This window comes from Pezoporus occidentalis, unplaced genomic scaffold (assembly GCF_034315485.1).
Source record: "Pezoporus occidentalis ecotype Australia unplaced genomic scaffold, CSIRO_AGI_Poc_V1 ctg212, whole genome shotgun sequence".
In the NCBI taxonomy this organism is placed as follows: Eukaryota; Metazoa; Chordata; class Aves; order Psittaciformes; family Psittacidae; genus Pezoporus; species Pezoporus occidentalis.
The window spans coordinates 402,419-545,005 of NW_026913987.1; the positions used below are offsets into that span (position 1 = coordinate 402,419).

The following is a 142,587-nucleotide window of genomic DNA, read 5'->3' on the forward strand; positions in this document are numbered from 1 at the left end:
CTTTAAGGGTCGTTTACTTTTCCCAACAAGCTTAATTAACATTACAGACATAGCAATCATCCTGGCCTTCTACTTATCAGTTAGTTTAACTGCTCTCATCCTGGGCATCTGCTAGTCCGGGATACTCCCTAGTAGGTGCTTACACCACCTTAATGGGTTTATTAACACCTCAAGCATAGCAATCATCCTGTCCTTTTACTTATCAGTTAGTTTATCTGTGCCCACCCTGCACATCTGCTAGTCCCAGATACTCCCCATCCCCAGGTCCTGTCCTATTCTGCTTTTGTCACACCTTTTGTACTGAGATCCTGAGGGCCTGAACCTATGTCAGCTACCTTCAAGCACCGCAGTTATTTTCCATTACAAAGCCATCAAACTTAACATTACTTAGAACTGATTGCATTTTGTACTTTTGTGCCTCCTTGTTTCAGCAGACATCGAGTTATGTCACCTTCTGGGAGGCTACAGCCAGAGCCAGGGCTGCCCTTTGACTGTGATGCTCCAGGGCACACTAAGCAAACCTACCTCGGTCAGGTAATGCTTCCCATTACAAAGCAAAACTAAATGCTGACATGAGGTAAGTGGGATTCAGATGCTGCTTCTGAACTTGCTTCTGAAGTGCCTGCAAGGAAAGATTTGAATTGCAACACAGTTTGTTCAACTCTAATTGCGTAACAGTTGTAGTAACAACGGCTTATGGAAAAAAATCAGTTCTCTGTCTTTGGTATTCTGCTGGCTTCACCGACATGAAGGATTTGATTGCAGAAGCTATAGTTTCTTGTTGACTTTAATTAAATTTATGACCATTTGGCATTACTGGAAATACAGAGCTAATTCACGAGCTGCATCATTGTAAAAAATGTTGTTAGTTTGCTGTAATATGACCAAGTATTACTTTTAAAATATGTTTTAGTTGTAGAGATAGAAATAGCAGCCATTTATGTCTGCAATATTTCTATGGACTCCCTGCCAAATAAGCTCACAGGCAAGAGTGCTATGTCAAGTAGCAGAGTAGCTGCGCCACCACTACCCATGCATACTATCCCTTTCCATTTGATGTTGCCAGAGGACCCTTAGGAGGTTTTTCTTAGTCTGTTTGGGTTTGGTGCATCTTGGAATTTCATCTCTCCAGTCTGCTCCTGCAGACTTTTTTCTCTTCTAGTTCCATGTGAAGAAAATAATGAGAGGGTAAATCAAGCAGAGTGAGTGCTAATAACCACAGTGCTCAGTGTGGGCCCCAGCCCACATGCTCAGCACCAAAGAGCAGTGTTTCTTCAGAAGAGCCTGCTGTTCCTCCTTTTGCTTTTCTTGGACACACAGTGCAAACGACTGAAGCACTTTTCTGAACCTACTGCCAGTGTCAGCAAGTTAACAGCCTTCCTGAGATCGTTCACTGCTGACCCAAACTCCCTCGTTGGAGATAATGCTGCCTGGATAAGGCCAGGATGCGATAGGTACAATATAAACCCTAGGTGAATACAAGGCAGTGGGGTTCCACTGGATAGTCTATGCATGTTGGTGTGTGCCGCCCAGGTCCTTGGTAGGAAGATGCTGGATCTTGGCACTGTCCAGTGAGTTTAGTTTCAGATCCCGGTGATAACAAGTGCAGCTTTGAACACTGTGAGCTGCAGCTATGTGAGGGATGTGGCTCCTGGCATGTAATCGCACAGAGAGCAGTAGGCCCCGGCTGCACTGGGGCCACGGGCAGGCAGCAGGGAGTGGGGTCAGGCAGGGTAGGCAGCAGGGGGGTTGCAGGCAGCGGGGCGGTGCAGGCAGGGAAATCAGAGTGGGGGCTGAAGGCTGGCCAGGCAGTGAGTGCAGGCAGGGTAAACAGCAGGGCGGGGTGCAGGCAGGAGAGGCAACTGAGCGGGGGCAGGCAGGGCTGGCAGCAGAGTGGAAGTGCAGAGGGGGCAGGCAGCGGGAAGGGTGCAGGCAGCGGGAAGGGTGCAGGGGGGGCAGGCAGCGGGAAGGGTGTAGGCAGCGGGAAGGGTGCAGGCAGCAGGGGGGGCAGGCAGCGGGAAGGGTGCAGGCAGCCGCATCCCACCCAGGCAGCTCCGGGGAAGCCGTGTGTGACCGGGCCGACTCCCAGGTGCCGGTGGCAGCAGCCCCCGTGGGTACGTGTGTCACCGCACGGCGCTGCCCGGTGCCCCGGGGCCGCAGCGGGCGGGGAGCGGCTCCCGCAGCGCCTCGGCTCCCGCCTTCCTCCTCCCACTCCGGCTCCGCGGGGCGGGGGCGCGGGCCCGGCGCGGGCTGGCGGGGCCGCGGCAGCACCTCCCGTGGGACACCGCCCCCTTCGGCCCGGCCCGGCCCGGCCCCGGCGGCGGAGGGCGGGTGGCGGCGTCGCGGCTGCACCTGCCGGGGCTCGGCAGGACTGGTGGAGCCATGCCGGCGGGCACGGCGCTGGGGCTGGACGTGCCGCTGACTGCCGCGCCCGGGCGGGACAGCGGCGGCGCGCACCGATACACAGGTACGAGCGCAGAACGGCCCCGCGCGGTCCCCAGTCCTTCCTCTTGCAAGTTCCTCCTGCGCCGCACCGAGGGCAGCGCCGGGCCCAGGGCAGGGTGCGGGACCTTCCCCTCCCGCCCACCGCGTAGGGATGCGGCATCTCTGGAGCGAGGTGCGTGTCCGGGGGGGGGGAGGCGCGGGACCCGGCCCGGGCTTGCGTTACATCTCCGCCCGCCCCTGCAGCCGCAGAACCCCTCCCCAGGCAGGGCACCCCCTGCCCCTTCCCGTGCGGGGTCCGCGGCCGGTCCCTGCGGCCCCGGAGGGCGGCGGGAGGGGATCCTCGGCCCCACTCTGAAGTTCCTGGGGACACAACGCCCCGGGCGAGTGTCCCGGAGCCGCCCTGGGGTTCGGCGGGGTCCCGGCGGCACGGGCACGGCTCTGCCGGGGCTGGGCTCCCGGTGTCGGGCGGGAACGGCGGCTCCTGCGGCCAAAGGCTGTGGTGGCCGCCCCGGAGGTGCGGGGTCAGGCGGGGCGGAGGCCGGGCCGGGCATCCCCGGTGATGGGTGTCCCAGCAGGGGAGCTCCTGCCCAGAGCCACCCCGGCCGGTCCCCCCGGTGCCTCAGCAGGGGGCTGCTGGAGCCCGGCAGGAGCTCGGGGCAGCGGCTCTGCCCGGGGGGTCCCCAGGCAGCCCCTCGCTGCGTGGGCCTCTCCGGGGTTTAATTAGTTCGGGTGAATAGGAGGCACTGCCGCTGATGGTTTTTTTCGGGTTACTGGGGCGCCCTTGGGGTGCTGCGGGCTGAGCAAGCATCCCTGCGAGGAGGGAAGTGTACAGCACGGCAGTCCTGTTCGAAAATGCTGGTCCTCAAAGAGAAACCGACGCCGGGCAGATGTCAATTGACTGGGTAGAAAATTAAGAGAGTGGTGTTTTAATGGAATAGGACAACACACTGAGGAGTGGAATGAAAAACCAACCAAAGCTTTTTGCTTCCTTTTCTTTCCCCACTTAGCTTTGGTTTTAATTTTGATCCTGTAGATGACAACATCATTTCAAAACCTCTTTGACTCGAATTAACTTCATCCCATTAATTTGATGATGACGGGAGCTGATAGAGGGTCTGGCCCTGACATGGGTGGCTGTGCTCACTGCAAAGGGGCTGCAGCCCCTCCGGGCAGCTGGCTCTGGGCGGAGGCAGAGCTGTGGCTACCAGCAAGCCTGAAGCAGGAGTACAGGTGGATGAGGAGCCAATGGGAGCTCCAGGCAGCTATGGGTGAGCAGTTTTCATAGAATACTGAAATCCCAAACTGGTTTGGGTTGGAAGGTCCTTAAAACTCCAGCTTCAACCCCTGCCATGGGCAGGGACACCTTCCACTAGAGCAGCTTGCTCCAAGCCCCTGTGTCCAACCTGGCCTTGAACACTACCAGGGATGGGGCAGCCACAGCTTCTCTGGGCACCCTGTGCCAGCGCCTCAGCACCCTCACAGGGAAGAGCTTCTGCCTAAGAGCTCATCTCAGTCTCCCCTCTGGCAGGTTAAAGCCATTCCCCTTCGCCTGTCCCTACATCCCTTGTCCCAAGCCCCTCTCCAGCTTTCCTGCAGCCCCTTTAGGCACTGGAGCTGCTCTAAGGTCTCCCCTTCAGGAGCCTTCTCCAGGCTGACGCAGCCCAGCTCTCTCAGCCTGGCTCCCTGCCCAAGTGCACATAGCAGTGTAGACAGGGTTTTCCCCTGGCTTCAGCACAAGCAGGTCTGGGTGCTCCTGAAATACAGGGAGCCCTTCTTCCGACAGGCTCCCTGACTTCATGTGCTTATGCAATTCTAACAGACTTTATCAATGACCTGATTTTGTTGTGCTGATACAAATGAGCAAACGTGTTTGAGCTAAAAGTGTAGCGGTGCTTTAAATTGCACCCACTGAATGTGCTTAACTGTGCATTTAGTTTGAATTTAATATGGCAGTTAATTTTAAAAATGCAAAACAAGTTCTGGGGAACCTGCTTAGAGAATTAACAACTCAAGTACAAGTGTGGACCCTGGTGCTGTTTGATGCTAATGTTACTAGTTATTGACCTTTTTTCTTTTGTAAAATCATATATATTTGGCTGCTTTTATTTGCTCTGTTAAATTGTCTTGTCAGGCAGGGTTTGCCCACAATTAAAGTGAAGTTAGAAGTGGCATTCCCATGTTATGCTCAGCCTTTCTGTTCCTGCCTTGGCTAATCTTGACCATGTAGATCCTGGCACACCCAGAAATTCATGAACTTCAAAAAAAAAAAAAATAAAATTGTCATTCAAACTAGAAATCCACCCCCAATTAATGCTGCTGATCGCTACAAACCTGACCTCTCTCAGCCAGGTCTCCAAACAGAACAACAAACAAGACTTTTTCCATGCCAAGTACACCAAAGCTGTGGAGCTGTTCTCAGGGAGGTGCTCAGTTGGAGTAAGAAGTGAGCGTGGAGGATGAGGGCATGGCTTATGCCTGCCTGTGACTGCTGCATCCCCTGTAGGACCAGCAGAGATGCTTCTGGCACACGGGGCTTTGCTAGCTCTTTGCTGGGTGTCATGCTCCTTCATCACCTCTCATTGTCCTGCTGCTTTCTGGAGGTTTGTCACAGCCTTCACCATCTGTGCAGATTTCCCATTTGTTGAATATCCACTTGTTACTATGAATGTATTGAGTTAGGTGGACGTTGTTGGTGATCAGTTTTCATGCTGCTTTGATTGAGTGCACCCCCCTTTGTAAAATTTCAGGCCTCACACATTCCTTTTGCAGAGAATGAAAAAAACGTGGCAAGATTCTCATTTGAATCAACACATGAATGAGAGAGAAGTTAAAGGAAGTTCCCCAGCACAGCCTGTAAGCTCTTAAAGGGTCTTGCAGCTTTCTGAAGCACAGCTGTGAAACTCAAACACCCTCTGCTTTTCTTGCGGTTTGAGGTTTAAAAACTGCATAGATGAGGGCCTCAGTGACGTGGGTTACTGGTGACCTTGGCAGTGCTGGGGAACAGTTGGACTTCGTGATCTTAAAGGTCTTTTCCAACCTGTTTGATTCTATGGTTCTATGATTCTATGACTGGTTTCCCTCTCTGACAGTCTCACCCTGAGCAGGGAGAACTATTCCACCCCATGCTCAAGGAGGTTCAGCAGCACATTTGGAAAAGGAGCTGTAGGAGCCTGGCTTACACCTTGGGAAGGGCAGCGTGTTGCTCAAATACTCTGTGTATTAGAAGGGCAAATGTGCATGGGGTGGGGGAAAAGTGCAGCGATATATCAATGCTAAGAAGAGGCCTTCTTCAATTCAGCCTCTTACATTTTTAAATGATACAAATGTTTTTATGTGTTCCATATCGTACTGTGGTTATTTTGCTGTCAATGGCAGGATTACAATATTATTGCCTTTCTGCAGTAGTTTATTATGGACAGATACTCATTGACCATCTTTTGCCAGACCATTCTGTTATCTGGAAAAGCCTCTGCAGTTCTGGAGTGCTCATGTCAGTGGTGGCCAGAATGCTTCCCTGCCCTGTGGGAATCGCCATCAAGTGGGTTTGCGGCCGCCAACCCAGCTTTGCCACTGAGTTGCTATTGCTTCTGAGATGCGCAAATTATATTGGGAGGTCTTTGGGTGCAATAGGAAAAAGAGGAACGAATAACAGAGCTGTATCGTTATTTTTAGCCTCTGTGGTGCTGAAGCTGGGGGCTCTGGCACTCTTTTTCTGGGTGATACCTCGGGTTTCGCTGTGATTCCTCCCTCATTCCTTAAAGCAATCTTGTAGCTCTTTTACACCAGGGCTGAACATACTTCTTTAAACATCTAGATGCATCTACAGACATCAGTGCGGACACAGACAAAGGGAGTATAAGGAATAAATGTAGAACATGACAGAAAAAATCATTTTGCCAGGTTGTGAATTCTTAGGTCTGGTGCTGTGGTTCTGCTTTGTCCCTCTGCCTCCCTGTACCAGGGACAAAGAGAGGCTGCCTAAGGTGGGGTGGAACGTGCTGCAGGACCCTGTGAATGCTACCCCAAGACTAAGTCATGGAAGAAATGATCTAGCAGACACCATTTAAGGGAAGAGACATGATCTCTGGTTTGGGACAGACACAAGCTGCATTTTGCTGAAGGATGGAAGAGGTATCACTGCATGTTTGCTTGGTTATACTCTGTGACTGGTAGTGGCTGTGGTGGGAGGTAGGTATCAGGCTGGGTGTACCCTTGGCATGACTTGAGGTGTCTCTTCTTTTGTTATGAGCAACCTTTATTTTCTGGAGTGAGTTTCCTTGCCAGTGCAGGAACAGTAAAATTGTGACTCTGAGAGCTTACAGTTTCTCTTCCAGGAAAGCGAAAGCGAAGTTGTTTTTCAAACCCAAGAGCACTGCTGCTCTGCAGAAATGCTGCAAGGAGGTTTCTCACATTGTTCCTGCAATCCTGAGACATGGCTCAGTTTTTAGGTTGGGGAAGAAAACATTGATCCTAAATTTTCAATTTCACAGGGTAGAAGATGGCATGTCTTGGAATACATGGACTTGTGACTTTTTTCAGGGTTATTTCTCCTTCCTTCTTCTCCCATGAGATCAAAGTAAAACCTTTTATTAAATAGGGTAAAAGAAGTGACAGTTGCAGAATTTCAGCTAATTGGTTTTCTCTCCTATAGTGCAAGGTGCTAATATTAGTGGTTAGGCATTTGCACCAGGCATTGATCCTGCTTTGAGGCAATGATTTTCGTGCTTGTAATGAGCACTCTAAACCAGTACAAAATAGAAAAAGAAAAGAGTTATTAGGTCTTCTGGCACATTCTTTCACAGTGCAAGATTGTTCCCTGTGGTTTTCTTCAACACTGTGTTCTAGCTACTCTTAAATTACCTAGGTTATAGAGGTGAATTATGTCTAGACTTCAGAATTTCAGCTAGGGAATGAAAGGAGCTGAATGTTTTGGACCCAGAACATTTGACATTTCAATAATCAGAAATCAGCCTTAAAACACAAAACCAAAACCACACAAATGACAACAGGTAATCCAGCACTTTCTGGGTTAGTTGTGACCAGAAATGTGGTTCATTTTAAAGAGCCAAAGCACTGCTGATTTTGCTGTTTCCACAGTGACAGAGTGAGGAGATCTTTGGATGTTTCTTGTGAGAAAGTGAAGCCTCCCATCACATGTCTGCAGCTCTACAACAGAGAACTTCAGCTGTGCTGAAATTAGCACTGTTCATCTTATTTAGTCATGATCGGCACTGACTTACATGCCTGCACTAAGAGTCTTGCCTTCAATAATCTGATGGAGACAAGCCAACATGTAGGACAGTTGTTAAGTTTTCATTTAGGCGTATTATTGACATGCTGTCTTTCAAATGCAGTCACAGATAAGCAAGTAGGTTATTCTGAGGAGCAGTTTTGACTGGCTCAGTGCTTCAAAAGATTGACAGAGATGATTTTGCAGTACTGGTGGAAGTCTGCTTCGTGCATTTTGTTTTGGTTTGTTTTAAGATGACAGTGAGAAATGCAGAACTTGCAGAATGAGCAATTGCTCACCAAAATAAATCATAGAATCCCAGAATCCCAGAATAGTTTGTGTTGGAAGGGACCTTAAAGCTCCTCCAGCTCCAACCCCTACCACGGGCAGGGACCCCTTCCACTGGAGCAGCTTGCTCCAAGCCCCTGTGTCCAACCTGGCCTTGAACACTGCCAGGGATGGGGCAGCCACAGCTTCTCTGGGCACCCTGTGCCAGCGCCTCAGCACCCTCACAGGGAAGAGCTTCTGCCTAAGAGCTCATCTCAGTCTCCCCTCTGGCAGGTTAAAGCCATTCCCCTTGGCCTGTCCCTACATCCCTTGTCCCAAGCCCCTCTCCAGGTTTCCTGCAGCCCCTTCAGGCACTGGAGCTGCTCTTAGGTCTCCCCTTCAGGAGCCTTCTCTTGTCCAGGCTGCCCCAGCCCAGCTCTCTCAGCCTGGCTCCAGAGCAGAGCTGCTCCAGCCCTCGCAGCATCTCCGTGGCCTCCTCTGGCCTCTCTCCAACAGCTCCACGTCCCTCTGGTGCTGCTGCCCCAGAGCTGGATCAGGGCTGCAGGGGGGGTCTCCCCAGAGCACAGCAGAGGGGCAGGATCCCCTCCCTGAGCTGCTGCTCACGCTCTGGGGGTGCAGCCCAGCACATGGGGGGGTTCTGGGCTCAAGCACATGCTGCCAGGTCACAGGGAGCTTCTCCAGTCAATTCGTGTCTGTTGAGTGTCTCAGAGGTGGGTTTGAGCTGGTGCTTGGTTTATATACCAGTTTTTGCCACCAGAGTGGAGCCTCTCTGATAGGTACAGGGATGCTGGCTCCACAGCACCAGGCTGCATCGAGGGGCTGCACTTGCTACTGCATCATTGTAAATTGGAGCAGTAGTGGCTGGTAGAAACCCTTGTGGGGGAAGAGGATGCAGTAACAGCTTGCTTTTCCTCTAATCGACTGGGAAGTGATTATGGAGTTATTTCTGGGATGAAGTAAAACCAAACACAGTGCTGCTCTCATGTACAAGTCTCCTAAGCAGAGGGTCTTTGAGAATGATTTCGATGGGGACAGAAGCTGACTCAGAAGAAGGGAAAGGATGGTGTGCAAAAACCTGAGAGCATGCATGGGCTGGGAAGCAGCGTTTGGGAAGACATTTTGGGCTGGGGTGGCTGGAGGAGGTGCAAGGGGCGAGTTTGATTGTTTGATTCTTCCTGTTCAAGAAAGCCAAAATCTGTGCCATCAGAATTATACCCAGGAGAGTTTCTGCTCAGAACTGCAGTAATCTCCAAGACCTTTGCTAGTTGGTTGGGTCAGAAGAAGCACCTGGACTGTACACATAGGTTTTGCTTTGCTCTAAAAAGAGGTGCCCCATGAAGTCGCTGGCAGTTTTGCATAAGAAAGAGAGCACTCTGGTGTTTGTTCAGTTACCAGTAATAAACACAGAACTACAGATTGGCACGAAGTTTCTCACTTTTTGATACAGTTCCTACAGTCTCCTCCTGGAGAAATGAATTTGTTACGGTCTGAGCAAGTGGTCTGTGCAGTAGTGGGAGCCAGCCGGCACCCAGAACGTGGTGATGAATAGCTCCTCATCAAACTGGTGACCTGACACAAGTAGGGTCCCTCTCAGATCCATTTTGGGTCCAACACTGTCTAGTGTCTTCATATGCACAAGTTTGATGGAGAACGGCTGAGGGACCTGGGGATTCGGTCTGGAGAAGAGAAGGCTCAGGGGGGACCTGATGGCTCCCTACAAGTGCCTGACAGGAGGATGGAGCCAGGAGGGGCTGGGCTCTGCTCCCAAGGAACAAGGAATGGGACAAGAGGAAATGGCCTCAAGCTGCACCAGGGCAGGTTTAGATGGAGCTGAGGAACAATTCCTTCCCCAGAGGGTGCTCAGGCATTGGAACAGGCTGCCCAGGGCAGGGCTGCAGTCACCGTCCCTGCAAGTGTTCACACAGCGTGGAGGCCTCAGTGCCATGGGTTAGTGGTGGCCTTGGCAGTGCTGGGGAATGGTTGGACTGGATGAGCTTAAAGGGCTTTTCCAACCTGGCTGATTCTATGATTCTGTGTGATCTGGAGCTTGGGATCAGGTGTTACCTGGACAGGGTGCTGGGAGGGACATCAAGTCTAGGTCATGCTTTGCCAAAAAAAGTTGGACCAAATGATCCTCGAGGTCCCTTCCGGCCTGGTATTCCCTGATTTTATGATTTATTCTCATTTTAAATATTAATTAGAGATTATCCTTGCACCATATTCTGGCCATCGGAAAGATGCCATTGATTTAGCTGAATTATCTGATGCAGATCTTAGTTTCTTAAACATGTGCAGTACAAGAAAGTAAAGGACATGCAGTCCTTTAATCTACTTGCTTAAGCTACTTCTGCGTATAACTGACCTGCAATCATTGACTTTTTTAAATGGGAAAAACTAAACACAGTGGCTTGGTTCCCTCTCCTTACACTGACATCCCTGTCTATCTTCATGCCATCTTTCACTAATCCCTGTGGCCAAGTAGGCTGAAAGCAGATGTGCTGATGGACCAGCACTGTTAATCATTGCTGCTCAGGTGGCTTCTGGCAAGATGCTGCGTGACTTTCACACACTGCAGTTTTGCAGGTTGCTGTTGTGTCCATGGCCAGGCTCCTGACTGCAGGCCCGTCTGCTGTTATGGGTGAAGCACAGGAACAGGAAAGCCAAACCCAGCAGCTGAAAACCAGGAGAAAATCAAAAGAAAAGTGAGATAGCTGCAGAGAAGGTTTTTAAATCTGGCTGTTGTTTCTCAGTCTGTGGCTGATTTCTGGCACCATAATAAACACGGGTACTGCTAACTCGTTCAGACTGGTGTCTAAAAAAATCAGTTATTCACAGAAATCCTTGCTGACAGTTGTGAATGCCGGGTCACAGCTCTGTGGTGTGCATTTAGCAGCTTAACACAGCAAACCAAGTACAGGAGCAGGTTCGGGTTGCTGTTGGGAAGGAAAAAGGACTTGCAGAAGCCAAAACAGGCCAGCCAGGGGGTCAAACATAAGCAAGGTCTCTAGCATTCAGGTTGATTTTGCTTAACGGGATGGTTGGGAATTCCCCTAGAAATCTGTATTCAATAGCCCATTTTAAAACAAGAAAGTAATTTCAGGCAGAAAAGGCGGAAAAGTTTCTATTTTTTTTTTTACAAATAAGTGCTTTGTGCAAATGCTACTTCTATGTTTTGGGGCTTTTTGGCCAAAAATGAGCATGTAACCATGAAGTAGCATGTATTACTGCTCCAGTGAAAATTTCACATTGAAGTGAATTTTCCAATGCCTGAAGCAAAGCAGTTTCTGGCCAGCTCTGGACACTCAGGCATTTTTTGGTCCAGGTACCATGGGTACAATGCTCACCCCATGTCTCCTTCACTGGCAGGGATTTCTGCCAACCATAGAGGTTGTACCCAGACTGGCAAGTGTCACGCAGAAGCAAGAGGCCACCAGCTGCATCATCAGGGGACATCTGCTCCTATCAGTGACGTCCATTACCCAGTGTGTTTGCACACTACTGCACACAAGCCAGCCCAAACAGTTGCTGCAGGCAGATAATCTGGAGCTGTCACTGGCTGTGCAGGGGCTGATCACACAGCAGGGCTGAGCTCCGTAGTGCCCAGGTTAGTGGTGAGGAGTGGGAGCATGTTGGTGTATGGGACATTACTGAAGGGCCCTCCAAAGGCAATGCAGGGCATCCTGTGGGGCACCCTGTCAGGTTGCATCCTTCATCCTGCCTTCATCTGTGGCTTCTAACAGACACGTGCTTTTCCTGTGAAAATAGGGGTGAGGCTTTCTTTTGGCTTCTCCAGTGGCTAGCTTTTCAATGAAGCCCTGAATTTCTACCCCGTCTATTGCAAATTAAATAGACTATTGAAGAAGGACATGGAGCTGTTGGAGCAAGCCCAGAGGAGGCCACAAGGATGGTCAGGTGGCTGGATCACCTTCCATACAAAGACAGGCTGAGAAAGTTGGGGGTGTTCAGCCTGGAGAAGGGAAGATGCATGGAGACCTCAGAGCAGCTTCCAGTGTCTGAAGGGGGCCTAAGAGGATGCTGGAGGGGGACAATAGGGTCAGGTTCCTATAGGAAAATGCCTGCAACCTCCTCCAGCCCCCAGAAATGCTGATCATCACCTCTGTGTGAAGGGAGAGTGCTCAGATAGTTCTGCTCTCGCAAGCATTTGTTGGGTCTCTCTCACATCAGGTTCCCATATGAGTGTGGAGAAGAGCTCGCCAAAGACAGACTGCTAGTAAAACTTGTCTGTTTTATTCTTGGTACCTGCTCTGTGTTAGCCAGGTGCTAAATATGGAATCGGATGCTGAAATCCATATTTCCCAGAATCAGTGCCCTTCTGTAACATATTTGTTAATTTTTACTTTTTTTTTGCACTGATTGTTTTCTTGCGGTTATTGTGATAATGGCAAATGCTTTGAGCATTGGTCCAAGGTAACCTCTTATCTTGACTACAGAGAAGGGAAAATGTTAGCATTTCTGGTCAGCACAGTTTCCAGTGGATGATACCCAGGGGCTGCTGAATGGAGTCCATGTATAGCTTTGTACCATGTGCAGATATGTTACGATCGGCTGCACAGGTTTAACAAATGAGAGATTATTCATGAATACTGGGGAAAAAAGTATAAACTTGCAGACTTCACTGACCTGATGTTTCATGAAGTGGAAGTGTACTTCCACCAGCAAAGATATGCCAAAACCTGGCTGAGGACAGAGAGTGACCTGGCAGCAGAGGGACGGTGCAGGGATGCTCCTAGTCTTCTGATTTGAAAATTTCAAATTCAGAGTTGAGCTGATGGATTCATTTGTCTTGCTTTATGTTTCTTATGTCCCTGATTCTGCTTGGCTTTACCTGAAGACAGGGTGGCACATCCTGGGATAACACTTGCATCTTGCTTTGGCTTTGAACCTCTTTGGAAACTGAGGATGTAGAGATGCATGGGGGAGGCTGAGGACCATCTGTACAAGACTCTGGTATTGTGTAACCAGTTACTTCTGTCCTCCTTCCTGTAAATACCAATGCTTATTATGCAAGAAGCACTGCTAACAGACTTTGGAGGCAAGCAGAGCAAGGGCTGGATCTCTCACTGCTTGGGGGGGTCAGCGTGCTGGGACTCAGCCCTCTACGGCTGTGGATTTTGGCTGCATGGTGAGATCACCTACCTGGTGACCTGTCAGGTCTGTCTGCTGCAGGATATTTGATACAGCCGTGGTCTCTGTTAAAGTGCAGGTGAAAAGCTTATTTCAAGTCACTCCTTTCAGTTTTATTCTCTCTGTTTATCTTTGTTTTACAAACTGAGCCACAAACTCTGCATTGTGTAAATATGTATTTTATTATCTGCTTTAGAATGACAGCAAGTGGAGACCACCAGCAACATTAGCTCCATTCACTAAAAAATCAGTGACAAAAGCAACTGTTGGCATCACGTCCATGGGTAATTTTTAATTGGGAACTGTTTGAATTAAGGCATTATTCGGGTGTGCTTCATAATGGAGATACATGTATAGGTAGATATAGATATAAATATAATTTTTTTTTTAATAAGGAAGTGATGGTGAAGAGATAAATAGATGGACACTTGTAATTTGCTTTAGGTTTAACAGGTCCTTCCTGTTCTTGGCAGCTGTACTATTAGTAACTTTTCAGAAGCCTCATAACCTGCTTTTTTTTTTCTGTTGCTAAACAGACTAATGAAGCAGAACCCATCTGTTCTTGCTTTACTGGGGACTGCATCAAACATCTCAGTTTTCATTTTGTTCTTATTTCTTACTTAATTGTTCCCATAAGAAGAGAAATGCTCAGTATTGCCCCCATTGCTAGAGCCAAGAGTAAAATCTACAGATGAGAATAACCTGACTGTGATGTAAATTGACAAAAGAAAAGATCACCCATGGAGATGGCAGCAGGATCACTGGAACATAAAACAGTAACATAAAATACAATAAAAATCTTTTTACACCAATCTGCCATGTTATTTATGTTTGAAATAGGAGTGCATTGCACATTGTAATCAAACCCTAATCTAGCACTTTTGTGATATGTACCTTGGATTTGACATGCATTAAGACTGCTTGCAACATTCTGCTGTTTCTGAGTAGAGTTGTGAAGTGTTTAGTGCTGACTCCTCAGAGTTGCTACATCCCATTCACTACACTGAGCAGTTTGAAAGCCAGGTGAAAATACTGGGAGACAGAAAACAGAAAGGCTCGGTGTTGTAAAGAGAGATGTACTGAACTTGTTTCTTTAGTTTTGGATGTGTGATCTGGCAGCAGCATAGCACAAGGGTTTCTTTTGGAGATGGAAGCCAAGGATTTGCTGACCTTGAGTTGTCAAGGACTGTGCAGTGGTCAGTACATCACTGTGTTTTCCCATCTGGATGTAGGGATCGTAGCTTTTTAGAGCGAGTGACCTGCGGCCCTGCACGTTGTGGGTGCAGCCATCCAGCAGCTCTAGACTGCACCACCCCCTGCTCTACCTCCGCTGTGTTGATGGGGTGATTTAATGCTTTGCATGCACGCAGCTTCTCACCAGCTTCCCATCAGCTTTGCCTGGTCAGAGCGAGGCTCAGGAGATTCAGTTCCACTGAAGTGTCCCCAGCATCCAGCAGTGCTTGGGTCTGGGGTTTTGCTCACTTAATCTGAAAAAGTCGTGTTGGTGAGTGATCCTGCCCCTCTGGTGTTCCAGAGCTGCTTGGCGTTTCACACTGCTGTTTCTTTCTTTTCTCTGGATGCATTTGCTTCTCTGTTTTCTGTATGTGCACGCTTCCTGCAGATCCATTGCATGTTGTTAATTATGTTGCAAGCAGTGCATTGAAAAATCAGGTTTATCTACGAAACGAGCTGCATAAAAAAATGGGGATGTCAGTAGGAGTGAGCAGAAGGTGTCTGCTATGATAGAGGTGTGAGCAAAGAGCTCATTTGTGTAAACACAGAAAGAAACTCACTGCAAATACCAGTTTTTTCCCTCCTTCTCACTTAATTGCATGGAAATTCCTTCTCAATGGGAGGATAACCTTTTCTGAAAAGGTATTTCCATGAGTGGTGGCCTCTGAGAATGATCAGAACTTGGATTCTCTCTTTCATAATTTTCAATAGAAACCCAGACTGGTTTCTAGGAAATGTTTTCATTTGGAAATGCTGAAATGGGGCAGATACAGGACCCATGTATGGTCAACAAGCTGTGGGGTATTTTTTCAGACCATGTGCTCTGACAGACATGTTCTGTAGGTACCTTCAGGTTTCACTGTTGGCAGCTGTCCAGATGGCTCCTCCATGGAACAGGCACCTGCATGGCTGCTTTTGCAGTTCTTGCAGGTCTCCATCAGACCCTGGAGTGTGAAGCTCCCTCAGGCAGTGGTGTCTGAGCTGGGAGATGGTCTTACAGCGATGTGTGTGCAGAGGGATGTGTTTTGGGGCATGTGGTTTGTGCCACACATGGACCTCCAAAACCTCCCCCGGTGGAATAACTTTCTAGGGCCATACCCATGTGTTGGAGGCAGGCAGGTTTAGAAGAGCTTTCCAGCATCTCAGCCTTATAGTGATTCTCAGAAACCAGTCAAATAGGTAGGAAAAGTCAAATTGTGCCATTGCTGATGTGTGCTTTTGTTATAAAAGACTGAAGCAGGCAATTACCTGGTGCCACCAAGCTGTGGGAAGTCTCCATAGTGCTTCCCAGTGGCTGCATCACAGCTGGGGATCTTATTCAAGCTCTGCAGCTTCAAGAGCCTGGACCTCCCCTACCTCTTTTACTCCTGAGCTGTTGTCATATTTAACACCAGTTTCTTCAGAAGCCATGCCAGTGCCTGGATTTTCTAGTGGGAGGATATGCTCCTCCTGGTATCCAGTTGATGTTGCAGCAACAATTGATGTTGATGCATTTGAGAGCCCAGCCCTGGCAGAACTCACAGCCAGCACTGCAAGGGAGTGGAGGCTCGGTCGCGAGGGGACCAATGCCAGGGCTGGTGGTTTCACCCACACAAGATGCTTTACTACTTCTGCTTTCTTTCATAGTTCACATTTCACTTCTAGCTGCTTTACTTTTGGTTGTTTGACATGGCAAGCTCTTCCAACAGCCCTTCTGTGGGGCTGCTGTGGATGGTCAACATTATGCCTGTGACTTCAGGGAAACTAATTTTGAAGGCATGCTTCTGCAGGCAGAGAGACTTGCAGAAATAATATCAGCAAGTTTATTTCCTGCAGGGTTTATAGAACCTGATGTTCTGTCTCTTCCTGGCATCCGGTTGTTCCAGCATGTTTTAGTTGCATTAAATAGTCAACAAGAAGCAACACAAAGACTTGAGTTATGTGTGTATGGGAATAATGAGGCAAAGTCATGGATTGCTCCCTTTCTGCAAAACCTGTGAGTGGCAATCTTGATAACATGCTTTCAGGTAATTATTGCTGTGGTTTAGAGCATTTTAGTATATACTTATGTGGTGTATTTGATTCTTTTAGTTTTATGTTTCACTGTGGGAGGTACACAGGAAATGTTTAATGGGCAAGCATGTCTCAGTTGCTCTTTCATTTCTGTTTTCTTATCAGCAAAATACAAATCCGCAGCTTTCTGACAATGAAACCATATGGTAACTCTTTCTGACAAATTGATTTTGCAATACAGATAATCCTGGCTGTACATAAGAAAAGATATTTTAGATTATTTTGCCTTAATTCTTGCATTACTATTTTATTTTTCAATGCCTGGAAATTATGTATGTGGCTATTTCTTAACCCGGAGTATTGGCTGAATTAAGAATTTACGGCGTATGCTGCATTTTAGTGTTTTTACCTTGAGCACAGTTATTTTTCATATGAAATAATCTGTTCATTTGCTATAGCAAATCGCCTTCTTCTCAGTTGGCAGACAGTAACAGCAGATTCAGATACTTTTTGAATGCTGGATAGCATCTCAGTGTGAAGCCAAGCTAAGAAATGCATTTGCATAAATCACCTCTTGCTTTACCAGAAGCTGCAGAGGTAGCTGCAGAGGTAGCTGCAGGAACCTGAATTGACTTGGGCAGCTGATGGCTGAGGGCCATCTCCATTCACCAGAGTGGATGCTTTACATTTTCTTCTTGTATTTGGGAGTAATAGCCACTATCTGGAAGCGTAAGCAGAACATGAGCCTGGGAGTGGAGAACAGTGAGGAGTAATGGGAACTGGGTGCTGGAGGCACCTATCAAGTCTAGAAACAATGCTATGAAGCTAATCAAAACTGAACAACACATCATGAGTGTTTGTGGTTATTATAAACTACATAGAAATGGCTGGTAGGCTGTTAAGTCCTCAAGTGTCCCTTCTAGCTTTAGGTGCTGGCTGTCAGGCATGAATTAGTGGGGTTTGAGATGTAGCTATGGCAAAAGCTCTGTGAGCAATAATTAGGGGGTTTATTCAGTTTTACATTTCTGGGTGCTAACAGTTCCTGCAGACCAAGACCTGAACATGATGTTTTCTAGATGCTCAGAAAAGAAATGTAAATCAAGGTGTAAATCTGGTCAGCACAAATGCAGTATTTGTGTTTTACTTCAGGAGGCAATGCAACCTCCACCACCAGCCTCAGCTGACACCAAAAATGGAAACGTACTGCATTTAAACAAACAACAATGAAGTTCTTGGCTGTAGCAGATATAGTTAGATAAACATGCCTGAAGAGTTGTCATGGTTTAAGCAAGGACTGTCATGGTTTAAGCCCAGCTGGTAACTCAGAACCACGCAACCGCTCACTCACTTCCCCTTTTTGCCCCTTTTTGTCTCCAACACCCCCCCCCCCCCTTATCTCTGAGATAAGAGCAGTCCAGTAACTAAGGTATAACACAAACCACTGCTGCTGCCACCAATAATAATAATGATAAGGGAAATAACAAGGGAAGAGCTCACCATCCACTGACCACTACCCAGCCCAATCCAAGCAGCAATCTGGGCCTTCTGGGTAACTGCCCCCAGTTTCTATACTGGGCATGACGTGCTGTGGTATGGAATATCCCTTTGGCTAGTTTGGGTCAGGTGTCCTGTCTCTTCTTCCTCCTGGCTTCCCATCCTCCCTGGCAGAGCATGAGACTAAGAAAGCCTTTGGTCGGGGTAAGCGCTACTGAGCAACATCTGTCTGGAACATCTGCTTCAATATGAAGGCGGAAGCTTACCTAAGCAATGATTTTCTGGAGATGGAAGGGTAAAATTAACCTAGCAGAAAAGTGAATGCAGCAAGTAACCACAAAAACATTATAGACAGTTAATGGCAAAGGATGCTAGAGGTTACAGGAGACATTTTACAAATGAGTTATTAGAAGACTATCACTAATGAAAATAAGGGCAAATTTTATCCAGGGATATTAAATCTGAACTTGGCTGAAATTCACTAAGTCAAACTAGCAAACATCCATTTATGCACTGCAATAAAAGTATTTGTAAAGTGCAAAAAATAGTGACAAGGTTAATGTTTTGACTTTAGTGTGAAGAGGAAGAAAAAATGATATTTCTACTCTGGCCAAATGCAGGTACGTAATATGCAGTTGATGAACTTTCAGCTCATCATCTGTGTAGAGCCAGGTATAGAAGCTTTCAAAAGTTGAGCTCTCATTAGTTGTCATTAATGAGAACCTCTGGGGGTCCTGCCCCAATTACATTCCTACGGGAATGATCCTCTGGGGATGACATAGTGCTGTTACAGCCTTGGTCAAAGCAAGGAAATATCCATGGTTTCATGAGACATTGACTGTCGGAAATCTTTGTAGTGCTGAAGTGAAGAAAAATATGTTAAAATCCACAGCTGAGGAATAATGCTGACAAGGGCACTGACATTCAGAGATTTTAATCATTCAGTATACACTGTCATGGGCAAGGACCATGCAGGAAAGGGTCAAGAGGGCCTGAACCAACTACAGCTGCACCTATTACTCAGGACGGTCAATGCTAGATTAGATGAAATATTTCTTGAAATAAAGGATCCAGTTCCAAATGAACATTTCTTTGGAGAGCAGAGGCTGAATACTAAGTCCAGGTAAACTGGCAAGTCTACTGCAACTGTCTAATGAGGGCTACTATGGTGGCTAAGCAGATGGGCTCTGAATCACATTTAGCCCTGACTTACCTTCTGCCTCTGGTGCAGCTACAAGTGTCACCAAGGTGAACTCTAAGTATGTGATCCGGTATCTAAAAATGGCCTTGAAAGCATAAAATGCAAAAAGGTAGATACTTTGCGTCTTAGAACCATGGTTTTTCATGGGAAATCTCTGAGTCATTAAAGTAAAAAGAAAAGTTCAAACTTGTAATACTCATCTGGAGTGAGGAGGAGATTGTCCCATGCACACGTCCCATGTGTGCCAGTATCAGGATGTTGGAGGGAAGGGCAAGAGATGAAGGGAAATGACCCTCTAGAAAATATTTGCTGTCATTGAGGCAAATTGCTGCCATAAGAAGAGACTGAAAGAAGTGGCAAAACAAACAGAAATAATCTACCTGGAATTAAACCAGGCATGGTTTTAAAAGCTAGACCTCAATACATATTTACTTAGTAGATTAGAGCAGATATTGTCACTGTGGGTTTTGCGTTTGCCTTTGCTGAGATTTCTTTGTGTTTGTTTCCCAGCGGGTTGGGGGTTTTAAGAGAGTAGATTGGAGATGAGCAGTCAGCATGTCTGCTGTGGCTTGTTCACAGCAGCTTAATATTAACGAATGACCAGGGGGAGATTTAGTATTAAAAATAAAATAAATTTTCTATCAACATGTGATTCTGTCAAGATACTCTCAAGAGGGCTCTTAAAAACTTACATTTCTTCTTGCTTATAAGTGTGGGAATCATCTTTTCCCCCTGTAATCTTTTGTGTGTCATCGTAGTGTTTGCAGTTCTGGTCATGCAACTGCAGTGCAGCTGCCTCTCAGTCTGCTGAAGTCATCTGGAAATCCAGTGCAAGGTAGGGAACCCGGGCTCTGATGCAGAAGCAGTGCTGGTATTCAGTAAATGTAGAAAAAAAGAGCAGTTTCCACATCATGTCACTGCACGTGTGCAAACCCAGACCCTGTATTATTGTTGGGTTTGAAGTCTATCTGGATATTGGATATTGTCTTCAAATCTGTGTTTAAAATGAGTGTGAAACAAGGAATGTTGTGACAGTCAAACTCAATGTATAAAGTTAGTGGCTGGGCAGCAGTATGAACAACAAAGAAACAAAAAAAGAGAAAAGCTGAATGAACAAAAATGTACTAAAAATGCCTGGTACACTATAAAGCAGAGTTTGTCATTGAACATGGAGGTAAGTTGAATGTAGTTCTGCTATATGTCTATGTTTCTGTCCCCTCTGTGTAGCTTTTGAATCTACTGGCTCATTTCAGCCAAGACTAACAGAGGTATATTCTCCTGAAAGACAGGAAGTTCCCATAGGATCAGGAAAAGGTGCTACCAAGTAGACTGACGTCCTGAAATATGTGATCAGTCCATCAGAGCTTGCAAAGTTGGCATGGGGGAAGATGTGTTATGAGTACTTCCAGTATGGAAGATGCCAGCCTGAGTACTTAGTTGAACACATACTGTCCAACAAGACAGGAATCCGTAGGAGACCATGCCACTCCCAGAATGACTTTTTAATAGTTTAACGTGTACCAGCCTAAGCAATACTTGTTGCAGTACAAGTAAAACCCCGCTTTGTGCCAGGGGTCAGAGTAGGGGAACTACGGAATGGCACCGAAGGGGGCTTGGCCTTGGGCTGTGCTTGGCAGAGCCCTCAGCATCACCCCCCCCGAGGTCTGTTATTTGTTTTGACCATTAACTCAGATTTACAGTCTGATAGCAATAAAACTGAAGTGGCTCTGGCACTGCATTGTCTCACTTTGGTTTTGTTCTGCAGGGCAGTGCAGCCACGTCTTCCCCCCCCAGCTCGGCACGCTAAACATCCTTCATGGCAACGGCACGGCTGTGGGGACTGTAATAACGTTCCAGTGCTCTGCTGAGTACCAGCTGGAGGGACCTGGCTTCATCACCTGTGTTTGGAAAGGGAATGGTACCCAGTGGACAGCCGGAGTGCCCTCCTGCCAGCGTAAGGTTCTTTCCAAACCATTCACAACCCCTTTAGGCTGCATTGTGTTTATTTTGCCCTGCCTATCTCCTGCATTAGGATTAATTCGAGACATCTGGGCAAAGAAAAAGACAAATTCAGTTTCCTTCAAAGTTGCCCTCACTGACTGTAATTATGCTCCATATGTATGCTGACATAATTCATTATCAGGATGCAGAAAAGACTCGGTCCAGTTTGTGCCGGATCTCATGTCACCAGCTCCCACAGTGCAGCGCCCAGAGTAACTGTGGCTCTGTAGCTACAAGCTGTACCATTCTTCAGAAAATGTGTAGCTATGAGCAGCTAATGTGCAAACTTGTTTGCAAACCCTCTAATCTCCCGGCTTTCTTTCCTGAAGATACTTTTGCTGCAAAACAAATGCAGTGATACTTTTTGAACAATTCCAGGTTGTTGCCTGTGGGCAGCTGCCTGGGAAAGTTACCACATTGACAAACCATGTTTGAATGGCATCAGGATTAACTACTTTTCATGCTGCGTTCCTTCTTATTTAATACAATAATTTAGTTATTACTAATTAGTTAGTAATTTGACTAGGCCCAAGCAAAACATGGTACCTCTGAGCGTTGAGAATCTCATTCTGTGTCTCAGACCTCGGATATTTTAAATCAGAAGTAGATGGATGGCTCCTATAGACACTTTGTGCTTCCTCTCAAGCTCAGCTATTCTTATATCTTATTTGAGAGATTCCATTAAAGAAAAATGAGAGAAATCATAGAATCATAGAATAGTGAAGGTTGGAAAGGACCTTAAGATCATCAAGTTCCAACCCCCCTGCCATGGGCAGGGACACCTCACACTAAACCATGGCACCCAAGGCCTCGTCCAACCTGGCCTTGAACACTGCCAGGGATGGAGCATTCACAGCCTCCCTGGGCAACCCATTCCAGTGCCTCACCACCCTCACAGGAAAGAATTTCCTCCTTAGATCCAATCTAAACTTCCCCTGTTTAAGTTTTAACCCGTTACCCCTTGTCCTGTCACTACAGTCCCTAATGAAGAGTCCCTCCCCAGCATCCCTATAGGCCCCCCTCAGATACTGGAAGGCTGCTATGAGGTCTCCACGCAGCTTCTCTTCCTCAGGCTGAACAGCCCCAACTTTCTCAGCCTACCTTCATATGGGAGGTGCTTCAGTCCCCTGATCATCCTCGTGGCCCTTCTCTGGACTTGTTCCAACAGTTCCATGTCCAATTGCATTTGAGATGCTGACAAAGTTGTGCTTTTTAGCTACTGCAGCACTCAAGGCATTGTGTTTAATTAATTACAGTGATTAAATACTTGTGAACGATTCATTAGTAGCTTATAAAATAGAGATTTTTAAATACCCTAACTGGAGGCTTGCATAGCTCTAAGCCAAAGCTTAGTCTGGTATCTTGGCACAGTCTAACGTGAAAGTCCTTGCGGAGCTACTATTAGCAGAAGTGGGAAGCAGGTAGGTTACAGGAGTGTTTAATGAAAATGTGAATGATGAATTCATGGCTTGACCTTAGAAACATGCTTCTGTGTTTGCTTTGCTGCAGCCATATCAAAATATGAGAGTTTTGGATTTAAGGTTGCAGTGATTGCCTCCATCGTGAGCTGTGCCGTCATTCTGCTGATGTCCATGGCTTTTTTAACTTGTTGTCTTATCAAGTGTGTGAAGAAAAGTGAAAGGAGGAGGACTCAAAGGTATGTCAAGAAAAGATTTTTAAAGCCAGGGTAAGACTGTGCATCAGATGGATCCCACTGCTGTGATAGCAGAGAGCTTCAAAGGACTTGATGCTTGCAACACTGCAATGATGTTAACTACTTAAAATCCTTAATTTGTAGGTCAAGCATTAGGCATAGAAAGACTTGGAATTCAAGCGTATTTAGGCACCTAATGTCCGTTAATATCAGATAACCTCAGTGGGTCTGGGCAGATCTGGATTTATCCAGGATTATGCAAAAGCTGAACATACAAGTCTTATTTACTGGCCCAGTCTTTCTCTCCTTGAATTATTTAACCTTGGCTGCATTTTCCCTTCTTCTCTCTCTCTTTCTCTTTTGCTTTTCTTGAGCACTGCTGGGAAAATTAATCTACCCATGTCAAAACCATCAAAAGTCCTCACTGCCTGCAAAGCTGTCACAACATTGTGCTGGAAGGAGACAGGATTTTGTCTTCTGCCTTGATGTTCAGTATTAGAAACAGGCACAGGAAGAAGTAAATTTTACCGGTATAAAAACTCAGTGTGAAGTGTGCTGCATGACCACATCTGGCTATATGCTAAAGCCGAGCCACTGTTGCTCATGTGAGCATCCATCCAAAGTGACCTGCTGCAGGATGCTTTCCATGAGTGCCTCTTTTTGATTTTCCTCTCACTTTTCCTGCTTCTTGTTCCCATGTCTGTATGTAGCTTGTGGAGGTGGCTGCACCTGTCCTGTGGTGCACACAGTAAGCTGAACTCTGATTTTCATAGATTCATAGAATGGTTAGGGTTGGAAAGGACCTTAAGATCATCTAGTTCCAGCCCCCTACCTCTTCTTGCTTCCAAGAAGTGTTTGGAGTAAGGCAGAGTAGCAGTGGAGTAGAGGGAGATCAGGGAGGACACAGTGAAGGTCTCTGGTCTGAGCTGTGTTTTATCTAGAGCTGTGAGGGAACCAGCTTAGGGGGGAAATTCTGTCATATTGAAATTTGACTGTAGATACAGATTTTCCCTCAAAAGGATTTTGTGAGACAAAAAAAAAAAAAGAAAGTCTTTGGTGTCATTCATGATATTAGGTAGCATGAAATAACTTTTGAAATGGAAGAGTTGATCGTCATTTTTGGAATTGCCACTTTTTGATAAGACTGTTCATATCATAGTCCTTGCTTTTCATTTATTTTAAATGTTTTCTCACTTAGCCATTCACATGACTATGATAACTTGGTATTTTTCTCTTATGAAAGAAAAGCCCTTCACATAAGGCATTTTGACATGGTTCTGTCATCAGGCTTAATGCTATTCCCTTTGCTGGGAGCTTCTCCATTCTCTTCTGCTGTCTGTCCTCCCTTCACTGTCCCATGAAGGAACTGCTCCAACACGGCCTGTCCACAAGCCCTATTCCTGGAGGGGTGCTCTGGGCACTGTAGACAGTGTGTGGCTTGGTAGAAGCTTGGTAGAAAGCACCTGAGATGATGTAGAAACTGTCCATGTCATGTGAGAAAGAGTAACGCATCCCTGTGTGTAATATGCTTGATCTGCAACGTACCAGATGTGGTGGTAGCATCTCTTTTGTTGATGTAGGTGGAAAATGTGGATTGACTTCTGGATGCCCAAAACATCAATCTGAAGAGAAGCTGCAGGCTTGGTAACTTAATGCAAAATGAGAATATTTGGTAGGGATTTAGTTAAATAAGTGTCTCTTAGACCATCTCTGAAAGAAAAGGTAGTCTGTACCCCTGGAGTAGGGAGGATGTCCTCACCTTGCTTTTACCTTTGAAGTCTGCCTGTCTGCTCTTCTTTGGCTCTTTGTCTTTGTCTTCCTTTTTGTTGGTCTAACTAGAAGAGATCACCTCTGCCTACAAATCTGTCTTTCAAGGTACCTGTTTGATGATCTTTAAAGTGCTATCTTATGTTTTATCCTTGCATTTGGAGAGAAGAAGGACAAAGGATACTGAAAATCCTCACATAATTTAGCCTCCTCACAGACCTTGAGTGCATGAGCATAGTCACTATTTTCTTTGGTAGGAGCAGGATTGCATCCTGAGAGGACAGAAATGACACCAAAGTCAGCATCGCCAGCTCTCACAATTTTTTAATCTTGTCCCATCACCTCATGTGAGTGTCTGTGACTGTGGGAATCTTAGACTTCTTTTACAAACAAGAAAAGAAATAGTGATTCCCCCCCTCACCCCAACTTACAGAGAGCAGCATGAAAAGCACCTTGAGTGCTTCCAAAGGGAAATTGAATAAGCCCTGGTCTTCACAAAGGCAACATTACCATTTTTAAGTCAATTCATTTTTTCAGCCTGCCTGGTGATCTGAACCTCAGCAACAGCAGAACTGCAAAACATCCCAGAAAAGACTTCGTGTTTTTTAATTCTGAAATAATTTGTTCCATACAGTGGGGATGGGCTGAGGTCTTTTCACATACACAGGATCTGCCCTGACAGGTGTTGCCGATGAAGGTCCCTGAGAAAACGGACACAACATCACACTTCAGGTGACTTTTGCTATTAGCTGTAATCTCAAAACCCACTGAATCATATTGATATCATTATTGGGATTTTGTCCTTGAACTGTCTACAGGTGCTTTTTTTGGTTTATTTGTATGGGTTTTTTTTTGAGGAGTGGTTGATAATACTTAAAATACCACTATTGTACAGAATAAAATTGATGCTATTTAAGAACACACCACCACCTTAAGGTATTTAAGCAGCTATGTAAGTCGCTGGAAGTTTGCCTTGCAGTTGAAGTTCAGCTATGTGTTTTAGTGCAGTCTTCAGTAAACATGGATTTAGATTTAAACTCGGGAGTCAGGGCTTTGGTCAGACAAAAGCTCAGAGATACAGCTGTTTATCACAAACACAGTGTTTTGTATCCCTTGCTTTATTCACAGAGATATGCAGCTGTGGTACCAGCTCAGAGCCGAAGAACTAGAGCACATGCAAGCTGCTTACTTTGGGTTTAAGGGAAGAAACAATAACAACAATAAGAAACTCAGGAATAAATCCGCATTCGATGATGCGGCTAAAATGGCATATGATAACCAAGGCTTCTACAGGTAAGGCTATTAAAATACAGTGGGTTTGAATTAGTTTGTTGAACATATTTTAGAAAGAAGATACCTTGAAAATGTAGTTTAAAGGGATGTCCTGAGAGAGCAGCTGATGCCAGGGAATTGTAAGGTCTTGTTTTAAAATTACCTGTCTTGTGGGGCATTAATGTTGCTGAAAGGAGAGACAACAGAGAAGCTGAGCCTGACCTCCCTTCTTAAAGCTTCTTCCATCTATCCCCAGTAGTGGTTGGTGAAGCCTGCTCTGCAGGGAATGTTGCACCAGATTAAATGGAGAGAGGTTTTTAATTGGCTTTGTTAAACTGATGCTAAACTCCATGAGGAAAGTCACCGCTCTGTGTGGGTTAGTGGTATCAAAGTGCCAGCTCTCCTAAGAGCCTTAGGGGAGGATGCAGCCCGGGACACTTTGGCTCAAGGTGAGCGCTGGGTATTACCCTTTATCCCTCGGTGACCGCAGGAGCTCCCTTTGAGCAACCCCGTTGTGTCACCAGGGCGTGCAGGGCAAGCACAGCAGGATCCTCACCCCTGAGGCAGAGTGAGTGTCCCCAGTGAGGGAGACCAGACCAGCCCCTGGGGGATTCTGGGGAAATGTCCACGCTGAGATGAAGTGTGCGTTGATGGTGGCTGATGCAGGCATTTTTGGGTCAGTCCAAAATCACCTCTCAAGGTATCCCAATGTGTTATTCTGGCTATGTTGTTGCCAACAAAAAAATCAAGAAAAATAAATAAATCATAGAATGGTTTGGGTTGGAAAAGACTTTAAGATCATCCACTTCCACCCCCCCTGCCATGGGCAGGGATGCCTCACCCTAGACCATGTTGCCCGAGGCTCTGTCCTACCTGGCCTTGAACACTGCCAGGGATGGAGCATTTACCACTTCTTTGGGCAACCCATTCCAGTGCCTCACCACCCTCACAGTAAAGAACTTCTTCCTTATATCTAACTGAACTCCCCTGCTTACATTTAAACCCGTTACCCCTTGTCCTATCACTACAGTCCCTAATGAAGAGTCCCTCCCCAGCATCTTTGTAGCCCCCTTCAGACACTGGAAGCTGCTCTGAGGTCTCTGTGCAGCTTCTCTTCTCCAGCCCCAACTTTCTCAGCCTGTCTTCATACAGGAGGTGCTCAGTCCCCTGATCAGCCTCATGGCCCCCTCTGGACTTGTTCCAACAGTTCCATGTCCTTTTTATGTTGAGGACACCAGAACTGCACACAATCCTCCAGGTGAGGTCTCACAAGAGCAGAGTAGAGGGGCAGAATCACCTCCTTCGACCTGCTGGTCACGCTCCTTTGGATGCAGCCCAGGACACGGGTGTTTTCTGGGCTTAAGTGCACACTGAAGCCAGCTCATGTTAAGTTTCTCATTGACCACCACCCCTAAGTCCTTCTCTGCATAAATGTGAAATTCTAATTGCTGTTTTGCTGTCATCATTCCTATAAACACAATCACTGTGTCTTCTATATACCTTGGGTTCTACTTTGCCATCATGTATGACCATATCCTTGTTTGCAATCCTTGTTTGCTTTTAATTCACTGCTCACTTATACAGCTTTTATGTAAATACAGCAGTATTTGTGATTTCTAGCAGTTGCCTGCAGAAAACAATTTTGTGCAGATTTTAAATCTACTTCCATGTCACAGTGCAGCAGAAAATTATATTCTAATGGAGCACTTGCACGCAAGTCTGGTGGCTGCTTAATCAGTTCCTAGCTTTGGATGATTGCAGAAAGATGTGTCCAGCTCATTAAACACAGTTTATAACCTCAACAGCTTTTAGAAGACTCAGGATGCAGTTTTTAATTTAGGGTAATTTCAATCTGCTACAATGTTAAAATGTTTTGTGTAAGTGTAATCTGCTTTTAAAACAACATAGATAAAAGGGCTGTAAAAGGCTATAAACAGAGCTTATTGCTCTGCTGAAGCCTCAAGCTCTGATCTGCAGTAAGATACCAGACAAGTGGTTCTTATCTGTACCGCTCCACGGAGCTGAAGCTGCTGTATTATACAAACTTCTGTACACCTTTTCTTAACTGCAGGTAGCGGGGAATACACAATTCCTTTGGATAAGTAGCTTCAGTCAGGCCCAAAATCAACAAGTTTATTATATTACATTATATTACAATGTATAAACTTCAGTGGGGAACAGTACACCTGATGTGTTAAATACTGGTGCCCCTACCCACCTCCTGATGGCTGAGGGCTGCTGTTAATCAAGGTCTGCTTTATTTCCACCATGCAGAGGGGATGTGGTCCTGGCTAATCACTACCCAGAGCAAAATTCCACTGGGAGAGCAGGTGTATTATTAGTCTCTGCACCCCAGAGCTATTTTGCACGTGGAGAACAAGTGCTGCTTCTAATCAGAAGTGGGAATGGCACTGAAACTGTGGCAGACTGGATATAACTGTCTTGAAATTGCTCTAGGAATGGGGGTGACCCTTCATCAGTTTGTACCTTCTTCCTTTTCTTCACTCAAATAAGACTTAGTTAATCAAGGGTAGTAAAAGATGTTGAATTTCTACTGCTTAATTCTGTTAAGTGGATATATGCTCAGGATGATGTGGGAATGCTGCTAACCTATTTCATGCCAACTCTTGAAGACAACAAATGATCTGTCAGCTTTGTGTTTCACTTGCAAGGCTTATTGTTTGTGTGTAGCAAATTAGGCTAAGTTTCTTCATCCTGTGCTCATCCAGCTTACTAGGAGCAGCCGGACAGTGTAAGCAAATCCCTGGCTTATGCTGGGAAGATGAGTGTGGAAAGGACACGTCCACTGCTTGGGTTACTTCTGCGGTTCCTTTCCCTGTTTAAGGTGAAGTGGATGTGTTGGCAGCCTGTACTTGGAAGAAATCTCTAACTGTGGGAGTGTTGCTATAGTGGTGGAGCTGTTATAGTATTGATTGTCCAAGGAAATAAAGGCATGTGATGCGGTTGGGAAAAAGCAGCAAACCTGAGGGAATCCAAAGGAAAGATTCTGTATATCGTTGTGTGTATGTGAACCAAAGTGTGTGTCCATGGTCGCAAACAATCCAGCAGATAATTTAACCAAGGCTCTTCAAGGAATGTCCAGACTTGACATTAAGAAGCATTTTGTCACAGAGAGGGTGTTCAGACACTGGCACAGGCTTTCTGGAGAGCTGGTTGATGCCCCAAGCCTGTCAGTGGGGAAGAGTCATTGGCTCAATGCCCTTAGTAACATGCTGTAACTTTCGGGCATCCCTGAATTGGTCAGGCAGTTGGGCTAGATGGTTGTCATAGGTCACTTCCAACTGAAATCTATCCTATCCTATTCTGTTCTGATCTGTTCTGTTCTTGTATTAATGTTTCAGACATTTGGAGGACTTTGTGCAGTGCATTGCTAGACCTCTGACCAAATCAGAAAGCCTACTTTGTCTTTCTAATGAGGAACTGTCCTAAGAAGCATGGGAGCTGATTGTTTGCTCCCTGCTTTATCAGAGCTGCAGTACATGTTGTTCGCTGTGATAGAGCCATGGGAAGTGGCTGTGCAACTCACTTAGGAGGGGAAGGCTGTGAGATGAGTGGTGCTTTTGTCTGAGAAGGGAGTGGGTGGAAGCTTGGCAATTTCAGTCATTTTTACAGTAGTATTTCCCTTAAAGAAAACTGTTTTGCTACTTCTTCATGTTACATATAAAGTATCTGGAAGAGTTAGAATTCCTCCACCCTTGAAGAAGACCATTTTAAGTATATCTTAGCCAGTTTTTTACTAGAAGAGGATGTAGGTCATGCTGCTTTTCAGACTTAACTGGAATATATTTAGAGATTAACTAGAGATTAACATTTAGATTCACCACTTCAAGGATCAAAGATACAAAGATCAGGTATGCCAATAGAAAATAAAGGGAAAAGCCAACCTTTTCAGAAGGTAAGATATTTGTTATGGTTTACAGAGTCATTTAGGATTAAAAACCTGACATCTGTTAAAGCAGTGCCTTAGTATGCCAATGAGATCATTGTGGCTGAAACAGGGTGACATAACATGGATGCAGAATGCTGATGTATACAAGTTATAAATAATACAGAAGCCGAACTGTTGGACAGTAAGAAGCTCTGGACCCGTTTGTCACAAAAAGATCTCTTTCCCCTCATGTTTGAAACATGGAACAAGTGTAATGAATATACAGTTTTGCAGGGAAATGTTGAATTTTAGTGGCAGCTACTGTAATTATAATGAGCCCCATTCTGTCTTCTTGGCTGCTCAAACAAATTGCTTAAAAATGCTGAGAAATATGTCTACACATACCTGGGATCGTTAACTACAGAGTGCAGTCACTGTTCATGGCACCTCTTTCATTTGCATGCAAGGAATCACACTGAGGATAAAAATATCAATTTTTGGCAGAAAGTCTTACATGCGCTGCAGGCATTTACAGCATGTCTGCTCTTTTAGAATATTTGAAGACCTGACTGATGTTGAGCAGGGAAAGACAAGTTTCAAGGCATGGGGCCACTGGGAGGGATGTGTTTTCCCCAGTGTTGCTTCTCAGAAGTTGAGAGCATAGAGCAGAGATAGGAGGTTGCTGTATGGTGCAGAGGTTTGACACAGATTAGCTGAAGAAAAGGGTCTGCCAGCTATGGGAGGAAGATTAGCTGCAGCTCTGGGCCACAGAGTTAGAGAAAAACAATGTGCATGAACCTCCAAAACAGCCCCCGGTAGGACTGCTGGGCAGAGGCAGGGCTTGTCAGCATGGGGATATATCCAGAACAGCTCACACAGCCTGGCTGCAGTATGTGTCAGGAGAAAAGCCTAAACTCAGGAAACTGTATTCTTCTCCCGTTAACATTTTAAGATTTAGACCACTTCCCAATTCTGCATGGGAATAAAACCAGGACTGTTGGCATCGTTCTTCCAAAGTGAGAGACCTCAAAACAGCAGAGTGGACCACACCTGCCTGGGGTCAGATGGGCACCAGGGCTGCCCAGTGTTGCACAGGAGCTGACATTTGAAATGCTGTGCTGTGTTTAAGAGGGTTTTTAGAGATGGGCGTGTTCCTGAGCAGGATATGTTATTTTTGGATCAGTTATCTTCTGATGAAGAATCTTACCTGGCCCTGCAGTAATCCACCTCTGGAATAATTGCTTGGGCAACGACCATCCAAGGCAAACAGTCCTCTTCTTCAGCCATGGGTGAGAGCTTTGACTTGGTCAGATGCCTGAGCAGGCAGTGACAGGCACAGGGCAAAATATCCATGAAGAGAAGGTAAATGACAGCTGTCCTTCCTCTGTGCCAGTTTGAGTAGTGTTTGAGTAATTTGGTAGTGTCTGAGAGGGGAATGACAGTAAGAGATGACATTAAAGAAACAGGTGTTGAAAAGAAAAGTGGGGTGACCTTAATGCAGGCATTGGGGTACATCATCCTGTGGATCAGCCATAGCTGTTCCCCAGGTAGATGGTTGGTGCAGGTGGGTTGAGGCAAGTCTGACCTCAGACCCCCCTGCCTGGAGTAAGCCTTGCCTGGATCCCAAACTGAATTAGCAGTCTCCTGTTTTCCACTGAGCAGTCCTAGCCACGCCTCCAGGAGAAATAAAAATACATGCAATCTAGTGTAACCATTGTGAGGGCAAACAGCAAAGTGTTTTTGGGGATGCAAAGGCATGAAAGAACTGGGCATTCCACTGTTTGATCCATAGCATATTTATACATCTGCAGCATGTGCAGAAAGATAACTGTCCCAGGAGAAACCAGATCACTAGTGATAAGAAAAAACTGAGAGCTCATTTCACTTTGCATCAGCTTCCTCATTATAGTAAAAAAAATAGCCACACGTAGGGAAGCCTCTGCTTTCTTAGCTTTTTCAGCATAACAACGCTGTAACCTGGCCTGAAGTAGATACTCCCTTGACACAGTAAAGTGCTCCAATTTTGCAAGGGAGAATTGATGGTCCAGTGTTTTCCACCCACAGGGAGAACTGACTTTAGCCGGTGACTAACTCCTTTTCATCCTCTGTCAGGTAAGAGACCACCAGAAAGAAAGCAGTCCAGCTTGAAAATACACCTGAAGGCAGCGAAGAAATTTGGTAATTCCCCCCCCCCGCACCCCACCCCGGTGTTAAAGCGTGTGGAATAAGTTGTGCATTCAAAATTTGGACTGTTTCGAGGTGAATTATTTTGCACAGCTCTAGGCCAAGTTATAAAACATTCTCTATCATGTAGCTGATCTGACTGCAGGAGTGAGCCCAATGGAAAAGCCCATGTCTCGGTAGGTTTGAAGTCCTCCTTTCAGCTGGAGCATATTATCAAGAAGAAAAAAAATCTCTCCTGCAGAAAAACAGGAGTGTGTGTTCTCCCACAGAGATATTTTCAGTACCTGAAATGTTTGTACCAGAGCCCTTTCTGACTACAAGATGCTTTACAAGTGTACCTGGCAAAAAGCAAGTAACGACAATCCAACAACAAAAATGTCCATGTGAAAGGGTTTTGGAAAAGAACTCCAAATCCAGATGCTCTTAGGAGAGGCACCTCAGCATTTGCAGTCAGTCCAAAAACCATACGCAAGGTTTGTGAAATTAGCTCATAGCTTTGGCCTCCACAGTAAAATGAAATGTGTTTTCCTTTTCTCTTTGATTTAGTGGCTATAATGGTTGAAGTTTTCCACTACCTTGTGTAAGGGGTTGCAAGGAAGGTGCAAGTCAGAAACTGATATTGTTCTGAAAAATGTTCATGTCTGTCCAGGCTTGCTTGAGGAGCACGGCTGTAAGCCCAGGACTGTCTAGCAGTATGGATAAGATGGGATGGAACACTTGGCTGCATTCCTACCTTGCCCTGTGCCCCCTTGAGGCCACTTTCCCAGCTGATTTTCTCCTCTGAACACCTAAGTAGAAAAGATTTAAAAGCTGAAGGATCTGATGCCTTTCCTAGACATAAGGCAGAAGCTCTTCCCTGTGAGGGTGCTGAGGCGCTGGCACAGGGTGCCCAGAGAAGCTGTGGCTGCCCCATCCCTGGCAGTGTTCAAGGCCAGGTTGGACACAGGGGCTTGGAGCAAGCTGCTCCAGTGGAAGGGGTCCCTGCCCGTGGTAGGGGTTGGAGCTGGAGGAGCTTTAAGGCCACTTCCAACCCAAACCAGCCTGTGATTCTATGGCTCTATATAGATTTGATTTACCACAGTGAAAGTGGACAACACTTGAAGAAATACCTTTGTTGAGAGACAAGCTGCTGCAAAGCTTGATGGAAAATGTAAATAGAGCAAGAAAAACCCACTAGGACACTTAGAATATCATCAGAGGGAGAATTAGGGTGGCAAAACATCTTCTACAACAGTGACTTAGTGCAAGGCTGTTAGAGGGGCTGTGGAAAACACTCTGGGTGGTTTTGAAGGCCAGTGGTCTCACAGAGAACTCAACACTCCTCTAGAAGATCCACCCATTTGCTTTTACGATTGGCCTTCCTGTCAGAAGTTGCTTCTGTTGGCCTGGAAGCCCAGGTGTGCAGAGCTCAGCACCACAGGCTCCTGGTGCCCAAGGCTGTGGTGCGTGTGCGGGACTGTTTGTCTGTGCAGGTTGGATATGGCCACCCCTGATCAGCTTTGAGGCTTCAATTGCAGAGAGCCACTGGTGTCTGCTCCCTGGGCTGCAGGAGGAGATGCAGGACCTATTGTCACTGCGATGTTTAATACTTCTCTATATAAAGCATCTGATGACATGACTGCAAAGAGCAAATGACCCGTTTGATACAACTGTAGTTAATCAATACAGTTCCTCACATGTGTGGTGGTTGATTGTGTGGCACTTGGGACTGGAGAGAGGCAGTTTTCCTTTTTTAAGCTTTCACATAGATCGTCCCATCCTGTGAGTTGTCCCACCTTGAGCTTCTCTATTCATGGAGGGTTTTCTTCCTCTAGTTTGTTATTGTGGTGCTCTGTGCTCCCCACTGCCGTCTTTCAGAGACTAAAATCTTCCAGCACCTTTTGACATGCATGTTTCAAAGAGAAGTCAGGCAGGAGAAGTGAGCCGCGGTTTAATCTCGGGGCCCTGTCACAAAGAGTGGAAGAGCAAGCTGCTAAGTAAGACTGATTCCTGAATTCTCATCTGAATTGCCATCACAGTGAGCACAAAGGGGGTGTGCACAGCAACATGTGCTTTTCATAAAGCTTCTATTATTATTTTCATAATGCTTCCATGATTCCCCCAGGGTCCTGTACAAAGTCACCAGACACACAGTAACAAAAAAATCCCCTCCCATCCTCCAGTGTAAGAATCTGTGCTTGGACCCAGCACCGGGCAGCGTTGTGGTAGCCCCAGTGCTGTGATTTCTCAGATGTCCCATTAACTGTGTTTTCCCCTCCAGCTAGGAACAGCTCTCAAGTAACCAAGCAATCAATAAAGCCCATTGGTGGCTGTTCTTCTCCCTAGATAGGAGCTCCATCTTTATCTGTCAAATAAAGTCTGTCCTGGTCAAATGTACTGCGCACCTAGCATCCTTGGGTGAGTTTGCATTTCCAGATAAGAGCACGGGGAGGTCTTCTAATCCTCTTACCATGACATTTGAAATAGCCCTGGAAACTCCTGCAAACTGGAGTTCAGGGAAGTTGAAGCACTTGTTAAAAAAACACACTTACACTTACTCAGGACAAAGAACAGAGCTCTTGAGGATGCAAGTGCAGACTGAAGGCCAGTCCTGACTGACAGCCTTGTAGGCAGAGGAGAGCTCACTGTGTGCTCATCTGTCCCTGTTGACATTTCAGCCCTCTTAATAGCATTTCTCAACCTCCACTTAGGTGGGACTCCACTGACTTCACTGTCCTTCTGATATCCACAGGGCTCAACATAGTGCAGTGAATGGAGGGTGCCTACTGCCACCTCATCCTAGACTTATAGTTCCCAAAATAGGAAGAAGAGGTTGCTTAGTCAGGAGTATAGTTGTCCTCCAGGCAGAGTTTTAGCCAGTCGAGGTTTTTGAGTTGCTGGTGGATTGTGGGTAATTGCAGAGATTCACAGTACAGAGTTTTATAGGAGAAAGAGTCAGAATGGGATGAATTCTGCCCAGGTAAAGTATATTTATTGCACCGTAACCAGAACACCCAGATTTGAACTGTAATCCTGGCAGGGCTAGTTGCAAAGGCTGGGGCTACCCCATGCTAAACTTATCCCAGTTCTTCTCCCTGTACAAGCTCTTTTGATTTCATTTTTATTTTGTAACTGTTGATACCACCTCAAGAAGAAGGAACTGAGTTCCAATGTACTATTAAGAAATGCGCAGTAGCAAGTGTCTCAGAAGATTTTCTTTCAGCAGTGAGATCTGCAGTGTAACCTCATGTAGCTTTCTTTTCCCTGATGGCAAGGCACAGGGGTTCTCAGATAGGTGTTCTAGTGTCCAGCACAAAGATACCCGAGGGCTTTGGTGCACCAAGAATAAAAGACACAGTTAAAACAGTGCAGGTCAACACAAAGTGTGCCAAATGACCAGGCTGGGGTTTTTTAAGAAATAGATGAGCTTGTTATCCAAATTACAGGTGGGTAAATTCTGTTCATCTGAGCACCACCTCGATAAGTATATTGAGATGACAGTGTCTTCTTACATCAAATGCAGAGGAGCTCTAAGATGCCTTTGCATTATCTGACTGTAGCTTATGCCCCAGATAGTTTCGTAATGCAGCTTTCCAGTGAAGAGCAAGATTCATTCTCCTTTACAGGAGATGTATCTGTACTCAGTACCGGAACAGCAAGAGCTTGGTTATTTGGTTTTATCTTCTGTTATTCCCCTGTGGTTTCTGTATATGTGCACTTTTTGTGTAGGAACATTTCTGCTGGCTGGCTTTCTGCAGCAGATAACTGCAGAATGTAACTTGTTTCCTGACCAGCTTTACATGTACAAAAGGATAAGACCACCCCATCCTGACTGTGCAGGATGTGCAGGCTGCTGTGCTCAGTGGTGTCAGTGTGGGGCAGGCAATCTCAGCATCTGCCCTGCATGCAGGCAGCTGCTGTGGAGTAAATGGTGTTTTACAAAAGCCCACATGCTCAGACCAGAGTCATCTGGCACAAACCCCAAAGGGCCGTGTCTTATTTGTTTCTGGTCCACAGAGCCATGTGCTTAAAGCCCACTGTATCTAGCATGCCTCCAGCAGCAGCGTGCAAACACAAGCTGATCCCACATCTCATTTTCCTGTGTGTAGTTTACTGAGCATCTCTTCAGGAATTCTGCCATCTCTGGCTGTCACTGTTCTTCCCACACCGTCCACCTCTGGGTGGTTTGCTGATTGGGGCTGCAGCCTGTCTCCCCACTGCTGGCAGATCTCCTTTCCTGGTGTGGGAAGAATTAATGACCACCAGAGCTGCTGGAAATGCGGAGCCTCAGCCTGCAGTCCCTTCTGGGGGGGCCAGGCAGTAGCCAGACTGGGCAGTCAAGGGTTAGCACAAGGCATGATGTGACTGCACTGCATCAGCATCACTGGCAGCTCTGCAAATAACACCTCAAATCCTGATGAGCACAACTGGCTCTTGTGATCCCAGCAGTGCTCTGCTAACCAAGCACAGATTTTCTTTCTACACCAGTCCCAGAATTCAAGTATTTGTAAAAATCCAAATAACATAGCATTAAATTGAAGCTGGGGACTCATTTGATGGAAAGCAAACAGCATCTGCCCCAACCCCAAATAACAGCAACATCACAAGTGTTCTCAAGGTCTGCATCTGCTTTTACATAGACACAGTCATTTGCTCCACTGCTGCCAACTGCTTTTAATGCTAGGAGAAGTGAGTTACAGCACAAGGTTTGCAAAATGACTGATGTGCAAATGAAGTGGATGAGGAAGTTCTGTATCTTCACCAGAGCAAATGAAACAGAAATAACTTTTCCTTTACATTTGCAGGTTCCAGGAGGAGTGGCCTCGGGACATCATAGCTCCTGGGTGTTGCAAAGACAACAATCATCTGCCTAAGTTGACCAAGAGCAGTAGTACACTGATGAAACAGGCTGTATCGGGACACAACACTGCAGTACAGACAGTGAGCTCAATACTTCTCGTTGAAGTCCATGGACATAAGGACAGTTTTAACAAACTGAGCTGCCAGATACCTGCTGCTGTCTGATACACAACTGCTCCTTTGCACCCAAATGAAATTTGGATAGAAATATGTGCCTTAAAGACAACATAGAGAGTGAATTATTCATATGAATTTGAAAGTTTTCTATATTCCAAGATGGTTATTTAATAAAAATGCTTCAAGTTATGAAAAAAAATGAATGTTGAGGCCTACAGTCCATTCTCTATGGTGTGCTACATCTTGTGACCATGGCAAAACCAAAATCTTCTGTACATGCAGAGAGAAATGGTAGCTAGTTTGTATATTTGCCTCATACAAAGTTACTGATCATAAAATTACACATCTGTAAGATTGCCACCTTCTTTTAACCAGTGGTTTTTGTAAGCATTTCAGAATGAAAAATCCCTCATATTTTTACACAGTAGTATAATAAAACTACAATAAAACTTTGGTTTTAAGTAAAAGCCCCTGTTGTTTGGTATCAGGAAAGCCTTTTTGTTGGATCCTCGTGCTCTGCATTTCAAGACCACGTGTGACGGCATGCAGCCAAGGCACAGCTCTGGATCCACCAGCTGGTGCATGCCTGCAGGTGGAAAGGTGGCCCGGGCATCACTGCAGCATCCCTGTGAGAGCACTGACGGGTGATCCATTTTTGGGAAAACCTGCCTTCTTTTCCAATTATTAATCTGTTTGCTGTGTGAGGAAACAAGGTGGGTTTTTTGTTTTGTTCATTTTGAATAGCTAAGTAACTGATACGGCTCTGATTCTGTTGTTTGTATGCACACACATATATCTTATAGATAGTGTACTGTTATTTTTGTTCAAGTTGAAGCTTTATTTATTCTCCTGTCATCATCTGTCTAATGGATATTGTCACATTCCTGTCATGATGGAAATACGATCTTATAGCAAGCTCCAGTAACTGTTTTATTGTATATCCTGCTTGTTGTGAATCAGGTATCCTATTAAGACCTTCAGTTCTGAAGTTTCAGGTTTGAAATTCAAATTATTGTAATTTGCTGTCAGGCCTAAAAATGCCCTTTTCCATCCTAGCCACGCTTGGCAGAGATCAAAACCACGTGCTTGAAATTCAGCAAAGGAAGGGTTTGGGGTTTTTTGTTCCTGTAAGCTCAGTTCTTCTATACAACAGGTTGTACCCCTGCAATGCAATTCTCAGTATGTGCTGTGAAAAGGAGAATGGAGATAATTCTCATAACTTGTTCCAGTTAAGTTCTCAATTCATTAAATCAATACTAGCCAATGATTACCAGGAGATATGTGTTCTGTGAGCCTTTTGCCTGCAGTGTTTCGGAACCCTGCCAGACCCAACCAGCTTCTGTACCCACATGTGCTCCTGCATCCCATGTTATGCTTTTGCTTCTCTCTACACAGGGCTGGCACTAGCTCCACTGCCTGTACCCAGCTGCCGGCACCCAACACTCAGGGTTGCTGCCAAAGTTGGGGAGGAGGCAGAGGGATCAGAATGTTTTTGAGATGATCACGGAATCACAGTTTGGTTGGGTTGGAAGGGATCTTCAAAGCTCATCTAGTCCAATCCCCCCTGCAATGAGCAGGGACATCTTCAGCTAGATCAGGTTGCCCAGAACCCCATCCAGCCTGGCCTGGAATGTCTCCGAGAACGGGGAATTCACCACCTCTCTGGGCAACCTGTGCCAGGATTCTACCACCCTCATTGTAAACAATTTCTTCCTCACATCTCCAGGGATATGAAATCTCTACATAAAGCGATGCACTCCGACTGCACAGTGGCAGCTCTTCCTCACTGCTGTTGTCGGACTCTCTGGCAGGACAGCTGGGAATGGCTGGGCTCCATAGAAAAGCATTTCTGGGTCATGTTTGAGAGGAGGGCTTGAACAGCAGCAGTGGTGAAACTCTGCAGGTGAGTGAAAATAATAAGAAAATGTGTGAAAGGAGCATAGAGGTGAACAAAGTCTGAGAAAATCAGCCAAACATCTGAGCTGCTCTTATACACATGGCTGAGATATCAGAATTAAATGCAAAGGAGTTAAAGACTTTCCACATAACAAAAAGTACAACTCAAGAATTACTAAGTGCTTCTGGAAGAAATTCTAGCACTAGGATCTTGGCATTGTAAAGGATAACTTGTTCCACGTAGGATACATGAGAAGAAAGGTCTGTGCACTCTCTGAAGTTCAGCATGAGGTGAAATGCTCATTAATGGATGTCTGTGGTTGGAGAACGAAGGGTAAAGGAGCATGGAGCATGGGATGCTGGGTGATCCTGCAGTTAGGAGAAGGAGCTGGAAGAAGTCTACTTAGGGAAATAACAGAGCCATCTTTAATACTAGGTGACGTTATTGGTCTAATTGCTGGAAAAGTGTACAAATCATCAAGAGTTCAAATATACAACTTGGTGACTGATTTATGTCTGCACATGGTGGGGAGTGGGGTCACAATTGCTTCTGACTAGAGCAGGGGGAAAATGTTAAAATCAAAAATGGCATTGGGTGAACGCAAAAATAAGTGACATCACATTTTTAAGAAAAGGAGGAAGAGCAGCAGAATAAGGAAAATGGACTTCAAAAAGGCAAAATTTGACATACCAAAATAACAAGGACTTGTGCAGAAACAAGCTGATAGATGGTGTGCAGGAGAGCTGGCTGTCACTAGCAGAGGCTGTTTAAAGGCATGGCAGAGAGACCCAATGCAGAGGATAGCAAAGATCTGATACAGCTGCCTTAAGAATGCTGAGAACATGAAAGAGTGGAAAAACTTAAAAAATGGAAACATGACAGATGATTGAGGAGCAGCCCCAAAGGGGTGAGTAGAGTTGTTAGAAAGGTCAAAGTGACAGTTACAGCAAACAAGGGAAATGAGAGAAGATAAAAATATAGGGGAAGAAACAGAGTGAAACTACAGGTAAGGTATTTCTCGGAAAAATCAAAAATGGACTCAGAGATGACTGCCTACTTTGTATCAGGCATCACTGAGTTCAGTGGTTAATGCAATGGATTTTAACTTGGGGCTAGGATTGCAGTCTAGAATAAAGCAAGAACACCACAAATATTAAGATAAATTTGATTCCATGATGAAATTCATCCTAAAGCACTAAAGGAATTGGCTAAGCAATACTTGAACCATCATCGATACAGCTTCAGGAAACTGAAGAGACAAGGGAGGTCTTAGAAGATGGGAAATGGCAAATCTAACTTTAACAAAAGGAGAGAACCTCAACTACCAGAATGAAGGTGCTTCTCTGAAACCCAGAAAGAGTGTAGGACAAACGATTAACCAATTTGCAAAGAAAGCACATCTCAACATAGGATGAAACAGAGTTGTAGGCATGGAAGTGAACTACTCTGTTCTACTAGTAATACCATGCCTCACTTTTTAAAAGCAGATAAGGTAAAAGTGTGAAGGGTGGCCCAGTTATGCTTCATCCTGCCTCTCTGAGCTCTTTTGAATTCCCTTCCTCTTCCACATCTCTGCAGTTGCATTAATTGGATTTCATGATTTAGCTGCTGGTGTTTTGATTTTAGTATGTGACTTTAAAATAGAATAATATGATTGCAAGTCACTGAGTGAAAGAAATTCACTTGTTGGGATGCCTGGGCCAGCACACTGTGTGAGAACGGAGACCAGTTACCCTGATGAGGCGAATCTGAGTGATGTTTGATGGGAGAAAGCAAAACCTTGAGGTGAGAAGCACACTGATAGCCATGGAAAGCAACAGAAAAGGCAGGTAAATTTACTGTCTCTGTGCCAGAGCCTCAGATTACTATCATTCATTTAGGCGTCTCACACAAGAGGCAGCAAAGTTACAAGTTAAGGAAACAACACCCATACTGTATTTATCAGATTTGTGGCTCAGATCCCTCTGGGTCTGTGCTTAGTTTATGACTGCTGCACCCCCTGGAGCTAGCTTTACTGCTCATGTAAACAGTACTTCTTGTCAGAAGGAAAGTAAGTGCTGTGCAGGAAGGAGATAAAAGCAGCTGAGAATCTAAAAGAGACATTTTAAACCTTGTATTTATTAAATTAACCCTTAAATGTTTGCCATCCAGTAATTTCAAATGGATTCAGGCTCCCATTTCTGCTACAGAGGACTTGCATTTCCTAGTGTGTTTTAGGGAACTGGTGGGTTACACTCAAAGAACAAGTTAAAATGCTTCGAACTGCACAAACAAATATATGACAGACCCCTCCCTGCAAAGATTCTTATAATTTAATTGATTATGTGACAGTATAACAGGATAATTCTTCACAGGTTTAAAAACAGGCAACAGTGTTTATCAAAGGCATTGCTTATTTTGCTTTCCTTTACATGTATCTGTATGGTATCACAGAGTATAATGTTGCCAGATCCTGAGAGTTTTGTCACAAGTCTCATATGACATTTCTTATTTTCTTAAGCTGTAAATGGTAGAGTTGGATGAACAGGTGAAAATCACAGCTTCTATTTAAAAGTGTCTCACACTTATATTTGAAGGGAGAACTTTCAGTCCTGAAGTGTCAAACAACAGAAGAAACACACAAGTTTCTTATGTTTCTTTGACGCTAATGACATCAAGGCCAGGTAGGACAGAGCCTTGGGTGACATGGTCTAGTGGAAGATGTCCCTGCCCACGGCAAGGGTTTGGAACTGGATGACCTTAAGGTCCTTTCCAACCCAAACCATTCTGTGCTTCTATGACATGGTTTGGGGGAGGCCTGACTCATGATTCACCAATACTTGAAGCTGTGAGATGTTTATATGATCTTGACACATCTTCTATGGTTGAAAGAAAGACTACATTTTGATCCGGATAGAACAATAAAGCTTGGGATGGACACCAGAGTACCTGCCGTAGAGTTAACATTGCTTTCATGAAGGCTTACACACGGATTTTTAGCCATGCAAGCCTTCTCCTGGACACCTGCCCCTCGGGTATTATCCTGAAAGTCTAAAAATGTTTTCCTCAGCATGTTCTGCTGCTGTCAGTCTAAGTTCTGGTTAGACTGCAACTGATGGAACATGATAACCTGCAGGAGATAGCCAACACTATCTGAGGTAGCACGGAATGGGAAGGCAGAAATCGCTGATCACTCCAGACGTTTGCTGTATGAATGGGATATAAATGACTGATGGTTTGGGATGGAGAAGAGGCAGAGATCTCCAACATTTTTTCTTCCAAAACATCTCAATCATTAGTGATGCCTTGGAAGCGGAGTAACTCACTGAATCTGCTATAGTAGATTACTGTCAGATGTAAATGGCTTTTGCAACTATTCATTTATTTTAAACAATGTCAAGCAGCACAACTTTTTAAGAACTTTAATTAAATGGCAGATGCAATTAATTTTTCTGCTTGGAAGGACCAAGAAGAAAACTTGGTTGGATGCCAGCTGTTAGCTTTTGGGATGACTTACAGTTGCATCCATTTATAACATTGATAGCTCAGCAAGAAGCTGTTAAACTGTGATACATATTTTATTTTGTTGAGGGATTTCTTAAGTGTTCTGTGGAAGTTTCAGGAAGAGCTACATAAATGCTACCTGATGGCATCTAATATAGTTTTTGGCTGCAGAATTTACACTGTATTTACCATAGTGCAGTAGTTTTTGTGCTCAGAAAAGACATCTGAGGAAAGAGTAGAAACCAACGTCACAATGAGTACCTTGCAGGGGGAGGACCTCCAGACAGACCTGAGAACTGCATGTTCCTCTGGCTTGCTTCAGAAAGGTGGCTACACTCACTGGCTGTGCCTATAGGACTTCAGTACATTCAGTTACTGTTGATAAGTTTAAGAACTTTTTTGGGGTTGGGAGTAGGGTAGGCTAACTTATGGATGAGAAGTCCAGAAAACCTACTGGTACATGCTTCAGATACCCTTGGGACTTTTTTCACCAAGTCAGACCACAGGCAAGAGCTGTAAAACAACCTACAACGGGTCAAGCCAGGTTTCTCTGTGGCATGTTAATAAACTCTTGCTGTGGAGTGGAACAGTACCTTTCAGATTTTTGAAAGTTACACCTCATAATACATGACTGTAAAATCTGATCAAGCCCTGTTCTCCTAAAAGTGATCCAAGAAACCTCATTTGTTTCTCCTTTCAGTAACATGAGCAGGGGTTCCTTTCTACTTATTTTTTAACAACTATTATGAAGAGACGATTGACAGAGCCAGTGTTGAAAGGCTCGTGTATAATTAATCCACAACCATAGCCATTTCTATTGTCACAGCACCCAGAACCTATCAGCTGGTGGAAACAGTGTACAGTCTCCAGCAGCCTCCACATAAAGATGTTTCACAAGTCACTCTCCATTCCTAGCTAATGCTCATGCAGTGATGGAAATACAAAACTCCTCTGGCACAGCAGTGAGGCAGTGAAAGTTCATCTGGTGTAATGCAGAGCAGAAGCAGCTTGTTCCCCAGATCCCTCATGCTATACTTACATGTGTGTTCAGGCTGCTCTTGTTTTCAAGGTCAAGGTTAAATGGGAATACTCACAGTAGTGTTTCCCACAGGAGGCATGTTGCATCTATGACCCCAAGTCTGCAGTGGCCTCTTGGATTCATGCTCAGATGCTGGCCTTGGATTCATGAAGCCCATGAGTTGTATGCTGGCTGCACACCATCCTTTCTGTCCTTCCTGGCACATGGTGGTCAGGTGAGGCACTGAACTGGCAGGGAGGTGGCTTCCATGCGAGGACACTGTAGACAAAGTGGCTTTGTTCTCTCCCTGGAGCTCTGTGAAATGTCAGTTTGCCAAATCTGGCAGCTGTTCTTTTGCAGACCTGTTTTAACAGGAGGATGCTCAAATTACTTCATTTGCATCCTGCCTTCAAAGAATTTCAATGTTTTGGAGTTTTTTAGGGGAAAAAAAAAAATAGTTCAGTATTTTTTCTCTTGTGTATAATTTGATTTGTACTTCACAAGGAATCAGATATTAAGCTCAGTGTGGTTTTGAACATGTATGTGAGGCTGGATTTTCATTATCCTAACACAATAGCTTCTGTAATATTTATCATGATGACTTATGATAAGTATACAAGGGATTACTCTATAACCTGAAGTTTCCATTGTGCCAGGAACAAGAGGTACTCAATTTTTCCATAATTTGCATCACGGTCTTGTTTTACTAGTGCTACCAAAATTTCCAAGGATGGGGTGGCAGACAGCAGAATCAGGGTGTGTGTAATTCAGTCATGGAAAAAATACAAGGGATTTTCAGACCTGAGGATGCTCCAAGCTATGATTTTGCCCAAGTCAGTTCTATTCATATCTAATAGTTTGGCTTAGCTGGTCAGGAATAAAAAGCTGAGAACTTGCGGCACAGCTTCTGCCTTTCTGTTTGGAGTCAGAGAATCGTTTTTCTTCATTTCTTCATCTCTTCATCTTCTAAAAAACAAATAAAACCTGATTATTATAGAACTACAGAATCTCAGACTGGTTTGGGCTAGAAGGGACCTTAAAACTCACCTAGTTCAACAGGGACACCTTCCACTAGAGCAGGTTGCTCCAAGCCCCTGTGTCCAACCTGGCCTTGAACACTGCCAGGGATGGGGCAGCCACAGCTTCTCTGGGCACCCTGTGCCAGCGCCTCAGCACCCTCACAGGGAAGAGCTTCTGCCTAAGAGCTCATCTCAGTCTCCCCTCTGGCAGGTTAAAGCCATGCCCCTTGTCCTAGAATACCAATTGTAATACTATGACTATATAAAGAAGACTAGAAAATTGCCCATTCTCTTTGCAAAGCACACACACACAAAACCCCCACAAAACAAAAACACAAAGAAACAAGCAACCAAAACCAAGAAAAGAAACCAAACAAAACCCCCAACTCCATCCCATGCCTTTGAATAAACCAACAGCTTGGGTTTCAGGGGGACGACACGTCCCTTAAACACCCCCAGCAAACCGGCGAAGGAGCCGCCACGCAGCAGCGGTGACCCGGACACGCCGGGAGGCAGCCGCCGCCTGCGCACAGCCGGAGCCGCTGCCTCCCCTTGACTTTCGCTTCTCCACGGCGCCAGCGACCTCTGCTCCTGCGGGCACGGCGGACGGCGCTCCGGCTGCTTGGGCACCGCGCACGCCGCGGACCCCTGAAACCTATGGACCATGCTCTACAAGACATGTAAGTGCGTACTGGTAACGAGGAACGCGGGCGAAACAACTGCTCTGAAAAGTCCGAATCTGCAGAAACAGAAGTGCGCAGGCAGGAGGGGCAGCGTCTCCGACGGGAGTGGCCACCCAGTCGCTGCCTTCCCTGTGTTTCATCCTTCTAAAAGTCAGTTTTTTCTAAGCGATTAGCTAAAACTTGCTGAAGGGAGCTCAGTGTGTAATCTGAGCTTTTAAGCCATATTTCATTGTATTTTCTTAGACACAAAGAAGGACTTTGTTAAAGGAACTGCATGCACTCTCTGGATTTAATTTGTTGCCAGAGAGATCCAGTCCTCTTCAGCTGTGGGAAAATAAGAAACCATATTGTGATTTAACAACTAACAGAACAAGAAAACAGTACGTGCCTGTGCTGCCAGTAGAAGGGTAATATTTACTAAATCAAATCATTCACTCAAGTAAACAAATGGTTCAGCAGGGAGGAAACAGCAATTTGGAGTTTAGCTAACCAGGAAATACAACTGCTGTCCTTTAGAAAAAAATACCCATGGGCAGGACACTCAGCTCAGCCACTAAATTAGGAGAGAGAAATCTGAACTGAATCACAAAGTTCAGAATGGAGCTCTGCCTCCCATCAGCAGGAAGCGGGGGCTTCGTGCAGTCCCGCTCAGTCTGTGGGCAGTTTCAGACTAGGCACCATTTGCCTCAAAACAGGTAAGGGTTTTGGAGTGCTGTGTGAATACGCTGATTGCTTTTACCAGTACCAAGTGTGTGCCCTCTCTAACCAGCCGTGTGCACTGAATGTCACGGATCATTCCATGGGAGGCATTTGGTGGCCCATCTCCAGCCAAGTATGTGCCTCCCCGAGGAGGTGCCCCATGTATGCAGATGGATGTTCCTCCTGCTGCCCTTGCAGTGGCAGTGTGACTTCCCTAAGATCTCTCTTTGCAAGGCAAACCAGACAGCAATACAGTCTTGTGTGCCGTAGGCACAAGGAGATATATTTAACCCCTGACTTTTGTCGTTATCTAAGTCCATAGGACAAAAATATCTTCAGGCAGCGTGGCGCATGGTGCTGCACACCGGCAGCTCTCTGGAATGATTTATTTTCACTTCCATTTCACTTGCCGTGCTCGGAAATGCCATCTGCTAAAAACCATTCAAGATCTGTATTAGAGATTTCAGTCTGTGTCACATTGAGATGACCAGTTTTTCAGTTTTGTGGTTTAGATTCTGGTAGTGAACTTTTCAGAGGAGCACAAATTCCAGTAAATTCACAACGGCATGAAAACAAATCCCCAGCATGCCATACTGCTTCTCAGTACTAGGCAACACCTCTTGCTACACTGTTTTAATATACAGATGAAATAGTCTTAAAAATGTATGATAAAAGGAGTTATAAAATGGCAGTTTCCTTTCCACAAGGTGCCTGTTTCTGTTACTACAGTACATTGCCAAAAATCACACTGATACAGGCATGATCAAGATTTCCATGTGCAATAAAAATAATTGAAAGATCTATTTTCATGCTGTTTGGAAGATCTGGATTCCTGAGGGTAAATGGAATAAACTCAGGATGTTTATTCATCTTCCCAAGGACACACACCATAAATGTCACAGCATTTGACAATACTAAAAATGTTGCTATGCATTTTTTACCCATTTTCTTACACTTTTCTAGACATAAAAAAACTGCTTCCATTTGTAGTACAGAGGTACAAACCAACATTTTCAAGAAGTGTGGGGATGCAAGTATCTCATTTGTTACTCATAGAATAGCTTGGGTTGGAAGAAACCTTCAAAGCTCATCTAGTCCAATTCCTTTGCAGTGAGCAGGGACATCTTCAACTACATCAGATTGCACAGAACCACATCCAGCCAGGCGCTGAATGTCTCCAGGGATGGTGCATCCACCACCTCCCTGGGCATTGTAAACTATTTCTTACTCAAGTCCAGCCTGACTGTCCCCTCTTTTAGTTGAAAACCATCACCCCTCGTCCTGTCGCAACAGGCCCTGATGAAAAGTCTCTCCTCATCTTTCTTACAGGCCCCTTCTAAATACTGAAATGGAAGTGCAGCAAATACTTAGGTGCATATCATGGTGCGTGTGTTACTGTAGTGCTGGCTGTGCTCACCCAGAGGGTCTCCACAATGAGCTCTTCAGACCCTGCATGGAGAGCACAGTGGTGTGTGACATGGCACTGGGGTGGGACGCAGCTCTCCTTGGAGAGCCATGCCAGGATAGAAGCTTCACTCTGGCAGGGAAGGCCAGCCACTGGCAACAAAGGCGAGGTATCAGAGAAGTTATCCAGAAGACAGCTTCAGGACTTCTTGGTTAACCCGGCTAGTGAAATGCTGCCCCAGGACGGGCGAGAAGCACCCTGGCATGCCCCAAGCACCATCGCTGGGGTTGTGCTGGGTATGAAATCCCTCCATGAGACCACCAAGTAGCAGCCCTCACAAACTGCCAGCAAATTCTCTGTTTTCATTGCTTTAAACTCCCAGGCTTGCTGGAGCTGTCTCTCTATGAGAGTGTCCGGTGTGTATCCAAGCACAGTCACACCCTCACCAAACCCTTTCTTACCTCCCATTTGGTAACTGGTGCCTTCCCTGCTGGCTTGAGAAGTCCCAGCCTGTCAGCCAGGACCTGCTGACTCCAGCCTCAGTGCTACATGTTCCCAAGACATGCATCATTCCAAGGGGCCATATGTTTTGTTTTTGCTGTTTAACCAGTGCCAGGATACTGGTACAGCTTTTCCACATGCTGGGTTTGAGCTGGCCTGGAGGCAAAACAGGGCAAACCTTTCGGGATCTTGTGGACTAGTGATCATCCAGGCAATGGTTGAGTTTCCTTGGTGCTTGGGGCTTCCTTCCTAAGAGAGGCAAACTGGTTTAATAAGAGGTGCCTGTGTGAGGGCAGATTGAAGCCTTTTACGTACCAATCTACTACCAGTTTGCCAATTGTGATTTTAATCCCTCCAGAAGATTTCTGTCCCTCTTCAACACAAACATTTTCTTCATAGCTTCAAGACAAACCATGATTATAGATCACCCTGTGTCTTTGCCGTACTAGAAATCTGCCTTTCCCAATGCATTATACAAATGCCAGTCTTTGCAGTAAAAATTCTGCAGTAATAAATAACATACCTCTTTATCACAGTTTGCAAAGCTAAGGTTCAGTTTTGCTGCCCTGCAGCAGGAGAGTGTTTCATCTTCCATACCTCACCGAGTAAATGTGGATGAAATCTTGTGCAGATGGGAGGTTTTCAAATGCACGGATCTCCTTGTCCTTCTTCCCTCGGGAAGTTAATATAGTAATAATATTAATTAGGTGCTTCGCCACAAGCTTTCTTTCCTCTGACTGAGAGAAGTCCCTGCTCCTTGGGTGTGAGTAGCTACCTGTCAGATTTACCTTACATATCAAGCACGTAAAAGAAGTGTACAGGGCTGCAGCACAGGATAAAACTGTAAGCTGCATAGGGATATTGCAAAAATGCAGGCAGGGTATTTTGAACAGTTAAATTACTTGTGGGAAATTAAATTGCGGCATCACTAATTATGGATTGTTTCAAACCCCACAAACTGCACAGAAGGCTCAGACTTTCTCTTCGGTGCAGGGGGCTGGAGCTGGATGAGCTTTAAGGTCGCTTCCACCCAAACCAGTCTGTGCTTCTGTGGTTCCATGATTACAGACGAACGTGTTTTACCCCTCGGGGTTGACACGGCGAGGCCTGACCCGCCGCGACGCGGCCTGGAAGCCCCAGGAGTCGCCCCGAGCGCTCCGCTCCTCCCGCCGCCTCCTGCAGCGCCTCCTCCGGGCACCGCCCCGCTGCCATCCCCACACGAAGGCCGCAGCCCGCCGGCGGGCCGGGCCGCCATGCCCGGTGAGTGTGGGGCGGGGAGGGCCGGGGCCGGTGGCGGGGCCGCCGGGGCGAGAGGGGGCCGGTCGCTGAGGCGGCGGCGCTGCCCCCGCGGGGCTGCGGCTGGAGGCAGTGATGGGCAGGGTTTGGTGCCGCCAGCGGCCCGTGCTCGGTCCGTCAGCGCGGCAGCTCCGAGGCGAGTCTGTAACGGCGTGGTCACGGCCTGCCGGTGGGCCCCGGGTAGGGGAGCGGCCCCACGCGGGCGGTAGCGCGGAGGAACCCGGCCCTGCAGCCCTCGGCATCGTCGCCGGGTGTGGACAGCGCTGCGGAGCCACGCGTCCCGGGCGGGCCCCCGGCACGGCGGTGTGTGCCGCGGCAGCGGGCGGGAGCCGGTCCCGGGGTTCTGCGGCCAGCGAGCCCGATTCGGGGGTGTGTGTGTAACAGAGCGAGAGCGTTACCCACCGGGGCAGGGGTGGAGGTAACACATCACAGAATCACGGCCTGGTGTGTGTTGGAAGGCACCTTAAAGCTCCTCCAGCTCCAACCCCTGCCACGGGCAGGGACCCCTTCCACTGGAGCAGCTTGCTCCAAGCCCCTGTGTCCAACCTGGCCTTGAACACTGCCAGGGATGGGGCAGCCACAGCTTCTCTGGGCACCCTGTGCCAGCGCCTCAGCACCCTCACAGGGAAGAGCTTCTGCCTAAGAGCTCATCTCAGTCTCCCCTCAGGCAGGTTAAAGCCATTCCCCTTGGCCTGTCCCTGCAGGCCCTTGGCCAAAGCTCCTCTCCTGCTTTCCTGCAGCCCCTTCAGGCACTGGAGCTGCTCTCAGGTCTCCCCTTCAGGAGCCTTCTCTTCTCCAGGCTCACCCAGCCCAGCTCTCTCAGCCTGGCTCCAGAGCAGAGCTGCTCCAGCCCTCGCAGCATCTCCATGGCCTCCTCTGGCCTCTCTCCAACAGCTCCACGTCCCTCTGGTGCTGCTGCCCCAGAGCTGGATCAGGGCTGCAGGGGGGGTCTCCCCAGAGCACAGCAGAGGGGCAGGATCCCCTCCCTGAGCTGCTGCTCACGCTCTGGGGGTGCAGCCTGGCACACGGGGGGGGGGGTTCTGGGCTCAAGTGCACCCTGAATCTGGGTCATGGAGAGCTTCTCATCACCCAGCACCCCCAAGTCGTCCTCAGAGCTGCCTTTGTACAACGCTCAGAAGACTGGGAATACCTGTAAGCAAATGTCACATTCTAGTATCAAGAGCATTTTAATATTTTGCTCAGTCTTTTATTATTTTTTTTCTATTTTGAGAAGGTATTTTAGGTAAAGATGAGTTACAGAACTCTGCAGCTACCTGAAAGGAGGTTGCAGCAAGGTGGTGGTAGGTCTCTTTTCCCAAGTAACAAGCGATAGGATGAGGGAAAATGGCTTTAAGTTGCACCAGAAAGGTTTAAACTGAAGATTAGGGAAAATTTCTTCACCAAAAGAGCTCTCAGCCATTGGAACAGGCTGCCCAGGGCAGTGGTTGAGTCACCATCCTTGGAAGCGTTCAGAAACCATGTAGATGTGCTTGAGACATGGTTTAGTTGTGGACTTGGCAGTGCTGAGTTGATGGTTAACAGTTGGACTGGATGACCTTAAAGGTCTTTTCCAATTTAAACAATTTGTGTTTCTGTGATGTGCTGTCAGGAACTTCTGGTTCCTGAGTTGCTGGTAGCACCAGCATGTGGCAGTGGGTGAGTGCAGCCAGGGTGGGGACGCATTGTCTTTCACCTCTGTATCACTGCTTCCAGGCCAGAGGAGCAGACCAGCTGCTGTTATCTAGGGTGCATTTGGTAATCAGTGCAATCTGATCATCTCAGACCATTTCTCTGCAGGCAGATTCTTTTTCAAATCCTCAGCATCCCTTTCTTGGGCTCTTGAAAGGGAAAAGCCAAAAATTAAATTTATGTTAAGGTAACATTTTGTTGAGAGAGACTTTTTTAAGCTCTTACCTGAGAGGCTTCAGCAAGGAGTTTGCATGGACACATACAAATGGCAGGTCATGTGCTTTCAAGGTCAATTTACCTTTATAAAGTTAATGAAAATCATCTAGGAGCTTTACAGGAAGCCAAAGCTTGTGTTTGCATAGCACAGCACATACCACTGAGGCTTCTGGAATGGAGTTTTGCAAATTATGTGTGGTGTTACGGAGAATAGAGAGATGTCAGAGAGATGTGTTGGGGTTTGTGTCTGTTGTATTTGAATTTATCAGCTTGTGATGATCCTGTTTGCTTGGCAAATTGAAGGAGGCTTTTACAGGGAGCCTTAATTCCATGAGCACAATATATTTTGTCAGCCTTAGTGTTGAGGCTGGGTCATTTTTCAGCCCTTGCCAGAAACCTAATTGCCTGTTTGGAAAGAACAATTGAGATGTGTCATTATCTGAAGGGCTGCAGTGAGGGTGATTTTTGCCTGCAGGTAAAAAATGATGTGTGTTGCTTTGCTGCTGTCACTTGCTGCTTGCACTTTCATTATCCTTGATTTTATGGATTTTATTCTGTCTGAGGAGCAGCTGGCTACAAATAACCAGTAATCACTTGCTTTTCTCTAATATCTCTGAATTATACATGTACTTCCTTTCCTTCCATGTGTGGTCAGGTGCAGGCTGTGTATGTCAGCGCGGTGTGCATGTGCTGTATGCCAGAGGCCTTCTGTACTTTGGGTAAGAGAAAAAGCGGTCGTGTATGAGGTGTGACAGGCTTGTAGTAATTGTAAGTCAATAGCATGGAATTATTAGTCATGTTTTCCTCGTGGCTGTCGAAGGCTGTTTGAGTTTCCTGTCTGTCTCTTTCACAAGTTTACAGTTCCTCTTAGTAAGGAAAATACTGACATTTTTTTTAAGCTTAAGTGGCATTGTATCCAACCTCAGCTGTATTTGCTGCTTCTCTTACTGAGCTCAGTCCAACCCCAACCCTCCAACTCCTCGACTGCAGCTGCATGTTTGAGAAGACCTGCAGCTGCATCCAAAACATGTGGACAGGATTAAGCCCTGTTAAGTTGTTGTTCTGACAGAGGAGAGTGTGCAACTGGAGTAACATCAAATGACAAATTTGGAGTTAGATACTACCCATGTGCAGTCTGGGGGTATAAATAATCATAGAATCACAGAACCACAGACTGGTTTAGGTTGGAAGGGACCTCATCCAGTTCCAACGCCCTTCCAGCACCTTCCACTAGAGCAGCTTGCTCCAAGCCCCTGTGTCCGACCTGGCCTTGAACACTGCCAGGGATGGGGCAGCCACAGCTTCTCTGGGCACCCTGCGCCAGCGCCTCAGCACCCTCACAGGGAAGAGCTTCTGCCTAAGAGCTCATCTCAATCTCCCCTCTGGCAGGTTAATGCCATTCCCCTTGTCCTAGCACTACGTGCCCTTGTAATCTCTGATGCCCTAATGCCTGACAGTGTCATGCCTGTACTGTAAACTGTGGTTAATCGACCTTGTCTTCCAGTACTGCTGTTCTGAACTTTCTAGGCAAATGCTGGCTGCCAGCACCACTGTCCTTTTAACAGCAGGGTGACTCATGCTTGGAAACAAAGTCTTCTTAATGTAAAGATTTCACATTTTCCTTGCAATAACTGTTGTCTCTATGAGGCAGTGAGATAAAAGGTCGATATGCAAACTTCCTAAACAGCCACTCCCTCGATTCTTAAGTTGTGACAGCACATCGAGTAATCTTGCTGCAGTTGTGAAGTTGCCTTGTTTGGGGTTTCTCTTGCTTTAAAACATAAATAATGGGCATGTTCAATACTAAAAAACTGCTGTGATTATAAAACCTCATGGCATGGTTATGTTTGTATGCCTGTAACCAAGCCGTGGCTGGCAGTGCTTTGGAGCAAGTCTGCCATAACAAAGGTGCTGAAGCTCCTGGGGCAGGCTGTGCCTGAGATCATCATGTGGCGACTTCAGATGTGCACATGTGCTTTCCAGATATGCTTATCTCTCCAGAGCAGGGTCCACGATCCAGCCACCAGGATTGGTGGGGCTTTTTTGTTTGTTTTCTTTAAGTTTAGTAGCTGAGGCACAATTCTGCGCTGGTCGATGGGAATGTTCTCTCCCCTAGTTTGCCAGAAGGCAGTCCCTTGTGTGGTTTGAGCAGAGATTTCTCAGAGGAGAGACTAAAGATTTCAGAAGCGAGAGGTGAGATTCTGATGAGAAAACGAACATGAGCCCACCGTGTGTGCTTGCAGCCCAGAAAGCCAACCATATCCTGGGCTGCATCAAAAGGAGCGTGACCAGCAGGTCAAAGGAGGTGATCCTGCCCCTCTGCTCTGCTCTTGTGAGACCTCACCTGGGGTATTGTGTGCAGTTCTGGTGTCCTCAACATAAAAAGGACATGGAACTGTTGGAACAAGTCCAGAGAAGGGCCACGAGGATGATCAGGGGACTGGAGCACCTCCCGTATGGAGATAGGCTGAGAAAGTTGGGGCTGTTCAGCCTGGAGAAGACAGGGCTGCATGGAGACCTCATAGCAGCCTTCCAGTATCTGAAGGGGGCCTATAGGGATGCTGGAGAGGGACTCTTCATTAGGGATTGTAGTGATAGGACAAGGGGTAACGGGTTAAAACTTAAACAGGGGAAGTTTAGATTGGATATAAGGAAGAAGTTCTTTACTGTAAGGGTGGTGAGGCACTGGAATAGGTTGCCCAGGGAGGTTGTGAATGCTCCATCTCTGGCAGTGTTCAAGGCCAGGTTGGACAGAGCCTTGAGTGGCATGGTTTAGTGTGAGGTGTCCCTGGCCATGGCAGGGGGGTTGGAACTTGATGATCTTAAGGTCCTTTCCAACCCTAACTATTCTATGATTCTGTACTTGAAGGGTGAGACACTTCTGCTCTACTTTGATTGAGCTTGTGTTGAGCTTGAGAAATGCTCTTCTGGCAGTTTTAAACCTTGCACCCCATCCTAAATACTTAAGTAATTTGGAGGAGATGAAGGTGCAGGCAGGCAAAATGTGACTGTGGGAATGTGGAAGAAGCATACTTCTTAAAAACGGAGCATCCCATAGGATGGGAGAAGTTCCTTGCAAATGCCTGAGCCAGGCGTAAGACCTATCCATGGCAGGCACAGTTTAGCAGTAGGCAGAGGGGCCAAGAGCATCGTCTAGTTCTCCTCTCCTGCCTTTTGGCTTAGATGGGAAGAAAACACAGCCAGTCCTGAAATCCCAGAGAGGCTTCTGCCCCATTAGACGTGCAGTGGGAGCCAGGTTTCAGATGGCAGCACAAAGCCCTCAGTAAGAATGGTGGTGGTTTAATGAGTGTGTGTAAATGAAAGTGCCACAAGGACATGGAGTGCTTCTCACTGCTCAGATGTTCTTGGATAATTGTGATCTTCAGTTGTCACAGCTAACTTCACTGCTGTAATTAACGCTTGTGCACACTGCCTGTGTGGGGATCAGTAATGACAAGGCAGCAGCAAAGCAAGAACCAGGGAAGGAGATGACCCTTTGAGCCTGCTTTTATTTTATTTTGTATACTCCTCCTGCCAGAATTTTGTCACGGTCTCAGCACTTGCTGGGGTTCTTTATCTGAAGTTTAATTGCTCTGCTAGCTATAAGTCCCTGGTTTAGTGCACTTTCTTTGTAAGTTTGCTGAAGGTACAGTGTTGTTGGTGACACTGAGAATCACTGCAAGTCATGTAGCAGATGGAGCAGAAGGAGGAGGAAGTTGCAGGGACTTGAACAGACTCAGGTGCACAGTTTCCTGGTCCTTGACACAGCCTCTTGTGTATGCTAATGTGTTGATTTGAAGAGAAGTTTGATCTCAACCTTGAATCAGACGACATGGAACTTCTTGCAACAAAAGGGGGTTGCACAGCAAGTATGTCAGGGCAGGATATTTCTGACAGTACACAAAAAAGCTGCCCTGACCTGACAGTGAGCTGTTGAAAAGTGAGGCATTAGAAATAATGGAAATAATATGATGTTTGTATAAAAAGTAAGAATTTATCTGAAATGCTGTTGTGCCTGTAGAATCACAGCTCTCTTAGAGTATCAATAGCTGTGTGTTCTTGTTTGAATAGGGGTGACACTGGCACTGGAGAAGTTACTAGTGCATGGTGGTCATAGTGGGAGGTTGTCCTGAGAACTTTCCTGTAAATACTGTTAGTGCTACAGAGATACAGAAAAAGGACAGTGTAATACAGAAAACCCCCAAACACGGTACAGAAAGGGCAAGGGCTGTGCACAGGTGCAGTGCATCATGGCAGTTTCCTGACTCTTCTCCTTCATTCTTTCCTTTATCTTCTGTAAATTGCAGGGCACAAAGAGCTGATGGTTGTGTTATTTTCTGATAGCCAAAATACCACAAACCTGTGCATTTGTTTTACCTGGGGAATGTGCTGAGGGTGCAGGTGTGGTTTGGTTTTGTTTTCGATGCTGCTGGGTTATAAAGTGGTGTATTGTCATTTTAACACTTCAGACAGGGTCATGGACACTCCCTTTCTAAATCTGATAAAGGCACAGTTACCTGTGGAACCAGTCTGTCCCTGTCTTAATCTAGGCACTATAAACAAGGAGCTATAGGGAAAGCTATGCTGCTGCAAAATCCATTGCTGTTGAATTGGAAAGGGTGCCTGAAACAACAGCATTTCTGGATTTCTGTATTTGCAGAGGTTTGGGTTGATAGAGAAAGATGTGTTTTAACTGTATGTTTATTTGAATGTATGTCCATGGCAAAAATGTACTGCTTTTGGACTGCCTTTTCTCCCCGCTCCTGTAAGAAGTTAAGGCAGATGTCCTTTCCTAAAAAGCTGGATGGCTCTTTGGAAGAGATGCTGTTCCTGATCTTCCAGTTCTGTTTCAGTGTCTGGTTTCTGGATGGCTCTTTGGAAGAGATGCTGTTCCTGATCTTCCAGTTCTGTTTCAGTGTCTGGTTTCATATTTACATCAAAAAATTTATAAGACACATTACTTTAAACCTCCATAATCTGACTCCATAAATGATAGAAGGTACATCTTCAGTGATTTAACAACTTTAGGGCTGTATTTGATTAAATATTCCATCATCAGTGCTTGACACCTAAATAGTTCAGAACCTTCTCTTTGGACAGGGAGAGCAGCATAAGTGACCAGCCAGGAATTCAGATGTATGCCATTTTAAGTGGATGGGTTTTTGAAAGCGCATGGCTATCTTCTGGTTCCCTAACAGATAATTCAGCTTTCTAAAATTATGTGATGGTGGTAATTTTTTTTTAGCTATTTAACCAGTGTTAGGAAAATTATATGTACAGAATTAAAAAATGGCTTGCTAACTAACTGCTGTGGTTTGTTCTTTGTATTATTTTATCTCCAGATCAATCGTATTGTCATCGGCTGCAGCACGATGTGTACTTTCTTACAAGCAATAGCCGACTGAATGAGCAAGTAGTTGATAAAATTATTCTTCAGCTTAACAGAGTCTACCCCCAAATTCTTACCAATGCAGAAGCAGAAAAGGTAAATTGATGGATTTTACTGTATCTCTGAATGTTGCATTGTTTTTGCGGGTCAGTAGCTCAGCTGCCCTCTTTCCAGCTTGACTCTTGGTCCCACATGCAGCCAATCTTCCTCACCGAATTACAGAATCATAGAATAGTTAGGGTTGGAAAGGACCTTAGGATCATATAGTTCCCACCCCCCTGACATGGGCAGGGACACATCACACTAAACCACATCACTCAAGATCCATCCAACCTGGCCTCACTTCTTACTTGCTGACCAGCTGTATCTGGCATCTCATATGAGAGAAGTCATGGGGCTGGCATATTCCCTGTGCCAAGGTGTTATGAGAGAGGGCACTCTCTTCATCAGTAATTTAATGCCACAGTTCCAGCCATGATGACTGACACTGTGTGTGCAGAAGCACGCTATCTTATAATCACTGTGTCAGGATTGCACCCATTGGGCGACTAAATGCTCTGCATGCCTACCTCCTCACACGAGTCAGTGTGAGCCTTGTCAGATAATCTGTGCTGTATCCAGCTGTGTCCACAAAATCATCTGTATTAATCTATTTTAGTTACTGATTAATATGATTAATAACTCTAAGTAGTGATAGAGAAAAGGGGCATTAGTCCCATCTGTAAGTGTGGGAGCTGTGGGACATGGATGGAATTAGTAACACCTTCCAGTGGTGCCACTATGTATGGAGAAAGGCCACCCTCCCTTCACTGTCTGCACAAGACTCAGGGTTTTGGCATAGCAGTATTGTAACTCTAGGAAACATAGGTCTAGCTTTGTCATAATCAAACTCCATGAGGATGAGTAGTGTTCCAGTGGTACAGAGCAGTGCTAGATCATCAGCTGAGCCAGTCTAGCCACTCAGTTAAGGTAAACAGTGTGACATGCACAGTGAGAGATCATCTCATTTCCTCAAGAGCTTAAAAAAAAAGAAAAAGCATAAACACGTAAATCTGTGAAATGCAATCTGGGACTTCTGCATTTAGCAGACAGAAATGAATTGTTTTCACAGAGGTCCAGGGAAGTTTCTGTCAGCTGTGTTTAGGAAGCTTACAATCTCAGCTGTATCCAGTACACCTTGTGGAAGTTTTGGAATTTTGTCAGAATAAGGAGTATTGTATATAAGGTATCTTTCATTTCTGTCCCCATAGAGCAGGAGTTGATCATAAGTATACTACAAAGGTTACCTGCTGTACTGGTCTGAAGTACAATGCTTTGCTGAGAATGGTTTGGTCATTTTCCAGATAAGCTGAAATTGATTTGATGTGTTTTCTTTCTCATTGTAAGGTCTCCTAATACCACATTTTGGGCTACATTAAAAGGGTACTTTCTTCTGCAGCTGCTTGCCCTGTTGCCTGAGTATTGAGAATTTGTACATGTTGCAGCATTTAATTGTGCTGGAAGCAATGAAACATACAATATTGGAATAATGAACACATTAGGACAAATGCAAGCAGTATAAAACTACCTTTCTGGATGATCATTACTAGGCAAATAAGGGAAAATTTGAAACCAGAGAACTTTACTGTAAGATTTGTTAATGTTTTCTATCAACAGCTGTCAGAATCAAATTATAGAATAGCGAGCACCGTGTTAGTTTGAACACAGGGAAAACACATTCAAACGGAGAGTAACTCACTTTTATCAGGACAGAAAAAGGAATGAGGGAGGGCAGAGGCAGTATGTTCTCCATCAGGCAGTGCTAACCAAATGGAGCTCAGTGTCCTGAAGACTGCTGTATGTCCTCTTTAGGTTCCCCTCTCTTTTTGACTTGTTTTTTTAGCAAACGTAAAATAAGCTCTGTATCTTCACTCCCTGGTGTACTGTAAAATGATGTGTTGTCATCTCTCTTCTTATGAGTGCTTTCCTCTTACAGTTCAGAAATCCAAAGGCATCACTCCATACCAGACTTTCAGATCTCATAAAGCACCTTCAAAAGAAAGGAGAGAGACACTGCCAAGAGTTTTACAGGGCTCTACAGATCAATGCTGAACAGCTGTATGATGACCTACCAAGCAGGAAAGTCCTCAGTAAGTTGATTCATAAGTTGATGGAGTTGTGGATTTCCTCATCGGTGTACCACGAGACCTCATTTCAGATGAGGTTTAGAGTTTTTAAATAACCTGTCTAGGTTATTTAAGTATTTTTGGGGTATACCTTAATTTCTTCTGACTGGAATTTTCCAAAAGCTGTAAGAGGATTTGACTGCATAGTTCTTATTTGTTGACTGGTGTGGGCAGATCCAAATGCTTTGATTGTTTTGAAATATGAAAGATGTCTTTAAAAGAGTTTAAGAGCAACACATAAGACAGAAATATAGCTCTTATGAAGTACAGTTTCTCTTTTCATAACCGTTGCTTCTTAATGGCTTGTTTCCTATGTGTTTATTCTGACATGAGAACATTACAAAACTCAAATTTGTTAAGTTCAAAACTCCGTTGGCCCAGAAGCTTGGCTTTCCCTCCATCCATATATCTCCTAGTTGTATCTAGTTTAAAGTGGAACAAACGTTTCATAGGCCCTTGTCATGAATGAGCTGTGATGTTAGGCATTTAGGATTTGGTTTGTGCAGCTGACATCCAAGTGATATCCATAAACAGCGCCCCCCCAGTTATGTATGTATCTGCTTCAGGAGGACTGAGGCTCAAACAGATTTGATTCTGTACTGCAAAGGAGCTGATTTCTTCAATGGAAAGTATCCAGCCTGGCTTGCCAGGGATAATGCTTGCTATGTGTTGGTGTTTCGTGGTTGGTTTGGTTTTGTTTCCCGCCACTCCAGCCTAATGAACTTGAGAAAAGCACAATGTTCCAAATGGATGGGAAATGCGTTCAGGCATCTTGCATACTGAAGTGACTTAAGGAGCTTGAGGGAAAGCTCCCACATTTCAGTTAATGAAGCTGCAAAGGGACTGCAGTTTAAGAAATCCTTATAAAGTATCTAACAGCTCTAATACTTCACCAGTCGCTTGATTTCTAGTTGTAAGAAAATTCACAGTTAGGTGCCAGGGGCTATTTCAGACATGTGGGTCAAAAACTCCATTGAGATTCAAACCTTTACACCAAAAGTCCATAGGTTAGACCTCTTTTGTTTCTGGAGTGAAAATGACATGTAAATTGTACTTACCTTTGAAGATACGCATTGTCTAGCTTCGTTTCCCCTTTCATTTTGAAGGAAGGGGTTTGTTTCTACTCAGTACAGAAACGTACTGGTAGAAGACTGCACCATTCTTGTCCTGCTTGCACAGGGAGGCTGCAAAGTTACCTAGGTCTCCAGATCCGTATGTGAACTTTCTTGAACTGGGAAAGTTGGGCCCATCTCTGTCTTAGACTCTCAGATGAACATGAATCCCAGTTGATTCAGCCTTGCAGCAGCTTTGAGATAGTGCCTTTGATCTGATACTCACCTTGCAGAAGTCATGCCCTTTGAGGGAGCAGGCTCTTAAATCAAATAGTCTTGGATCTATTATTTTTACTCAGGTAGAGCTCAAGAGCAACAAGTTTGTCTGCCAGCCTGACTAGAAGGCAGCAGACAGCCTTTATTAATTAAAAGCAACTTAGCAATCTTAATGTAGTCACTAAGAATGGAACTTCAAGAGTGTGTTGATAGTGTAAGAGTTTAAGCCGTGTTAAATATTAAGTAATACCTTCTACAACCCATTTCTGAAAATGTGTATTAGCATACTGGTATGCAGTAGCCAAAGCCTGACTACATCCCATATAGATGGCCTGAATTCAGCTGAGTACTAGAAATAGCATAGCTGTGACCATGTTGATCTGCATGTTGTTACACTCCCTTATGTTCATCAGAACAATAAGAATTATTTAAATAACTGAGTGAAAATATGTGCTGAGATTCTGCAGTTTCCTCATATTGACCTGAGGAGGAAATAATGAAATGATTGTGTTAATGTTTGTAGCTAAAACAGATGTCTGCATTCTGGGTTGAATGGTCAATAAATGTGCAGCATTTTAAGCTGAATTATTAGTCAAATGTAGCAGAGAATTGCTATAAAATTGACACTAGAATTTGCAAGTGTGAAGAAAAAAGGGAATCCCTAACATGGGAACTTTGTTCTAAATGCAAATTGAAGTGAAATAAGCAGCTTTATGAAACCTAGGAAAATTATTGGTGAGGACACTGATGATGTTCCTGGAGTTTTCTCTGCATCAGTTATGGCCAGGACAGAGTTCTGTAATAGGTTACATGCAGGTATATATATGAAAAATATCTTTCAGAGGAAATCCTTTCAAAGGTCATAGAATCCTAGACTGGTTTGGGTTGGTAGGGGCCTTAAAGTTCATCCAGCTCCAACCCCTGCCACAGGCAGGGACCCCTTCCACTAGAGCAGCTTGCTCCAAGTCCCTGTGTCCAACCTGGCCTTGAACACTGCCAGGGATGGGGCAGCCACAGCTTCTCTGGGCACCCTGTGCCAGCGCCTCAGCACCCTCACAGGGAAGAGCTTCTGCCTAAGAGCTCATCTCAGTCTCCCCTCTGGCAGGTTAAAGCCATTCCCCCTTGGCCTGTCCCTACAGGACCTTGTCCAAAGCCCCTCTCCAGGTTTCCTGCAGCCCCTTTAGGTGTTGGATTTATTTTTAATTTTTTTTAAAACAACTTTAAAATTTGTGCTAAAACAAAATTTCTTTGTCTTCAGTTTAATATAGTGCAAGTGAATTGTTGAGTAATCTCTCAGAATTCCACTAGAGGGTGGGTAAGGCCCATGACATGGGCAGCTTCCAAGCTGCTGGAGCCAAACAGGATCATCCGGGTGACTCAGAAAGTGTTTTTATTTCTGTCAGTGCTGACATAAACTAGAAAGGTTAGCCCCACATCGATAGCCTACAAAGTGGAGAGATTTGGCTGTGCTGTGAAGTGTGAAGATTTCTTAGCTGAAGTACATAGGGAGGCCATCCCTCAAAACAGGTAGGATGTGTAGGGTTGCCATTGATCTCGGGTGTGCTGTGGAAGCTTTGCATCAATTCTTTCCCCTTCAGTGAGTCTCAACCTCTGCAGCAAAGTGCCCTAGGTGTTTCTGTTCTGCTTGAGCACCATGTCTCTCATCCCCTGAGGGGGCTCGTTTAGCATGGGAGGTAGATGTTCACCACCAGCTTGGCTGGCGGCAGGTCCCCTGTGCTGACTTGGTGTTTTCCAAGGCCCCTTTCCTAGCTCCAGATTGTCATGTAAAAGAAGGAGGTAGTTGACCCCAAACAGTCTCAAATTCTGCCCTGTTGACTGCCAGATTTGCAGTTCTCACTTCCTAGCTTTTTTTTTTTAAATCCTATTGACCACAAAGAGGCTTGGCTCAAAAAGTTGTTGTGCAGAGTCATGATGCATTAAAGGAAAATCATTCCTCTACTATTTATGGGGACAGCGGTGTTCTTCAGTGTTGCACACATTCTCCAAGTAATGTTATTTCCACATCTATATGGCAAGGGCACCTCTAAAAAAGCTGCACGTCTTTCTGCCCAAATCAGAAACTCCTTTGTTGCTGCTAACTAGTGAACACCTTGTCTTAAGGTCAACCTCCTTTTCTACTAGAATTTGCACAAAGATAGAGGCAAAAATTATGTGCACCTAGAGCCTGCAGACTTTCAAAGATGCTGAATGTGTCTTTAGCCAAACCCAGAATTTAGATCAATAATCTGCACCAAGCATTTTGTTCCAAGTGCTGCTTTATCTGCCAGATACATCAATGCCCAGAGATTTACTCAAGAACAGAAAGAATGGCAATGTATTAAATTACAAGGGTGTTTTCAGATTAGCAATATTAACAATTCATTTGTATTTATTACAATGAAATTTCCTGGCATTCTGGAAGGATTGGCTCCTATTTTCCTCATTTGGGAAACAAGTGTAATGTTACTTATGTGGTTAGTGCTTAACCAGATCCGAGGTGCTGCTGCAGCTTTTTACAGTTGTATTCAAATGACTGTATGCCTGTGTCTTTTGATCAGCGTATATCCAGATTTAACTTTAGCGATCATCTGCCATTGAAGGGGCTTATATTTTATGTCCAAATTGGGTATTTTTCTGAAATGTGTTGTTTTGCACTGTTTTGCATGTACTGATTATGTTTGTTTGCTTAAGCAAAGTACTAACTTTTCATGTGTTGCTTTTATTTCTAGAAACCACAGATTCCACAGAGATAGACACTGACAAGGAGAAATATATGCTAAATGACAGGGGTAAATAAATGCAAACAGTGTCGCCGGATGGAATGGCTTTTCAGATTATGATGCAATTTATTTTATCATGTAATTTGCATTTCATGTAACTGTTTGTTTTATGATGTCTTTACTGTCATATGTTAAGTGGAAGTAATGGAGGAAAATGTACTGAACTGCAGTTGTGGAAACCAACGCCAGGAAATTCAAGAGACTGTAGAGCTTAATCAATATTTACTGTTATAGCTGAACTCATAATTTTCTATGATTTCTTCAAGACTTGAACATCAAGGTCTATTCAGCTGCTGCTGCTAAAATTTTTCATGAGGCCATCAGTAATTTTTTTATGTAACTTTAAACATTTTTAATTTTTTTAAGCTTTTAATATAAGTAAAAATCATTTGAAAACAAAGATAGAAAGGAAGATGAGCAAGGGTGAACTTAAGCATATTTTCCTTAGGAAAACATGTTAATTTTTTTCCCCTTCTGTTCAATGTGCAGATTATAGAGGCAAATGTTTTATTCGCTGAAAAATATTTTGAAAAGGAATTGAACTTCTGAAAGAAAGTGGGAGAATTTTCCAAATGTATAGTGACCAATTTTGTCATTGAAGTTTAATTGGTGTTTATTTAGTAATTTGGATACAATTATGAGAGACTAAAAGCACCTTCTATGCACTTTTTTTTTCTGTTTTCCCCAAGATAAAACTGAAAAAAAGGGGCAGAAAAACAGTAACTCAGTGTATATTTTTTGCCTGTGTTGTGGTTGCTTTGAATATTGAACCAAACTGCTATTCAGATTTTTCACATTGCTACTGCTGACTGCAATATAACATTACAGGAGGAACAGAGAAAGTACTTGAGAATAAGAAAATGAGATTATTTCTGGTTTTACTCATGCCAATGGAAGAGCTGGCCCCACACTGGAGGTCATCTGGCTGGTAGCCACCCTCGTTGAGAGATGACATTCAAAGGAACAGCCACATCTTTGCTCCTTTACTGTTTCCTCTGTGACTTTGACCATATAGTCAGCTCCACTAATTTGTCAGTCTGCAGTACCTTATCCTTAAATTGTCAGGTTCGGTTCGGTTCAGTTGTAGCTATATTCATAATGAAGAAGTAAATACAAAAGGAATAGTAAATAATAAAGAAGCAGTTATAAGTCTTTATGATTTTTTTCTGTGGAGAATTATGAATTAGAAAGGTTTTATTGAACATCAGTAATGAACATCAGTGTTAAACTGCATGTAATTCCAGGCAAGCACTTGAAGGAAACATTTCCAGAGGGAGACTTGTCATAGATGTGTGTGTGGCTCTGCATTTCAGCAGCCAGAGAATTGTAAGAAGGAACAAGAATATTTGTTCTTGGCATAAAAGTGGAATTTGTAATACATACGTAGGAAAAAACCAAGACCCTAAGAACCTGCTTCTGAGGGACTGCAGTCTCCTGTGATGTGCTTGTGCCCACAGGCAGTGCATTGGTCGCGGGGAGTATTCACAGAGTAAATCACTACGCTGTGTGGTGAGGACCCAGCTGTATGGCTAGTATTTTGTTGTAGAGTTTAAAGGGATTTTTGCACAAAGTTTAAGAGTGAGAAAACATCTAAGGAAGCTTTCACTTACATTTCAGAGCATATAGCTAGATGAACTGGAGCAAACAGTGAGTGATATCAAAGCAACTAGTAAAATTGATTACAGTGTAGTAAATGTGCTTCATAGTACTCTACCTACAGAACATACATAATGGTGAATGTGTTAGCTTCATTTGAATACATTTAATTGTGTATATTAATAGCCACTGATGATTTAGGAACTGAGCTAAACTGCTGCTGCTCTCTTGTGTCTCAGTGTGTTTCCTTTTTCGTTTCCTTCAGGTCCGGTATTTTTCCTCGCTTGCTTTAGCGTTGCTGCGGGATTTGCGTTGTTCTGGTATTGCTGTAACTCAGGTAATCTGCTCCAGTGCTTTTCGTTGTGATTGCCTTACTCCAGTGTGGGCCAGGAGAGCAGGATGCCTCTTGGTCTAACATGGCTTAGAGCTGGTCAAAGTGTCATCATTCATTAATGAGGTTAGGATACAAATTGTGCTTCAGGCATGATGAGATATAAATAGTGGATAGTTTCCCTACAGAGGATGCCACAAACCGGGGCTCTTTTTAAAGACAGTAGTCACGTGAACTCCTGTTGCTATAGCAATGGGTCGTGATTCCCAGCTGTCATGAGCATACATGGAGCTGTTGGAGCAAGTCCAGAGGAGGGCACAAGGATGACCAGGGGGCTGGAGCACCTCCCATATTAAGACAGGCTGAGAACATTGGGGTTGTTCAGCTTGGAGAAGAGAAGGCTCTGTGGAGACCTCAGGGCAGCTTCCAGTGTCTGAAGGGGACTACAAGGATGCTGGGGAGGGGCTCTTCATAAGGGACTGTAACGATAGGACAAGGGGTGATGGGTTCAGACTGAAACAGGGGAAGTTCAGGTTAGATACAAGGAAGAAGTTCTTTACTGTGAAGGTGCTGAGGCGCTGGAACAGGTTACCCAAGTAAGTGGTAAATGCTCCATCCCTGGCAGTGTTAAAGGCTAGGTTGGGTGACATGGTCTAGGGTGAGGTGTCCCTGCCCATGGTACAAGGTCGGAACTGGGTGATCTTAAGGTCCTTTCAAACCCAAACCGTTCTATGATTCTGTGATTCTATGAGACAAACCCAAACTTTCTGGCTTCCACATCTCCTGGGAGCTGGTTGGAGCATGACCACTCATGGGGCTGGAGGACACTGGCTCAGTTTGCTGAGCTGGAGCAGCTACAGCCATTGCCTCTGTGTCTGGCTTGGGGCATTAGCTCTCCCTGTCAGCTGAAAGTCACCTGCCTCCTCACAGCAGCAGGGCTCCTCCTCACAGTCCTACCTTCTCACCCAGCATTGCTGTGAGAGTGGTGCCTCAGAGCAGAAAGTGTGTTGATGCTTCCACATGGATTACTTCCAGCGAAGCAGTGGGTCAAGGCTAGTGGGAGGGATCCAGGGGAAGAGAGTAGCTGATTCTAGAGGTGCCGCTTCTCTGCATGGTACTGGGAGAAGTGCCAGTCTCCACACAGTAGGTGGGGATCAGAATCCAAACTCCATTTTGGTTTGGTGCCTTCTGCTCCTCATACCCAGGTCACAACAGTTACAGTTGGACATTGTTCTTTACTGTTTTTCTCCCAGAGGTGCAGGCTGCAGTAGCACCAGTTCAGGTGCCTTCAAACCCAAACCATGCTATGATTCTGTGATCCTATGAGACAGACCCAAGCCTTCTGGCTTCCACATCCACTGGGAGCTGGTTGGAGCTTCAGGTGATGTGGGAGACTGAACTGTGTTAGCGTTCACCCGCAGATCAGAGTCCCTCAGCTGGACTGTCCATGGAGTCAGGGTTTAAGGCTAAAAGGAAACCATTAGACCTTTGAGGCTAACCTGTGTGTTTCCTTAGCTGCCATCACTTCCCTTCATCAGGTTCAGTCACCACCATTTAATAGCATTTTCCAAAAAACATTCAGGGACTTGTACAAAAAAAAAAAAAAAGCCAAACAAAACCCCACAAAAAATGAGAAACCATCACTTCCTAGAATCAGCTGGTTTGGAAAAGACCATCAAGTTTAACCCCAGCACTGCCAAGACCACCACTACACCATATCACTGAGGGCCTCACCTACATGTTTTCTGAACACTTCCCTTGATCCCAGTGAGTTGTCCGTAGTGTTAGAAGTGGGTGTCTTTTTCTCAGGCTGAATGGTTTCAGCTCTAGCCTGCCACTTTTGGTAGGACTTTCCCTGCCAGGCTGCAGAGCCCCTTACCCCCTTGTTCGTAGCTGATGTTTCATATTTCCCTCCTGTGGAGGTCCTTGTGCCTCAGGCCAGCTCTCTCTTTATTTTAGCTAAAATCACTGAGCAGTCTCTCCAAGTGTTTTATTCCAAGGCTTTTTTTTGTCCAGTTTTTGAGGCTCTTTCCTGTACCTATGCAGTATCTCAAAGCCCCATGTGTAACAGAACCTCCAGACCTGTATGTGGTGCTCCAGGCTTGCACCATCTGGTGCTGTGGTCAGTGTAAAGCTGCCCCTTTACAGTGAGCCCCTTGCTCAGCAATCTCCTCTTCATGTGTCTGACCTTGCAGTGATGCATCCAAACAGATTCATCGTTACCCTGTCTTGGCAGTTGATGTGTACAGTATTGAAGGAAATGGGCTTTCCTCTAGAGTACTTTTTTAAATTGATTTTTATTTCCTGTAGATGCTGCTGATGAGCTGGAATGAAACTCACATGTGCTCACTTTCTCTTTTTCCTTCCGTCTTCATTCTGTTTTAGATATGAAAGTCGTAGCAAGAGCCAGGAGAATCTTGGGCTTTTCTCCTATTATCATAGGAAGACACGTTAGAAATATTTGTATGTTGTATTTGGAAGACAGATCAAGAAATTAAGGAAAAGCTGCCTATTCGCTTGACTGTACAGTATGCCTGCCAAAGGAAGACAACGGTGCATGAATATTAATGTACTATGCTCTCATACCAAAGATTTTATTAACTAGCTTCATCAGTAATTGCAGTGCCTCAAGATGTATTCAGAATTTCAGCTATATATGTCCTTCTTTATTGAAATGGACTATTTATTTTTGTAAATGCTTATTTTAAAATATTTATCATTGGGATAAAAAAATATTTTTAATACAGACTTTAAAATTACATCCTAAGTGGTCATGGGTCTTAAGCCATGTTTGCATATGTGTTTTATACTGGAATGAAGGATCACAACTGTTCAAAGAATGCTAGCCTCTCTTTTGTGATAAGTAACTTAAAAAGAAACAAATGCACTCAAAGCCTTACTAAGAAATGGATTTCCATCTCAGGATTGTCTGTTTTGTGTAGATGCACTGCCTGAGCTGAGGTGGGCACTGGCACCTATGAAGTGTATCAGTGCCAGTCACCTCTGTGTATGCCTCATACTTGGGTCTTTTAATTCTCCTTGTCGTGCCTCACCCCAGCCTCCATTGTTCATGTTTGCACTCACCTGCTGGCTGTGGTTGGAATGTGTTGGAGCTGGTGCAGGCTGGTGGCTAGCCCGCAGAGGGTCCCAGGGACTGGAATGGCTGATCTGAAGCACTACCAAGAAGATTTTTCAGATGTATTTAGCTTTTCCAGTGAAGTGTTTTGCAGTCTTTGAATTGAAGAAACTGAAATGATCGAAGATACTGTGCAGGAACTTCAGTGCCATGACATGGGGCTGTTTTGTGGCCAGAAACACATCTGCTTGAAGAGCCTGAGGTTGTTCACAGTGTAATTTGATGAGGCTGTGTTTTTCTTCTGTGAGGTGAAACCTGAAGAATTTGCAGAAGCCATTGTTAAGTCTGAAATTCTGAAGGGAGATGCAGGGAGTCAGGGCTGCAAGTGAAGAAGCTTGGAATTTCTGAGCTTGCTGTTGCCTACCTCAGTACAAATGGCCTTCGTCTTCTAGCTGGAAGGTGCACTAGTTCTGAACTGGCTGTGAGAAATCACCTTTTCAGTGGATAGTTCTTCAGTTACCTGCTCAAGAGCGTAAGGAGCTTGGGGAAACCATGTTCCTGTACTTGGTGAGAAAGATGCTTTGTGGCTCTTCATTCACTGACTGAACAAATTGATTTCCAGATCAAATCAAATGTCACCTCAGTAGAATTTGCAGCTACATCACAAGTTATTATGCATTGGAGGATCACAGGTGAAACTTTCAGTCATTTGGAATGGTTTTCTCCAAACGGTCAGACTGAAAATCGTCTTCCAGCTTTAAACTTCATTCATACTATGAAAATATCATCATTCAAGGTGAGGCTGGATGTGGTTCTGGGCAACCTGATCTACTTGAAGATGTCCCTGCTTATTGCAGGGGGGCTGGACTAGATGACCTGTGAACGTCCCTTCCAACCCAAACTACTCTGATCTTCTCCCAAGTAGGACGTCTTGTAGTAAGTGTATTTCCTGCCAGAACAACACTTGTCTGATGTAGTAATGAGTATTCAGTGCATAGGAAGAATTGGGTACACTGCCAAATTTTCAAATAAAAGACCCAAAGAGTATTTGTGGGAAATGTCTTGAGAGATGAAAAAGGGCTCAGAGGACCCTGATTTTACTCTTCTGATAAAACGTTTTTTACCTATGGCACTGGAGTGTGGTTGGGACATGAGCCAACCCCACATGGAGGCAGCCACAGTATGTTAGGTCTCATCTCAAGGACAGACATGTCTTCATGGCCGTCACCAGTGTGAGTGCAGCTCATCTTGAAATGTCCCAGTGAAATCAGACAGGCTACAGGGACAACACCGCAGCCACACTGCAGGTCAGCACGAGCTCTTTGGTGCTGACCCAGCTGGTCAGATATTGATCCAGTTGCTGGGTTTACACTGTGGATGGTGTCTCCACCAGGCACATTAAAGCTGGTCTGGCTGTTACTGACACAAGTACAGTCGCTCCCGAAGAGAGTTTTCTCTGCAGACCTGCAGATGCACCCCAAGATCAGCACCAGAGATATTATAAACACTTAATAGCCTGGTCGCTGCAGTGTAGAGCAGTGAGACGAATGCCATGTAAACACAGTAACAGCCAGCAGAGCAGCTTATTTAGATTTCTTCTCCCTTGCCCCTTCCCCACCAGCTCTTGTGTCTGCTTGATCTGATCTCCACAGGGACTCCTGGTAGGGAGAAAACGGTGATTATGCTGAGCGCATTTCCCACAGCATTGGCTAAGGGTGAGGCTTGGCTGCCCTGCTTACACAGCGAGCTGCTGTTGTGCTGCCTTCATCCTGGGGAGGGCTTTAATTGCATTCTGTTGTTTATTCCCTGCCTTGCCTAAGTTGACAACAGGTTGTTGTTCTTCTCCAGCAAAGCAGCTCTGATTTATAACATTTGAAATGAAATGATCCTGTCCCCACTGTTGCTTCCCTCCTATTGCAGCTCCTTTTTAAGGGACTAGGAAAAAAAATACATCTGAAATGTAAATGGGGTTTTAAATCTTTGCCTTGAAGCCAACTTTGAAACCTCATTAGAAGAACAGTATTCCGTTTTACACAAAAAACTTGAGTGTTCAGAGTAGTCACACCAGTCACATCTCATCCTGAAGCAGAAAGAGGCCTTACTGCTGCTGAGCAGATTCTGTTTAGATTACCCACCATGCTACCCTTTGAATAACAGGTTACAAATTGGTGTGGGCTGTTACTGAAATCTACAGAAGTTATCAGTGCCTTATTTAATCTGAAGGTGAGAATCTGCTGTACCGACTCGTCCAGGGATGCCCCTTTGGGCTGAGGAACCTGCCTCAGGAGCACACTGGCTGTGCAGCAGGACACGGTCCTCCCAGTTCCTTAACCAAGTGGCTTTTTTGAGCCTTGAAGACCATATGGACTAGGATAGTTTATTAAAGGTTACGGCTGTCTTCCCTTTCTGATGTTGCTCAAGATAAGGATGCCTCTCAGGGAAAAAAACAATCTGGGATGAGCTGCTCAGGGTTAACTCAGGGTTAGGGGCTGGGAGGAGAGAGTGAAATAAGTCTAGTTAGTTAAAGGACCTGCCAGCAAAGAGTAGAAAATAATCTGTTCCTTTACTAGTGCTAGTTGTTAATTTAAAAAGTAAGTAAGTAAGTCAGGTTAGTCATACAGTTGGCAAGTGCATAGGCTGGAACATGTTCTTTTTCTTGGAAGGTGTTTCTTCCAGAAGCAAATACCAAGCTTTAACGTGGCTCTCCACAAACACATCTGTGCAGCGCATGCAGGCAGCACATGAAGTTTTAATTCCATCTTCAGTTCCTGCAGAAGCTTATATGTACCAGCCTGGGAGTTGGGTCTTCTGAGGCAAGCAGTGTTACTTTCTTGGAAAGAAATCAAGGAGGGTCTTGGATGAGCCTGCCTAGCTGCAGAATTCCAGATTCCCTCTCAAGTCAAGGATAGCTTGGCATTTGCTGCTGAAACTGTACTGGTGTTTAGGTAAGTGCTTTACTTCATGTGTGTGGAAGTTGCCCTGGCTATGTAAAATTCAGTAGGTGGATACGTGTGCAGATGTTCGAGGCCATCCGTGTGGATGCCATGGTTCTTGTGCTGCAGATTATAGATGTACAGGAGCTAATGGAAAGCAGCTGTGCTTTCAGCGTTTCTTCTCACCTTGTGCAGCACTGGCTGAAGAAGTAGAACGTCTTGTTTTTCCCTGCAGCATTGTCCCTTTAGATGCATTATGGGCAAAGGAGCCAAGCGGCTGCTGTGCCAGCGATGGACCCGGAGGGCTGGATGTGGCTCTCGGGAGGGGGCTGAGCAGTGGGGAGCTGAGGTCTCTAGGAGTGTGCGGGTTATCAAGCAGTTGGCTCCTTTGCCAGCCTCGACTGTGCTCCACAGAAGTGCCTTGAACGAGGACCTGCTGCAGCCCCCACCAGGGGCCGTCCTGCGCTGCTGTGCAACCTGTGCAGGAGTTCCAGGGGAAGGAGGGGATGAGCTCCTAATGCTGAGCATCCACCTTCCCTGGTGCTGGGGTTTTAAATTGCCAACGGGCTTTTTGGTGTAGCGTGAAGCTGAGCTGCCTCCCAGTGCCTGGGGCCGTGTCAGGGCTGGCCAGATCCCAGGGCAGGAGCTGCTGGTTGTGATAACCCCCAAGCAGAGTGTGCAGGCAGCTGGCCCGAGCCATGGCAATGGGTCAGGCAGTGTAAGGGGCTCATCTGCGTGCAGAGGGAGCTGGGAGGCACAGTGACGGATCATACAATGAATTTGCACAATTCCATCTAAAGACAGACTGCTATTTAAAGTACTTCAGTGAAGGGTGATGTGCCTGCGAGCTGCAATCAAATGATGATTCACTCTGGGACATACTGGGCTACTTTACAGCTGCCGGCTGGAGATTTCAAGACCAAGCTACTCATCTTTTCTCTTTGACTTGCGGTTTTTCTTTTTCCTCATACTGTAGTAAGTTGGAAACATATCTGGTCAAAATTTGCAGTTGTGAATGCTTTTCACTGCTGTCCTCTATGCACAGATGTTACTCGAGAGAGATGCCTGCCTTGGCTGTATAGTCAGCCTTGCTATAAAAGCTTGCTGTACCTCACGGCCCTGTGAAGGACCCCTGCAGGTCTTCTTGAATTCTATACAAATTAATTGAAGGGTTTTTTAATAGGCAATTAAATTGAAATAAAATCTGTACTGGTAAAGAAGGCTGCTCTTTTTCTCGTATAGTTAATGCTTTGCTTTTCCTGCCAGAAGAACCGCTCAGCGTGTTGCCCTCCCGTGTTTTCCATCCCTCTTTCTAGGACATGATTATCCTTTCTGTGTCATGATGGATGATAACCAGAGTTTATCATCCCATTTTTGGGTTGATGCCCAAAATCCACCTTTGTTTTAGCAGTTCATTCAGGTCACCGTGTTGCAGCAGTTTTTTCACCAATGTGAGGTTCAATCCAGTGGGAGTGGACAGTAAATCTTGATACCATGTGTAGTTCGGCTGGAGAAATGGGCGAGTTGTGACAGGAGCTGAGTAGTTAAAGTGGCATCCCATAATTTTGGTAAAATTACAAATACAGGTATTTGACCAATTGCTTTTATCTATGGTGCCTAAGTACAGAAACACAAACACATCCATTTCCAACAAACAGCAGTTTCAGAGTTCTCATCAGGATAGAATCATAGCATCGTAGAATGTTTGGGTTGGAAAGGACCTTGAAATCATCCAGTTCACCCCCCTGCCATGGGCAGGGACACCTGACTCTAGACCATGTTGCCCAAGCCCCGGTCAACCTGGCCTTGGACACTGCCAGGGATGGAGCATTTATCACTTCTTTGGGCACCCTGTGCCAGTGCCTCAGCACCCTCACAGTAAAGAACTTCTTCCTCGTATCTAACCTGAACTTCCCCTGTTTCAGTCTGAACCCATCACCCCTTGTCCTATCACTACAGTCGCTAATGAAGTCCCTCTCCAGAATCCTTCTAGTCCCCTTCAGATACTGGAAGCTGCTCTGAGGTCTCCACGCAGCTTCTCTTCTCCATTTCCAACATACAGCAGTTTCAGGTGTTTCATCAGGATGTATTTCAAAATGACAAACATTTTGTTCAGTGTCAGGACAAGTGTCTTAGGCCTTAGTGGTGTTATTCTCACAAAGAAATCCCTGTTGTTCCCATACAACACATGCATCAACATCAAGAGTTTGCCATTTGTCCCTATTCCATTGGGCCTGTGCTCTCTGCTTCTAGTAGCTAGAGGACAGTTCAGTGCTGATTTAATCCTAATGCAGTGACTGGGGATACGGTGAACACTGAAGCACTGTGTGTTGTTCAGACCAAAGCTATGGCCTTGTTGATGGAGTTGTAGGTGAAATTCATTAGATGCCACCAAGGTTGGAAATCCTTCATTCAAATTTAGTTGTGGATGGAAAATCAGCTCGATTAAGCTACAAAAGGATGAGGGTAATTTTCATAATAGCTTCAACTCATCAAATTTATAGGGACATTATTAACACCAAATGCAAAAGGAACCAGTGGCTGGAGATGAGAGAGGTCTGCAGCATTATTGCGCTGTTTAATTCAGTGCAGTTTTTTTTTTTTATCAGAAAAGAGCATTTCGGGTGAATCCTGACCTACCCTTTCTATTTTGGAGTGTACGCTACCATACGCTGCAGTCACAAGGAAAAGCTTTCTGCCATGTTGCAGTTGGTAAATCTTTAATAACATTGTGCCTAGTAAAGAAAAACCTGTCAGACTCGGTCTGTGCTTCATGACCTGGTGACAGGGGAAGTCAGATGCCTGGTGCTGGAGCACCACACACAGCACCTGAATAAGTAACTGGCAGGATGTATCTTCACAGCACAACTTACATGTAGTCCTTTCTTTTCAGTAGCAAAATATACAGACATAGAATCCCAGACTGGTTTGGGTTGGAAGGGACCTTAAAGCTCCTCCAGCTCCAACCCCTACCACAGGCAGGGACCCCTTCCACTTGAGCAGCTTGCTCCAAGCCCCTGTGTCCAACCTGGCCTTGAACACTGCCAGGGATGGGGCAGCCACAGCTTCTCTGGGCACCCTGTGCCAGCGCCTCAGCACCCTCACAGGGAAGAGCTTCTGCCTAAGAGCTCATCTCAGTCTCCCCTCTGGCAGGTTAAAGCCATTCCCCTTGGCCTGTCCCTACATCCCTTGTCCCAAGCCCCTCTCCAGGTTTCCTGCAGCCCCTTCAGGCACTGGAGCTGCTCTCAGGTCTCCCCTTCAGGAGCCTTCTCTTGTCCAGGCTGCCCCAGCCCAGCTCTCTCAGCCTGGCTCCAGAGCAGAGCTGCTCCAGCCCTCGCAGCATCTCCATGGCCTCCTCTGGCCTCTCTCCAACAGCTCCACGTCCCTCTGGTGCTGGGGACACCAGGCCTGCACACAGTGCTGCAGGTGGGGTCTCACAAGAGCAGAGGGGCAGAATCCCCTCTTTCAGCTGGTCTCCCGGGTGGGGATTTTAAGCTTCTCTTCCCGCCCCGTTTGGAGCTGCCCTGGGGGTTTCACCGCCCAGTTTGGAGCTGCCCTGGGGGTTTCACCGCTCCCGGCCCTGCAGCCCCTGCGTGCAGGACGCTCGGTGCCATCCCGCTGCTGTCCCACAGCGGCGGCAGCTCTGGCCCCGGCCTGCAGTGCTGCTGCTCGCTGTGCCTGCGCCCCCCGCTCCCGTCAGCAGAGGGGGACAGCCGGGAGGGGTTTCCTTCTGTCCGCTCCGAGCAAATTCACTTCCGCTTCTCCCAAAAGCAGAGGCTGAACCCAAACGAGCCGGCCCTGACCCGCGGCATCCGTGCGCCGCTGGGCTGGACTTCCCCCCCCACTGCGAGGTGTGACTGCGGGCGGGCACACGCCGAAATCCTGGGAACGGGGGTGTTCCCTGGCTGCCCACGGAGGGGGCCCCTCTCCTGTCCCTCCTGTGCCCTGGGGTGGCCTCTCCCCTGGTCTGCGTGTTTCACTGTTAACAAAGAGCTGCTGGAAGGATCCCAGGCACGATGTGGATTCCAGGTGTTCAGGGAAGGGGAAGAGGCAAGGAAGCTGCTCTCTTCATCCTACTAATTCCAGCTTGGAAGGACAGCGCGTCCTTGAAGCTCACAGGTGTCCCAACTGAAGGGCTGTTCCCGGGCAGAGCTGGTGCTTCCTGCCGCTTTCTGCACCCAGCCGGGCTGGCGGGAGGGCTGGTGCATGGGGTGCTGCTCAGGGGACACAAGGGAGGCACAAGGTAGACAGGCTGCCTTGCTGCAGCAGCTCCACTCACGCTTCTTCCTGCACGCCAGGAGAGGGAGATCCAGAATACATCACTGCTTTCAAATGGAAAACCGGACTCGTTGGGCACAGGTGAGCACTGGGCAGTCAAGAGGCTGTGCTGGATGCCTCTCGGTGTGGTACAGACCCCCATGGGCACTGTCACATGCTGGTGGTAGCTTTGGCTCCCTACCTCACGCCTTACAGAAACCAGCTGTGTGCTGGTGGATTGAGGGCCCTGCTTTTTTCCATTGCTGCAAGCATGGGGCTGGACCTGCTTCTGCCACTGTCACCTGGAAGGTTTCTAAGGTCAGGAGCCTTTTAACCCACCCTTAAATGACACACCGTCATACTGCTTTGCCTTAGTTTTGTGTGGTTTATGGTTAAGCAGCAAGGTGCAGTTAGAGCCTCTGGAGGTGGGTAGAGGCTCATCCTTCACGCTGAGATCCCACATCTTGAAGCTAGCTCAGAATCACCCTCATTCATCACTGCTGCTTTTCATGGCTCTGGAAGAAATTCATCCTGCCAGGAGGTGGGAAGAAAGTTTACAGCAGGTAGGAACCAATTCAAAGCAGAAAATTATTAATAGTAGTGATAGTGATAATGATGATGATATGATGAAGATAATAATAATAGTAGTAGTAGTAATTTAGATAGCAGTTTTCTATGGAAGAGTTGTAAATGCATCTTTCAGGGTATTCCCAGGCAGGGAGCACTGTGGAGCACAGGTGAAACTTGTCTGAACTAGCACTGAGTCGTTGAGAAAACAAGTAGGAAGGAAACTCCTCATTCAGAGCTGGATTAAATTCAGCCCTGGATGAGTATAGGCTGGTCCTGCCTCTGGAAGCATGAACAAGAAGACTCATTCTTCCATCACACCCTGTCTCCGCAAGTGAAGGGAACACACACATTAAACAAAATACTAAGTGACATCAGGTTTAAAGATGTTGGCATCTCTGTTTGAGAACTGTGGCCCTTTCAGACTCTTGTGATGACACCAACCAGTATGACTGTGGGATGTGGAGCTTTCAAGCCAGTTTATTTATCAGCGTGGATTAAAAAGAGCTTTTACAGAATGTGAAGGAGAACCCTGATCCACACAGGCCCATCCTGCCTTGCTCTTGCACTGCCCCTTTTCATGCACTTCATACAGTTTGATTTGTTAAGAAGTCACTTTCCCAGAATTTGAATCTCCATGAGCAGTGGAGAGGGATGGGAAGAGCACAGGAGATGCTGTAATTTCTTCCCTGAGCAGTGCTCTTTCTGATGTGCCTGATGAATCGTATGTTCTGACACCGATGAAACTAAATCCTATTTCAGGTCCAATGGTTTAAATTGTTTTCATCCTTAGTGCCAGAAAACTGGGGGAATGTTGGGTGGTGATGAAACCAATTAATCCTGAAATATTTTTGGCACAGTGAAAACGCTTGGTGATGTTTCAGGAGTCCTGGTGTGGCACCGCTACCATGGTGCCAGCTTTAACACTCACCTCCCAACACATTAAAAACTACATAAAAAGAGGGTTAGGGCTGCCTCTGAGCTGGAAGATTGGAAAATGAAGGAGCAGAGAGCATCGTGAAGGAGGCTGGAAGAAAAGAGAACCGGAGTTTCTGCTGTCTTCATTTCTGACAAAGCCCAGCTTGGTGGATGAGATGGCATTGGAAAGGCTCTGTTCCCAGCTGGGGAGCTGTGGTGTTCTCCTTGGCAAGGCAGCCAGGTTATTAAACAGCTGTCGTTATGAAATAATCCAAGGGGGAAAAACAGACTTTCACAACAATAAACAGGAGGAGGAAAGTGAGTTCAAAATCATCCGTTGCCTCCAATAGCAGGGAAGGAAATTTTTTCTCACTACCCCGTTAGGAGGTTGGCAAATAATTAGTTAGACGTTATTCCTGAAAAGATTGTATTGTGTGTCTTCCACTATTTATCACAAAGTATCCTGCAGTGACATGCAGGTAAGGCTCCCTTGGGCACAGCCAAGGGCCATTAGAATGGTGGGGCTGAGGATGGAACAGGGAACATTGGAACAGGGTGCCCAGAGAAGCTGTGGCTGCCCCATCCCTGGCAGTGTTCAAGGCCAGGTTGGACACAGGGGCTTGGAGCAAGCTGCTCTACTGGAAGGTGCCCCTGCCTGAATCAGGGGTTGGAGCCAGATGAGCCAGATGGAAGGTCCCTTCCAACCCAAACCAGTCTGGGATCCTATGATTTTATGAGTGTGTGCATTTAATACAGAGTAAAGAATTCAATCAGATGAAAATGTGAAATATCTCCTTGCAGAAGGAGCTTTTAAACACATTTTTTCATGTCAGTCTTTTTGCTTTTGTTACCATGCATGGTTTTCGTGTCAGTCTTTTGTTACCATGGCCAGTGTGTGCTCCTTGACACAGCCAAGAGCTCTCTGCCCATGCTCCTGCCCTCTCATGACTGTTGGATGTGTTCACATGTCAGGATGTGAATAAATGATGTTGGGGATAAGGGTAAAACTCTGGGTACAGCTGACACGTCACCCTGCAGTATCTTGGGCTGAACCTAGCCTCTGGTAAAAACTCAGCTCTAGGAGCCTGCTGTGCCTGTACAGTTGACTATGTCTTCCTCAGATGTTTTCTGTCATTTATTTTATTTCCTGCTCTAGTAATGGCTTGTTTTAGCTTTTGACTCTGCTCCAGCACTGCTGATCACCTGCAAACATTAAAGAGCTGCAGCAAAACCCCTACATGGCACTAGGGTGAATGGGGTCCTCCCATCAAGGAGCTGAGCTTGGCTCTTCTCCTGCTCCTTATCCATTCCAGCTGTAAAGCAGGGACCTCTCCTTTTCCCAGGGGAGAAAGACAGCCTGCTCCTCAGATGTGCAGCTTTCCGAGATGAAGGCAGTGGGAATTTGAGACACAGCAAACTTCCTTCTCTTCTAGCATGCTTCCAAATGAGTAGTTGGCTTGAGCTGAGTAGTAGTTGTGAGATGGAGTGTGCCTACTCAAGACTTTGGACCATGCTGCCTTGTGCTGTTTGTGAAAGCTTCTAAAGTCAAAATGAAGCACTGAAACGTTATTTCACAAAGCAGAACATCTTCTCATTTCACTTTGGGAGGTTTTGTCCGAGACACTTACTGTCCTCTGGGTAATTCCTTGGGGCAAAACCTGAATCACAGAATCCCAAGGGTTGGAAGGGACCTCAAAAGCTCATCTAGTCCAACCCTCCTGCAAGAGCAGGGTAACCTAGAGTACATCACACAGGAACTTGTCCAGGCGGGCCTTGAATATCTCCAACATAGGAGACTCCACAACCCCCCTGGGCAACCCGTTCCAGTGCTCTGTCACTCTCACAGTAAAGACATTTTTCCTGATGTTCCCATGGAACCTCCTGTGCTCCAGTTTACACCCATTGCCCCTTGTCCTGTCACTGGACAGCACTGAAAAAACCCTAGCTCCATCATCCTGACACTCACCCTTTACATATTTGTAAACATTGATGAGGTCACCCCTCAGTCTCCTTCTCCAAGCTAAAGAGTCCCAGCTCCCTCAGCCTCTCCTCATAAGAGAGATGTTCCATTCCCTTAATCATCTTCATGGCTCTGCGCTGGACTCTTTCAAGCAATTCCCTGTCCTTCTTGAACTGAGGGGCCCAGAACTGGACACAATATTCCAGATGCGGTCTCACCAAGGCAGAGTAGAGGGGGAGGAGAACCTCTCTTGACCTACTAACCGCAGCCTCTCTAATGCACCCTAGGATGCCATTGGCCTTCTTGGCCACAAGGGCACATTGCTGGCTCATGGTCATCCTCCTATCCACCAGGACCCCCGGGTCCCTTTCCCCGTCACTGCTGTCCAGCAGTGCAGCCCCCAACCTGTACTGCTACATGGGGCTGTTCTTCCCCAGACGCAAGACTCTACACTTGCCCTTGTTGAATTTCATCAAGTTCCTCTCTGCCCACCTCTCCAGCCTGTCCAGGTCTCGCTGAATGGTAACACAGCCCTCTGGTGTGTCAGCCACCCCTCCCAGTTTAGTATCACCAGCGAACTTGCTGAGGGTACATTCAGTTCCCTCATCCAGGTCGTTGATGAAAATATTAAACAGCACTGGTCCCAGCACTGACCCCTGAGGGACTCCACTAGTCACAGACCTCCAGCTAGATTCTGCCCCATGGACCACAACTCTCTGCCTTCTTCCTTCCAACCAGTTCTTGATCCACCTCACTACCTGATCATCAAGCCCACACTTCCTTAGCTTATCTATGAGGATGCTGTGGGAGACAGTATCAAATGCCTTACTGAAATCAAGAAAAAACACATCTACCACTCTACCATCATCCATCCACCTAGTTACTTGCTCATAGAAGGCTATAAGGTTGGTCAAACATGACTTCCCCTTGATAAAGCGATGTTGGCTGCTCTTAATGACCCCCTCATCCTTGATATGCCTAAAGATGGTGTCAAGAATAAGTTGTTCCATCACCTTTCCAGGGATGGAGGTAAGGCTGACCGGTCTATAATTACCCGGGTCCTCCTTCTTGCCCTTCTTATAGACCAGCGTGACATTTGCCATCCTCCAATCCTCAGGCACCTCACCTGTTTCCCACGACTTACCAAAGATGATGGAGAGTGGCTCAGCAATGACCTCTGCTAGCTCCCTCAGCACCCGCGGGTGTATTCCATCCGGACCCATCGATTTATAGATGTCCAGATTGCTTAACTGATCCCTAACCCAATCCTCATCCACCAGAGCAAACTCCTTTTATCCTGACTCCTTCCGGGGCTATAGGAATCTGGGTCCCCCGGGGAGAGTCTGCAGGAGTAAAGACAGAGGCAAAGAAGGCGTTCAGCACCTCTGCCTTCTTTATATCCTCTGTCTCCAGGGCACCCACCTCATTCAGCAGTGGGCCTATATTGCCTCTTGTGTTAGTTTTATTCGCTATGTATTTGAAGAAGCCCTTTCCATTGTCCTTGACCCGACTTGCCAGATTAAGTTCCAAGGAGGCCTTAGCTGTCCTAATTGCTTCCCTACATCCTCTAACAGCTGTCCTATATTCCTCCCAAGTGGCCAGACCCTCCTTCCATAATCCATAGATTCTCTTTTTCCGCATGAGTTTGCCCAGCAGTTCCTTGTTTAACCATGCTGGTCTTCTGGCTCCCCTAATTGACTTCCTACCCATTGGGATACTCTGATCCTGAGCTTGGCAGAAGTGGTCCTTGAATGCTGACCAACTATCTTGAGCCCCTTTACCACCTAGTACCCTTTGCCGTGATACATCCCTTAGCAATTGATTGAAGAGGCCAAAGTTGGCCCTTTGGAAATCCAGAATTGTGGCCTTGCTAGGTATTCTGTTCCTCCCACACAAGATCCTAAACTCCACCATCTCATGGTCACTGCAGCCCAGGCTGCCAATGACCATCACCGCTTCAACCAGACCCTCCTTGTTGGTGAGTACCAGATCCAACAGTGCTCCTCTCCTAGTTGGTTCGTCCACCATTTGCATTAAGAAGTTATCATCAATGCACTGGAGGAACCTCCTAGACTGTGAATGACTGGCTGTGTAAGTCTTCCAGCAAATATCGGGGTAGTTAAAATCCCCCATAAGGACCAAGGCATGTAGTCGTGAGGCTGCTTTCAGTTGCCTGTAGAAAGCCTCATCAACTCCTTCGTCCTGATCAGGAGGTCTATAATAGACCCCCACAACTGTGCCACCCATACCAGCCTGTCCCTTAATTCGCGCCCACAGACTTTCCACTTGCTCCTCATCTGCCCCTGGACAGAACTCAATACATTCCAGTCTCTGTCTCACATAAAGAGCAACTCCACCACCTCGCTTTGCTGACCAATCTTTCCTAAAAAGGACACAGCCATCCATGACCACATCCCAGTCACGTGAGCTGTCCCACCATGTCTCTGTAATTGCCACCAGGTCATAACCTTTAGACGGCACACAGACTTCTAACTCCTCCTGTCTATTCCCCATGCTGCGTGCATTGGGGTGCAGGCATTTCAGGGAGCGAGCAGAGCACGCTAGTGGCACCCTTGGGAGGCGGGAGGCCTTCTGGTCTTCATTCATACTAGAACATTGCCCCGCTAGTTCAAACCCAGCTACAACCCCATCGCACTTCGAATCTAACTTAGAGCTCTGTGAGTGAGCTCTACTAACTCTTGCCCAGGTACCCTTTTTCCCTGCAGGACAGGGTTTAAACAACTACCCTTTCCCTCAAATGAAACAATAGATTGAGAGTCCTCCCTAGTCCGCCATCCTTCAAGCCCTAGCATGCTTCTCTTGGGCTTGTCCCCAACAGGCCCAGTTATCTCCCCTTCCCTAGTTTAAAGCCCTGTCATTGAGCCCTGCTAACTCATGCCCCAAAATCCTTTTCCCCCTCTGGGACTGGTGTATCCCACCTGCCACCAGCAAACCAGGTGTCTCATATAGCAGCCTATGATTGAAAAACCCCAAACCCTGCCTTTGGCACCAGTCCCGTAGCCATACATTAATCTGCAGACTCTTCCTATTTATCTCTTCACCTTTGCTTGTAACAGGTGTGGAGGCAAACACCACTTGTGCTCCAGACCCTCTAACCAGCTGTCCCAGGGCCCTGAAGTCTCTCTTCGTTGCCCTTGCCCTCCTTGTAATAATTTCATCACTGCCAACCCGAAAAACCAGCAGCAGATAGTAGTCAGAGGGCTGCACCAGATCAGAGTTTCCTTTTAACATCTCTAATCTGAGCCCCAGGTAGGCAGCAGACTTCCCTGTGGGACGGATCTGGGTGGCAAATGGGCCCTTCTGTTCCCCTCAGAAGGGAGTCACCCACCACAATTCCTCTTCTTTTCTTCTTGGTTGAGGAAGTTCTAAGGCCTGGGTGTGAGTAACAAGCCCTAGGTGACTCACTAGATGGATCTACCCCTCCATCTCCATTTACCTGGCCCTGTAGTTCCAAGACCTTGTACCTGTTATTCAAGGGCAATTGGGAGGGAGAAAGGGATTGCGAGGGTTTTCACTTACCTCTTCAAGGAGGGACCTCCCTCCATACTGCCTTGTCCCTTAAGCTCACTCCTTCTATCCGATGGTAGGAGGGAAGGGGATCCATCACTTGTTCAACCACTTCCCTCTGCCCTTGCCTTAGGGTGTGGCTCCACCAATCTATTTCATTTTCTGAATCTGAGCATAGCAAAGGTGTAGCCTTTACAACATATGAACTTCATTTTAAGATCTTCAGATCTGTGTGTGTTTAAGTGATGTTAGCCATGTTTCTTTCTACTAGAAAGTAATTTACAAGGAGCTACCATCTGGTGCTATCTGGGGCGCCACTTGTTTCCGGACTTAATCTAAGGGAAATGTGGTGTCTAAGCTACTCTTTTGCAGCATTGTTTCCTGGCTCTTGGTTCAACAGTGGTAATACCAAATGGGTTGTCTTAAGAACCAAGGAGGACTCCTGCTGCTCTGCCCAATCGCTTCCCTCCAGGCAGCCTGGCAGAACTGCTGGGGGTATTCAGAAGCTCTTGGTTTAGATTTTAGTTTCTTAATGGCAGTGTAGGGTTTGGGGGTGGGCGATGCAAAGGTGGGAGGCTCCAGCCCTCACATTTGGATATTCTTGTTATGTATATAACATGCAAACAATTTCTTTCAAAGCAAACTACTGTCATTTAGAAGCAATGGGGCTTTTGCTTGTGTGCAAACAATTAAGGAGGGGACCCTGTTTCTTTTCAGTCTCAGTGCTTCTATATGCCATATGCTGCCTCCAACCTTATGGAGATTTGATGATTTATTTTCAAGGAGTGGTGTGTTTAAGCGTGCAGGTTATCAAAGATATGTTACATGTATGAAAATATATCATCTTCTAAGCTGCCCTGGTTCTCACTAATGGGCAGTAAGTAAATGCACTTTCAGTAGAGCCTGTGGTTTGACAAAATTATCCAGTAGAACAAAGATCAGCTTTCGGCTGGCTTGGGGTTTGAAAACAAACTGCAAAATGGTGCATAAATTGGTACCATGTGTAGCATTTCCTGAATCGGATACAGCTTATAATGGCAACAGCTTTGGTAAGCTAGGAAATAAGCAGAACTTAGCGTTTGGATTCTGTCACTTGTTTCTGATAGCTCTTTTGTAAATATTTGAATAAGCAAGGATACAATGGGATGAGCTTTAAGGTCCCTTCCAACCCAAACCATTCTGTGATTCCATGATTATGCTTTCTAGTTAAGCCCATTTCATGTAATGCTCAGCTGCAGAATAAGCTTCAGCAGTGACCTGGTTTAGAAGACAAACACTTAAAAGTCAATTCCAGTAAACATAGTTGTTGTCACCTGCTTCAGTAAGTACAGCTACACGGAGAATTCCATCCCAAGCAGTCCTAGAGGCTGAAGGCTGAATGAGAACAACCAGAGCAGTCTGTGTAATGCTTACTCTGCTCAGCAGCTTATGAAACAGGAGTAAACGGGTGACCTGGCATGAACCGTTCCCTGAGACAGCCTGTAAAAGCTCATCTCGCTTCATTACTGCTAACCTCTTTGTAAGTGAAATGACTGCCTACAACTAAGAACTCTGCAGCAGCACTGCAAACCAAAGAACTAGTTAACCTGATGCCACCCCTAGTAGATACTCACTAGGATTTTAAACAAGCACCTGCCTTAAAAGAATAATCATCATGTGATTAAATTATTTATACTTGAAGCCAACTTGCAGATGCTTTCATCTGCTAAAAAATACATGACCTCTGAGGGCTTCAGAGACTGAAAGTACAGATTGCATGTTTGAAGATGTTTTGCAAATCTTAATCACAATAAAAGAGATGGTAATAAACCAGCATCCTTTTTATTTCAAAAGACATCCAGTTGCAAGTTGAATACTGCTGTTGCCCAGGAGAGTCTCGTAGTCAGGTGCAGATCAGGTTTTCCTGTGTTTAGAAGCAAAGAGTTGAGGCTCTTTGAAGCTGTAAGTATCTCTGTTGTAATGCTTTAGTCACACTGAGCTCAGGAGGCATAAGGATTCACAGCAGGTTTTTTGCTGCTGTTCTGAGCCTGGCTCTGGTAGACTTCAAGTGAACAGACACCTACTCCCTTAATGCAGACCTGCACATCCAGCTTTTGCCCCCCAAGACTGTGTCCAAGTTTGAAGTGTTTTTTCTTCAGGAGGAAGGAGATTCTCTTGCAAAGTCCACTGGAGTATGCAGTTGATAAGTCATCTCCTGGTGCTTGTTCCCTACCCTGCTGCTCTGTATCCAGTTAGTTCCACAAGCCACTGGGAGATGGGATATACAAGCCTAAACAGATTTTGTTGTACAACAGTTTAACATCAAAGGTGATATAAGAAGAGCTATATTTTCCAGGAGAAATCTACTCTAACAGCTTGTTCACTTGAGTGACCTGAAAAATTATGGTCTAATAAAGAGGGAAATAAAATGTGAAACGACCTGGTACATCTGTCCTCCACCTCCCTCTGACTGCTTTCACATGTTTCAGTGCAAGACAAATATGAAAGCTACATTCAAAATTAGGCCAAATCAAGTATAAAGACAGTAAACATCAATAGAGCTGGGGCATCTGTTTGCATCTGCCTTTAGAGTGGTAAGGACAAGTCAAAAAAGTGAGAGGATTAGCCACAATTACAGTTCTTCTTATTTTTATGTCTTGCTTAAAAAAACAGAAAGATGCAAATCTGGCAATGAAAAATATCTAATATTCATAGCTAAATTAAAAGTCACTATCCTTTGGACAGATTATGTATTTGGGAAAACACAAAGCAACTACTTCAGACACCTAGCTTAGGTAGAACGTTTCCTGTAGAGAAGAGAGGCGGCTGCCTCCAGAGAGCCTCTCCAGGCTGAATCAGATGTACTGATGGGCAAATATTCCAATGCAAGGTAACAAAGCTGTCAATAATGTTATCAAAATTACTGCCAGTGGTAAGGCACAGATAAAATAATTCCATGCTTGGAAGGGCTCTGCCTACATCACATCTGTTCTCCAAAAGAAAGGTTTCTAAGGCTTTCAGCACAGCTATTTGGCCAGTCTGATTCACTACACTACAGCACCAGAACTCCGATAGCACAGGTGTGTATGAGTTCATACATACTCCTTCAGCAGTTTGCTGGTTTGTAAAAATTAATATGGAAAATTGTCCCGAGTACCTCCTTAAGAACTTGTTCTGGGCTGTGTTTAACTTAGTCCAACACACACCATTAAAACCATTGCTTACTAGATACTGGTTAAATGCATGTCAACTTGGAAATGAAGCATCAAAAGAGGAATTAAAAAATAAAAAAGAATTTCTGTTCCATTATTAATCACACAAGTTTCTGAGATTTGTTTTTGGTTAGCAATTTTTACAGAAGGTGTAAATGCAGGTACAGTGCCCCAACAGGCCTCGAGACCCAACAAAAGAGAAATGTGATCAATAAACATTGTAAATGAGATGAGACACATGGAGGTCAAGCTTCTGTTACTATGTGCAAGGGAGCGTTTAAAAATTAACAGCAAGGAAAAGTATTAGTACAAGTCTTCATGTACAAGTTAGCACGATCTAGAAAACTAGGAGTTTTGTGATTGCAGATGTGATACTTCGGAAATATCTGAAATGCTTTTTGTTATAGAAATCTCTGTAACTTACACCATTGTACAATAGCGTATTTAGAAAAAGTGCCAGTCCCTGAGCCAGCAGGTAAGAGCCTAAAAGATATTTATATCTCTCTAAAAATATTTAAAAATAAAAATTAAGACATTAGTTAAGCTTTTAGCCATAAACGCGTAAGAGCAACTACAGCAATCAATCTTGGGAAGAGAAGAGGGAAAAGTAAGTTACAGAGGGATAAACTTCTTTCAGTTTGCTACTTGAGTTGCTGAAAGGTGCTTACTACCAGTTTTGCAGGTAGAGTTCACCCTGTGTCCCCTGGTTTTCCAAATGGTTTTCCAGCTGGGCCTAGAAAAGGCAGTGCTTGAACAGGGTTTCCAGAAACATATATAATACACAGAATACGGAGTACAGCAACTATTAGCAGTTATTTGTGTCTGTGCACAAATGAGAAGAAATTTTAAGTGAGGTCCAGAAATGAAGAAGCAGGACAAATGAGTCCCTGTGACCAAAACTAGACAAATGATAGCCTACAGCTTCTGTTTGTCTCACCTTTGCTTTAGCTAGAGAGGAGAAAAAAGAAAACAAGGCACAGCTATCTCTGCACACTGCAAAGGAAGACCACTGTTGTGCCATGGAGTACACTGGTTTAGTGCCAAGCAAGTGAAATAAAGGACAATGTGACCACACCAGAACCAAAGGCCTGATGTTTCATACCACAAGGAAGTGATAACTTGCCACGAAAAAAAAAAGGCATGGAGAAAGGGAAGTCCTGTGAAGTGCCACCAATTGATAATACCTTCTTCGATGAGCTCTCTGAAAATCAGTTAGTTTCTGCAGAAGTGGAAATGCCAGTATTCCAGAAACCAATGTCCTTGAGTCAAAATCAACCTTTCCTTAGATGCTGAACAGTTTAAATATTAACACATGGGAAAATTCCAGGTACACAAATATGCTGCTTGTTGGAGACCAGAGAAAGCTGCTTGGTGTGTCCAGCTTCTTCAGAGTATTTCCCCCCCCCCGCCATCGTGTCCAAGTGTAACTGGCTCAAGTGCAAATGGCATCTAGAATGAATGCTTCAGGTCTCTGAAACACAAAATAAAGATATTGAGATGTTAGTGATACAAGAATTAAACGACAAATTTGCCTTAAAGGGGAAATGAAGGTGGGTTTTCTTTGAAGTATGCATAATAGTAAAGGTAAAGCCAGAAAATGCTGGCCACATTTCTCTCAGAGCTTTGAGGAGATTGTGGACAGAAAAAAAGACTTATTTTTCAAGTTGCATTAAGGTGACTGGGTGTTTTTAACAAGAGCAGTAAGTACAAATGGGGGGACAACAGATGTAATGTTCCAAAGCGATAAAGAACTACCACATTTAACAAATATGGAGCAAAAAGACAAGGTCCCAGACACCACATTTGGCAATTTTATTAGGAAGCTGCCTGTGTGAGAAGCATGAAGGCAGGATCACACAGCTGCTGGTTTTGTACAAATGTAAACTTGTTTTAAATATCCTTTGGTCTTGTCTCTACCTGAAGTTACACAAACCAGCTACTGGTTCTCCTTTACTGAGGCACTGCAAGTTTATTAAACCAATTTCAGCAGTAGATACCAATCATGTTCATGTGTGTGAAGATACCCTAGCTGTGCACAGCTACATGCGATACATGATATAGAGCTGTACGAGCTATTACCATCTTCTAGGCAGAACTGTGTTTCATGCTGTCATGATGATCTCAGTTACATGTGAACAGGTTTCTCACATAAGACCTAGCTTTCTAACTAGGGATTCCACAATTCTAGTTACAATTAAGCCACAAAGCCCTTGGAGTTGACAGTTTATGGAAAACAGAAGGAACAATAGAGGAGAAATGCCAACACAAATGCTGTGAAGGCCCTCTTCTTGCCAGATGGTGCCAGGTAAGCAGTAAGACATTGCATAAAACCACTGATGTTTCCATAAGACTTAGCCACGTGTGTGTGAAGTTAGGGGAAAGTAGACAAAGTCCACGGATGGGTGGGAGAAATTTGCAGGGAGATACACTTCTCATGTCTAAAGAGGTAATGCTCTTTAACAGAAATGTTCAGAAGTCAGCCTGGCATATTAATGCTGTCTGGAGCCTGGATTGTAACACACAAAATAGATGTCCTGCAACCTCAGTTACAGCTGCAGGGTTCTTCAAAGCACTTTGGTATTGAGGTGTGCTTTACAGAAATACAGCAAGAGATCAAAAAGGGAGCAGAGCTGGCACTGGTACTGGGGAGAATCAGTAAGGCACCGCATTAGAGAATGCGGTATTAGTAGAGAAACAGCAGATGAACCGTGGGTGAGCTCATGCATCCAGTATCCTGATAAGGCAAGGTGTGTCACACCTACCCCCTGCATTTTGGTTGACTTCTAAGTATACCATTATATTAAGGCACTAACTGGCTCTGGGTTGGACTGTCAACTCGTGGTCCTCTCCACCCAGCATACACTAGTATGATAAGCAAAATCTACTTCTCCTCTCTTCCCTCATTTTTCTTTCACTGTACCAAAAAGAGATACGCTGGGATTCCGGTATTTCACCTTGTCCATGATTTGAATTTCTCGATGCCTATTTCAGATTCTTGTCTCTGCCTCTGTTCCTGCCTATTGTGCATGTTTTTTTCCTGTGAAGACAGCTACAATTCCAATAACCCTTCATTCAGTTCTTTTGGCTTTGCCAGTGCAATTTTGAGGTTAGTGTTCCAGTATTGTTTTAATGTATACTATTGAGATGGATGTTCCAGGTATAATTGTGAACATATCTGAGATAATCTGTGTGCTCTTTGCTACTAAAATTAAATATTTATAAGTTTATTTGTAGAAACTATGGCCAGAAAATACAATAAAACAATCTTGTTTCAGTGCCAGAATTTCACAGATTTTGGTTAAAGCAGACAATTCCACCTTCACCCCAGAATAAATGAATTTCATTCTTCATCTTTCTAGTAAGTTTTTGGATTGATTTGCCCACATACTGTTCAGAGTCATGATAAATTCTGACCTGGTTTCAGTTCTTACACAGATTTCTCTTGCACCATTCATCTTCAGATTAGGGCCCTGTTTAAAGGCCTTGTACCTTCATTTTCATGGAGAAAGGCTTTCATTTAGAAGTTAACTCAAACTAATAATGTTACACGTATGGGCTGTCAGCCTAGTAGCCAGTGTACCGTGGCTTGCCAAGGAAGTCAAGTAATTCCTTCTTCAGCAGGTCTTCTGAAATACTGGATATTAGGAAGATAAAGAGCCAGGGCAATGTTGGTACACACAGACATAGCAGTGCTATTTTAAAGGCAGATGTTGAACTATAGCGTTTCTTGGGCTACAAGCCTACAGTTTAGGTTTATCTCCTACAAAATTGTTCATCACAGCTATGATGCTAGAAAGATACCCATTTTGATTCCCATAACTCCTACATTTATTCTTCTGCATAAGTAAATACCAAACTTTAAAATGCAGGTAGAGCAAACAGTATTGTTCTAAATGACCACATGTATTAAGTAAAGCAATAGCGCACATCACTTTGGGATGAATCTCCCACAGAGCAAAAGCCCTGCAGCTTGGGAGATCGAAAAGCCACACTATCTGCACAGGAACTGAAGGGCTCCAGTGATGTGTATTATATGTTGGACCTAATAGCCCTAATTTCTTGGATAAAGATTAAATCTTCAGTCTAACAGACTGGACGCAGTATACTGCAAAACTTTCATAAAAGAAGAACAGGCATTTGGAGGAAGCAAAACAGTATTATTTCCCTTCTTGGCTTAGTCAGCAATGAGGAAAAGGAGTGGCTAAATGAGGACAACCTTTACACTTCCTATGCGTGACACATGCAACCCTGACAAAATAAGATGCTGCCATCAACTTCTGAACTCTAATTTACAAAACCACTGTAATTACATAGCAGTCCCTAATTGCTTCTGCTTTTGCAACTGTCAGAAGTAAACTCTTTATCTGTGAAGGCTAGAACTGTATAGATAAATCGGTGGCTATTTTTAACGCTATGCCCTAGCATGCAAAGCATTCTTGTATGCTATGCCCTACTACCTGAGGGTGCAGAGAGATCATACTCACCTTTTATTTACTGTCTTGAAGCTGACTCAGCAACTGGCTTCTGCACTCCAAAGGCAGTGATAAAAATATTCACAACTACTATAATAAATACTAGTCCAGTTGCAAGGTTGTTGAGGAAATTCAGCTTTCCATGTTTTGCAGGGTTGTTAAGGTCATATTTTACTTCAAAGATAAAGGGAAAAAAAGTTTTAGTTATACGTATTATATGTTTAATTATATGTATTTCAAAATACAGAATAAAAGTCTTCACTACTTGTGCAGTTCAAGAATTTCTCTTACACTATTTGCATCAGTCATACTTAAAAGGGAAGTAAAATTCTGCAGTGTCAGTAAAAGTGCTAAGCAGAAGATCTTTAACCACAAGGAGCCTATTAGCTTCCAGTAATTAACATATAATCTCTGTGGATGCACATGGGAAGTAACGGATACACAAACATCACTAGAAATGTTCTGAGTTCTTGATCTTCCGAAATCTAGTTTTGTTGCAGACCTTAAACATTTAAAAATTCTTTCAGTCATGAATACACAAAGCTTGAAGTCCTGACCAGATAGAATGAAGTTAAATTTCCTGCAGGTTCTTCACAGGAAGCCCAATCTCTTTAACAGTGCTCTAATTATTTTTTTGGTGCTGGTGCTCTTCCCCAGCTGTACTCCCTGATTTTGCATTGATTCTGCTTTTAGAAAGCAAGGGCATTATATCTGCTAAACAGAGCACTGTAGCTGCAGTCCTTTTTATGGAAAGCATCAGCTGTGTAAACATTTTCTTCTGTTCCTTGCAGTTGAACTGCTAATGGCAGTGAGGGAGGAACACACAAGGGAGATAGTATTAATTTAGTTTAAGCTTTGATTCCAGGCCTTGTGAAAATATATGAAAGAGTTACACTGGACTGATAATAGACTTGATGATAGAGTAAAGCATGTGCCTGTGTAAGACAGTCTGGGGTGCTTGCCTGGCGTCATGCAGAAACACAAGATTTTCCTCTGTGTCTGCTTTCCTGCATTAAGGGCTCTGCAGCTCAGACCTTCTGCTGAATTTGATGCTGGTGGAATCAGTGCCAATGAATTCTGGAGCTTGTTTTGAGGATAGTTTTTTGCCTATTAAAAACCCTAGTTCTTCCTGGAGTCTGCATGTGCAGGACATGTGATAGAAAGTTTATACATGAGAAGTTTTTACGGCAACATAAACCTTTGAGCTCTTTCTGACAGGCACGCACACAGATATCTAGCCTAAGACCCTACTGCCAGAGATCAACTTTATTATTTGTTTTTTAACACAGTGAGCCTCTCAACACTGCAGAACTTAACCACAGAACCATGACAAGCTTGTTTGTTGAAGCAGTTATACAGAAGTAGTGACAAACTCATGATGCTAAAGTATTAAAAGTGAGGTTTACTTGGCCCCTAATTAGGAAGTCTAATGCTGTTTTGGTTTCAAGGAATTCCGGGCACCTGTTCAGGTACTGTTTGCTAAACCTCTATGATGTATGTCAAACATCACAGGCCAGGCAAAGCACTGTGTGGGAGAACTACCTTTGTAGGCATGAAATAATTTAAGCTCAGCAGTATTTAACCCTGAAAATGAGTTTATATATGTCTGTAAAGTATCTGGAGCTATGTGGATGTTTGTATCCCAACAATACATAGAAGGACTCCCAGACTCTCATGTGTCGAATAAATGAATATTGAATCATTACTCCTAAAGTATAGGAGAAAAGCATTTCAGACAGTTGGTTTAAAAAAGAAAAGGGAATAATGGCCTAATGTATTTTGTGAGTTAGAAGAAACCATGCTCAAAGGAGAACTGACACTTTCAGAGCCATCCCTTTGTCCAAGTAAGGGTCAGAGAAGACAATATTGCTGGTCAAAGGAGAACTGACACTTTCAGAGCCATCCCTTTGTCCAAGTAAGGGTCAGAGAAGACAATATTGCTGGTCAGTTTAGGCAGTGCTCTAAATTTTGAAGTAGAATGGCAGTCATCCTATGTTAGTGATTATAGTGCTTAAGATGAGCATGTTTGTGAAAATGTTCTTAAGAACAGCTATTCTTTAACTATTTTATTATAGTGGGATTAGATTACTATGATTTCATGCCACTTAAAACTATTTCAAGACATTCTTTGCTTTTTCCCAAAAAGTTAAGGTTACCAAATCACTTTCAAGGACAAATTTGCTGAACGTTTTTCAAATTGTTTTTGTGAAAGGCTCTTTTGAAAGGGGAAAAGCTCTTAAGCACACACACAGAGCAGAAAGAACTGGTAATGCCTGGGATAAAACTCTGTCTCAAGGAAAGAAACTGGATAGTTGCACAGACGTTTGTTTGTACTTGTGACAGCTTGTAAGTGGCAGAATTTTGTGGCTGGACAGAAAGACAAACTGTTCTTGCAGGCCAAAACTACCAGATACACACTGCGAAAAGCAAATTCTTGCTATGATGCCTGTATCTTTGTACCTTCATATCCTATTTCCTATCTTCAGTACTACTGACGTTTGCATGACAGCATTGCTCCAATGGTACAGGGCTTTGTCACCCTTGGTACACTGAACCTCCAGCTGCTGCTGACTGCACATCACGGGCTGAACTCCAGATGCATCTCAATGTTTGCTAAGTGGTCTGTGATCTCTGCCTCAGCTCAGCTTCGGAGTAGAGGCTGCTGGGTATGCTCTTTGTTCTCAGTGTGACAAAGATAAAAATGACAGGAATAGAAGCCACTTCGGCAATGCCTGGCAGAAGCAAGCATTAAAAAGCCATGTCTCAGTATATACTGAGAAATTATTGCCTAACGAAAAGCAGGAAACTTGTTTAGAGTCTCAAAGCCTGCTCAACTGAAACAACCACTAGCGAGATGCCTTCAACCTAGAAACATAGAATCATAGAATCACGGGATGGTTGGGTTGTAAGGGACCTTAAAGCTCATTCAGTTCCAACCCCCTGCCACAGGCAGGGACACCTTTCACTAGAGCAGGTTGCTCTAAGTCCTGTCCAGGCTAGCCTTGAACACTGCCAGGGATGAGGTCTACTTATTTTTGTGTATTGCTGATTTCTCCGTGACTGTCCATGACACATCCCTAGTATCATCAGGTCACCTTTCCCAGTCCCTTTCTGTAATTTCCTCTGAGCCTGAATGTTGCTCTTGTACTTACTCTACCAATGCAGGGACAGCTGTATTCTGTCTCTTTTGTAACAAAAAAAAAGCTACATCAGCTGCATATCAATATTATAAGCCTTACGTATCCTGGTTTCCTAGGAACTTCCTCCTTGAACACCAAGTTTTTTTTCAGTTGTGCTAAAAACCAGCATGCTGAAAGACTAGCATAGATGCCAAAGGTGGCACCTATAACTTAGTAAATGTTGTGTCAATTCTGACTGCCATCTTCAAGGCTTTGCATTTATGATAGACTTAAGATCTGCCATCCAGTACCCATTGATTTAATGGGAAAGATTTAAGAAAAGTTATAAGAGTAAATGATCATATATTACTAGCAAAAGAAGTGGCACATAGCTGTTTCCTACCAGTGAAGGTGTCATTTAGGTGTTCAACTGATGCTGAAACCTAAACATTTCCTCCGATTCCACAGGTATCTTTGAACGACTTGCCAAAGTTATGGTCTAAGGCTTGGGTGCTGCCAATGAACACTGCAGGTTTCCAGTAACTTTGCAAAATGCTACTGGGTTCTTTTTGCATTTTGCCTTGCAAAACCGTGGGGGGAAAACATCACAGTAGGGTGAGATAGCAAAGAGAAACACTGAAGACTTGTTTAAGGTCAAAACAGAAATTTCAGGTTTCCAGAAGAGTTTGGATAATTCATGCTCACATAGTGATGACACTGTTTTGGAAATGAGCCTGGTTCTATAGGTACTTAGATCAATATTCTGCTTTACAGAATAAGGCAGAGGGTGCAGGACATATCTGTGCTACTAATCGCAGAATCACAGAATGGTTTGGGTTGGAAGGGACCTTAAGGCTCATCCAGCTCCAACCCCCTGCCATGGGCAGGGATACCTCCCACTAGAATATTGATTTAAAATACTTTATATTTAGTGATAAGTACTGGTTCTAGTGCCTTATGGCATTGTACCTATTAATACTGACTAGCGGAATCTCTATTTTTGAGAACAGCAAACATGTTGCATTGAACATTGAATGTGAATGTTTATCATTCCCCAAATAAGTCTGAAAGCGGAGAGTGAGAAGGGCAGGGAGCAAGGAACTAATTCTATGCCTGTCCCATTAAACATGTCCAGAGCACACACGAACACAACTCCTGTTTGAACTCATTCTCTTGAGATGATTTCAAGCATATGTCAAAGGTAATGCATCATATTTCTTTGGTAGAAAGTAGAAAAGGTTTCCCTAGTGATAAGCGGAATTCAAGACAACCTAGTTTTAGTTCCAAATTGCTACTCATGTTCACAAAATATTCTCAAAATATTACTTTATAATAATTAACAGGATTAAGTAACAGGTCTTGCCAGAAACAGTATTATGAAACTGGGAAGGCTGCATGATTCTATCTGGCCTATTAATGTTTCTTTTACAGTATTTCATCATTTTCCTTCCTCCTCAGGCCTTCTGAAAAGAAAAATATTCATAAACTGGGCAAATGAGGAAGTTGATCAAAACTGAAGATTCCACATAAAGCTGCCCTTCCTCCTTTGGATGCACTATTTCTAAGGTCTTAAGAAAATACCTCAATCAATTATGAGATAAAGACTTTCAAATATAACTTTCAAATATTTAAGAATAATTAGGGAGTCTATATACCATTTTATATACCATCTTATAGGTTGCATCCTGTAAGAAAAATACATGTCAATGGTTTTGTTGTTGCTACATACCAAGGAATATCAGGAGTACTCCCACAATAACTTGCAGTGTGAGTGACAGGCTGATAAGAATAATAAGTGGGATGAAGAAGGAAAAAGAAGGTCCTTGCTCTATCACGGCTTTCAGCTGGGATGCATTGGCCATCAGCAGGGCAATGTCCAACATGCTCTCTGCAGCACTTTTCTTATTTGCATAGTGGTTAATATTCATAGGTCCATTTCTTTGAAACCACTGTGATGTTCTGTGCTAGAATTGGGAGAAAGGAAAAAGATTATTCACATCTATCTTAATTGGTGTAGTGAGTGAGAGATCACTTGGCACATCAACTAATTTCTGTATTCATACTGATAAGAGCAATAGTGGTACTGAGACTTTCAGTGCATCTTTTTCACTGTTACTACTGTCCTCCATCTGACAAGAGAGCAGTAAATACTGCCTGTACTGCACTTTGGCAGGTACACTTTTTCCAGCTTGTAGGATCAGTCTGACGAGTCAGGATGTTTCTATGCTGGGAAAGGGGAAGACTGAAGAAGCTGAAAAGCTTGCACTGCAAAAGGTTGGGTGGGAAAAACCCCTGCAAAGCAATCAAGCAAACAATAAATTGTTGCAACTACGGCATACTTAAAACCACAAATATTTATTAAATTCATCCTCTGTTATCACATAGTTCTAATTACTCATGAATCTTACCTGGAGGATTTATGTGGAAGTTGGCCACTGTATGAGCTTTGCTTAACCTCTTTCCTTGCTGCTTACTCTGCCATGTCCCTGTCCAGTCCCACCCATACACAGTGAACTGTTTTTCCACTTTAATAGCTTATGATGTGTGGGTGCCAAGCACTGCCCAAGCACAAGGGAAACTTTCTTTCCATTTTTCACATCAACAGGTTTTAATTTTTTTAAATTGTCCTTCAAACAAACAGGAAAGTAAAACCCAACTGCAGGGCAAAACCAGAGCTTGTTAACCTGGCAGGACAAAAAAAATGAATGTCTCCTAATAATGATTCACATGACATTTGACAGCTCATCTCTCAGAGGTGCCTATTTCTCTATGGATTAGATGCAGCTTAGGGTAACTAAGGTTAGGCTTAGATGCCTGACTCTGCGATGAGAAGAGTAGGTAACCCTCATTTCTGCATTCTGTGAACAGGTTAAGAATTTAATTATTGCTGCTCTTCCTTATAGGCTTTATTCCAAAGCAATACACAAATATACTGGAAGTAAGCTTATGCTAGCTGACTTCTCTAAAGCTGCTTCTTAGAGAACTTTTTAATTGCACAAGTATGTTCCTGCTTGCCAGAAAATACTGTGAGGAAAGTCTCACTTTGAAGGTTAGTTCAAATGCAGAAAACTGCCCTCTAATTACTCTCTCCAGCAGCACTGAGAACTATCAAATTTCCAACTCCAAAGCCAGGTTTGCCACTGTACAGCCCTAAAAGTGTCCTCTTAAATAGGACAGATATTAATGCATAGAGCAAACACATTCCAAGCTTTTCCAGGGCACTCAAATACCAAACTTTACCCATTTTCACCAGACATGTTGTAATCAACCACAGCCTAAATATTTTACTCAGTGAAAAACAGCATGGAACAGTAGCAGACTTTTTTCTACAGAGAAAGAAGCCATGTAATCATAGCTTCACGAAGATGGCTTCTTTATATTGAGACGAGGCTGCTGAAGAAACTGGCTTTGAAATGAATGCTGACTTCAGTCAGGAAGATCTCAGTACACATTTGGTTTTGTCTATATCCCACCACCTAAAAATGCAATTTGGCTGGGGGATCTGTCCTACATTTGCCACTTTTTCTCTCCTCAAGGCCAGCCTCCTCGTCCTACCTCCCTGCCCCATTAAACCACTGAAGCATTTGGATGCTTGGAAAAATACTGTAATTCTAGTATACCATCCACCAGAAGCACTAAACCAGATGTGGATGTTCATTTCCTTATGGAAAGCAGCATGGAATATATGGTGGCAGCACTCTAGAAAGATCCAGACTAACATTTTTCACTGTTTAGTGTACAGTAAAAAGCCAAACGCACACACTTAGCTCTTGGCTACTTAATGCTGGCAGTGTACAACAGGATGGGGAACTTCATGTGTAACAGCAGAATGCAATTTCTACGCATGAATTTAGAAGAAAGTCTTCTTAGTAGACTATAGAAATAATATTTTATCACAAGTTCATAATAAACGAAGCTTTTCCCTATATTGACTAGCTAATTAACTCCTTCCTGATGAAAATACTGCCATAGACATACCTGTTGGGGCTACGAAGTTGCAGCATGCAACACCATCAAAAACTACATGGGTAGCTGTGACTCGGTTCTTAATCCTGATGGAAGGGGACTGCAGTAAAAACACGACAACTAGTTTCTGTGTTTTCATTGATGTGGGAATGTGATGATGTTTGACATGGTGGTCTGTTGGGTTATTTTAACTTCATAAAAGAGTAGATAGTCTGGGCTGAATCTTCCTTTCAGTTACCTCTGTGACTACAGGACATAAGACAGTTTGTACACAAAAAGCAGAATATGATCTTTTCTTTCTCCTGGAGAAATGTCCTGCTGTACTTTTAGGACCTTGCTGTTTGCTGATTTTCTCTATGGTCAGGTTGCATGTGGGAATAGGAGGATATGGCATTTGAATTGTGGTGAAAGCAAAGGGGTTGAGTCACTTCTAAACTCCAATAAATGGAGAAGACTTTTCAAAGTAGGGTGCTGCTGAAGCAAACTAAGGCAAAACTTCTTATTCCTGGCATGACAACTCAGCTATTTACTATGCTTAGATTCTAAAAACTGGCATTTTGCTCTGTTAAGAGACTTTCAGCTACCACTCCTGAAAGCAGACCAGCTCAGAATCAGAATGAGGCATATGGAGAAGTGAAATGTTGGTTCTACTGTAAGCAGCCTGTGGTCTTGTCTTCTGCCAGGAAAAAAGAACTGTAATCATAGAAAACCCAGAAACAATCATTCCTCATCTCCTGATTGAGAACTGGTACCTCCTCACTCATGCTGGAAAACCATCAAACAAATAAAAATGCTTTCTGGAAGCAAGTTGAAGACAACTGCCAAAAGCACTGGAACAAATGCAGTCAGCCCTATGGCAGCAATTTTTAAGATTTGACTATGTGTTGTACAACAACATATAGACAGGGAAAGAAAGAAAAGCTGTTGCCTTAACCTCAGGATAATTACAGTCATGTACAACAGAAATTATATGGGAACTATGTTATGCGGCTTTATGTTTTTTTCAGGGAGATTAAAGCATGTAGCAAACATATGCAGCCCACAGTATCCAGTGACACTTCCCCATGCTGTTATCATCTGCAGAGGGAAAGTGTGGCTTCTGAAGACTTTCTAGGATGCATGTAAAGTAAAACTTTTCCTGCAGGTGTCACTTGGCAAGAGAAATGTACTTCACACAACCTGCCTTAGCCTCAACGTAATCAAAACACTTCATTACACACTTTCAATATTCAAATTACCTGGTACAAACAAGCTGATCTCTTCAGCTGGCATCACTGAATGAGTCTGAGGAAAAACTGCACGTGTTTTCACATGTGTGTGCACAAGAGCCAGGTGTAGGTGGAACTGCTGTATCTTCCTTTCCCTGTCAGTAACAGCCAGCCCTCAGGTCTCAATTGCCAGCAAAGCACCAACCCTGAGCAGAACAGCCTGCCGCACAATTATGAAAAGTAGAGGGCTGAAAAACTTCTTTCTCTGTCTGTGACTGGAACAATCTCCTGTGGAACTGCTGATATTCACAGTCAAATGATGTTGTCCCCATGGACAATAATATCACTGGTCCTCACACAGCAGCAAAGTCTGTTTGCTTGCCCAGAGCAGAGCCGTTTGCAAGGATAAAGCTAAGATGCTGCATGAGAAGCTGGAACTTTTTTTCTTCTGTAAGACCAACCCTTCCCACCAGGATTGAACGGTATTAGACACACAATCTCGCTGTGTTGACATGGACTTTGCTGCTGCTTTGCTTCACTCATCATTTCAACAGGAGACCCAGAAGATCTGAGTCCCTTTGAAATACAGAGAGGATTTATTCATTACATTTATTAAAAAATAAAAGTGGCACTGAGACGAATGTCCTTGTATGCCAACTTTCATGAATCACACCTGAGACCCACCTGGTGATTCAACAGGAAGGAAACAGCACTGAAAATGGAAACATCTGAAAACAAATAATAAAGTAACTAAATACAGTAACTAGTTATAGTAAGGATTTCTGCTTTTATTACAGCATGAAATCAGTACTTGTGACAACATTTATGTAGCTGTTTGTTCAGCAGAGTATTTATTGAACACCAGTCACTGCTGAAGCAGTTAAACCAAAATGTTGGAAGTCTGAACAAAAAAATGGGAAGCCCAAAAGTTGTTTATTTTCTTGTCCAACTTGACCTGAGTTTGCCAAACTGTATCAGTGAGTCTTTGCAGAGAAGACAGAAGGGGTCTGTGACATGCCAATCACCTGTAATCCACTGAGAAAAAAACCTACAAACCACTAGTGAAAATGTTGCCTGCTTTGCATTTGTATTTACAACTTAGTTATGGTTGTTTCTGTCACTCTGCCCTACGAATGCAGGAAGAAAGAGTTCGGATTCTGATAGCAAGATGTTAGGATTCATTTCTTCTCTTTTTGTACGTCCCCAGGTGCTCAATGCAGCTTCTTAAATGTCTTGCACCACATATATTCTCATTTAGATATTGTTTTAAGAAAATCTCAGAAAAAAAAAAGGCCCAAACAAAAGCCCCACAAAAGGCAAACACTGCCTGAAACAACAGGATTTTGAAATTTCCAAGCTGAGTCAAATCCGTTATGAACACTGAATTTACTGTTCTTGTAATGAAGTTAACAGGTACTTGCACTAGCACAAGACTGTTTACTGTTTTCTTCTTAAATCCCACAAGAAAACCAGTATTTTGCAGTTCACAAGGTGAACTTCCAATTTCCCAGATGAATACTTTGAAATAGAAACTGCAAAGTATAAGCCAGAAGTACAGCCTGGGTCTCTTCAATTTTGATTTGCAATTTGTACCACAGCTCACCATGTTTTGCATGTCAGGCCCAGAGTCTCATATCTGGGTTCTGAAAACACACAAATCCTTAATTTAGTATTGGTACAGTATTAGCACTAAATAATTTCATGGTATTCTAACCATTAAGCAGTCTAACTATTCCAATCATTAAGCAGTAGACTGTCTTTATCAAATAGAGGAGACCCACAGTTTTGTAACTGGGAAGATAATGGTGATTATCATTTCTATATTCAAACCAATTGATAACACCTTCCTTAAGCTATCAGAAGATTCTTCGCCTTCAGTTACATTTACTCTGAAATACAATCCCCACAGTCTTTGGCTTGCTCTAACTCTGCATACAGTGTTCTTTCTCTTTTAGGTTAATGATTATTACAATTTTCTGGCAGCTTTTAGTCACTTTTAATAGCTAAACAGCCTTGATTCAAAATGGTATCAGGCAAACTTGTTGACCAAAATGACCTCTGGGTTTTTATTGTTTGTATTATATGGAGCTTCCTTAAATTCTTGTGTTTAGTGACAGTCCTAATTTTAAAATGATGAAAACTTGCTACATAATAATGAGGCTGTGTAAACAGAGGCAAGTCATACTGACCTTACAGTGGACTGTTCGCTACTCTGTTTTGCAACAATCTTTCTAACCAAGACTATTAAAGAGATGATAGAGAGCTCTTTTTTTAAAAAAGTAATTTGCTAAGTTCTTGAAATACTGACCATTAAGAAAGATACTGCACAGCAAACTCTTCCAGATCTTTTAGCGGTAATTTCACACTCAGGGAAAATTTCAGTTATATCAAAAAAGAGAAGGATCAGACATTAAGAAATAGCACAGGAATAAAACAGAAGAGAATTTCAGAACTGTACTTGTATTTTTTTCCTAAGATCAACCCTACAGTTACACAGTTGAACTAGTGACTTCATATAATTATTTAATAACCCTCATAGATGTGGAATTTCTGTCCATATCTCCATCACTTACTGAAGATGCAATGGGCTATAAGTGGCCACTCTGAAATCAGACTTCCCCTCTGCCTCAGAGGTCTTGCTGGTCTAAAAAAGTAGGGAAAATATTCTACAAAGACAAGAAATATTCTTCCAACAAATATATCAGGTTAGATATAAGGAAGAAGTTCTTCCCTGTGAGGGTGGTGAGGCACTGGAACAGGCTTCCCAAAGAAATGGCAAATGCTCCATCTCTGGCTGGATAGGGCCTTAGGTGATATGGTCCTAGCAGAGGAGTCCCTGCCTATGGCAGGAGGTTGGAACTAGATGATCTTAGGGTCCTTTCCAACCTTAACTGTTCTATGATTCTATGATTTTAAGCTGTATCAGTTATGTAATGGACAATTAGCTCCTTTGTGCACCTCCTCAGAAGATACTATTTCTTTTCCCCAGTAAAACATTAGATCACTTGTTCAGCTTAGCACTGACTCAAGAGAGAAAAAACATACCTCTGGACTGACTCATCAATTACACTTCATGTAGGAATTTCATTTGAGGGTAGGGGAATCTGTTCATTCAAGTACCAACCCAGCATCACATTAACTAGCTTGTGAGACTTCTGCAATCACATCTTGAGACCGTATGGTTTCAATCAATTAAAATAAAAAGCAGGGGGGACACACTCAGCCTGTGTTTATATTTCACAGACAGCATCAATTTTCTAGTACCTTTAAAAGCCTATACTTAAGAAGGGCCACTTTTTATACAGTCAGAAAATGCAAGTATGACTACATTAAGACTATATTGTACACCTATTTAGACAGAAGCTTTCTCCTGTATGATTTTTTTCTGTCTTGCATTACTACTGCTCATTCACATCTTCTATTACTGCTTCTCACAACTGGTCTGCAGGCTGCCTATTTTGTGTGGTTAAAGCACTGTTTGTTTATTCTAGCTACTTAAAAAAACAAGCAAACAAAACCTTATCATCAGCAGTTTCAATATTCAGAGTATATAAAATATTTCAAATTCAATTTGGATGCTTTAGAACTTTCCATTTCATTCTATATGCAGTGATATAATTTCAAGTTCCTGCAGATGTGAAGTTTGTTACTTGCAGCATGATGCCAAGAAACTGCCATGTTCCAAACCTACTTATGAATACAAGCTTGAAGGCAGCTATTGCAGAGCTTTATTTTTTTGTTGTCATTCTTTTCTACCATCCAATTCTTGTTCACCTTTGTCATAGTTCTTTAAGTCTTTCAACTAGGATTTCCTATTAGTTTGGAAACATTAAAATAGATTTTACAACAGGGTGACAGGACTGTATGAATATGGACCATGAACAAGGAAAGCAAGGAGATGAAGATGCAAAACCAGTTACTATCTGTATTTCTATGAACAGATACTTTGGAAGAAGCAGCCAGATACTTCTGCCAAGTGTAATTCCTCACATGAGTCAATGAGGCTTACCAGGCTAACCCGGCTTTAGAAGCAGGGAATTTCTTACTTCTAAAAGCTTGACAGCTGCTAAAAAAACCTACCCAAATTAATAATGAAATCAAAATAAACCACATCAACCCACTGTGTGACCACTCATTCACAATTACAGTTGGCTTAACTTGTCTTTTTTTAATTCATGTGCTTTGAATGCTTTGAAGGCTGGATAACTCTATCTGCATTTCATGTCAGCTCTTCTGAAAGAGAAGGCAGCAGTCTGCTGCTGAAGATGTGCAACAGCATCTGTTCTGAGGAGAGCAGACACTAGGATGGCAGTAAGCCATCCCAGGTGGAACACGTTGCAATGCCTGTGCAGACACTTGGGCACTTCTGACTCCAACACTGAAGATGCAGGCACATTCAGATTTGTGGACTCCCCAGGTTTAGCTGGCTCCTGAGTTCAGGTGTTCTTTTATTTGTGTGAATTGTGAACTTGGTCAGACTTCTAAGGTATCTCCTATTCACAGACTGTTTTTTTAAGAAACCTGCCCTCATCTGTTTTACCTCACATAAACTTTTTTGTGTGTGTTAGAAAATGGGAAAAAAGTGTCTGTAAAGTTCTCTGAAGTGCTACTGTATATGTATAATACAGTATAATAGTACAGTTTGCTGCTTATTTTTTATATGTCAATCGGAGCTTGGAGTTTCTATGGGGAAGATGTAACAAAATCATGATTGCTTGCAACTGAAGATGAAGTAAAATGGGAAAGTTCCAGAAAAATTCTCAGAACATAGCAAGTTAAAAAAAAAATCTCTATGTCTAGTAGTTGTGATGCAACCACAACTCTATGTTAATAAAAAAGGAAGATGGCCAAGAAGTCAGTGGTTTACAGGAAACCCCCCAGGCCACCAGCCTGACCTGCGCAGCCCAGCCTTGATTATCTTTATGTACTTTCCAGGATTTATTAAAGTCAGCTTGTTTTATTTCTTGGTATGATATTCATGGCTATGAGGGCTTGTCAGGAAGGGAGGGAGGAAGGACAGATCTGCTACACAAACAGTCCAGTCTGTCTGTAGCCAGAAAGTTTTACCAGTGACGTAGGTGGTTTAGTACAACTGGTTCTATGTGGAAGTCTTAGGTTGGAACAAAAGCTGCTTTTTAGAGTTTACTCCTTTCCAAACCAACATAAAAGATGATCTTCTATGCTCTTCTAAACCTTTTCAGATAACGGGCATGCTTGGAAAACATGCTTTATGCATAAACAGAGTATGGATGAAATGCTCTGCCATGAAGATCTCTGGCCATGTTTTGACTACACAGAAAAGTTGGGTATTTCTTGGTTTTACTTGGGTTCATGTATGGAAAAAAAACAACAACTCATACAGGCCCAACCTTTTAAATATTCCTCCTACTTTTGTGCTCCCTTCTCTCCTGTGTACATATTCCTGAGCAACTTTTCCATCCTCTCCCAAGTAATCTGGGTAGAAACACCCTCCCAGGTTCAGAGAGATGTCAGTGTGCTCTGAGCAGAGATTTCTGGGTGGGGAGGACATCTGATGACCTTTTAATTCACATGTGTAGGAACTAAAGGGTCGTTGTGCCAAGGACAAAAAAGGATCTTTTCCTCCACTGGCACTTGCCTATCTTTGAAATGAGACAAAGTGGGTTGCCTGCAGCAGCATGCACACAAAAAGAAGTGCTGAATTAATGGAAAACAGGTTAGGAAAGAAAATTAAACTGAAAAGTATAGGGTGGGCAGAAAACAGCCCTGAAGAGAAGGCCTGGGGGATCCTGGTGCATGAGAAGCTTCCCATGACCCGGCTTCAGGGTGCGCTAGAGCCCAGAACCCCCCATGTGCTGGGCTGCACTCCCAGAGCGTGAGCAGCAGCTCAGGGAGGGGATCCTGCCCCTCTGCTGCGCTCTGGGGAGACCCCCCCTGCAGCCCTGATCCAGCTCTGGGGCAGCAGCACAAGAGGGACGTGGAGCTGTTGGAGAGAGGCCAGAGGAGGCCATGGAGATGCTGCGAGGGCTGGAGCAGCTCTGCTCTGGAGCCAGGCTGAGAGAGCTGGGCTGGGGCAGCCTGGAGAAGAGAAGGCTCCTGAAGGGGAGACCTGAGAGCAGCTCCAGTGCCTGAAGGGGCTGCAGGAAACCTGGAGAGGGGCTTGGGACAAGGGCCTGTAGGGACAGGCCAAGGGGAATGGCTTTAACCTGCCAGAGGGGAGATTGAGATGAGCTCTTAGGCAGAAGCTCTTCCCTGTGAGGGTGCTGAGGCGCTGGCACAGGGTGCCCAGAGAAGCTGTGGCTGCCCCATCCCTGGCAGTGTTCAAGGCCAGGTTGGACACAGGCTTGGAGCAAGCTGCTCTAGTGGAAGGTGTCCCTGCCCGTGGCAGGGGTTGGAGCTGGAGGAGCTTTAAGGTCCCTTCCAACACAAACCACTCTGGGATTCTATGAGTACCCATTACCAGACTTAGCAGGGCAGCAGTCCGCACACCGGCCCCTTCCCGGCTTTTCTTCCCGCCCCAACTCCCCGGCGGCTCCCGCTGCCTCCCGTAGTCGGCTGGGTCGGAGGTGGATTGGGGCCACCCTGGACCCCTCACGCCTGTCCCGCCGGTGCCCCATACACCGCCTCCTCCCGCCGCCCCGCTCCCGCCCGCCATGCCCGGGCTCCGCGGCAGCCGAGCCCGCTCCCGCCCTCCTTCTCCCCACAGCCGGCTGAAAGCGCCTCCCTCCCTACCCGCTCGCCGAGCGCCGGCTCCGCGCCCTCCGCCAGCCCGTTCATCTCGTGGGTCTCGCTGCCGGAGTCCATCGCGCCGCAGAGGAGGTCGGTGCGGCCCCAGCCCTCGCGTTCCTGCCAGGCCCGGCTCAGCGGCCGGGAGCGAGAACGGCCGCTGAGGAGAAAGTTTCCAGCGGGGCGGCTCTGCCCCTGCTCAAACCCGCCGCCCCGGGGCCCGCCCGCCCCGCTCTCCCCCGGAGGTCCGCCCGGCGGACGCAGCACGCTGCACCCCCGGAACGCTGCACCCCCGGAACGCTGCACCCCCGGAACGCTGCACCCTGCGGCGGAGGATTCCGTGGGGGACCGAGACCCGGCCGGCGGCGAACCAGAGCCACCGCCCGCCCGGTGATGCAGCCGGTACCCACCGGCATGAGGAGTGGCGGAGGCTTCTGCAGCGCCGGCGGGGCCTGGGGCTGGGCGGGAGCTGGGCACAGGGGCGGGAGCTCGCGCGGCCAGCGGGTGGTCAGAGCCGTGAATTTCCAGTGTTGGGCAGGAGCCGCACTGAGGGGGCGACAGGAAAGCTGGGGAGGGGCCTGGAACAAGGGCCTGTAGGGACAGGCCAAGGGGAATGGCTTTAACCTGCCAGAGGGGAGACTGAGCTGAGCTCTTAGGCAGAAGCTCTTCCCTGTGAGGGTGCTGAGGCGCTGGCACAGGGTGCCCAGAGAAGCTGTGGCTGCCCCATCCCTGGCAGTGTTCAAGGCCAGGTTGGACACAGGGGCTTGGAGCAAGCTGCTCTAGTGGAAGGGGTCCCTGCCTGTGGCAGGGGTTGGAGCTGGATGAGCTTTAAGGTCCCTTCCAACACAAACCAGTCTGTGGTTCTACGATCTGTGCTATTGTGGTGAGCAGGTGCAGGTAATGCATCCAAATATTTCCTTACAGAAAACTTCTTCACAAAAATAAAGTTGAAGACTAGTGTTTTAAGACTTTCATCAGTGGTTACAGGCTTTCAGCTTCCTTATCCTTCTTTTTTAATTCTCCCTAGACTTATTTTCCCAGCTGTACCACAGCAAAGTACACACATAAATACAATTAACATGCAGGTTTGATGGTGATGGAACATCAGAGGAAAACTCAGATGCATAGAAACAGCACTACTGGCAACAAGGGCATTGAAGTAATCCTAAAGTATGGCACAAAGTAAAATAATTTAAATTTGATTTTTAAACATAGTTATTAAGGAAACCTTCCATTCCTTACATTTAACGGTGTTCAGCATATAAAAAAAGATAAAAAAGATGTGTCTTATGTGATCACATGTAATCTCTTTTATGGGTGGTAATGAACTGCTCATCTGCGCTGACAATGTTTTTGAGTTCAACAAGCCTGCTCCAATGTGTGGTGTCCAACATGTGTTCCTCAGATTAACTCCTTGAGAATCTTCTGTATTAGGAATCACTTTTCTTGCTCTAAACAGTATTGAAGCATATTCTATTTACAGAATTTAAACCAACATACAGAATATAAATAAACATAAAAATATAAATAATATCAAATTCAAGGCCAGGTCGGATGGGGCTTGGAGTAACCTGCTCTACTGGAAGGTGTCTCTGCCTGTGGCAGGAGCTTGGAACTGGCTGAGTTTTAAGGTCCCTTCCAATCCAAACCAGTCTGGGATTCTATGATTCTGTGATGAATATAAATTGATTTTTTTTTTTTTACAAGAGGTGTGAAAGCTCTTTGATGTAGAAGCATTGCTACTGATTCCTTTAACGCCAATCAGGATTTTTACATAAGCAGCTCCTGTGCAGGGAAGCTCCAGATGTGTTGCTCAGAGCAACAGCATGTGCTGTTGGACCTACAGTCACCAACAGGCCTCTGCTGCTGAAAGGTGATCAGCACTTGACTGTCTTCACTTTGTAGCCGTTGTGCTTGGGAATTGGATGTTAGGATGTTAGTCCAGTCTCACAGACACACATCTAGACCATGCCTCGTCTTCAGGGAGGGACCTGCAGTTCTCTTCAACAGGTCCTGCAGCTGGAAGAGTGAGAAGGTTACACATGAGCTCTCGGACTGCAGTGTATCCTACCAAGTTGTTGTGCCTAGAAATGCAGACTCAGGATTAAGGACCATGACACATCAAATAAAAATCTCTTACTGTGTACAAGGTCACTGCAGCTTTTTCCATGAAGCAGATGAGCACAGCTCTCCAACATACAATAACTACAGAGCAGATACGAGTGTAGAATTGTGGTGACCACCTTAAAGCTGTGTGAGTCTCTGTGACTGTTTAATCCTTTGGAGTTTCTCCAGTAGGATTTGGTGGAAATTCATATTTACCTCACCATTAAACTGCACTGGCTTCCTGTAGCTGACTTTTGGGGTTCAGTTCACAGTGATTTTTGTACTAAATTAGACTGAATTGGTGACTGAATCCATTTCTAGAGACTAGTCAAAAAACAATCAGATGTTGCTAAACACAAATTAAGCATGTTAGGCTTCCATTTTTAATGCTAAAGGTCACATTTCACTCAGGAATATGTTGAACTCACTAACTTTTATCTCATAAAACCTCCTTGACACAGTATGCACTTGCAGGTTACTGTCTTCACAGGCGGCACAGGAAGTATTCATTTAATTAGACTTTCTAGGAAATCCTCATCTGAATTGAGTCCTAGTGGCTTTCTCTGCCTCTCTTTAGTACAGTGGGCTACAGAGCTTATTTAGAGAGAGATGTAAAGTTTTGTTGTCACAGTCCACAGAAAAGGGAAGAAAGAATGGATTATGAGATACATAAAAGATATATTTGTATCTTATGCTGATGAGAGTATACAAGAAGAGGAGAAGAGTGGATGTAGGCTAAAAAAAGATCTGTTGCATTATTCTGAAGCAGTGCTATGCTGAACCTTCACCTGCAGCGTTTCCAGTTGATGGGAAGATCATATGAATTGCTCAGATGATGCTATGGCTTGCTGTGGAGGGACAGTTTTTTTTGTCCAGTGGTAAGCACAGTGAGGTGACACCTGAAGCAAAGCTATAAACCACACTATGTTGTCAGCTCTTAACAAGTCCAAGGCTTGAGAAAGCATGATAAGTTCCTTAGCTTTTCGGTTTATACTAGCTGAACTTCAGTAATGCACTCAAATAGGGTAGCCTTTATCAGAAACATTAATTAATTTAGCAGTCATTAAATAACACTTGGTCTGTAATTGCAGCAGTGTTTGGACCCCAGGCAAAGCTGGTCAGTATCCTCTCTGGCTGCAAGTGTTCAGTGGCAATTCCCAGAGATACTGCTATAGTTTTAATTGCCCCTTTTTCATTCTGTAGCTCTTTGCAAATGCATTTCAGTAAACTTGTTTGGCAGTTGTAAAGGTTTGATTTACTCTAGTGAAAATTTTCTACCCTTAACCCTAAAAATTATGGAAGATCTGCTTTCTGTAGGTGACATTTAGGAGTGATAGTGCCGAGTTATTCCTTCTCTCTTCTAAGCCACATTTGTACCGCACAGTAACATGCCAAAGAGGTCTGTGGGAATAGGACGTATTATTAGTCTTGTGGGAAATGTGTAATTTCAGTGGAACTGAAAAAAGAACTTAGTCTAAGCTTGCAAAATGGCCAACGGCTATTAACAATAAATTTTCCTGTTATCCAGCCTTTGAGTTCTGCTGGTTGAATCTGGGGAAAAAAAAAAAATATATTTTGTGCTTATGAAAAGGACCCTGCACTCTGTGTAGGAAAATAGGTGCAGACTCAAGCTGGTGATAAGAGAGGTAATAGATTGGTGATGTCAGTCTGCAGCCATATAATGAAGCAGCAAGACAATACTATGTGGTAGGTCATGCTTGTTTGTGTGTGGATTTGAGCATAGTCATTATAAAATGAGAACTCTGCAAGTGGTATCACATGAGTCTGAGTCAGGATTTGTGGTTAGTGTTATGCAGAGCAGATATTGAGGAGTGCAGAGAGGGTCCTTGGGACCACTGTCAGAACAACCACTGAAACCTGTGTGGAAATACTCAAGACAAAAAAGATCCAATGCATGGCATCTTTGCATTTTAGCCATGAAATGAATTTGCAGTCTCGTTTGGTTTTGGAGAGGGATTTTTCTATTTTCCTTTCTTTTTAAATCTAGGGATTCATTTTCTCTGAGTGAGTACTGTTCATGTGGCCACAGAGACAATCTGAAGAAGCCCAGATTAAAAGGTACGTGTTACTACCTGGCATTTGTGGTCTCTATAAAAACAAGTCATTATGCAAACTGGTACTTGCGAACTAGAGCACAAGGTTAAGTAAATGAAATGGCAGTTGGTATAATCTCTCTTTGGAAAAACAGATCACTCATTCAAAAATGTAGAAGAAAAGAAGAATCTATCGTAAGATATGTGTAGCTTGATTGGGGAAGAGGTGAACGTGTGTTGTGTCATTGAAACTACTTGGAGTTAAAACACATTATTTTCTGCTGTTTCTTCCTTTTTTGGTTTCCTGTTATTCCCACAATCCTTGCACTATATTCTGCAGAAAATCATGGTGGTTTGGAAATTATTGTAAAGATAAATACTTAATTTAGGCAGTTCTTGCTCCAAATTCCTGGTTTATTTTAATGAAAATAACATTTAAAAAACAGCTAGATGTTGGTATCTAATATATACTTAATTCAAAAATCCTGGTAAGTGTGAACTGTAGTAATGAAACTGACCTTTTTTTTCCCTTATACTTTCACCTGAATTATGCATTTAGCTGTTTTCTTGTGGTCTCTTGTCATAATTTCCTGCCTGGTGCTTGCTTTTTGTCTTTATGTGAACTGCTTGGGAGCTGGGAGAAGACAGACAAAAAGAAGTTTCCATGATGGTCTCTATGAATGACAAGGTGTGCTACAGTAGAAAGACATTCTCCACTTTAGGGCAAGAGACCTGTCCCACTTTCTCTTTTCAAAGAAAAATTGGATGGTAAAAACCCCAAAGTATGTATTTGGAGAAAAAGCAAATGAGTTTTGAAGGGGCTGACAAGCATGTAGCCTAGCAATACAATTGCAGAATTTCCTGCATCTTCCATTCATCTCTCTAAAATCAGTCCGCTTCATGTGCTTTTGTCTGCTACTTCCCAGCAAGGCCATCTGTTTAAAATAACTCCATAATGCGTACGAAAATGGTGCTTATTTTTCTATTATGAATGGTGCCAGTATGGAATTACTTCTCTGCAGTGGGACGTATCCAGTGAGGTAACTGAGACTGCAAGCTAATCTCCTGAGGTTTGTTTTGTGTCCAGGGGTCATGATACATAATTTAGATCTGACCTGTTGCATACCCTGACTCTTTAGTAGATCTATATTTAATTCCATAGAGCCATAAGGTATTTCACAATATTTATGTTACAAAATTACTGACTTCCCACGAACCATGACTCAGTCTGGAGCACTATAGTGCAGGTAAGGCTGGAAGGTCTAGTGGCTATCAAGCACATACATAACACAGAAAAGTTTAAAGCAACTATCTGGACAAGGCTATGTGTTGGAGAGAAAGAGGAAGGAACAGACTCAAAACTGTTTTGGGTTATGGCTACAGCCGTTTCTAATGCAGACAGTTGCAGATGGAGGAGCTGGCTGGGCATGGTCACAGAATAATACTTAGATAAGCTGAAACTTGTCAAAGTAAAGTTTTAATTTGAGCGTTAGTTGTAGTGGTACATCTACTATGGCCACACAATCAGCAAAGCAAGCCATTAGAAATTTTTTAGGGGCTGTAATGAGTGTCTGGGGAAGTGTCTGGGTTTGCATTTGTGGGTGCGTGATACTGGTATGGCAGAGCAGCTTTCTGTGTTGTAGGCAGAAAACTTATTCTCTGCTACTTCAGAAACCATTTTGTGGACCATTACTGTTACATAACACAGGGGTAAGGAGGTTTATTGAATCCACTGTGTAATAACCTGCTTGCTTTGCAAATGCCTGTGATCTCTCCAGAATAACTTAAATTGTAGGTCTGCCTGGCAGCCCCTAGGCATCAAGATACATGGATGATTATGATAGGATCAAAGTTCTGAAAGAGACCTGAGTATTTTGATTTCCTATGAGCTTTCATGAGAAGCCAATGATTGAGGTAAGTGATGGTAGGTTCTGGAAAGAAATTTTGCTTATTCACATAGAACTGGTTGTGGGCTTAATGCATGAAGCACACAGGGAAATCTCTGGCCTCTGTTATTCAGAAGATCAGGTTCAGCAACCAGAATTGTCCATTTTGGATTTAAAATCTGTGAAACCAGGGATTAAAAATATTCTTCTGTATAAGATGTGCTGGTTTGTTTGGCACGTGCATACTGGAAACAGATTTATTGAGAAAAAGAAGGTTTCAAGCAGCATTGGACTAATGCCAGAAGAAAATGAGTAAGCTCTTACCTAGAAATACGCAGACACAGATACACAAGTTGTTTAGCGTTAAAATAGGAATGTTTGGAGCTTGTGAAAATGATCTGACCCAGGATATCCAGTTTAACAATACTCTCTTGGATTATTTTTTGATGCATTTGTTAGTGTAAGGCAGTTAATTTTCTCAGTAAAGAGCAAGTACCACCCATTATGCAAATGACTCTTCCATGCTGTGGTGCTTACCTCCCCTGTGCTTGCTCTCATTCATGCACTGTACAGTGCATTGTATTCACAGTACACATCAAAGTAGCTGTACATTCAAATAAGCCCCTTTACTGCTTTATTCTGCATTGTGCAAAGAGATGCTCACATAGTATAAAATGCATTGTGTTGTTTATTTAAGCAGCTGGTGTTACTGTTGTACAGATGTTAGCCTGGCTGCAACTGGCAGCATTGGCTTTAGGGAGAAGAGGGCCCTGGTGGTCTCAGCCCCCATGGAAGGGAGGTGGCTGGGGTGCTGTACTAATGAAGTGTCCACAGGTGGCTGTGTCCCTTCCGCATGTAGGGCTTAAAGCAGCAGCACAGCCACACATCATCTGGAAACCAGAAGAGCACACATAGGACCGACATCACACGTCAGCATGCTGGCTCATTACATATCATGTGTGCAGAGTTACTGGGTAGTCCCCTAGCCTGATCCATGGAGAAAAAAATCGTGCTTTAGAAAGATTATTGGCATTCTTTCCTGGAGAGTCTGTTGATCCATTTTTGGTTTTGCTAGGTGATGAGAGCCAGACAGGTTGTCAGGTGGTTCTGCTGTTCTTTAATTCCAGAGCACACTTCCTGAGATCTGGCACTGTTGGCTTAAGCTTTCTGTTAACTCCATCCTGGAACAACTGCTTCAGTGTGTGCTTACACTGCTGCGTCTGCCAGGGGACAGTATTCAGTCTTCAAGAAGTGTTGCTACACAGTGCTATCTGAGAAACTTGTTTCATCCTTTTACTTCAAATAGGAAAGAAATGTCAGAAGTATGGATAGAAGGAACTCATAAAAGGAAATAAAGCTCCTATTTTTATTCTCAGTCTTCATAACTTTTACATTTTCAGGCCGAAAAAGCTTAGCTTAGTCTATTTTTATATACTGATTTCTCACTTTTTAAAGCCCCAGTAAAATCACTGCACTTTTTTTTTAACCACAGCATGAATATGCATGTATATGTGTGTGTATTTACACACTTCTACAATGAGAGAACACATGATTTTTTTTGGAAAAGTTGTGAACAATTCTATAGCCAAAATGAGATGGGATATAGAGTTGCAAATTTGGCATTGTGAGGCTGGTCTAAAAATTCTGGTGAGCTTGAGCAATACCTTTATTAAAACTGTTAATGAAATGTCCTGTGATGTACCTTCATAATTTATTTTCACTGTTAAAGTACCTAGCTAAGGAAAGCACATTTGCATGCATCTGAAGCTGTGTAGTTTAGCTGCATGCTACAAAGTATACAGGTAACGCACAGGTTTAAGGGGTGGTCTGGTGTTTTTAGTGGGTATGCTGGTAATTGATTTTAAAGGTGCTGAATCTACATCTAGGTAATGAATGTGAGATCAAGAATCAGTTGCATATGAATTTCTAGGCTATGTTGTCGTTCTATTCCAGCCAATGGAATCTTATTATTATCATTCAATTCTTTTAATAGATTTTATTACATAAAATGGTTGGAAAATGATTTAAAAACCTCTACATCCAAACTCTGTGAAATAATGTTTATTTTTCAAAGGTTAATTTTAACTTTTTTAATTTTTAACTGTTATGCTCAGTCTTATTTCAGAAATGGCACGTTATCAGTAATACATCCCAGCACAGAGAGTTTAAAGAAAAAGCAAGACTAATGTATTTTCCAGATGTTGTCAGCAGAGGTGGTACAGTGCTCTGAAAGAGAGAGTAGGAGGATGTTCTCTGTTAACAAGAGTAAAGAATGCATCTGTTGAGCTCTTTGTACAGATAAGAATCTGAATCACAGAGTGGATTGGAAGGGATCTTAAATCTCATCCAGTTCCAGCCCCCTCCCATGGGCAGGAACACCTTCCACTAGAGCAGCTTGCTCCAAGCCCCTGTGTCCAACCTGGCCTTGAACACTGCCAGGGATGGGGCAGCCACAGCTTCTCTGGGCACCCTGTGCCAGCGCCTCAGCACCCTCACAGGGAAGAGCTTCTGCCTAAGAGCTCATCTCAGTCTCCCCTCGGGCAGGTTAAAGCCATTCCCCTTGGCCTGTCCCTACAGGCCCTTGTCCCAAGCCCCTCTCCAGGTTTCCTGCAGCCCCTTCAGGCACTGGAACTGCTCTAAGGTCTCCCCTTAAAGAGCCTTCTCTTCTCCAGGCTGAATCAGCCCAACTCTCTCAGCCTTACACACATAACTTGTCAACAGTGGGGGTAAATAAGAGAAGAATCAGGGCCTAGAGCTACCACTGGCAAACTGATTCAGTGAAAGGAATAATCCAATTAGCTTAAAAGGTCTCTGTGTATGGAATTACTCCAAAATGTAATTCGCAGAACAATGCATGTTATTGTAATGTAGTCAAAAAAAATAGGAAAAAATCAGCTGTTCAAAGAGGTTTTTTGTAGCATAGTCTCATGCTTTGGGAGTAATTCCCAGCTCACAAGATGCAAGGGGAGAGGAGGCAGGGAGGAAAGAGAAAAGGACATTTTCCTACAAAGCAGAGCACCATCTCCACAGGCGCTACAGCAGTGGTGAGGCTCCCAAGGTGCTGAAGCACCCACCATGCAATGGGCCACAGGGAAGAAGTGAAGAGCAGGAAAGCAGAGTCCATTGTCAAGGTCCAGACCATTCTCACCTGTTCTGTATTTTATTAATTTTACTGTCTTTAGCAAAAATTACCACTTCCTGCAGTCTTGCAGCAGTCCATCAAAACCTTTAGAGCTCTTGTGTTGCAAAAGGACTGTGGCTGTATTCAGGGTTGCACTGCCTGCAGGTTCTGAACCTGTCTGGTTTTGCTTGGACTCTCCCAAGACTGAGTTCAAGTTCCACTAGGCACAATGGACTAAGTTTATGTGCTTTACATGTACACCTAATTACTGCAAAAGCAGCTTATTAGTGTGACTTAATGTATGCATCAAGGATCTTGAGTGTGCAATCAGTGAGTGCCTACTTACATTTTTTTTTGCCTGATTTATGGAAGTTCTATGTTCATAGATTCTTAGGATGATTCAGGTTGAAAGAGACACCAGAAGGTCAGCTAGTCTAACCTTTTGCTCAAAGTAGTGAGGTTGGAACAGGTGCCTTAGGGCTTTACCCCATCCTGGGTTTGAAATCCTCCAAAGCTGGAGACTCCCTGGACAGACCTTTCCATTGCTTGTCCTCATGGAGAAAAAGTTACTTCTACTGTCTAGTGTGAATGTTTCTTGTTTCAGCCAGTGTTATCTCTCATTCTGCCATGAGGCCTGGCTCTGTCTCCTTGGTGGTCTCTTTGTAGTTACTGGGAGGCTGCTAAGAGGTCCTCTCAAATCTTCGTATTGAACAAATCCAGTACCCTCAGACTCTCCATCACAGGGCAAGCGATCCAGTCCCTTGACCATCACGGTGGCACTGTGCTGAACTCACTCCAGGTTGTTGACGTATGCTTTGTATTGGGAGCCCAAAACTAGATGCTGCCCTACACAGCACTCATGAGACTACATGTAGAAAACTCCATTAAGATTACCACCTCCCATGGTCTACTGGCTATGTTGCTGTTAACACAGCCCAGGATGTTGCCAGAGCACACTGCTGGCTCATGCTCATCAGCCTTTCAGAGGTTTTTTTTTGTGGTTTCTTTATCATGATGGAAGTTTCTTTGTCATGTCAGAAGCTGTGGCTGCCCCATCCCTGGCAGTGTTCAAGGCCAGGTTGGACACAGGGGCTTGGAGCAAGCTGCTCTAGTGGAAGGTGTCCCTGCCCGTGGTGGGGGGTTGGAACTGGGTGAGCTTTAAGGTCCCTTCCAGCCCAAACCAGTCTGTGATTAGAATCATAAAATCATAGAAGAGTTAAGGTTGGAAAGCATCTTAAGATCATCCAGTTCCAACCCCCCTGCCATGGGCAGGGATTCTGTGGTAATAGTCCAATACATTAATTTATGAATATAAATTTACATCCTTTTTGTGTTTTTTGCAGGTTCATAGGCAGAAGTTTTTTGGAAAGTCAGGAATTTAACAGTATAATTTTTTGTTTCCTTGTTTGTTTGAGGAATTCACATGAAATCTTTAGGTCCGTATCGTAGAATCATAGAATTTAAAATGGGATCTGCACAATCTGATTGCTATTCAGTAATGAAACGTGGTTTAGAGTAGTAAGAGGGAATTCCATCTCAAATGTATATTTCGAGGCCTGAAATCACTGTCATGATCATTTTGCTTGAATTTCACTCAGGATCACTAACAGTTTGCCCAGTACCTTGCAGCTGAACCAGAATATATATTTTCAAAAAATCTGTGTTTAAGTCCTTGGCATTACTTTTGAAACTGATATTGAAGGCACTTGACAGCTTTTGGATGTGGTAAACAACCAGCATATGGACTAGACTGCGCTGAAACCATTAAATATGATACATAAGGAAACCTGGAAGTGCTGAATGCCTTCAGCAGAACCTGTAGACGCCTTCATTCCACTTGTGGTCATTCCTCTCTGCAGCTCTGCTGAATGTCATTGGCTGGCTGTAGAAACACAGATGTATGTTGGTGGTTAACTGGCAGACTATCGGGAATACATTGCAAATGTTTTTTTCTTTGGGTTTCTCCCTTTAGGAGCACATATATATGCAAGTGACTTTTCTGTAAAGCTCTGCTGCCTAGAGAAAGCAGCGCCATCTGGCTTTTTGTTTCTTCTATCAGTTCAATATATATAGTATGAATATACTTCGATGCAGTATATTAAAATAAATCCCAGTATAGCCAGTTTACTAGCACTAAGTTGCCACGTTTTCACTTCATTAGATATCTATGCTTGCAATTATATCCTGTTGTCGGTTTTTCTTTCCAAATCACTCCATGACTTTATGTTCAAAACTGAGTCTTTTCCACTGACCTTTGTCTTTGTAGTAGACTGAATGACAGCTGCAGTCAGACATTAGAAAGCATACATCAAGTATACCCATAAACTTAGTAAGACAAAAACTACAGTATATTTAGTAGATGAGCTCTTAGGCAGAAGCTCTTCCCTGTGAGGCACTGGCACAGGGTGCCCAGAGAAGCTGTGGCTGCCCCATCCCTGGCAGTGTTCAAGGCCAGGCTGGACACAGGGGCTTGGAGCAAGCTGCTCTAGTGGAAGGTGTCCCTGCCCATGGCAGAGGTTGGGACTGGATGAGCTTTAAGGTCCCTACAACCCAAACCAGTCTGTGGTTCTATGATATGCTGAGTGCCTTTTGTTTTTGATTGAATCTTGATGCACTAGTTGTGAGTAATCTTCACTGTCTAAGAATATAACAGTTGCGGAATTCAACTCCAAGTCATTAACAGGTCAAAAAATAAAGAAAAAAGCTATCAAGAATATCATAATGTAAGTTACATAGACCATGAATATAAAAGCATCTTTGGCTTTGCAGGGTATTGTAATTAATTTGTATCTGCTTTTGTTGTAAGCTTTGTGAGGAGCTTACATGGAACTTGAGTTTAGGGTAATGGTCCCGTTGAAATGCATATTTTACTTTTAATCTTTGTTTGCTGTGTCAGTTTCTGCCATCTGCTAAGCTATGCTGCAAACATCTCTGTTTATTGCTCATGTTACTCCTGTATAGAAGTCGAGCATCGATCCAGTGTTACGAACTGAAGTACTGAGGTAAGGAAGAAATGAACCAGAACTGATAAATAATGTTCTAAATTTGGCATAGATAGATGGGGTTTAGATCAAAAACGTGATTTTTAAAATCCCTGTCTAGTTAGAGATTAACATCAATAGTTTTGCTTCTACCTGAGGTCAAGGACTGCTCGCACTGGGTATCTTGATGCTGAAGCCAGACTGAAATCTGGTTAATTCATCATCCTGCAGCCTCTGAGGATGGAACAATGTTCCCATTTAGCCCAGGGCATGAGCAGTTTCTATTGAGAAGACTGGGATCCCTCTAAGGTGCAGGGCTAAGATGCTACTGTACTTTAAAACATGGCACTCAGAGGAGGCAAGTTGGTAGTTCCTAATAAATCTTTGGAGTTATGGTCAAAAGAGGTCCATGGTCTCAGCCCAGCATGGAGATGCTTTGTGGGTGCTCTGGGGAGTGGAGGGAAAGCTAATCCAAAATCACATTTGCCCTAGTCCTGCAAATTTTTCCAGGAGTAGTGGCATGACTTCAGTGTGAGAGGTGCTGAGCATACCAACTAGCCATTGTTACAGTATTTGGGGCACAGGTTTGAACCTCTTTTATTGGGAAAAGAATTGGACATAGCTAAGTACTCTAACAACTACACTACTACTAGAATAAAGAATTTCACCCATCTCTGTGACGTGGGGGGGGAAAGACGTTCTGGTGTCTATGCTATAATCTTAAACCTCAGTGGTTTCTTACACTGTCTGAGGATAGAAGGAGGAAAAGCTGCTAATGAAAGGGGGGTCCAAAGGAAATCTAGCGTGCTGGCTGCTTTGAATCTCTTTTTGATAGGTACCAAACACAGAATCCCCAGATTTGCTTTGGGATCAGATGCTTCAGGATGAAGTGTTGCTGAATATCAGTTCTGTACTTCATCTGGTTCCTAAGGGACCTTCACGTGGCCAAATGCAGGCTACATCTGTGCTTGGAGCAGGATCCAGGTGAGCTCATCTGCAGGCTTGTGCTCTTACTCACTGCCAGCAGCTGTGTTCCAGGGAAAGCTGTTTTTAAGGCATGGATGCAGGCTGAATTTAATCTTTTGGGCTAGAACTGTCTCCATTGTAGGACTGTATGTGAATCACTTCCGCAATGCACCTGGTTGCCTGGAGGTCTCACTGTGAAGCCCTAAATCTACCAGTCAGTGTCATGGATTGTAAAAGGGTTACAATAAAAGAGAAAGTCATTAGTCTTTGGACTTTGGAGGATTTCCTTCTTGAGCACCACCAAACAATTTTTCTGACTTAGTAGGCAGAAGGGGTGAGATACGAACTTACGTTTCTCTCTGGCATTGCTTTTCTGCAGGATTGATATACAAACAAGAGGTAATCATTGATTGAGGGACACGAAACATTCTAATACTGGGGCCTGGGCAACTGTGGTTTGGGTATTGTTGAATGCTGCATTTCTAGGCACTTGTTTTTTATATAAGATGAGAAACTAATGGCAGTGTGTAAGAATAATGGATGCTTATCCCACCACAGTGGGCAATCTCAGAGCCTTTATAAAGGAGTTGCTGCGTGAGACTCAAAGTATAGAACAGGAATTTTCTCATGGTTAAAAAAGAGAAGTTTGACCAAGTCAGGGTTTCTGGCTGGAGACAGAAATAACCACCTTCACAGTTAGGAAAAACACTAGTGTCAAAATGCTGCATTTTCTTCAGGTCTGTGGCCTATAGAAATGAATCAGGAGGATGAGAAGGAACTCTTTAGTCTGGCTGCACTATGCACTAGTCTAAAGCCCTAGTTTATAGTATGGTGTAAATATTTAAATTATTGTCAGCAATTATGGTTAATCACTTTCTTGGTAAGAAGCATTGCAGTTTTATTTGGCGAATGCTTCTGCACTGCCATTGGGTGTATGGGAAGTGAAACATTATTTATGACTCTGAACATACACTTTTTTAAACAACTGCTGTCAGGAGAAATACAAAATATGAGATATAAAACTGCTCTGATTGACTTAATTGCTACTGCTCTGTCACTTACCTACCTAAAAATGCATTACTCCAAAACATAGCAACCCTCACATGAGGATGAAAAGCAAGTGCTTAAAACTGGTGCTGTTCTCAAGCCAGTTGACTAGAATCAATATTGTAGGAAAACTAAGGATTCAAGTTTGTCACCACTGAGGAATGCCAAGTCCTGATGATATGTATGTTCCAAATAACTCTCGCCTTACTGAACAAAAAAAAGACCAGAATTCAAACTCCAAAATCTTCAGGTCCATTTGCAATATCAAAGCCCACGTGAGTCAGATGCCAGGATGGATTTTATGATCCTAGTTCAAAAAAAGCACTAAATTTTTAAGTGTTCTTAACTGTTTTTCAGACTAGATGTATGCAGTATGTTTTTTAATTTTGATGGAGGCTTAAAAGTGGCTCTATAATAGGATAAAATACAAGAGGTACGTGTATGAGCTAGCATGTGAAGAGATCCATCTTCTTCTGCTCTTCCAGAGCAAGGTCATTAGGAAACTAAATGAGATATTTATGTCTTTTTTCATTGAGAGAGGTGGGACCAATGTGCCCTCAAAGCTGCTTTCCAGGAATTGATCATTCTTTGGTAACCGTAGGGCAAAGTCTGCAGAGGAGTTCACAATTTTAATCCTTCCAACACCCTGTTGCCAGATGGTGTTTATTCAAGTCATAAAGAAAACAATGCAGAATAGATATTGTCACTATTATATGTGATGAATTATTTGAAACCAGCTTCTAGGATTTTATTATTGTTATTGAAACAGCTCAATTTTATTAAAGGAAATTTAATCCAGTAAGTATATACAAAGCTGGTCTGTTGGTTTATCTGACTATCTACCCTACTGAATGTTTTCTGCCTTTTTACCTTTTTTATTATTATTATTTTTAATAAATCTTCCATAAGCAGGAAGGAAAGGGGTCAGTGATCTGAGTAAGTTTGTCCTGATGCTGTTAAGGATATAAAATATGTGCTTTTTATACCATGTTGTAGTAATGATCTCAAGAAAGAAGTTGCTTTGTTTCTAAGTGGTGCACCTCACTTCAGATAGCATTACTGTCCTTTTGGGAAATTAATTGTGAGTATAATTCAGAACACAAGGCTTTCCTACCACAGAGCCCTCTGTGCCACCATTGCAGAGGGGCTGTGGGTAACAAGTACCCCTTGTATGCAGAGGCCATCAGATACCTTGGTATTACTGCCACTGCCAGCAAGTCTGGGTCTGCACTGAAAAAAGAAAGCTGCTTTCAGTGTTTTCAGTATAAATTAGAAGCCAGAAATCAAAAGTATGATGAAACCTGCCTTCAGAAATTGCTCCAAGGATACAAAAGACTTCATAATAAAGGTAAACCAGACCTATAGATGGCATATTTGAGGCTCATTTGTCTTAGTCTCTCAGAGTATGATTCTATCACACAATTGTAGGCTTTTGGGCAGGTTTTCCTGCAACTGTAGAAGCAGCAATTGAATTGAAAAGCAGAGAGTAAGATTAAAAAATTATCCTATCATCTCTCTATGTATCTGTTCAGGTTTACAGCTAAAGCTTTCTTTGCTTTAGAAGCATAGGGGTGTATCTAGACCATTCTCTTCAAACACAATTCAGTATAAATTTGCTGTGAAAAGCAGCTACACTTTGCTGGAAGTACCAACCTCTGGGCTCAGGAAAAGGTTCTGAGTGCAGATGTGTTTAACTTTGACAACACTGTTTCTCACTTTGCTGTTGTTTCATGGTGCCAGTGATTTGAGAAGCAGACGGGCAAGCAACTGTGCATTATCCCACTAATAGATATACTAAGACATTCCAAGGAGAGAGACATAAACTGTCTCCCTCACCCAATATTTTAATCCTAGCTAGATTATACTATCATGCAAAAAATACCTGTGTATTCTGACTGCTGGACAATATTCCTGAGTCTGCTAATGCAATCCCACTGAAGCAGAGCAATCATCCTGATGTATCTTTAAAGTGACTTTTGGTTTTTAAAGTGAAATAACTCATGGGAAGGGAGCTGCTACCAACATGATTTCCAAGTAGTGGAGGTATGGGTGAGCATCTTGCTTGTTCCCTGTGCACTGTGCATCTGTTATGATAATGGGAAGAGAATCTGTGTTTTCGTGAGCTGATCCAAATCTCGCTGCAATTGAAGACAATCCTGCTGTGAGCCTTTGCTGAGTGCCTGGAACATGAACCAAAACTGCAGTAAAAGATATAGAATTAAAATGTTTCTCTTAAATAAATAGACAAAAAAGACATTTGATACCTGCTGTGTAGTTTGCACGTTTTATCTCCTTTGCTTAAGCGCTTAATTACCTTGCCTAATTCAGCTTTTCTGGGCCTTAGTGGTTTAGTTTATACAGAGTCTATAACTGTTGGTTTCTCTTCTTTTCTGGTAGTCTTTTGTAGGAGTAAAATACACTTGCAGGAAGGACACCCAGGCTGCTTCCAGGATAAAAATATATTGCCTGTATTGAGCATCCCATTTATCTTCACATCCTGATTGGAAACAAAGATATTTAAAGTCTTTATTGCTGCATTTGGTTTTTGTTCTTTGGTTGGTTGGTTACTGGGGTTTTTGTTATATTTTTAAGATGATGGTACTTTGGTACAGTATCCGTCTTATTTTCTCCTTCTCCTTCCTTGCCTCTCATTATTTCACCTGCTCCATCTTCCCATGATGTCTTCTCTGTCCTAGCGTTTTAGTTTCTCCTTAATTCTCTGGAGCACATTCTACAGTTTTTTCATGTGTGCAGAATGAACAGTTCCTTTATGTAGGCTCTGTGCAAGTGTCTTGTAGAATCCTAGATGATCCTAAGGTCCCTTCCAACCCAAACAATTGTATGAGGAGTGTTGTATGATTTACTTATGTATAGCCTGAAATAGGAATGCACAATGGAAAGCAGAGATACTGTGGGTGGCAGACGACAAGCGAATGCTCCTATCTTCAATTCTGAAACAATGATTGTAGTCTATGGCTGGCTGTGTATTGAGATGGCTACACCCCCCCTCTTGGAGAGTCACCAGAATGCATTCCAAGATGATAATGGTAACTGTTAACTCAGCTTTTTGTCTGAATGTGTTTATGGAGATAGTGCTTCAACATGGAAGGGCTTCAACATGGACTCAGCAGTCCTGAGTGACCTCCTAAAGGTGACATGGGCAACTCAGGAAGAGGTGGCATCTGTGTAAATGTAAATGCAGTTAAGTGAACACTGAACACCTACATGGCCAAATCCCTTAGTGTGTGCTGTTGTCTGCCAGTTCTTTCCTTCCCCCTTTGACAGGAAAAACTCCACAGGTTCCAATCCCAGCTGCAGAGGTGACAGTTCATTCCATCAGGTCTTCTGCTAAGACATAGGCTGGAAGAGTAAAACTGTCCTCCTTGCAGAGCTTTTCAAACCTCACCATTGAAGGGCAATGTCAGAGGCAGCTAGTCAAGGGTTTTCTCTGTTCAGACTGGAGCTGTAGGAGGTGTTAGTACAGGTGTACAGTGGATTGCTGGGAACCCTCCCCATAGGGAATGACTGCCATATTCCTCAGGAATTCTAATCCACCTTGTGAAAATGAAAGCCTTTTGATTCAGACAAAGGTTAGGTGTGTTACTCATCATTTTATAACTGTGGCTTGAATTGAGCTTGGCAGGAAACCTAATGCTCATGTGAGCACTTCTCAGCTCTGGGTGACTGCAGGCTAGGTCCAGGGAACAACACCCTGCAAGTCCTTAGGAGAGATGACGAAACATCTCTTGGGGAAGATTCAGGTTGTCAATTAAAATTTAATGATAGCCTTTGGCAATATGAGAGCAAAGGCTGGGTCTAAAGCCTTTGTTCAGTCCTATAAATAAATTAAAGCCATTCGTTAGGTGCATTGGTCATCATCTGAGAGACAGCTTTTGCCAGCAAGGACAATCACATTGTGTATCAGGCTGCGGAACTATGAGTACAACTGTACGATGACAGAAAATTAAACCCTGGCTTCTATTGCCAGTTTGATATGGTAAATATGAGTATAAACACAAACAAGACGGTCAAACATAATTGGAAGTAGCTGATTACTTACCATACTGGTTATTGTTCTGTATGGGGAGTGGTGGTGATGGCAAGGGGGGAGAGCCAGCACTAGGTTATTTTGGGATCTCTATAAGAAAGGTATGACAACGAATGGCTTAAGAAGATATTCCATCTTCTTTAATAAGATGGAATAATAAGAGGAGCATAGATAGCAAGTGAATTTTATGTCCCTTAAGATGCTAGGTACCCACATTCATACAGCATCAGAGTGAGCCTCGATTGGTTTTCACCTGCCATGCTGCACAAGGCAGAGCAGATGCTGTGTGTGGGGAGAAGCCCTCCCTTGTGGTCATCTGAGATAATAAATAAAAATGTGTTCCTAAAGGGTGTTCTCATGAGAACTTCTTGCTGGGCATAATCCTGGTGCTAAGTGGGAGCTGCCTGCAGGCTGCTCCATCACACTGAGCAGGCTGGGTTCATCCTCCAGCCTCAGGATTTGTGGGATCTGTGGAGTGCAGCACAGGCTGGGAGCCATGCTGGGTGTGTGGTGTGTGCCTGCTCGGCCTGGATGACTCGTGGATCACCAACTCCTCAAAATGCAACTGTCTCAGTCAGGATCAACATTCATAGATCACATAATGGTTTGGGTTAGAAGGGACCTTAAAGCTCATTCTGTTCCAACCTGTGCCAGCAGCTCACCACCCTCACAAGGAAGAACTTCTTCCTAAGATCTCACCTTACTCTCCCCTGTTTAAGTTTGTTCTGCCTCTTGATCCATGTACAAAGACCTCATAAATTACAGATGACATTAGTAACATATGGGCTTCTCAAACCTGAACTACGAGGTCCAGCAGAGCCAACATTCCCTGTTCAGGATCATGGACTCCTCGAATATTGCATCCCAATGCAGTCACAGTGTTAACACCCCGAGATAAGAACACATCTCACCACTTTTGTCTGACATCAGCTGCACAGAGCTCATAGCCTACCTGCCTTACTGTCTCGTTTCAGACAGAGCTAGTGTGGAGGATACCTGACACAGGACTGCCTCCCTCCCACGAGAAACAACAGGAGATGTAAAGAGATGGGATGTCTTGGTAGTAAGAGTCGCTCCTGAGAGTATCCAGCACCAGAAGGCTTGTTGCTAGGCAAAAGCACAAAAGAGTGTGCAATAATGTTCTAAAGAGGAGTCTGTAGATTTGATTTTAAGAAAGCAACGTAATTTCAGGGGAGACATTTACATACTTAGTTTGTAGAGCTGGTGTTTGGTATTAATTTTAAAATAAGTCTATGATTTGCTCTGCTGACTGCTGTGTTTTAACTGTGGCACTATTCTAATGCCTCCCATTATATTCTTTTCCCACTGCAATTAACTTCTGTAAAATCAGGTTTCCAGGGTTTTCTTTCAAATTTGATGGAGAAAATTGCCTCGAATACGATTACTGTGCCATGGCTCTTCACAGTGCATTTGTTCATTGACTTACACAGTTAAACATGTGTTATTAAAATGCAATAACAGTAACGTGATAGAGTTGCAATTACATTATGAAAACATTATCTTCATGGAATAATAGTACTTGAGGGATGCAGGGAAGTACAGGATTTCACAAAAGCATCTTCAGGTTATTTTACCAGCATGATAAAGTCTTCCTTGGCATGTCATGAGACTTCTGCAATGCTTTTAAAAGTCAAGGCATAATAACAGTAATAAAAGGTCAAGAAAAGTAGCTCTTGCTTAAACTTTAGTGACTTAATTTAAGCAGTGTGGCTATCTTTTCAGAGTTGTTGTTAAGAGCTCTAAGATTTTAGCTGTTGAGAAAATTAATCAGTACACATACATATGTATGTACCCTAGGTTGACATGTATATAGAGACAGCATTATGTATATGTGGGTGCCCATGTAAATCCAACTGAAATGAAGATCTTTTAAGTGATTGGCTGTCAACGGCTTTTTTCTTTTACTTTCATCAGCAAAGGAGAGACATGGTGAAACACTAAAGCTGGCCTTACCTGGTGGCTTGCTGGAGCTTGCATTTCAAAGCAGGGATTTTAACTCTCAGGCCAAGGGAAATAGAAAATGCATCCAGACATCTGAAGTTTAAAGAGGAGAACGTTTATTTAATGTTTTGAGGGGTTTGTGTATGTGTGCGTGTTCCAAGTCCATCCTAGTTCAACAAGGTAGTAAGAAGAAGGTAAAATTTTGTACCCTTTGTGGCAATATTTTCTCCTCTTTATAGGAGATCTGAAATGTAGATGATGTGCTGGCACATGCTGAGTGTTCTACAAGCAGTGTCTTATTTCCTTGATAACATCTGGTCACTTGCTGTAGTACAACTTGATAGCTAGTGTAAAAAGAAACTTCATTTAAGTAGAAAAATTGCAAGCAATAATTATGAAATCAATGTACAAGCTTCTTTACGTAAAAAAATGAAGTAACTGAAGACAAAATTATCTGCACATAATAGCGTGAGTCAAATGAACTCAGATGTCTCTAGGCAATTCTATAAAGATGGCTTCAACATTTATGTTATATATGATGTCTCAGCCAGTTCTGGCATGCAGTTAAGGAGGAAAGAGTTTATTCTGCAACAAAATGAAGTTATTCGGAGTAATGTTAATATAATTGCTGGTTTGTAAAGAAGTAGTCATCCATGTTTGTGTGGCTCAAAACTGATCTCACCTGCTAGGCGCAACAGGGCCACGGGAAAGCTTATGACAAAAAGACTTCCAAGTGAGTCTGTGCCTTGCAGGCAGTTTTCGCCTGGGTGTGTTGGGGCTACTGATTCTTTTTCCTGCATTACAAACCTTCCCTGAGAGGTGCTAAAGCCTGTTCAAGACCAGGTTGGATGGGGCTTGAAGCAACCTGCTCCAGTGGAAGGTGTCCTTGCCCGTGGCAGGGGGCTGGAACTGGGTGAGCTTTAAGGGCACTTCCAAAACAAACCATTCTATGATTCTATGCTTAGGCAGGGGCAAAGCAGCTGGGCTGCCCCTTACACAGGGAAGGTTGGGTCTCTTGACAATGAGGGACCTTGGTAACCACCTCCATTAACTGCTAAGGCTGCTCTGTGTGTGTGTGTATTTCTATGCAAACACACATATGTGCTCTCTTACCTTTAGCATATTTATACAACTGTTGTCCACAGCTGTTTAACTTGAATAAAGGGTTTTTTTTTGTGTGTCTCCTTACTCTTACAAAAGTTTTGAACTACCAAACATTTGGAAGGAAACATTTTCTGTTTGATGGAGTTATATTTATGTGATGTGTTTGTTTGGCATCTTTGTATTTTTGCTGATAAATGAGCTTGTCAGGATAGAAGTAGCAATCTGCTGCATCAAGCAGCTCTGGCTCATGAAAGATGATGCTAAGAAAGTGTAGGTGTTCCGTACTGCTGTGTGATTGGCTTCTGAGTTGGAGTTTCAAACAGTTATTGTATTCAAATAGACAAAGTCAAGATGGAAAATGTGGTTTTGGACTCCTAAAGTTATGACAAAAAATAGTGGCATTAACAAATGAAGGAACACCCTAAGGTCTTTACGTGTGGAAAAGCAGGAAACAAGTTATCATTTCCTAATGAAATAATTGTTCTGAAAGTGAATGATTTATTTATTCTACAGCTCTTTTAGAAAAGCCATTGCAAGGACACAGCATCCGTGCAGGCTGTGGAGAATGGGTGGGAGGATCTGACCGCTGGAGAAATTCAGGTGTTGCACATACACTTAAAAAGGGCAAGAAGGGCAATCCAGGGACCTACAGGCTACTCAGCTTCACTTCTGCCTAGAAAAGTCACAGGGTGAATTTTCTTGGAAGCTATTTTTGGACATGTGAAGGAGAAGGAGTAACCTCTTTACTAACGTAACTCATGCTTGACCAATTTGATTGCCTTCTGCAAAGAAACAACTAGATCTGTGGATGATGGGGAAGCAGTAGGTATCATCTATTCCTGCCATTTCAGCCAGTAAGTCAGCTTCAACATGGGCCCAACTGAAATGCCTCTATGCAGACACACGCAGCATGGGGAATAAACAAGAGGAGTCACAGGTCTGCTTATACCTGCAGGACTATGTCTTATTGGCATCAGAGAGACATGGTGGGGTGGCTCTTGTGACTGGAGTGTTGGAATGGAAGGATACAGGCTCTTCAGGAAGGACACACCAGGTAGATGACAAGCGAGGGTGCATGGAGCTCCACCTGGGGATGGATAAGGAGCCAACTGAGAGTTTATGGGTCAGGATTAAAGGGAGGGCAGGGACAGGGGACATTACAGCAGGGATCTGCTACAGGACACTTGACCAGGAAGTCCAAGTGGATAGAGACAGATAGGTGTGGCTTTGTATTCATAAACCTTAGTCCTCAAGGAGGACTTTAACCACTCCAGTATCTGTTGGACAGGAAACCTGGAGAGGGGCTTTGGACAAGGGCCTGTAGGGACAGGCCAAGGGGGAATGGCTTTAACCTGCCAGAGGGGAGACTGAGATGAGCTCTTAGGCAGAAGCTCTTCCCTGTGAGGGTGCTGAGGCGCTGGCACAGGGTGCCCAGAGAAGCTGTGGCTGCCCCATCCCTGGCAGTGTTCAAGGCCAGGTTGGACACAGGGGCTTGGAGCAAGCTGCTCTAGTGGAAGGTGTCCCTGCCTGTGGCAGGGGTTGGAGCTGGAGGAGCTCTAAGGTCCCTTTCAACACAAAGCAGCCTGGGATTCTGTGATCTATCTTGACTCTGGCAAAGCTTTTCACACAGCCTCTAACAGCATCCTTGTACCCAAGAGGTCTGGGTGTGTGTTAGTCTAGTTATTACCTAGTAACATGCTAGGTTAATAAGTGAAAAACTGACTAGATCACTGGGCTCAAAGAACAACTCATGCTCAACCTGGAGAGGTTACAAATGAAGTTCCTTAGAGGTTTGTGCTGGGACAGTGCCTCTATCAATGACTTGGAGGACGAGGTGTTATATACCTTCATCTTGTTTGCAGATGACACCAAACTAAGCAGTGCAGTCAATGTGCTTAAGGGCAGAGCTTCCTTCAGAGGGACCTAGGCAGGCGAGAAGAAAGGGACAGCAGGAGCTTCATGAATGCAGCAAAGACAAAGTATTTCCCTCTGGGATGGAGTAACCCTCTGTGACAGTGCAGGGTGGGGGCTGACTGACAGGCTGGGGAGCAGCCTGCTGAAAAAGAGCTGGCTGTTCTGACAAACTTGCGCTCATTAGACCACATATGGAATTTTGCATCCAGTTTTGGTCCCCTCTGGTGCTGATAAACTTGAATGACTTAAGTGGAGGGCCCCTAAGATGTACAAGAGGCTGTATCACATGAACCATGAAGACAGGCTGAGGGAACTGTGCTCATTCAACCTGGAGCAGAGACAGGAACAGAAGTCTTTCCTATGGTGTGGTTATCAGGAGCAACTTCCTTTAGGGGCATGATGGGAAAATAAGAGGCCATGGTCATAAAAGGGAACGTCTAACTACATGTGAGGAAAGTATTTTTTATTATGAGGAAAATGAACACTGGAACAAGGACCCGGTGGGGCTGTATAATCTCTGTCCTTGGAGATGTCTGGGGAATGCCCAGAGCAACCTCAACTGAACTTGGTGCTGGCCTTGCTTTGAGCAGGATGTTGGACTGGAGATCTCCTGATGCACGTTTCAGCCCACAGGAGTCTCTGGTTGTACAGAGCAGCAAGTTCTCTGCTGGAGAAGACTTTCAGACCTCCACTGCAGCCAATGAAACTACAACACACTATGTGACTTCCCCTTCTGTTCCTGCAATATGGAAGTATATAAGTGTCCTAATTTGGCATTTCAGTATTACAGCATCCCTTTTTTTAAGTAGGTATGTGATACTCCTGAAAAAGTAAATTTGCAGCATAGCTGATAGGAAAAAGATATAATCCCAAGAAACTTCTCTGGTACGATGGATGCTCACTGCACAGCTTGTAGGGTAACTCTCAGGCCATGGTGTAAGGTTACAACAGATTTCGTCAGATAGCATTACATACCAAAATAGTCTCCAGCAGAAGCCATCAAAAGAGATCCAAGCAATGTGGCTGCAGCTGACATGAAGTGAATGTGTGAGGTAGGCCAGCCTTGAGGGCTGGAATAATACACAGAATATAATATCTTTTCATCTCCTCCACAACTTGTAAGGAAAAGGAGAGAAAAAATTGTGGCCAAAGTTTCCAGAGAACCAAGAGCAAAGGAGGAAAGATCAGTTTCTGCTTTCCAGCACAATGTTAGTGGTATTGCCTTCTAGGTGACCAACACTGCAAAACCTGAATGCATTGGGGTTAGTGCCCTGAAGCTTTAAGCACACTATCCAAAGTCTGTACTGTTTTCTATGAGCAGTGTCTTTCACAAAAACAACTTGCTCCTTGCATAACGAGTTTTCAGGCTCACAGTGTTTGCTGCTGCCTGTGGCTCTATGAGCCGTGATGCAGTGACACACTACACAAGGCAGGAGTGCAGCATCAGGGTTTCACTCTGTAGCTGAGAGGATGTAAATTAGTTGTGCAGAAGTGTTGGTCCAGGCAGAGTTTGCAGACATCTGTTTACTGCAGGCACAAGGCTTCTGACCTTGACTTTGCCTTCCCAACATGTAATGTCATTTTTTGCTCTTCTTTCCCATTGTTAGGCAAAAAACACCCATCTAAACCATACTGCCGTTGTACACTTTCTTGTCTGAAATAATACTGTTCCTTGTCATCTTTGCAATGCATAGCTGATATCTCAGGCTAAAACCATTTCTAGAGTTGAACGTATGACATGCTATGACAGTCTGAGCTTACGATGATCCCATATAGGTGAAGACAAGTGTACTGTGGTTAAAAGTGGCCTTTTCAACTGCTTTTATTGAGAGCACCTCCGCTGACTGCTGCCGAAGATTAACATCACACCCAGTGTTGCTGGGATACGAGGCTGTTACAGGCGGCACAGCTTGGTGGATTTCATGCACTACTTAAATATAAGCCATATGTCTAACCTTTTAGTCTTGGTCCCCATCCCTTGGGTTTGCAGGTATGTTTTGTCCAAAGCCTGGATGCTCTGCAGCTGTAGCAGCAGGTTGGCAGCTGGGGTAACTCAGCATAGTCTGGTACGCTGAGGATGTGGTCTTCTGTTTGCATTGCTGGATTTAGGAATTAGAGGTATTTGAGGAGAGGAGCCCTGAAGTGTTTGGGGTTCCTTCTTAAAAAGATATAATTATCAGCTAAACAGATGAATATATATGTTTAAAGTGTTTTTTTTTGTCTTCTTTACTGACTCACACTTTCAGTGAAACATGGTCTGTAATTATGTTCTCCCTTGGTTTTTACAGTGTCTAAGCATTCCTGTTACATTTGTCTAATGCTTGTACTATTTCTTACACCTCTTTTTAATTTTTATTTTAAGCCCATGACTAAGGAAAACAATTTAAAAGCCCATTACAGTGCTGCCCTTGATGATGTGTTCATCAGAGTACAGCTCATAAAGCTCTCCCAGGACTGAAATTACTGAGTATCTTCAAAGCTCAGCTGACAGAAACTAACCAAGCCAGGGAATTAGCCTGATCTACGAGATAGAAGAAATTCCTTTCTGTGTTTGCCAAAACATAACAGAAAGGACCATTGTTGGTGTGAGGGAAGGATCCTCCTCTAAGGCCCTGCCCATTGGCCTGCATTGTGAAACATGGGTTATCAACCACTGGAGGTCTTATAAGAACAGACTGGAACAACATGTAACTTGGCAGGGGTATTATATGCTTTGAGAAGCCTGACTCAGAGCATCAGGTTGGACTAGGTGACCTCTCTTAAAGTGCTTTTTTATCCCCACTACTCTGATATAGATGTCATTCTTTTCTCGCTTGACAGGCAATGCAAATGTAAATGCCTGTGTGTAGCTAAGCAACGTCTCCAACTAGAGCTGAAGTTTTGCCCCCAAAAGTCACTTTTTTTCCATTTTTGTCTTTGAGAAAATACAGCTCTGGAGGCTGGTTCAGACCCCAGGGAAAGCTGCAAAACCAGAGAAGAATGTACATCACCTACGGGAGAATGGAGGGGAAAAGAGCATGTGCTGTTCTCATGAAACCACAGGCTCCCAAACCCAGGTTCAAAGCTTTGGCTTGGACACTAATTGAGCAGGTCAGTCAAGAGGCTGTAGCATGCTGAATACAAAAAGACAAAGGGATCTAGCTGGGTTCCAGGAGGATGCTCCAAAATCCTTGTAAATTTCTTTTGAATCTGTCATTTAAAAAATTTTGAGGAGTTGATCCAGATCAGGAAAATTAATCTGAATTCAGACGTCAAAGAAAACCTGGTGCGATTCTTCAAATCTGTCACATGCCTTTGTAATCTTTTGAGTTTGCACTAAAGATGGAATGAATTTGACTAAAAATAAAAGAAAAAAAAACAGGAGAAATATGCATTAGAATTTTCTGTAGTTCAGTTTAGGGCTTTTTTGATTTTTACAATGGCATCTCCAGCTGAAGGTGGACGGGTACTTACCTTGCTTGGGAAGTGCAACATCTGAAGTGGTTGACGTGGTGCTGTTACTGCAGCAGCTTGTTTAAATACATTCTGACTCACTTGAATGAGCACTATTAAGTTAGGATGCATCAGGATAAGAATAAAAAAGCTTTTTCTTTCCTTTTTTGCTCTGTTCATTAGTCCAAACAAGCATAGCTAGCATCTAGAGCAAAATCAGGCATTGCCAGGTTCATGGTGCAGTGATTTAGAGACACTTAATATGGCTTATCTGTTTCTTCTTATCTTGTAGTGCAAAGCCTCTCTGTGATGCACCTGAGGACAGACAGAATGGATGGTCCCTTGCTGCTCTGCCTAGCTGAGCCAGGTCTTTCTGAGTAGACAGATCGGTCCAGTCCTTGGCTGGTCAGGGTGAGAATGTAGCAAAATCACTGCTCTCTTCTTCCCTTCTCAGGCAATTTAACCCCCCAAAAGGCTTTTCTCTTCAGCAGTTTTCAGTTAGCAACTATACAACAGGGGTTTTATCCAGAAGTGATTACATTCTTTGCTTATTTGAATCATTTGGAGTACTCTGGAAATGTCACAGCTCTCAGCAAAAACTGCTGACAGCTCTTCATATCCTTAATGGGGTATCCCATTGTTGATAAAAACGTACTCAGTGTAAAATAACGTCATGGAAATTGTACTCAGTGTAAAATAACATCATGGAAATAGGCAGAAACTCTCTCTATCTAGTCCAAATGTACAAAAAAAATCCTTGCTTAGTTTTTAAACAAGACAGCTTGGCTGCAGCATCTCCTGCATACTGATACAGGCTTCTTTTAATAATAAAGAAGAGAAAAGTCTTAAAATTATCAGCGGTTAACTGGTTAGTGCCATAATACTTGGCTTGACATTGTTGGTTATGACTGTGGCAAAAGACATCTTCCAGTTTTCAGCTCATGAGTAACAGTCACTGCCATCACACTTTGATTTTTACATGTTTGTGTTTGGATATTCTTTTTCTATTATGTTTTTTTTTAATAAGATTTTTCATGTGTGTCTCAGTTTCCATGTAAGTAGTGCAGGTCCCAGAAAAGGCAATGGGCCAGATTAGCCACTGATGCCATTTCACACATAGAGCAATCTCATCTAACTTGCACATATGCTATCCAGTAATGTTATAACTTGCATACACAAAATGTTGAAGGGAGTATGAAGGTAGACGAAGCACAGCTAATGGAAATTTCCTCAGACAAGACTTGCCTTGCAGCTGAGCTGTGATATATGATAGAGATCTCTCTGATAAACTGGTCTGTAAAGTCTTGCCATGTGTAAGGAAGGAAGAACCTCTTTTTTATTGCAGGAAGAAGGTGTGAAGAAAGTGAATCTGAGTTATGAATAGAGCTGTACACCAATATAAGCCGTAATGAAAATATACAACAAACTGGAGAACTGCTGAAAGCAGAAGGGTGTTGAAAGTAGTGCACTATGTACTTTCGTAATGTTATTGGCATCATAAAGTGGTTTTGGATGGTGTGAATCCTTATACAGCTCTAGGAGAAAACAACAGTTCTCTGTGGTCACAGTCTCTTTGGTAAGGTGTGTACCTTCTGACAGCACCAATAATGCCCTGGTAAAAAGCTTGACCAAAGGGTTTCTTGCTGCACATGAGCGTTTCTCTGCTGGCTTTCCTTATTTTTCTGTATCTGAAGCTCTTCTTTCCTGCTGTTATGTTCATTAACTTCTCCTCGAGAACGAGCAGCTGGAATCATCCCACATTTTCCTATAAAATGACAATACTTGGCAGCAAGGTTGCAAGACCCTGCTGCATTTTCTTATAGCTGCTGGTTCACAGTAATTTTCCATGTTAGTGAGAAATAGCCGACCAGTTAGTGATCCAGGGTCAGTGCATGCTTTAAACAGGCCAATGCCTGGGCACTGGTATAGTAACTCTAGATCAGTGAAGAATATACCCATTGCACGAGTGACAGAAATCTGTATAACATTTTCTTTCTGTTGTTTTATGGTAAAGAATTTTGCAGATTATTTCACAGGTTTCCAGATATGGTGGTGTTTGGTATCATGCTCATTTTTATCATAGCTGTTAAGGTCTTTGGTGTCTTGAAATATTATGCACTTTACAAGGAAAATGCCTCTGCTATTCTGCTTGCAGGCTGACTCTGTGCAATGTGTTTCCACAGGAAAGAAGCTTGCACCACCCAAGTAGAAAATACACGTTAAAAACCTCTAACAAAATGAGAAGGCACCTTTGCAGAGCTTCTGCTGCTAGCCTGGGTGGTAGGACGCGGGCAGAAGGGAATTCCATGCCCAGCGGGGAAGGTTTGTCCCAGGGCAAGGGCAAGGTGATGTCTGCCTATCCTCTGTCAGAGCAATCCCTGTGGAGCAGCTGCGTCTGTGCAGTACATGGAGGGATGACGTCTCTTGCGCCAGATTTATTCATGAGGGTCGTTCACATTGTGGAAATCTTTAGAGCAAACCTGGCTGCAGGAGATTCTACAAACACAAGTCTGTTTCTGTGTTACTTTGCCAGACTTATGGCTGCATTATGCAGGAATTGGTCAAACCCTGCATCTTAAACCATGTGCTTTGAAGTCACCATAATTAGCCAAGCTAGAGGAGATGATCTGCTAAACCTTCCTAATAGCTTACATCTGAAATGTGTGCAATAAGACTTCCAAATCTAACGTGTTACTAAAGATGTGTCTACTTCCAATTACTTTTTTCCAGTAAGTCTGTCCTTTTTAGAGAGCTCAATTAATTTTCATCCCAGCACTCCACTGGCTTTGAGGGTTATATTACAGCCACTGTAGATTAATTTTAGGCTGCTGTATTTGTTCTAACCAATTCTTGTAATGAAACTGCCAGCTCATTTATTGTTTATGTTGTAATTAATGACAGCTACATATTAGATACTTGCAAAAACTCCGATTGAATGCTGAGGGTGATACATCGGGCAGAAGTGTCCCCAAACCAAACTTCCTGCACAATGTGGAGCTTGTCCTTGACACGTCAGTGGTTTGAGGAAGGCGACCTGTGTGATTACTGTGGAGGATTTCTGCTTCCATTTGTGGACTCAAAACCAGTCAGAACAAGGAACGCTCAGAAAGAACGGGAAGGAACGAATGAACTTCTCGAACTTCAGATTTCACCTTTGGTCTTTCCAGTAGGGAAGTTTAGTTGTTACTGGCTTTTTTTCAGATCAATTCATCTACCTCCAGCTGTTTTAAAATGCCTCCAGAAGAAGAGGAATATTCATTCTAGCAACAGTAGTATGCTCCCAAACTAAAAAGTCTTTTCAGGTTGGTTCCTAATTATCCTCATCTCTGGAACGGAAAAAATTATAGAAGCCACTAAAACAAAGAGGACAAGGATGTGAATGTCTCAGCACTAATTTTAAGAAGAAATTCAGTTTAAGGGATAAAACCTGAAGATTTCAGATAAGCTGAGCTAGCCTCACCACAATGCAGGCATAATTCAGGGTTGAAGAAACACAATGGAAAAGAAACTTGAAGCACCTATAAACCTTGCCAGGATGAAATTAAAGGAAGCTGATCAGAATGTCACTGTGGCCGTCTCATAAAATGTGAGAAGATGGATAATGATCTAGAGAAATGCTACTGCAAATGTAATCGTGTGATATTTGCAGTCCATGTTGCAATTTCACCTGAACCTTTGATTCTGTTTGCAAAAGGAGTTTTGAAATAAAAGCTACTGAGAAAAGTAGGTAAGAGATAAGCCAGAAAAATGGTAGGCAGGGAGACTATGGGCAAAGGGGATGTAATGGATGTGCTTAGAGAACTAAAGAGAAATCTTGCACTCCCATGTACTTTTATTGCAAAAGCAAGCATATTAAAACAAAAGGCATAAAATCCAATGTATCAAAATGGCAATAGACAGTTTCACTTGTCTTGAGATGCTCCCTGTTTTCTGGACAAATACACTGAGCACTAGAAAAGAGGTAAAAATCACCACCTCTAAAAAGTGTTTGAGCTGGCATAAACTAGTGTCATCCTTAGAAATCTATTTCTTAAATCTAGAGCAGGCCCTGGGGAACTGCAAATGTATGAAAGGTTTTCCAGGCACCATATGGTGGTTATGAAAGAATCTAACATGGGCCTATTTTTGCGTCAAAAGAATGGAAAAGAGGAGGGCTAAATTTTGGAAAGCAGTATGTTCATGATTATGAAACCAAATGTGGTAGACAGGCTCGAGCCCTCTACACTTCAGCAACGCTTGCTTTATGTCTATTTAAAATTCATTTGCTAGAGGGGCATTAATCAAGTGAGAAGATACTCTTCTGCTCCATCTTGAGAGTGAAGAAACAGTTATGACAAAAGAAAAACGAATAGAGCTATTTTAACTTGTTGCAAGAGGCATTAAATAGAGCCATATGCTTGCAAAAGATCACTGCCTTTGCTGCTCTCTCATGTCCTGTGTGGTGGGAGCAGCATCTGCAGTCCGGTCTCTCCCTGAGCAGGTAGCTGTGCATTGTTCCTCGCTAAACCAAAGGCTGTTATTGCACAACCACCCCCCAGAATGCTGGCAGAGCCTTCAGAGGATGTTGGTAAAAGCAGACTGAGTGCCTTTAGGGCATCTGTGTTACACTAGAGCATTGCTGCCTCTGATCTTCTGCTACCCCACGTTAGAGAGACGCTGTGTTACAGCTTTGCTGGCACTGGCACTGTCCTTCTCCATGGCATTCCCAGCATGCCGTTGCTCAGCACCTCAGCTGCTCTTCCAGTTCTAGGAGTCCCTACAGTGGAGTGTTGCAGTGTTTGGGAAGGAGGTGGTTTATGTGCTGTAACTGTTTGTATCCCTCTTATCAGGACAGGACCTGACGGTGCTTTTGTTTTATGGTAACAGTAGAAGTCTTGCAAAGCATCATGACATTCCTCTGAAAAGCTCATGCTCACTCCCCAGTTTAGCAAATCCAGCTCTGCTGAGTGCTCCTTGTAGGAAAGAAAACTTCCAGGGATACTTCCAGCTTGGCTTTGCTGCCTTTTTCCCAGCAGCAGGTTTCAAAGGGGAGGCTGGGAAAGGGAGTCATTCTGTACAGATGTGTACAGCCCTGTACACCCTCAGGCTGCACAGTGATGGGCATAACAGCTTGGCAAGCTCAGCCCAGCTGAGCTCAGCTCAGCCCCTTTATTTCAAGCTACTGATCCCCATAGGAGAGAGCTGAGGGGAAGAAGGAAGAGTGCTCAGTTGTTTTCACTGTCTTCTAGCAAAACTAGTACATTGGGCATGCTGGGAAAACACATTTTCAAGCAGAGGTGATTTCCTCTCTGCAATGTAGTCCTTGATGTTGTCTACTCCATTAATTCCTTTATATAATTGGTATAAATATCTTAAGGACAACCGGATACATTTCAAAGGTCACAGTGGAAAATGATCATTCATTTTTCTGATGCTTCTATAGTTCAGTAATCAAACCAAATGCACCTGGACCCAATAGCAGAATTTGGAACTGAATAGTTAATCCTGCTGTAAATAACTGCAAAATCAACAGGAAGTGCTGACTTCAGCCATCAGGGTTTCAGTGCAGAGGATAAAGGTATATTTTTATTCCCCTGTGGTTCAGACCAGGGATGTCCAATCTACTGAACACAGATACAGTTTCAGTTACTTACTGAAGTTGGAGTCTATCGGTAAAACTAGAATATTTTAGAAAATATAAATGCTTAAAAGAAAGAGCTTGAAAAACTCCCTGCTGAGCTATTATTTTACTGCCTGATATAGAACAATTCTGCCTCACAAAGGGAAATAGTGAAATATCCAACTGTAACTGGGTATTAGGCAAAGGGGAGGACTGAAGATTTTGCTTTAAAGTTAAAAAATGAAAGAATATTTTATAACTGTTTTCATTTAATTTTTAGCAAATATTTCCTACAAACTCTGGGGAAAAGGGAAAAAAAAACAACCCAACCCCAAACCTTTGGAAATCCATCTGTACAACTGCAAATTTGTAAAAAGTATTTCATTCTTCAAGGTGGTTCAAATTTGTAATGGGATTCAGTAAAGAATGTTCTGTTCCTTGTTGTCAAAAGCTGTCCAAAAGTCATTACAGTGCCTATCTGGTGCATGACCTGAAAGCTGCATATTTTAACTATTTTTTTTTTTTACTACTTATAAGATCATCTTTGGGGTTTCTGCACTATACCCTTGTCTACAGCAGTATCTAAGAAGCAATGATAATACTAAATAACCCTATTTGAAAATGAAGGTGAACCTTTATAAAGTGTAAGTAAGTTACTGAAAAGCCATTCATAAATAGGAATGGCAGAAGTTATTATTATTTATTTTTTATTATTTATCATTATTTATATTATTATTATTATTATTCTGCTCACGATATATATGAAGCTATAAAGCCTCCTAAAGCAGCAGTTAAAGAACAGATGGAAACTAGGTGTCCTCATTCAAATCCATTAGTGTTTCCCACAGTATTTTGTGTGGAGGTGCCAGGATTTAATCTTTATCTCCTTTAGAAATTAGTGCTTGTGCCAGTTTAGGCTGTATATTCTAAACATCACTAGGTGTGAAGTAGTTTAAGTGGTTGGCCAAGAAGGGTCTTCCTCAGTAGCAAAGAGGATCAGCCTGGAGGAAGCTAGACTTGGGTGACTGCCCTGGTGAAGTGCTGAGCCACCCTTAGCTCCAGTCTGTCACAGGGCAGCACATTCACCCTCTAGAAATTATCACCCTGTTTACAGTTTATTACACATCAACGTAATGAAAATTGCAGATTAACCTTTTCAGTATGCACAGAACTACACCAGCCCCTCATTAATTTCCAGTGATGTGCTCACAATTTCCTGAGCTTTGAAAACCTGCTGCTTGGGCACTGCATTGTGAGGGCCACACAGCATTCCTTTTCCCTGCCTAACTCAAATTTCTCTGCCTAATACAAATATGCTTTGCCCAGTTAAGAAGGTGATTTTCAGGCAATGACATTGTTATAGCTGAGGGCTGTGTTTACAGCGTGTTGTCAATAAACATTGTCCCTTCCTCACTTTGGTCTCCAGTAGCAACACAGATTTCTCCCTATCCACAGTGTTCTACCAGAAGCCCTGAAAGGTTATATATCATTTTACTGTGAAAATCCTAGAAGTAAACCAATTCTCATGGTTTTGGAAATAGCACAGATTTTGAAGCTTTTGCAGAGCTGGCAACCTTTTCAGGAGGAGAATGTTAAAAATCAATGACTTTGTCTTAAATGCCTAAACCATTCCAGTGTTCAGGAGCAGAAAATACTGTGCACATCCTTTGAAATGTGACTCAGCAGCTTGGTTTAGCATCTCCCTGGATGATGGGCTCACAAGCCATGGTTCTATCATCCTATATGTCTCCCTCTTGCACACTTTCCCTGGGGTTGCACTCATGCTTAGTGTGCCTTGACTCTGTACCAGTGTGGAGATGAATCTCATACTTGAGGGGGGTGGACATCATCTACTGAGCTTCACAGAGGCTGCATGGCAGCCTTTAAAGAGAAGCTCATATGAAATGGATGTGGAAGGTCAAAGTGAAAAACTGAGGCTTTTTTTAATTCTACTTCATTCTCATGTAAAGAAAACCATTAAGACCTCCAGTGAAAGGATGAAAATGCTCACATAATTTAGCTGACATCTGGAAAAGAAATCTAATTTTCAGTGTCACTGTTACTTGAATTAAACATTCTGTGCCAATTTTGCATGACGATATTAGCTTGGAGTTGGGAGGCTGCTATTGGAGTTCCACTCTCTATACAGCCATTCAATTATTGTGGTGTTGTGTACTACTTACGACCTTTTTAATATTCTGTCATTTGCCTGCCTGCCTATTCTTGTTCTTTTTGCTGTTTACAGCTTACAGCTCTGGGGGAAAGAAAAAAAGCACTATTAATGAAAAATGAAGACTGCTGAAATGAGCAAAATGGTTTCTCATGCTGCTACAGCAAGAAGCTTAGGAATCAGAGCAGCCGTGTTGCGATGGCAGTGCTCAGCTCGATTCCCACTGAAGCTTCCGAGTGTTTTGCCATTGATTCATTAATTTGAAGGGAGCAGAAACAACACTGAAGAGCTGTTCCAACACGATTTCTAATGACATCATGTAAAATTATACAGAAAATGAGAAATTATGAATATAGGCGTTGCTGGGCCTCCTCAAGTGAACTCCTCAAGTTCACCACGGGTGTTTTATAGAGCACCACAGAGTACAAGTAATAAAAAATGGAGTCTTAAGATGTGAACCTAAGAAAGAACAAGAATCTCTACCAAAAAGAAAAGAAATCAGGATCAGGAAGTTCAGATGAAGTTTCGTTCCTATCAGAAAGATACACTTCAGACTTTCAGCACAGCTTTTCTATTATGTGAGAGCAGTATCAAATAGGAAGGAAGAATTGGCAGAGATCTCTCAGTCTCTCTCACCCTCTGTGCTTGGTAGCATGAAGGTGACTCTAAGCATCCAGAGCTGAAGCAGCCTGGAGGCTGCTGCGGATGGTTTCTGCCCCTGGGAAAAACCAGTTACAAGGACTCTGTGCCAGGGAGAGGCTGCAAAGAGCCTGGAAACACCTCGCTCTGCTGCTGGGGGCTGGCCTGGGGAGCTCGGAGCTCTGGCTCTCAGGTCACCCTGTGGTTCACTGGAGAAGAACCAGGTGATAGCAGAATCTTGAAGGTTCATTATTGATAGCACTGTGTGCGCAGCTGAAATCCAGCTGGTGGATGCAGAGCAGAGAACTAACAGCATGTATGATAACAGGCAATTACGTATTTATGAAGTTAAAGCTTATGAAGGAATTCTTTTACACCTGTCTGAATGAAATAGCGCAGATACACACTTAAATAAGTAGAAAAGGAATGTGAGCCTAGAGTATAATAGGATCCATTTTCTTCTAGCTCTTGCATTACAGTGGCATCAATGAGACAAGCAGAGCAGCACTCCTGGACTGGGGGTACTTTTCATGTGCTTGTTTTGTATGTGGCACAGGCCAGAAACTGGAACACTCAGAGTTAACTTTTGCAGAACATGTGCAAAGTAACCAAGTAGTCGAGAACATGTGTACTTCAATCAAAGGGAAAAAATGACCCTGTACCATGAGCTATCTACACCATATTAGCCTCTAATTTTCCCACACGTGTGCTTGTAGACTGTACCTTGTCAGGTGTAGAAGGTTTGCTTTGCTCAACTGCAGGCATCATATACTGGCAAAGATAGTGCAGTACCCACAGGACCAACCATGTAAAATCACAGGTTGGGATTAAAGGTATGGTCTCACAATGCTTAATTCTTTTGATGTGCTGTCTGTCATGAAGCAAATTACTACTGGGTGTGACACAGCATGAAGATGAATGAGGAGAGGCACATGCTCTTGATTGATTTTGGGGTACACATTCTTTTGATTGATTTTGTGATATCATATGTAAAGAGTATGGCAAGTAGTGCTGAAAGAGTGCCTCTCAGCTTGTACTGGGAAATGTGTAATCAGAAATGGCACGGTTTATATCCTTCTGTATTTCTAATCATATTGTTGTCTGATCTAATCTAAAGCCTGAAGGCTTCTTGCTGGGTGAAAATTGCATGTGGAAATAGAATCTAGAGAAGATGCCTGTCATCTTAATATCAAAGCACTTGAGTCCAGGGTGAAAATGGCAGGGTTTTATTTTGGAAAAATAGACTTTTCCTTCTGCGGGATTCTGAGAATAGCATGATTCAAAACGTCCCAAATCATTTGACTACAGAAAGTCAGAGTCAATCAGGTTTCAAAACCATGGTCCTGGCGAGGTATAACTAAATTAACCATGACAAATTCAGTGTCTCACCAATATATGTTTAATAGGCATTTCTTACTATCTTAATCTCAGAACTGAAAAGCATAAAATACCTGCAAACACTGTTCTCCAGTGTACTTGTCTTGAGTTTATGGAGACAGTTGGCAATAATTGGTTCCAGTCATTTCTGCCACATCTCTTGGCTTCCTGGAAAAGCTACTTAAAAATCTGCACCAAACTAAACTTTGTTGCAGAGAATTTAAATTTAGAAATAATGGCTTTTAGATTTGCTTTACCCAAGTTATTTAACCATATGACTTGGAGTATTCCAAACAATGAGAAAAATGATTGAGACCCCTAAATTGCTCAGCTGAAGTAGAACATTGCCCCAGGCACAATGTTTAGTCTTCATACCTCTCTGATTAGTGTTTTGTTTCCAGGCATAAATAAATGCATTTAGTAGCAGTCATTTTGGGGTTGTTTCTGAGGATCACTGGAACAAAAAGAGTGATGATATGATCAATAAGTGGCAGGTAGCAGTGCAGAAGCCGGGTTAGGGCTAAGGCTACTCTAGGAGGAAAGTATCTATAAATAAAGATGTAGAAGCTGATGAAGAGAGAGGAGAGTGTGAAATTTGTGCTCTGTAAACCAAATGAAAACGTATGGCTTAAGCTTTGGCTGTGTGTACGGCAGTTATCACTGTAAAAGTTATCTGAGTATTTTCCTCCCATACCAAGAACCAAAAATATCCGGTTTATCCCAGAATTAACAGAATCAAGAAAAATATAGAATCTCCAGGAGTGCTTTTGCAGCCCAGTCCCCTGGGAGAGAAATGGAGAGGGTGAGACACCCCTGACATTCAGCAGAGGAATCCTAGTTATGCCTCCTCTTTGCCAAGTCCAAATCTGTCTCTTGTGAGAATGCTGCTGGGTTGGTAACATTCAACATCAAGGAATTTGTGTTCAGAAAGCCACTGGCTCACAAATCCTGGTGGCTGTGGGTTGATTTCAGGGGTCAAAGGGAAATGAACTGCCTTCCTTTCCTCCGCTACCCACAACTGCACCAGGAGGACCCTTCCTCTAGTGTTACCTGTGCTTCACATTTGTCTAAATCAAAGAAAAAGCACTTGAATCCTTATTAGCCAATGGAAGAAATCCCCTTTCTCATGTAGGCACATGAATTCTCCCAACAGCTGGAGCGGATTCATGTATCTTCTCTCTGTGTGTTGGAATTTTTCTAGGCAATTCTGACTCCTCCGCAATGAAGTACCATAAATACACGGATGAGGATGATCACAGGGGTTGCTAATGAAAGCAGCTGAATATGTAGAGTACATTCCATCTGGTTTATAGCTCCTATAGCATTGGACTGTTTGGTTAGTAGACAAAGCCAGAGAAGGTTTCCTACCTGTCTGAAGGCAGCTTCAAAGCCTGCTCAGCCTCCGGTGGGGGCTATGTGTGGCAAGTGCAGCCTGGCACTCCCTGCAGCATCCAGCAGGCTCCAGAGTAGAATTAACCTCCATTTAATGGAATGGACTACTGCAGTTCTTCTGTTGAAATTAAGGAATTGAGACATACTCTGTGACATATTCTTCCCTGTGAGGGTGTTGAGGCTGCCCCATCCCTGGCAGTGTTCAAGGCCAGGTTGGACACAGGGGCTTGGAGCAAGCTGCTCTAGTGGAAGGGGTCCCTGCCCGTGGCAGGGGTTGGAGCTGGAGGAGCTTTAAGGTCCCCTCCAGCACAAACCTGCCTGTGCCTCTGAGACATTACAAGTTAATTTCTCAACTAGGGAAATAGCTGAGTAAATTGAGAGTAATGTTCTCTAGAGCATCTATAACTCAGTCTTGTGGCCTTCTCATGAGATACATATTAAAGCAAATACCGTATTACAAACCACTGACAGTGCACCATCTCAGCTGCTTTTGTGAAACTTTGTTTTTCCACTGCACGAGTATGTTTTCACAGTAAATAAGTGAGAAAGGGATCCTAAAAGAGCTCATATACCATCCTGTACACTGCCCTGCAGAGTGCTTGCCAGCAGTCTGCCTCCTGGTTTCACCTTGTAGTTAGAGGTT

General features: G+C 44.1%; 3 protein-coding genes and 3 long non-coding RNA genes across 18 annotated transcripts; 5 read left to right on the forward strand and 1 right to left on the reverse strand.

Annotated features, from left to right (window-relative positions):
- Positions 1–2,299: 2,299 nt before the first annotated feature.
- On the forward strand, positions 2,300–36,949 carry SUSD3 (sushi domain containing 3). 4 transcript variants are annotated; one of them, XR_009965025.1, is made up of 7 exons: positions 2,342–2,467; positions 3,479–3,713; positions 20,794–20,982; positions 22,539–22,686; positions 25,579–25,743; positions 26,247–26,398; positions 36,580–36,678. XR_009965025.1 is itself a non-coding variant. In XM_062619609.1 (6 exons), the coding sequence occupies exons 2-6, from the start codon at positions 3,536–3,538 to the stop codon at positions 36,797–36,799; spliced, it is 900 nt and encodes a 299-aa protein (XP_062475593.1). In that variant the 5' UTR covers positions 2,345–2,467; positions 3,479–3,535; the 3' UTR covers positions 36,800–36,949. The 4 variants fall into 4 exon arrangements, 3 of the variants coding, with proteins under 3 accessions (XP_062475594.1, XP_062475593.1, XP_062475595.1); XM_062619609.1 differs by lacking the exon at positions 26,247–26,398 and having other exon boundaries at positions 2,345–2,467; positions 36,580–36,949; XM_062619610.1 differs by lacking the exons at positions 3,479–3,713; positions 26,247–26,398 and having other exon boundaries at positions 2,300–2,467; positions 36,580–36,949.
- Positions 36,950–37,331: 382 nt separating this feature from the next.
- LOC134164163 (uncharacterized) lies at positions 37,332–44,052 on the forward strand. The gene is made up of 2 exons (XR_009965027.1): positions 37,332–37,464; positions 37,905–44,052. It is a non-coding gene; the product is annotated as an uncharacterized LOC134164163 (long non-coding RNA).
- A 587-nt stretch (positions 44,053–44,639) lies between these two features.
- Positions 44,640–108,292, forward strand: CARD19 (caspase recruitment domain family member 19). Of its 9 annotated transcripts, none has more exons than XM_062619617.1 (7): positions 44,640–44,848; positions 51,313–51,376; positions 56,000–56,142; positions 58,022–58,175; positions 62,269–62,328; positions 64,181–64,252; positions 66,632–67,005. In XM_062619617.1, the coding sequence occupies exons 2-7, from the start codon at positions 51,343–51,345 to the stop codon at positions 66,742–66,744; spliced, it is 576 nt and encodes a 191-aa protein (XP_062475601.1). In that variant the 5' UTR covers positions 44,640–44,848; positions 51,313–51,342; the 3' UTR covers positions 66,745–67,005. The 9 variants fall into 9 exon arrangements, 8 of the variants coding, with proteins under 8 accessions (XP_062475601.1, XP_062475604.1, XP_062475596.1 ...); XM_062619618.1 differs by lacking the exon at positions 44,640–44,848 and adding an exon at positions 48,653–48,716; XM_062619620.1 differs by lacking the exon at positions 51,313–51,376.
- Positions 77,539–93,740, forward strand: LOC134164164 (uncharacterized). Its single transcript, XR_009965028.1, has 3 exons — positions 77,539–77,676; positions 81,669–87,782; positions 93,726–93,740. It is a non-coding gene; the product is annotated as an uncharacterized LOC134164164 (long non-coding RNA).
- Positions 83,285–104,394, reverse strand: NINJ1 (ninjurin 1). 2 transcript variants are annotated; one of them, XM_062619621.1, is made up of 4 exons: positions 104,153–104,394; positions 93,997–94,231; positions 89,161–89,322; positions 83,285–86,147 (listed from the first exon to the last, which is right to left on the reverse strand). In XM_062619621.1, exons 1-3 carry the CDS (start codon positions 104,222–104,224, stop codon positions 89,168–89,170), a joined length of 462 nt encoding a protein of 153 aa, XP_062475605.1. In that variant the 5' UTR covers positions 104,225–104,394; the 3' UTR covers positions 83,285–86,147; positions 89,161–89,167. The 2 variants fall into 2 exon arrangements, with proteins under 2 accessions (XP_062475605.1, XP_062475606.1); XM_062619622.1 differs by lacking the exon at positions 89,161–89,322.
- Positions 108,293–115,715: 7,423 nt separating the features above from the next.
- Positions 115,716–120,836, forward strand: LOC134164152 (uncharacterized). The gene is made up of 2 exons (XR_009965017.1): positions 115,716–117,478; positions 119,869–120,836. It is a non-coding gene; the product is annotated as an uncharacterized LOC134164152 (long non-coding RNA).
- Positions 120,837–142,587: the final 21,751 nt, after the last annotated feature.

Bases quoted from the DNA above. Each gene is read 5' to 3' on its own strand.
- CARD19 (XM_062619612.1), top strand. From the start codon at position 48,515: ATGATTACAGACGAACGTGTTTTACCCCTCGGGGTTGACACGGCGAGG. The intron at 48,717-55,999 runs GTGAGTGTGGGG...TTTTATCTCCAG, and splicing joins GGGCCGGGCCGCCATGCCCG to ATCAATCGTATTGTCATCGG. The intron at 62,329-64,180 runs GTAAATAAATGC...CGTTTCCTTCAG, and splicing joins ATATATGCTAAATGACAGGG to GTCCGGTATTTTTCCTCGCT.
- NINJ1 (XM_062619621.1), bottom strand. From the start codon at position 104,224: ATGGACTCCGGCAGCGAGACCCACGAGATGAACGGGCTGGCGGAGGGC. The intron at 94,232-104,152 runs GTAGGGAGGGAG...TCCCAATTCTAG, and splicing joins AGCCGGCGCTCGGCGAGCGG to CACAGAACATCACAGTGGTT. The intron at 89,323-93,996 runs GTATGTAGCAAC...TTATCTTTGAAG, and splicing joins AGTACTCCTGATATTCCTTG to TAAAATATGACCTTAACAAC.
- SUSD3 (XM_062619609.1), top strand. From the start codon at position 3,536: ATGATGACGGGAGCTGATAGAGGGTCTGGCCCTGACATGGGTGGCTGT. The intron at 3,714-20,793 runs GTGAGCAGTTTT...TTTGTTCTGCAG, and splicing joins GGAGCTCCAGGCAGCTATGG to GGCAGTGCAGCCACGTCTTC. The intron at 25,744-36,579 runs GTAAGGCTATTA...TTACATTTGCAG, and splicing joins GATAACCAAGGCTTCTACAG to GTTCCAGGAGGAGTGGCCTC.